Source organism: Ostrinia nubilalis, chromosome 24 (assembly GCF_963855985.1).
Source record: "Ostrinia nubilalis chromosome 24, ilOstNubi1.1, whole genome shotgun sequence".
Taxonomy (NCBI): domain Eukaryota; kingdom Metazoa; phylum Arthropoda; class Insecta; order Lepidoptera; family Crambidae; genus Ostrinia; species Ostrinia nubilalis.
Genome location: NC_087111.1, coordinates 4919263 through 5024284, shown reverse-complemented (window position 1 = coordinate 5024284; position 105022 = coordinate 4919263). Strand labels below are relative to the sequence as shown.

Sequence of the window (105022 nt, the reverse complement as noted above, 5' to 3'; positions counted from 1 at the left end):
CCATATAGCATTTATTCAAGTAGAGTTGTTTTGCAACCGTCATCGCGTCTCAGAAGAGGCAGAAGAATTATACTGTTTTTGCGACAGATTTCGAGAAGAAATAAGACAGAAGAAGGAAGAACAACAAGAATCATAGCATTGTTAAGCGAAGTTGGTTTGTGACCGTCACTAACGGGCAGTGAAATGAGAATTTGCTCGTTTTGACGATCGCAAAATGAACTCGCTTGACTATATTCTACGAAAGTTGAAGAAAACTGAAGACAAATGAAGAAAAGAAGAATCCTGTTTTTTTACTATTTCTTTGTAAAAATAGCCAAACGCCAAACCTAACATATCTCTATGTAATTTCTAGGATATTTTCCTGATAGACTTGGATATCTTCGATTGTATTTTATCAACTATTGTGGTCAAAGTGGCGTTTTGCAAATTATAATAAAAAGCTTATTCCAAACGTCTGTACTCTACTAGTTGAGTTAGTTTTCATTTTGTTGCAAATTGAATGCTGTTTGCAAAACGCCACTACTTTTTAAGAAAACTTGTCCCAGTCACTAAATTTCGTTAAAAGTAAATATAATTCTGTTGAGTGACAATGTTTGAATACTCCATGATTATTTTCTTCGATTTGACATTGTTATTACAATCATACTTACATTATTTACTTAATTTATTTATATGTTATTTAACTTATTGGTTCTAGAGCAATATAAAATCCGTTACATATTTCGTACTGTCTGTATTTATATGCGATTACATAACCAATAAAATTAAATATGAAAGTTTTTTAAATACAACAGGGTCTCTATTTATTTCTCAATTACCTAATTTAATCCTATCATGGTAGGTATCTACTTCGATTTAAGTATAGTATAGTCATATTATCAGTCAATGGAATACAGTCTAATACAGCCTACTATAGTATTACTACTTCTTAACAATTAAAACCTTAGCCAATAAAAGCTCAAAAAACATTTAGAAGAATTTCTACGAGTAGCAGCTAGAATTTACAGGTTCGATCCCTGTAATTATAATTCTTGTGATAAACATACTGGGCTTTATTACAAAAAAGTTAAACCCGGGACGAACTCTCTGGTTTAAAATTACATTTCCATACTAAATGTCAATTTAAACCAGGGTTCAAACTGAATCTAACTTTTTGTACCTATGTTAGTCCAATTCCCAGAAAAGATACTTATTACCTGAAGAAATATTATGTAGTGTATGGTCTCTACATACATCCACAGCGACGGCACATAAGCACTGTGGTATCTTGTAAGTATGTAAGTTTTTATAAATGCGCTTTTATCCAAACAAAACTACTTAATATAAATATTAATAAAAATTACATTAAGCAGACACAAAATGGTTTTTAAAAAGCGTATTTTAAATATTTTTGTTTCATTAATAACCACAAATTACTTAACTACTAGGGTGTTACTTAACGGGTTCGATTCCCAGGTAAGTTCACAAGATTGAAGGACAAACTTCACAACTTTTTCAGAAGTAGAAACTGAAGAAGATCTAATGAAGTAGTTCGTTTTCAGCCAAATGACGTCCACTGCTGGACAAAGGCCTCCTCCAAGGTTTTCCACAATGAACGGTCCAGCGCTGCCCGCATCCAGGCTGTCTTATTGAAGATTAATTGAAGTAGTGAAATAATAATTTCAGGATTTAATGTACAAGTAAATAACCCTAATCATAAAGTCTGATATAGACAGTCTCTTGTAGTAGTCAATTATATTATTAGGTAAGGTAATACAAATAATAAACAAACTACAAGATGTCTATTTTCAGAAAAGTATTAAAAATAGACAAAAGTACCATCCCACACAACTACGCAGAGTCTGAAGAGATCCTTTTGTTCTAAGATCATTTGCAAATTGTATCTAAAAACAAACCTTATTTATATACCATTAGATAACGACGTTCAAAACAAAATCATTAGGAGCTTAGGGAAAAATAGAAAACAACTAATTAGGGGTAGTTAATGATATTTGTTTTAGTATAAAATAGACTGATTTGGGAATATCCGATCAGTATCAAAGTGAACAGTGAAGTGAACGTTTAGTTTTATTGAAGTTCTTAGGAAATAATTTTGTGGACTTATAAATTTTATAGTTTCTAAACCCATTCTGAAGTACGGTCTCTAATAAAATGTGTATGTGGACAGATAATAAGAATAATTTACAGCTTATTCTTTAGAAAGTTCAATTTACTTGTAGTATAATAATTTGTTTGGAAATCTGTCCATGAGTTACACTTTTCATTAGATGACTGTAACAAGATAAAACATTGTGAAGTTTCAGTGGTCTTTGCGTGAAGGAATATCAAACATCCTAGATCCAGTTTCGCGTAAATATTAATAGTAAGTATAGATTCGTGTAAAATAATAAGTTAAACTATAGGTTTAGCACTTAACTCAATTAGTAACTGAAGTATGAGAGCGGGAGGGTGACATATTATGACGACAAAATCTGAAACTTAACTGAAGTTTCGTTGACATTTGACGTCTCAAAAACTCCCTTCCATGACGCTCCCATGCCTATATGGCTCAGGCACTGTCTGAGTAAAGAGCTAGACTAATCTAAAGTGTCTTTCAATATGAATAATGTTGGTGATTTTTTTTTTCTGTTGATGATATTTACTGACGATAATTTTCAGGAACTTTTTGTTAAAAACTTAAGTAGGATCCCGGCCAACTTTTTAAGACTAAGTTGCACGAATCCTACTTTAAGTTTAAGCAAAAAACTTCTCCACTCAAAACTACTACTACTTCATAGAGTTAAAATGGATTTAATTTTGATATGAACATAAGTAGATCCTCATCGGCTTGTTTCCAACTAAGCCGTTAAGTCTCTGCTTATATTTATGTTAAAATCTTTCATCTACATCACACCAGTACTAAACCCTTAGAGAATTAATGAGTGAACCTAACTTTTAGCCTAGGCGCAGACCATTGATTTGTAGTTAGCCGATAGTTGGACCCGATTCTAATTTGTATAAGAATCTTATAAAACGTACTTTCACATACATGCCCATTCTGATTAACTCCCCGACTAAACTATCGGCCGACAGAAAATCGGTGGTCTGCGCCTAGGTTTACAGTCTTTTCAATATACTTTTATGTTATCTTAATTTTTTGTCGCAAAATCGCACTTACCGTATTTGCGGGTTACTTTAGCTCTATGGGGAACTTTGGCTCAAAACAAAACAGGATTTAAATTCATAGTAATGTCAATAAACGATTAACTTATTTATTTTTAGTTGGCTGCAAGATAATTTACTCTGACTCAATACTGTTTGTTGAGCCAAAGTCTCTAGGGCTAAGCCTAGGCGCAGACCACCGATTTTTAGTTGGCCGATATGAAGATGTATGACTCGTGACCGATTTGCTATCAGCCGATTCTTCATACAAATTAAAACCGGGCCCAACTATCGCCAACTAAAATTAAATGTCGGTGGTCTGCGCCTAGGCTAAAGGAACCCATATCTTATTAAAATTGTAATCAATTCCATAAGATTATAATTATGTATAACAATGTTTAACTTAATTCGTGATTTAGGTATACTTTTGTCTTGAATATAAGTAGCTTTTGATCGGCTTATTTCCATTAACCCGTTTAAAATCTACTGACGATCATGACAAAATGTATCTTCATAATTAAGTAGATATCTTCGTTTCTATTATTTTGTTGCGGATCAAATATTTTTATCTGGTTTGCTGTGAACACAAGTAGGTTCTGATTGACTTGTTATTATTAAAGTCATTCAATACCTGCTTAGTTTAAGCCAAACACTTGATAGAAATAGATGAAGAAAATTACAAAATATGTAGGAGAATATTACAAGATTTCAAAATTATGGCTGTTCATTGTCCAACAATTAACTATTACTTTACTATTAAGTCTCAATAAATATCCTGCTATTTTCATCTTTCAGCTATCTTCTTGAGGTCATCAGTCCATCGAGCAATAAGACATCCATTTTAGATTGTGTTTGCTCTATCTTTCATCAGAACTGCGACAGATATGGCTACAATATTGATACTTTAGCGTCTACCTTTTCAGATTGTAAGGTTTTTTTCAGAATAACCTCCTGAAAAACATCGTTGTAACAATGGCATCTCAAAATATGTTTGAATATTTATTTGCACATTTAATTTTGGAGTGAACGTAAGCAGTTTCTGGTCGGTTTATATCCATTTACTAAATCGCTCAAAACCTGCTTAATGTTTAAGACAAAATTCGTCATCATCATTTTGTACATAACTTTTAATAACCTTTGTATGACCTTCTTATTTACATTAAATATGTTTTAACAAGCTTTTATTTAACTTATCGGTGTCTGTATGTCTGTGAGTGCCTAATCAATTCTTAAAAATTGAATTCTTATTTCTCTTATCGCAGTTTCAGCTGAATTTACAAAGTCATGGTCCATTATCAATGTATGTATTTGTGTAATTAAGTTAATTACATAATTTTTGTGATTTTTGTAGTGTCAGCTATTAATAATATTATTATGGGTACCTAATCAATATCTAAATTTAGCATCAGGTCAGATTGTGGACGATAAATGAAAAAGCTTTCGAAAAGCTTTTGAAAAAAGCGTCAATATTGTACTCTCTTCGTTAATTTCTTCTTAATATTATTGTTAATGATGATATTTTAACCGTTTTTCATGTTTTCCTTCTCTTAGGTATAATGAAGCTTTATTCGCAGCTTTTCCTATATCTTCTTGACTTAAGAATAAGTAGGCACTTGACGGCTTATTTCCCACTTAAGTCGCTTATTCCCTGCTTTTGTTTAAGCCAAGATAGCACTGTGCATCATGATGTACTTTTTAACCGACTGCAAAAAAGGAGGAGGTTCTATGTTCGACTGCATGTTTTTTTATTGGACTTTGGACTTTATTTATTTGGCGTGAGTGTAAGAAGGTTGTGACTGGCTTGTAAGTCATTTAAGCCACTCAAAACCTGCTTACATTTAAGCTAAATGTTTCTACGGACTACGGCACTATTCCCACCTCTCGTTCCCGCCGCTGCAACTCATTTGTAGCCAGGATCTACAGCTTGACCGCCAATAAAATCCCAACCAGGGAAGGTAAAGCTTTTCCCGGGGTTTCTACCAATTTGGAAGTCAAATGGTCCTCGGTAATTGTTATGGTTAAGGCATCAGAAATGTTTTCCTTACAGTTTTGCAGTAATATCGACATCGTTTTTTGACGTAAATATAAGTAGGTCCTGGCCGACTTATTTCAACTTAAGTCGCTCAATACCTACTTTACTTTAAGTCAAATATTTAACATCGAACCGTTTTGGACTACCTTGATTTAAACAAGTCTAATTTAAGGAACTATTAGAGTATTTTGACGTAAATATAAGTAGGTCCTGGCTGGCTTATTTCCATTTTAAGTCATCCAAAACCTACTTTAATTTAAGTCAAATATGACGACACTTCTTAGGACTTATTTTGTCCATTTGAGTTCAATTTTTCAGGTAATTATTCTCTTCATGGTCTAGCTAGAGAATGATTGTACTTTATCGACTCTATGGTCCTTGGTGCGATTCCCAGTAGGCCTAAGATGCGCGCCGCCGGTTATCACGCCATTTTATCGATTTTGCCCATACATTTTGACGTTGATAAAAGTTGTCACGGCGCGCATCTTAGGCCTACAGGACGCACACGATGTACCTATACTGTGTTTTTGTTCTATAATTTTAATAGTCATTCATTGTATAATCTAATGTAACTAATAATGCAAACTTATGTGTTTATCTAAATCAAATTGTTCTGATGTTGTCGTTGTCTGAAATACTGTTTATTTCAGACATTGTTAGGTTGGATATTGCAGGCTTGAATCAGAGTGATTGCATAACATCAAAACTCTACATTTCAGAGGGACTACGCCACACAGCTTTTGACCGCAGTCTGGGGAGGAACACTAAACATGTGGTCGCGATCCTCTTCAGTGAGGGGCTGAGGAAGAAGAAGAACGCCACCATACTATAAGACACCTCCAAGCAATCAAGATCGCCAAGAATGTGACCCCAGCTGTTATCAACATTTTTTTTTATGCTAGATAAGGCAGGTATTTGACCGCAATCGCATCTGGTGTTAAGTGAGATGCAGTCTAGGATGGTACATATCTGCCCTGTAAGTGCCTAATTCACTCTCGCCTTGAAAACGCCCGGATTATAGTGTTCAGGAAATACAGCAGCAGGCAGCGAATTCCAATTCGAATTCAAAATGATAGAAGAAAGAAGAAGAAGATTGGCATCTTGTCGTAAACATAAGTAGCTTTTGTCTGACTTATTACCATTAAAAGTTGCACAAGAGCTACTTATATTTAAGGCAGATTTTGACTACGTTGGATAAAACTTATCGACAGCAAGATTTTGGACTTTTCCTGGCTACATTTATCATCACCAAGAAATGAAGAATGTAGATAAAAGTAGTTTGTTATCGTTTTAAGTACGATTCGATCAGCTGTATTCATTATAAGCTCTTCGAATCTTACTTTAATTGATGACTGATGATGAAGAAAACTGTCTTTACGAAATTATTGTTAAGAGTTAGAAGAAAACTGTCTTCATTCAAATTATTGTTGACATTCATGTAGATATTTTAATTAGATTAAACACTTATAAGATTATTAATGGATATAAAAATCTGGATTCGAAACTCTAGCTCATAATCTTGTGAAACTAATGAAAAAGAGGCTGACATTAGTGACTATACTAAGGCTGAGTTGCACCACCTAACTTTGACCACAATTATAACAATAACCGGTGTTTTTTGTATGGAGTTTGACAGATTTTTGTCAAAGTTAAAGTAAGATGGTGTAACCCAGCCTAAAAAAGATTGACAGATGTTACTTTTCAGTACCTACTGTATTTAAGTATTCGCCCGGCATAGTGCATGGTAAATTGTAGATCGTACTTACCTACCACTTAACCAATGATATTTTTATGTATCAAATTGTAACGTATATCAATAGAATAAAATGTGTTTGCTCATGACATGCTGCCTTTAAGATTAGGATTTATGATCCTCGTACAATACCAGCAAATAGCAGCTATTGCTAATAAGCTACACCTTTTAAGTTCTGTGCTGTCGACTGAACACAACGCCTACCTATCAAAATTCTATTATCTTCTAATCTATAAAAGAAAACTAAACCTTATAAAAGCAAAAGATCAGTCAGTGATCTTCTGACTCACTCACTCATCACGAACTCTTAGAAACTACAAGTGCTAGGAGTCTCAAATTTTGCATGGAGGTTCCTTTTAGAATGTAGGTACTCACTAAGAACGGATTTTACGAAACTCCACACCTAAGGGGTCCACGTGTACGAAGTGCGGCGGCTGCTAGAGTAGTATAATTATTAAAAGCTTACAATCATCATCTAATTTTCACTTCAAATTTTCCTTCTGCAGAATAACACGTACATCATCATCATCATCATCATTTCAGCCACAGGTAAACTGCTAAACATAGGCCTCCCCCAATGACTTCCACATCGCACGGTTGTTAGCGGCCTGCATCCAGCGCCTTCCTGCTTTACCTACCTACCTACCTTTATCAGGTCGTCGGTCCAGCTTGTAGTTGGACGTCCCACGTTTTCCGGTACGTGGCTCCACTCCAGAACCGTGCTGCCCCATCGGCCGTCAGTTCTGCGTACTATGTGCCCTAATAACACGTAGAAAATGCTTAAATTGATTTTTTTAATTTGTCGACTGAAACCCGAAGCAGGACTTCTACCCTCAACGCACCACTCCACCGGGTCTTTCAATTACCGACCCCATTGACGTCGATCCCATTGTGCACTCCTTGTCGCGATTTAACCTTAACTGGCTACATCCTCGTTGAACCGCCTTTGTGGAGTACAGCACTTCAAGCTACCCACTAGCATCTTATACCTTATGCAGTCGTGATAAGGGTTAGTTTGGAATATAGAGTCAGATGTGCGCAGGATTGTGCATGTCTCGCACATAATAGGTATTCAGTTATGTGCTATGTAAACGTTACATTGTTACATTGTAAGGTAGAGTAGAGGAATAAATCTTTACATTCTAAAGATTCTAAATTACATACATAATACACAATCTAAAAATAAAAGAATAAAGTAATAACTAACTACTTCTCTAATATTGATTTCAAGGTTTCCATGAAAATCACACGTACGAATAAAAAACAAAAAGTGCTAAAGTAAAGAAAGAGCATCGAAGAAAAAATTAAAATAAGTACGAAAATCACACACATAATATTGTACAGTCACGGAATGAAAAGGTTCGTCAGTTTTCAAATTGATTCCTTCAACGAATCGCGAGCACATATTAGGTACCTTTTGAAACTATGTTACAGAATAATCTCGAGTTAGAGAAAATAATCTTTAACTGTTCGTTGGTAAAGTTCAAAATTATTCAGATCAAAGTCGTTTGACGATTTATCTTGTCAAAAAGATTATTATGATTGATAAACTAAAACCTTCTTGTTGGTTCAACCTGCCATTATTATTTCTATTAAATAAAAAAAACTATTGTCAATTGGTCAATGTCATCATTGCATTGCACTGATGGGATAGAAAAATAAACAAGCAAAACCTTATTCGTTAGCAAACGTCATAATTATGTATTTAAATGTTAGCAGCACTGTTTCTTGCACTGTTATGTTGGCAGGTTTGACTCTTACAGTATAGATGACCCACGCTGAACTGTCCCGCCAAACTCAATGACAGGGGGGCGCTACCATCGTTCAACTATATGGTTTCCAACATGGCAAAAATCGGAGCTAGCGATCCGGTATTGACGGTGGCGCCCCACTGTCAATGTCATGCATAGGACAGTTCAGTATTTTGGAACTATACCTATAGTCTTTTTCACCTAAGATGATCCGTATGACGTTTCGAGTTTGAAAGATTTAGAGACGTCACATAACTAAACCATAGCGATTTATCTATCGATTTTTTTCGAAGAGTTAGTAAAACCTACTTTTAGAGAAATATTTTGTATAGGTGTTATTTAACAAAAAACATGTTTTTTTTAATTACAAATATTATTGTAACAATTTTTTATTGATAATATTCAAATTTCATGGTTCGTGTTAAAAAAAACGATTCCTAAAAAGTAATGGTTCTGTTTCTTTAAATTAAAAACTATTAATTTATTTTCAATGCGTTTATTAAAGTCAATAATCGAAAAATATAGTTGATTTTTGTGATGTTTTTAATAACTAAGTATTCACTGCAATCGATTAATGAACCGCGGAAATAATCGATTTTATCATACAAGAAATACCCCAGCACTAAATCTATTCCGTTTCACACATTGCGTACATTAAATAAAAAATATTTTTACATCGTATTTAATTAAATTATAATCAATAGACTCAGATTTTACTATATATTTCAAGACAAGTAGTTAATTTATTTTTATTATATTGCTAATAAAATACAAATATTTTTTCAAAAATATTCTGCATATGTAGTATGCGTAAAATGGATAACCTTGAAGTGTCATACGGATCATCTTACGTGAAAAAGACTATAGTGCATGCGAAAACCGACACTAAGGTGACGAACCTTTTCATTCTGCGACTGTACATGAAATCTAAACAAACAGTACGAGTAAAGGTACGAGGAAGAAGAACCACTTTCATAATTTTGTGATAAACATTTTCCTCTGAAAAAACACTCATTTACCTTTAACGTTTTTTTTTGTGTGAAACAACTACATAGGTAATTCTAATCCGTAAAGCTTTCGCTTTGTTTAGAAAAGCTACTACCACAGATATTAATTTATAAGTTACTGTAACTGTAAGTAAATAGTAGGCAATTTGTGCTTAACTTTAGCTTAATATAAATGTTATAATTATAACAAAACTAGAGTTTTATTGAATTTTTTAACTCCTAATTAACGGCTGGTTCACACATGTCTCCGTTTTACTGTTCCGTTTTATCGTGTACGTTTTTTTATTCGTCGATGTATGTATTACTGTATACAGTATACTGTGTCATGTGTGAAGTCACTCATACAACTACATACGCCATCGACGAAAAAAAAACGTACACGATAACGGAACAGTAAAACGGAGACATGTGTGAACCGGCCGTAGGACTTTACAGCCGTTAATAATTGCCTTGTCAAACTTAATTAAAGCCACGCTCAATAAGCTCAATTCCTAAGAACAGTTTTCACCGGAAACCCACAACAAGGAAGTCCGGATTTAGAGGATTGATAGCCATTATTACGAACGACATAGCGTTCATATTAGTCATACTTCTGGAGTAAATGACATCATTAGTATTTATGTGGGCTTGGTTCTTTGTAAAATACATCACTTCATTTGAAAAATGATTCGTGTTTGAAAACAAGTCAAAGGTACACTGGTAGAGAATGCCATACAGCGTTAAGTTTGCATTTCGTAACTGATTTTTTTTGCGTGCTGTGACTTTTTTTACCTAACCCCCTGTTAGCCTAAGCGCAGACCACCGATTTTTAGTCGGCCGATAGTTGTGCCCGATTTTGTTTGTATGAAGAATCAATCGGTGTAATGTGCTCACTTTCATACTGACCCAACTATCGGCCAACTAAAAATCGGTGGTCTGCGCCTAGGCATAGTTTACAATATCACGCGTTGTATTATAAACTGACGGAGTTTAAATTTCACATTGACTATTATTAATTTATTTATTTGCTACGTGCTTACTACGTTAAGTTCTAAGCGCGTCGTAGTCCGTAGCCAAATTCGTAGCGCCGTAACCGTAACGCGATTCGTAGTAAAGGCTGCTACGAAAAAATTGCCAAATTTAATTCTGTCATTTAATGAATGAATTTTTAGACTGGGTTAAGTTATTTTTTTATATTTTTTTCGCTTGTATGGTTTCTTTTACTCGATTTAGGGATCTATAAAATTTTAGATACAAAGGTAGGATGCAAAGATGAATGCGACTTATTTCTGCGTAAAAAGTACTGAATTGTTATTGATGAAACTTTATAAACGATTGAATAGCCGTGAATAGATTTGACATTGGAGGAACTATTTTTAGCATATTTTTTCCTGAGTATCATAGCATTGTTGGTTGAGATATTATCATAATCCGCACACTATAAATGGACTTCTCAATTTCGAACACATCTGTGTTGATAGTATCAAAAATTTTGTTCAAACTACGAAATACTTGGATTCTTCATTATCTTCTGAGATCTAAAGCTTTCGTCGACAACTTAGATTAATAAAACCTAGATAGATAGTCAGTGCACGAAAAGTGAGGCAGATTTTAGTAAGCCAGAATGGCTCACCCGTAAACGTCACATGAACTGTCAAAGTGAAAAATTGGTAAACACGTCCGACGACTTTTAATTAATTAAGACGGTTTGTGCTGTGAAAGGATGTCTAAATACATCAGAAAAACGAAAGAAAGTGACCAGTGTTATATTTCATAAGTAAGTACTACGATTCGACGCGTATTTTGCTTGAATTTGGCTTTCAAAAATTAAATACGGGAATGATACCAGTAACAAGAAAATTTATTTCCCAATTGTTCGCCGTACAAATACACTTCCTTTTTTTATGAAATCGAGACTTTTAAGTCGATTTATCTTATTGTAATTAGGTAGGTACTTTGAATTCAATAAATAAGTAAGTACATGATGCGTTTTGTTTTTGTTAATTATAAAATAATTAAAAACGTATTAAAAATTTCCCTACTTTCGGGAAAATCGCCTTCACTGTCTACACTCCCCAACAAAATTGACACTAATGACATAAGATTTTTGCCTCACTCTTGACGAAGCGTTTGTATGAAGACTATCCATCTAGGTTTTATTAATCTAAGGTCGACAACGAAATGTAAATTTTAGTGCACATTTGTTTTAAATTACTAATTGACCTCTGTCAGCCTCGCAAAATATTTATTTATCCCTCTCTATAGGTACGTATAGTTTCTCAGATTTACCATAAATGTTAAAAATATGCATGTAATAATCTCAATTCCAGATACAGATTACTTAATTGGCCTATTTTATTATATGGCTACCGATTCTTTTGAAAGAAACTTCTTCTTCTTCTTATCGTGTCGACAAACCTACACAGTTTCAGCCCAAAACTCCGCTACAAGAGTGGCGTTGTCAGCAGCTGAAACTGATAGAGGCAGAAGAATACAGTTTTCTTTTTACAATGAATAGAATGAAGTGACGATGGATTACCAAGTAAAACGGAGAGATCGAACCGAAGTAGTGGCATTATAGAGCTTTAGGATCAAACATCAAAATAAAGGGATCCCACAACAAGTCCCCGCTGGCTTCAATGAAATAATCGGTTCTAATGTGGGCAACACTATTTAAAGCTAATCAAACGCGCTTGCAGCACAGTCGCTTTTGGTGCGCAGGCGGCGCGACCGCCATCTTGGCACATTCAGTTTGTTCCCATCCGTTGAGCTAGACAGACGTTCGAAGTGTACAGTTTGACGTTTCCAGTGACAGTTGGTTATGGATATTGCACATGGACGCGGTAAGTCGTGTCGTCTCTTTCTTGTTTATAGGTTTTGTTCAAAAATGACAAAGACGGAGTTTTTAGCTAATTGCTGTTTTAAACCAACTTGACCTTTACAATGGAAAGATAACGACGTAAGGTTATCGGTTTGAAAGCTGTTCAACTGTTAAATTGACTACTTTTTCCCATTTTTGTTTTTTCATACTTTTAAAGTCACTTGTGTTTGATAGTAGGTAACAAATTAATTTTCTATGTTGGTGACTTTTCTCATGGACACACTGTACTAAAACTAGATTTTCCTTGTCATAAAACTTAAAAACTTCATTATCTAATATCCCAATCAATATTTTAATCTAAAATAAACTAGCAACACCAAACGTCATCACGCTCGCCCGCATAAAACTTTATTCAATTAGTTCCCTGCTCACGCGCCTAAAACTCAGCCGAAGTTCTCTACAATACGTTGAGAATCATCCTAAATTGATAACAATAAAGAATCGGGAACTGGCCGTTATAAGTTTTTATTCATAAAAACAAAAAACAGTTTTATAAGTATCACGTTTAAAAAAGTATTTATTTTCCTAAGAGAGTCAATAAAAAAACTTGAAACATTCTTTTGTTTCTTGGCAATAATAAAAGTATTCAAAATCTAACATAAAAAATTACATGCCTAAAAGTCTAAAAACGTGTAAATGAGTAAATAATAAGTTTTAAATTTAACAAAGGCCTGATTTGTCAAGGAAAACGTAATACAAGGATAATTTTGTATTTTGTATGAAATGTAGACCATTCAACTCGTGGTAAGGCGCTCGAATGCTTTTATTAGTGTTGGTGAAAGACAAACGCACAGAGGCATGCCTACTTAACATTAGAAAAACAACGGTTAATACCAAATACTTGTAGCTCAGAGATTAATGCCTGTAAACGTTATTATTTCAAGTAATGATTGTATTTATAACTTTGAGGTGATTCAATTTAATTTTAAAAAATTGAAAAAATATTGGACGTCATTTGGCTGAAACGAACGAACGAACTTTGGGTTACCTAAGCTCAGCTCTAGATGTCTCTCCTGTTAAATGTTTTACAATAATGTTAAGAAACAAACGTAGCTATTCGTTTTTGAAAGAACTAACTAACTCATAACTATGGTTTTAAGTAATATGTAGCTGTGTACTGGTATATTGGAATATAGATTAATATTAACAAAAGAATAATGTAGAATCGCGCATTGTGAAGAGATTATTCTTAGTTGTTGTTATTGGTTGATATAAAAGACCTTATCGTTTCTTCGCAGACAAACAGACTATAAAAATCATAATCGGGTTTCTCACATTTTTTATTCACTTAGTTTAAGACAGTATAAATGTAGCTCTTGATATTTTGTATGAACTTTGTATGAAAAATTTTCTTTCTTATGGCAATCCGCGCAGTTTGCGCCGTGCTAGAGTCAATGTATGAAAAGTTTCTATGTTTTTTCCGTTAGCTGATTAGAGCAGTAGAAAAGTGAGTCATGCATACTGCGCTAATTGTCATCAAATTAGTTTTTAGCGAGCTGGCTGAATCATACCTTTTTAAGCGACTTCTAAAATGTGTGCTATGTTGTGTAAAATAGTTTTTATGATGTTTTAGACGAGGTTTATAGCAAAAATGTCAAATAATCTGAAAGTTTCTTTTAGAGAAATACGCATTATTATGTACCAGATACCTACTCAAAAAGTTTATCAAAATCGTGATTTGTTTTTAAATACACTGCGCACCCAACTTAATATTTTCGCGCCATTACTTATCTCTACAACACACCTCTTTTATCTTTGACACCTACAGACGCCATAAAAAACAAAAACGGTGTTCTATATTCAAATACAAATTCCTCCTTGTTGATGCTTGTCTCTCAATGAACAAGAGCGAAGACAACCGCCCGTTTGTAGGGCGTCAAACATGATAATACGGGGTGGCAACTCTACTATAGATAAGAAAGGGCAAAAGTTAAAGATGTGTATTATAAAGAGCCACTGATATCGCTAACGCGACAGAGTGATGAACTTAACTGAAGTAAACAGTCGCTTTATTTATAGGTTTTCGAACGCATTGTTTTGACTTCGAAGTCATGTTGCCGACATTATACCGCTTTAAGTTTGAAATGTGTTTATTACTGTTTAAATGGCGATATTTTATATGCATTGCAGGTCATTAAACTTCGTAATCTCTCGGTCAGCTTTTTACCTAATTTTTCTCATGACTGATTCGTGTGCCAGTGATAAAATTACCACAGATCATATAATTTCTTGCCTTTTAAAGTCCGTTCTATTTTAGCGCGAACGTTACTGGCTGGCTACTAAACCGCTGAGAGGCAATTAAAAAATGATCTTTTAAATTTCGAATTACGAACAGGCGGCGGGCGGGACCGAAAACGCGCGCTGGTCATTCATCCCGTTGCCATATGGGCGCGCACGCAGCACTTCGAACGTTCTCACAAATTAGAGTTGACACGTGCATTATTTGCATATCTTTTTTATTTAAAAAAAAAATAAAATAAACAAAAGAATTAGCAAAATACTAGATCTGACGATATTTTTTTGTTTTTACAAAATAAACACTATCGTGTTTTTTAAAAAGGTCGTGCGAAAATGTTGTAAAGTCTATGTAACTACATTTATTGCAATGATTGTGGGCGTGTAGGATTGTTAAATCACACCTCAGACGCCTTCGTCCATTGAATTAGTTAGAAGAATTAGAGTCCATTGGTATAACTGGGTAATCGTTTGAATCACTGGGAGTGACAGATATTTGTCTCATTGAAGAAAATAAGGCAATAATATGTTTATTAAAGAGTCCTTTTCATGTTTATTATACGGGTCATTCCACAAAAATATGTCAACTCTTAGTCCGCGCCACATTTCACATGGAATATTTGTTAATATTTTATTCCAAAATTGTTAAATAACAGCTCGCAATGTGTTTTATTCATCACCCATTTATATTTTTTAAAACTATTTTTAAAACATCTTAAATTCCTTTTCAATGACCTAAAACGTCATTCCCTAGACATGTCCGTACTCCAAAAGTTTGTGTTTTGGAACCCATATTTATAGAAACATCAATTTGATCCTTTGTTTTAATTAACGAATAATCTATTTAAATGTATATTACACCAAATTCTATTAATATTTTGCGGTTTCAATAAACAATAATTTGATTTTCTGTACTTGAAAAAGAGTCCACAGCTTTTAGCGTCATTCCCTCGCCACGCACTGGTTTTATAATTTTGCGCTTTAATATGTATTTAGAGTGAATGACATTTAGTTGAGTTTAAAGTACGATACGAAGTCATCCTCAGACCATACTGGCTTTGCGGCAGCCGTTTTTTGAATTAGTGCAAACGTGCCTGTTGTTGCGGAAACATGTGTTCATCCAGGTACTTCGTCAGTCCCTAGTTGAGTAGCTTTATTGATTACAATAGGAAATTGTACATAATTTAATCGTATTTACGTGTGGTTTTTCGAATATTTTCGGCACATCGTATAAAGCATCTTATAATATAAAGTTAATCTGCATTTGTGTTAAGTTTTACTCCAAATCGTCAGTCCCTAGACCGTCAGGCCCTAGCTTTAAACGGCATTAGTGACTAAATTACTAGTTAGGGAATGACGTTTTTTATATAGTGATAATAACAAAACAACCACATTAAGTATAGTAACTTATCTATAAATGTTAAGGTTGTAAGTTTTATACTTTATTAAAAGTCATATAGGAGTAATGTAGTATGAAAAAATTGAAAATTATAATTTCTTCTAAAATAAAGCATAAAGTGACTGGCCCTTTTAGACATAACATAATTAACAAATAAACTATAATTTACATTAATCAAGTATTCAAAAGCATCTAAAAAATGTTTAGGACAAAATGACGTCGAAAATATACAGATTTTCATGGAATGACCCATACACATTTCACACTGTGTGACATTATACTATCCTCAAACAGGTATTTGGATTGATGGTAAAGCAAACCAATCATCGATAGACTTTTAGGAGGAAAATATTTTCAGCTACTGTTGAATTCCCGATATTTTACAGCTCTACAAAAATCAAGATTATTAATTTTCAGTTTGCTCACTTTTTATCTATGTAACACAATGAATATTGATAATATTTATTAAATATTTCATTTCTTTTGAAGCATTTTCCTAAAAGGTTTCATTCAAGCTTTATTGGGTACTAAATTCTTCAAAGAAATTAAGCCCATTTTAAACAAGAGGTCTTCACAACGAGGTAATCACCTCAATTGACATAGAGGTCAGATTTTTCGACCTGCGGCCAAGCGGACACAGCCAGTTTCGTTCGATTCTAAAGTCTATGGAGCACGGATGCTACCAATTGAGTAATTAAAGATCGTACTACACTTGCGTACTTAGTAGCGCTGCGGAATTCGGTTTCGTTTTGACATTTTTAGAGTTAGCGCTTTTTTCCTAATGGATGCTATATTTAGGGTTGTGCATACATAAAATGTAACACTTTAGGTCTTTAAAGGACGATATCGAATAGAGATCGACGCAGAATGTTAAAGTATTTTAATACAAAGCTGTAAAAGCTCAAAAAATGAAGAAGAAAGTTCAGATTGAAATATAAGATGATAAAAAACGTAAGTTTCTTGAATTAGATGTTAAAACATTGAACCGAATTGAGTAACTCTATCTTTTATGTTTGTTAAAAACTAATTAAAAACTTTATTTACTGTATGTATAGAGTATCTAAATCTCTATTCATATAACATTTAAAAGTTTGTAAAACATAGATATTTGTTAAGGAAATACTTAATAGATACTATACCAAAGAAAAGTGCAAGCACTTAGAATTTTTCTAGTAGGTAAAATAAAATGCATTAGAAGTTATGTCCATAATGTATAAAATGAATAATTCGCGTAAGTATACATTTTAACGTAAATACAGTTCTGTTGATATCAAACACTCACAAACTATTCATTATAGCGTCTGTCACGGCCCGATGCATGAGTCATTGCAGTCATTCTGAGATGCAAGACGAAATGCACTCGTAATTACTTGCCATATTATGTGCAACGACGTGCAGCTTTCAAATTTTATATATTTTTTTAGTAAAGTAAAATTATTTGTTGGACTAAAAATTGGTATGGTAAACGCAACGCAAAAAACATTATTTGTAATGACTTTCATAGATTTTTGTCTATACTTACTCTAAATTAGTACTTATTACGAGTACGAGTGTAATACACAGATTTCAGTCTGTACTGAAAATAGTAGAGTATAGTTATTGTTAGCGACGTCAACCGAGAAAATACGCTAATTTATTAATTAGAATTGATTAGCAATGTTAACAGACAGAAAATGTTGTAAAATAATCAATTAGAGTCGATTAGGTATAAATAACATTCCATCTCTTTCTCACATTATCTCTCATCTCGCTTGCACATCAAATACTCTTCCACACACTTCTGGAATATTCGAGAGAAAAAGAAACGGGACGGCAACATCGGACCTCTCGCTTCGAACATTCCAGAACTATGGTTCCAGAACATGAGAGACAGAGACAGGAATATCGGGAGAGAAAGGGATGGATATAGCCCGGGGCCCTATAAATACGGAGCGAGGCGCTCCGGGAGACAAGTTTAAGTTTATTTAAAGTTAATGTTGTGTTCAGATGTTTTGTTCAGTTCAGAGAACAAGTGCTTCAAGCAACAAGTGATCTGAAGAAGCAAGAACTGAGAAAAGGAAGCGAATAATAAACGCGAGAAGTCTCAGCAAGTGAAATAGTGGTTTTATTCCTGCAAGTAGCACCTACTACGCCTGACATAGTAAGGGCAAGCTCTCAACGGCAGTCATCATCGTCCGGTCAGCGCTCTCGAACACACACAAACGCATACAGTCCACTGCAGATCACCACATTTTCCTGGTCCTTCGAGTAGCCGGATTACGGGAATAGCGACATCGTCCGGTCAGCGCTCTCGAACACACACAAACGCATACAGTCCACTGCAGTCCACCACATTTTCCTGGTCCTTCGAGCCGGATCACCACATTTTCCTGGTCCTTCGAGCCGGATTACGGGAATAGCGAAGATGCCTGTCACCAGGTCAGAGAAGCTACGAGGTGCCGCCGCCGCGGCTAGCGCCGCCGCCGCAGGGAGAATTACGTCGCCGCCGGTTCATGGAGGAAGTACTCCGACGGAAACCACGGATACTTCATCAACGCTGACCCCGTATCCCGCCGGGGGCGCGTCCTCACCGCGCATCGCCAGGGACCACGCCGCGCCGGCTGTTAGCACCCGGGTTATGGGAGAGCCCGGCGTGCATTTGGGAAGAGGGGAACCAGCACCGCGCTCCTACACAGAGGAGATAACCGCCGACGTCACGAAGCCACACGAAGCACTAAGGGCCCGTATCGCGGAAGCAGAGAAGAGACGTGCCGCCGCCGCCGCCGCAGCCGCCGCCGCCGCCTCCACGCCCACCGCGGCCAATGTTGCCGCCGCCACCGTCGCCGCCGCCAACGCCGCCGCCGCGACTCCCGCGACTACGGTGACCACCGTGCCGACTGTTGAAGGACAGTACGCGCCACCCACGCCGCAAGTGCATGAACAAACGCCGCGACTGTCACGAGTGAATCAAGACACGCGCTCCGTCCGCTCGTCAAGAAGAAGGGCAGAAATAGAGGCCAAATTAAGAGTGGCCCGCCAGGAACTGGAAGTTGCCAAAGCGGAATTGGAGTTGGCCCAATTGGATTCCGACATGGAAGAGGATCCAGAAGAAGTGCAGTACAGGCAAATGCAGGTCGAAAATTGGTTGGACCACTCGAACACCATCGCCGAGAGGGTCCCGCCGGAACTACAACCAATACCGCCGCCGCCGCCCGCCGCGCCGCTGCCGCCGCCGCCACAAGTCCTACCGCTGCCGCCGCCACCGCCGCCGCAAGTGTTGCCGCCGCCGCCGCCGCAGCCGCTACCTACGGAAGGGAGAACAGACATTCAAGAGTTAGCCATGGCCATCACCAAGCTGTCACAGAGGGCAGAGGGTGGCCTCACAAGACAACTGGTCGACCTCCCAAGTTTCAATGGCGCATGTGAAGAATGGCTCGCGTTCAGAAGGTCATATGAAGACACCGCGCGCTTCTTCACGCCGGCACAAAATTTGGCGCGACTACGAAGGTGTCTCCAGGGGCACGCGAGGGAGGCAGTCAAGAGCCTCCTGTTCACCGCCGAGGATCCGGAAGAGCTGATGAAGAGCCTGGAGGTCCGGTTCGGCAGACCTGGAGCCATAGCCCTGGCGGAGTTAAAGAAGATGGAAAGGCTGCCAAGGGTCAACGAGTCATCAGGGGAGATCTGCATGTTTGCCAGCCGAGTCCGCAATGCCGTGGCCACCATCAGGGCACTCGGCAAGACGGAATATTTGTGCGCACCAGGGGCCGTGGAGTGTCTAATAGAGAAGATGCCGCCGACCATGAAGTCTCGGTGGCTGATGTACCAACGCGAGCGCCGGGCAGAGGGAAAACCAGCGCTCGAACTCATGTATGACTTCATGGAAGTTGAAGCAGACATTAACAGTGATTACGCTCCCCCGGAAGTGTCCTGGGACCAGAAGAGAAATATGTTCAAGAGGCCGGTTCACCATGTCCAACAAACAGAAGGACGCCGTGAAGAACCGAAGACTGACGCGAAGAAGTGCCCAGAGTGCCGTGAGGACCACTGGCTGTACGAATGCAAGAAATATAAAGAAGCCAGTGTTGAAGATAAGTGGGAAATGGTGAAGAAGGCAAGAATGTGTTTCAAATGCTTGCGCTTCAAGCACGCAAGAAACACATGCCGAGCACAGCCGTGCAAGAAGTGTATGAGGTGGCATCACATCAGTCTGCACTCGGAGAAGTCCGCAGCAACGAAGACTCAAGAGAAGCCCGTCCAAGGAGTTGTGTCGTCGGTGCACGCCACGAGCTGCGGAAGGACCTACCTCAAAATGATGCCGGTAAACCTCTACGGGCCCAAGGGGACAGCAAGAGTGCTCGCGCTCCTGGACGAAGGGTCCACCGTCACGCTGCTGGACTCATCAGTAGCGAAGAAGATTGGGGCGCAAGGGAAGCCGGAAGCCATCAACATCGAGATGGTCGGGGGGAACGGAATGGAGAAGAGCAACTCCCAGAGGATCAACATGAAGATCAAGGGGGTCCATTGTAGAAATAAACTCAACATGGAAGCGAGAACTATCGACAACTTGAAGCTGACCAAGCAAGGTGTCGAAGAAGGAATGCTTCAGAACTGGAAACACCTGAAGAAAATTAAGAAGAAGCTGGTCTACGACAAAGAAGTGCCTAGACTTCTGATTGGGCAAGACAATTGGGGGCTGATAGTCACACGGAGACTACGCAGAGGGAAGGCCTCCGAACCAGTTGCCTCTTTGACCAGCCTTGGATGGGTTCTGCATGGATGCAACACTGGAAGAAGTGATCCAGTGAAGTTAGTGCACCACAGCAGATTAGTGGAAGATGGAACGAAAGCCTTGGTTCACCAACACTTCGAGAAAGAGGACATCGGAGTGGAACCACGTCGGCCATGCAACGACGCCGACAAACGGGCTCGCAGTGTCCCGAAGAAGACCAGCAGAGGGCATCAGGCACATCAGCGTTCCATCAAGAAGAAGTTGGATGATCATCCCACCAGGATGTTTCAACATGAGAGGCGCCTAGGAAAGAAGGGTCCGCACGGTGAAGACGACACTAATGGCCGTCCTGGAAGAAAAGATATCACCGGAAGAAGTCCTGCACACGCTCCTCCTCGAAGCGGAACACATTGTGAGTTCGCGTCCACTTACCTGTATCAGCGCGGATCCCAACGACGAAGAAAGACTCACGCCGAACCACTTCCCGAACGGAAGATCCTGCGGAGCGATGGCGCCGGGCGTGTCCAAGGACCGCGACTTCATCGGGAAGGCGAACTGGAGGACAGCGCAGCGCTTGATGGACCACTTCTGGCGAAGATGGCTAAAAGAGTACCTGCCAACTTTGATGCCAAGGAAGACAGCCGGACGGGAAACAGAAGACCCTCGAGTCAGCGACGTCGTTTTTATAGTCGACGTATCGCTTCCAAGGAACACTTGGCCACGAGGGGAAGTGCAGAGGATATACCCCGGTCCGGACGGAAGAGTACGAGTCCTCGACGTGCGAACACCCGGAGGAGTGCTACGGCGACCGACGCGACGAGTGGTAGTCCTGGTTCCTGCCAAGACGTCGCATCCGGAAGAGAGAGTGCTTCGCACTGCGGGGGAGATTGTTAGCGACGTCAACCGAGAAAATACGCTAATTTATTAATTAGAATTGATTAGCAATGTTAACAGACAGAAAATGTTGTAAAATAATCAATTAGAGTCGATTAGGTATAAATAACATTCCATCTCTTTCTCACATTATCTCTCATCTCGCTTGCATATCAAATACTCTTCCACACACTTCTGGAATATTCGAGAGAAAAAGAAACGGGACGGCAACATCGGACCTCTCGCTTCGAACATTCCAGAACTATGGTTCCAGAACATGAGAGACAGAGACAGGAATATCGGGAGAGAAAGGGATGGATATAGCCCGGGGCCCTATAAATACGGAGCGAGGCGCTCCGGGAGACAAGTTTAAGTTTATTTAAAGTTAATGTTGTGTTCAGATGTTTTGTTCAGTTCAGAGAACAAGTGCTTCAAGCAACAAGTGATCTGAAGAAGCAAGAACTGAGAAAAGGAAGCGAATAATAAACGCGAGAAGTCTCAGCAAGTGAAATAGTGGTTTTATTCCTGCAAGTAGCACCTACTACGCCTGACATAGTAAGGGCAAGCTCTCAACGGCAGTCATCATCGTCCGGTCAGCGCTCTCGAACACACACAAACGCATACAGTCCACTGCAGTCCACCACATTTTCCTGGTCCTTCGAGCCGGATCACCACAGTTATTTAGCAGTTTTCACTTCCAAAGTGTTGTAAAGGTTTGCGTAAGCTCATAAAGTAGTATTCTAGTAACAAAGCCTATGCGTTTCCCAGTTAAAACACTCAAAGTTTCAAACAAAGTGGTTCATAAAAGCATAAGTAGAGTCGAAGCCCATGGGTTTGACACCTAGTTAAATCACACAAACTCAACAAATCATTAAAGCTTATGTAGAGTCCTAACGCTTCGTCCTGTTAAAAGTATTATTGATACTGTTTGTTAATAGCACATCAGACTCCACATTTTTGTTGCAAAATATCATCTACTTATTAAAGCTACAGAAAGTTAAGCTTGATGTGCCGCCCTATAGACAAGAGCATTCCCACAGCCGTCATAACTAGCTGAGTTTAACCGCGAGTTATGTGACGAAAATAAGACTGCTCATGCGTTCAATTAACCGTCTGGATTCACAATTATTGTCCAGATCAGCGACGAAGCGCGCGCGCAGCTTAGAGCAGGTTGTGTTATCAGACAAAAGCGACTTTTAAGAAAATTGTATTAAGGTCTAAATTGGGACTACGTTCGAAAAGTATTGACTATTAAAAAATGCATATCAATATTAAATTAATTTGCTAATTTGGGGAAGTTTTCTACTCGATTTTTTTAAAAGACCTGTTAACCCCTCTGGAGCTAAATGCTTGTGTTACGAGTAGGTTCATCAGTAGCTAGTTTGATTGTGACATATTTGGTAGGTATTTACGATTTAAGACACTTTTTATTTCATAAAAAAAAGAATCAAAAAAGAACCTGTGCAGCTGTACTACGCATAATTTTCAAGAAAGTTGAAGTTAAATAACTTGAAAAAATCGAATTCGAAGTCAGAGCAGTCGCCCGGCAAGCGAAAGGTCGTGTCGTGGGTTCGATTTCCACCTTGGGAAATTCAATTTTTTCAATATTTAAGATGTGTAGGTACTACACTAATATCATTTTAAGAATATAACTAGCTAGGGTATACGATACCTAATCTAAACATTTTTTGCAGAAAAACTTTTGACATGACTTTGTGAGAGGTTTCGGACTACGTCCGATCCGCCCCTGATCCGTATTCGTGGAAAAACGGTTCGAAATAATCGTAAAACTATTTGTATGGTAGTTTATGGACCGATCCGATTTCTCTAGTTAATTTTCTAGATCCGTAAATTCACGGATTCGGATCAGATCCGGATCGAGGGTAGTGCGAAGTCGCTCCGAGAATATATCCATCAGAAGGAGAAAGGAGCAAAAAAGAAGAGGACAGAAGAATTCTAAACTAAATCTTGTTCCTAAGTACTAGTGCCGCAGGAGTGTTTTGCCTATCTCCTGCTGCTTAAGTGCTTATCAATGAGGATTTAGACATATTTCTACGGCACCAGAAGACAGAAGAATGAAGAGAAGAGAAGATACGAAAATTATAGGAAACAATTGAAGATCCTAGCATGATAAGAATTATTTATTTGTAAAACTATCATAATAGTGACGTTTGACTAAAATGAATTTTGCCTGTTTAAAAAAGTAGATAAATAAAATAATTAAAGCGGTTCTAAATGACTGTTATAATTTTGTATAAATAATATAAGTTACCGAGACAATGTCTGGTGTATACTTATAACTACTAATAAAATAGTCATCTAGGCAGCGATCAACAAGTAATTATGTTATGTATTATCTTGTATGTTCCCTAATCAGTAAGTTAATGCCAGTTGCCATCACTGGCGAGTAAGTTCTGTAACTCGTTAGTGGCGCTAACTACGTGCAACTCAACCTTAGTAAATACGTAGCTATTCCATAGATTTGCTATCGTTGCAGGCATTTCTCAAAACAACCAAAAATATTAGATATAAATTTTTTTTGGGTAGTTCCACGGACTCTATAAACTTCCGTCAATTGATTGCTTACCTAAAGCTAGAAACAATATAAAACCATAGTTATACATCATACATGTGAATCATTTACCCAGAGCGAACTTCACCTGGAATCTTCAAGCAAAGAAGAACTTTTCTCCTGACAGCTCCTCTGTGGTTGAGGATTCCGGGTGAGCTCGCTTCCACCTGATCATCACTTAATTTCCATCAAGTGAGATGGATAACTAAGCAAGGGTAAAAAATAATATAATTCAATAAATTATATAAGTAAGACATTATTATGTAAAACTTGTAAAAAAATAGAATAAGGTAAAGACAGCTCACACAGTAATAACAAAATATTAGAACATAATCATCATCATCATTTCAGCCAAAGGACGTCCATTGCTGATTAGAAAATAGAACAGAATACCAGTATTGAATGTTCACAACAAACAAACTATTGGTGGTCTCTACAAGTTGCGTAAAAAAACCCAAAATATATTACATCAAATCGGATCAGAGTAAGAAAAGAATAGCTTTAGTATGACCAAAATAACAAATCAGAAAAAAAAACAAAAGAATTATTTATATGTTTTGCGAAAGAGACAGTCTAAATGAACGCGCTTCTAGTCCCCTATCTAGCTCAAATATAATTAATACTTATGAACCCTTATATAGGTACAACCCAAAGGACTGCTTAAAGCCCGAACTAAAACTGAGCCCCCGCTCATCATCATAATTTCAGCCACAGGACGTCCACTGCTGAACATAGGTAATAACCAATGATTTCCATATCGCCCGGTTGGTAGCGGCCTGCATTCAGCGCCTTCCTGCTAACTTTATGAGGTCGAGCCCGCGCTCGCTTATGTGGAAATAACGAAATGATTGATTGTTCGTTGTTGAGTTCGATGATGAGATGTTGATTCGTTAGTCAAACAAATCTCCTCTCCTTTTCGCTTTGGTGGAAACCGGGCTTTAACCAATCATAGCAAGTGCGACTGACAGTCAATTTATTTATTATCATCACTGGGACAGCAATTTATCAATTCGTCCGATCAAAGCAACTGCAATTGTAGACTCAACGATAAAATTGCCGGGGGGTTTGTGTTTAAATTATGAATTTCCGTTACATTCTGTGGGTCTTTCCTCCTCTTTACTGAGGGGAAAGAAATTGAATTATTTAGTTTGATCATTATACGAGTAAGACTCATTGAGAGATTATTTTTTGGTAATATATTTTGTAACATCTCTTGGGGGAGCTGGTGACAAGTATAAAAAAATAACAACCATATTATAATCCACAAATGGCAGGTCTCTTCCTCAGACCTTTTTGAGACATTTATTTTTTGGTCCGTCGACCACAAAGCAAGTAACTAAAAAATTGCTGGCATAACGATGACATTGCTGGGAGGTTATCTGAAATATCTGCGGCTTCAACCAACAGTAAGATTGCTGGAAAGTTTTAGCACGATTCTAAAACCCGCCTTAGACGACTTATTTATAACCACATGGTCTTTACTCTTATATTATCAGTAAGAATAACACTCAATTTACCAATTTCCGTCACCCAACGTGAGAGGGCTATTTATCAATCTATCAATGCAAACTGCAATTGCAAGCTTAACGATAACATTGCTATAAATTGAGTTTAAATTGCGAATATCCTCGGGATGAATACAGATTCTGTGGTTGTCAAACACCACAATCTATTAATCTAACGACGTCAATGCAAAATAACTGCAATTACAAGCTTAACGATAAAATTGCCGGTAATTGTTATTCCTCACGGCGGTCCGCTACCATTAGTTAAGTAAGAATGACAATATTAGCCAATTTTCCAATTTCTATCCCCTATCATGGGTCCGGCAATTTTGTCAACCTCAATGCAAATAACTGTAATAGGTAGCAATAATACCGAAAATTGTGTGCCACTTCTCTGTATATTTCTTATATTCCAATTTAGGAGAATTTAGTTGATATTACGAATATCCTATTCAGGTTAAAAATACGACGATCAATAGCATAACACCGAATGTATGCAATTGCAGGCTTAACGATGTAATTGTCGGGGACTTGTTTGTTGACCTTGATAGCCATCGTTACAAGTGCAACTAGCGGACAATTTATCAATCATCACCCTCCGTGCAATCCGTCAATCGTTCTTAAAACGAATCACGGTTTAACGATAAAATTGCCGGAGATTCTATTTGTTGACCTTGCAGAGATTCTTGTGTGCCCTCCACAATAACAACCGCTGTGCAAGTAAGATTGACAGACGATTTTCCAATTTATCACCCTCCATGGGAGAGCAATTTATTAATTCGTGAACTCAATGCAAATAACTGCACGATAAAATTGCTGTGATTTGAGCTTGATTAGAATATCCTATGGATAAATTGCACTGATCTAACGTGGGACTTAAATTCGTCGTTCTCAATGTGAATGGTTGCAGGTTTAACGATGAAATTGCAGAGAATTGCTGGTCTTGTGAGGTTCTAAAGAAGTTCTTTATTGTCGCTCATAGCAAGTGAGAATGACAACCAATTTACTAATCTCCATCAACCAATGTTAGATATCAATTTATCAATCCATCGAAATCTAAGCAAATTGCTGAAATTGCGAGCTCAACTACGAAATTGTCAATATAAATTCTACAACGAGAATAGTTGCAGTTGCAGGCTTAACGATGAAATTGCCAGGGATGTTTTTTGTCAGATTGACAGCCAATTGACCAATTGTCACCCAACGTGAGAAGCAATTTATCAATTTGTCTATTTCAATACAATGTAACTGATTCAACGACAAGATTGCCGTGATTTGTGTTAAAGGACGAGGATCAAACGCACCGACCCGTTGTGGAACATCAATCAATGCAAATAACTGCAATTGCAGGCTTAACGATGAATTTGTCGGGAATGGGGTCGGTCGTCCTTTTGATCGTTATACTACTACTCTATTACTACTCGTGGCAAGTAAGAATGACAGTCAATTTTTCAATTTCCATCACCCAACGTGTGATAGCAATTTATCAATTCATCGACTACTATGCAAATAACTACAATTGCAGGTTTAACGATGAAATCGCTGGGAATATTTTCGTTGTCCTTGCATATAAACTAGGATGGCAGGCAAGTAAGATTGACAGACCATTTCGCAATTTCTATCACCTAAGGTGTGACGGCAATTTATCAATTCGTCGAAATCTATGCAAAGAATAACTGCAATTGCAGCCTTAACGATAACATTGCTGGGGATATTTTCGGTCTCCTTGCAGTTATACTGGGATGGCAAGTAAGATTGACAGACCATTTATCAATTTCTATCACCTATTTGTGACGGCAATTTATCAATTCATCGAATCTATGCAAATAACTGCAATTGCAGGCTTAACGACGAAATTGCTAGGATATAATGCATTGGCCTTGCGATCATAATAGGGTGACAAGTGAGATTGACAGACCATTAATCAATGGACATGGCGCACAATTTTTGTTGAAGATGCCAAAAAATACTACAAAAAATTAGAATGAATACTGTATTTTTACTTTTTTGATATCTTTAAAAATGACTGAAATATTCAAGCTCAAAGTGCGCTCTTCCGCTAGGAGCGATTTTCCGCGCGGATTTTGAAAATGTGACGTAGTAACATGAAAAGCTGCATGTAAGATATTATCTGTGTACAATGGTTAGAATGGTTAGTAGGGGAGCCGAAGCGGGGATTTCGGGACTTACTAAAGAGTGGCAGACTAACATACAAGGAAATACTTTGTACCTGGTTGATTACCTTTAAGTATGAATTTTTGATATAAAACGGCATTAGTTCTTATGCCTCTCACCCAAAAAATACCTCAATTAAGCCCAAATTTGAGACCGCAGCCAAACTTTGAGTGACGATGGAAACTAGCCTAGATGGAGGACACATGAAATTGAACTTCTGCTTCTTCATTGATAAAGACTTTCATTTACCATACCTTATCATTTTGTATTCCATTTTTAAGTCACTTTTTTTTTCGCTTACTGTTTAAACAAAACGTGGGATTTTTTTAAATCTCAGGTCTTTTGAACGCACATCTGAACGATGTCTGGTTTTAATTTCTTCAGTTACTCCGTGACCAAGGCGCTTGCAACAGTGCCGAAATATTGGAAACTCAAAACTAAGGTACATGGTAGCAATCCCGTCAGTAATAATAATAGGAAAATGTCTTGAAAAATAAGTAAATCGTATATTACTTTATGTAACTAATTTTATTATGTATCATACTTATAACTAATCACTTCATTCAGAACTAGAAAACGATTCCAAGGATTCCACTTTTCTTCAATAGATGATCAAGATAAAGAGGTATTTATTATAAATTGCTCTTCCACCATTTCAATTATTCTATCTTACATCTTACTTGATGAAATCTTTTTCAATTTTATTTACATGGTCATAACATTTTCACCATTCCTCTGCACCAATTTGTGAGGTACACCTGAAACCCACGATAAAGCAGCTATTATAAGAATAATATTAAAAAAAAACCCTCCTTCTGACGCAGTTAGGTAATAAACTAAATGTATCCAATTTCACTTCAACTTACTGTCAACTCAACGACGCGCTTTAAAATCAAAGATTGACTTTGAATTATGCCTTATTTTACAATACACATTGAAAACAATATGACTTGCTTGAGCTTTTCGACTTTTTCACAAAAATAACAAATAGGCATGAAGAGATTACAAAATTTCTGCAGCGACTGACAGTTCACTTGATTTACTTTGACAGGTGACAATAAAGCCATAGACATTTGCTATATGAAAGACACACTTTTCCAATATTTTTGTTTGCCATGAGATTCTGGTACACCTATACCTATCATTTAATGAAAAGATAAACTAAACTTTTTCAGCACAACGAAAATCTGCTTTGGCGCGTAGCAATGCAACGTGACAACTGCAGTTCGGACTTCTTTATGCGTCCACTACACATACAATAAAATTCGAACTATCGCACATTTTTTCTTTTTAATTCTAATTCAGTAAAAATGTTTTTGAAACCTTCATTCAAAATTCAAAAGTTATTATCATATGACAGAACTTATGACCAGACTATGTACATTGAATAAAATATTTTTCTTTTTATCATCAAGCTTAGCAGTCTAATAAGTTACTATGACACTCGAGTTAATCCACATTCAGCACCATAGCCTCCCCTTCTACAAGGCCCTCTACAAATTTCAAAACGTCACTTAACCCTTTTAGCACCAGTTCTTTTGTTTTTGAGAAGATGTACCCAAATTTTTATATTAATTTAATTGTAGTCCAGTCGTTTGGTACAAATTAACGTGGTTACCTGGAAAGTGTTCCGGGAGTTTTGAAAATTGGTGATTAAAATAGATTTTGCTATGCTCTCTGTTAGTTAAGTGTGATTGCCGCGCTCGTTGCGAAATTGGAAAAATGCTGCCTTAGAGAAGATTTTTGATCGTTACATTCTTTCCTATTTCGTCGTTACAGCCAAATGACGTTCACTGCTGGACAAAGGCGAGAGGCCTTTGGGTTTTCCATAGGTTTTTCATAATGAACAGTCCTGCGCTGCCCGCATTCAGGTTCTTCCCGCGACCTTTACCAGATCGTCGGTCCACCTAGAAGGAGGCCTGCCCACGCTACGTCTTCCAGCCCGTGGTCGCCACTCAAGAAATTTTCTGCCCCAACTCTGTCTGTCTCTACGAGCTATGTGTCGCGCCCACTGCCACTTGATTTTAGCAATTCTGCGTGCTATGTCGGTCACTTTGGTTCTCCTGCGGATCTCCTCATTCGATCACGCAGGGAAACCCCGAGCATAGCCCGCTCCATCACCCTTTGGGTGACCTTGAGCCTTCTTATGAGGCCCACAGTAAGCGACCACGTTTCAGAACCTTAAACTTTCCTATTTATTTCACGACTAGCTTTTGCCTGTGGCTTCACCTGCGTGAAATTTAGTGTCACAGATCGGCATAAATTATAGCCTATATGTTAATCTGGGTTACAAACAAAACAATAATATTGTACAGTTTCAACAAAATCCGTTGAGTACTTTTTGCGTGAAAGAGTAACAAACCTGAGACACAGGAATCTTCCTAGTTCAGGTATCAACCCACCAACATTCTTACTTTTTGTTTTTCCTGATTGTTTGTTATCATAATATTATCTGTTATGTTGGTGAGAAATAAACATTACTTTATTTTAAACTTCCAGACATCCAAACTTTCGCATTTATAATATTAGTAGGATACAATTATGTAATGTAGAAACAAACAAGACAAAAAAAAATGTATACTTCAGCAACGCGAATTTTTTTATACTTTAGCATATTTAGGACACCCGGCAGCGTGTCCTGCCATGATCAAAGAAAAAATAACTCGCAATTTAGCAGGTACATTAATTTGACTGTTTCACAACTCTAAATCTATTTAACTTACATTACATGAAATTTATCACATTTGTCAAAGCTTCTTAGCTTGCCTATGTCCCAAAAATTATAAAATGAAAAAAGTAGTTGTCAAAAACCTTTTTAAGGCGGATTTTTTTCAATAAGGCGCGCGCGCGCGCGGCTGTAATCGAGGTCACAAAATTCGGAAAGAACATAGCGAAATCTATTTATTCACCAATTTTCAAAAATTCCGGAAAACTTTCCAAGTAAAATTAACAAATAACTGGACTATTTACTCGTTATTGAGCACAGAGACACAAACTTGGTTATTTTTCCAGAAAATTTATATTTAAGTGCATAAATGTAAAAATGGCTTCATAGTGCACAAAATTGGCAATAGGTGGCATAATAATGGTTACTTTTTTAGCGCCTAGTTTGAAATGTGATTGAACGATGACAACTAACAACAGTTGTCAGTTAGGTAAAATTTTATTTTAGTTGGAAAAAGACAAAAAGTGGTAAATGGGTTAACGTGTGGGGGCTGCAAAATCATGTTGTGACGTCACGCGCGAATATTGGAAATTTTTGAAAATTTAAAAATGTCCGTAAACTTCTCGAGGCTCTATCTTCGGTAATACTGGATGGATTGAGGTGAAATAAAAACTAGTGTAATGTGTATGATCTAAACTTTAAATTAAGTCATAATTTAACTTAATATTACAACTTATGCGTGTTGTCCATTTCATACGGCAATTTATCAATTCATCGATGGCAATGCAAGTTCCATTGCAGGCTCAACGAGAAAATTGCCAGGAGTTAAATTTGAATTGCGAATATCCTCTAAAGTAAGCTGAATCCAAAAAATACGTAGTATAAAAGGTTTGAATAGTTGAACCAATTTTCCTATTGCTGCAATAATAAAAGAAATTGTTATGTATCATATCGGCTGAACCATTTAAGAACCTAGTAAGGGACATGTTTTCAGATTTTCGTTTTTTATCATAAAGCTACATAATATTAAGGTACCTACCGAATACAAAGACAGAAATTGCGATCAAACAACTAGAAGCCTAAAAGGCAAGGGACTCCAAACCTAGTAACTACACCACAAACCCAATTTGACCATTTTAAAAAACCAGTAAGTAACATAAACCATTTCGAAACCTAGTAAGTGCATGAACATACTAGGTTTTATAATGGTCAATGTGCCTTACTGGGAAATGAAAATACGTGTCCACCCCCGATACCGACCATCACAAACCTAGCATCACTGGCAACACACACTGATCAAAGACTTTTGTCTTGAGACACTGCGGTATTTCGGACGTGAGAATATCGCGAAGCTTCCCGAACGCTGCCCAGCCGAGTTGGATTCGACGATTGACCTCTTTATCGAAGTTGGACCTACCTAACTGGACTGTTTGTGCCAGCTATTCATAATTGTCAACAACTTCGAGTATAGTGTCTCCAACCTTCAGAGGAGTGGGTACAACACGGGCATTTGACATGATTTTTATCTTGTCCATGTTCATTTTAAGACCCACTTGTTGAGAGGCTCTACTGAGGCCATCGAGCATTGTGCTTAGATCCTCTACGGTCTCAGCCATGACTACGATATCGTCCGCGAAACGAAGGTGGGTGATATTTATGCCGAATCCGCTCCAGTCCAGAAGCTTGAAAACATCTTCCAGGGCGGTGGTGAATAGTTTCGGACGTAGACATGGCTCAGAAGTGAGATAGTTTTTCAAGATTTTGTCGTCTTTTTTGAAGAAGAGTATCACCACACTTCTGTGCCATGCCATAGGCGTTTTTCCCTCGAGCTCTATCCTTTTACCGGCGTTCCGCCTGCTTTCAGAAGCTCAGCCGTGATTCCATCATCACCCGGTGCCTTGTTGTTTTTCAGCTGCTTGAGAGCCATTCTAATCTCGTACAGACTGATGTCCGGGATATCTTCGATGTAGTGTCGGGTCAATCTAGCTCTTGGCTCTCCGGCTAGATTTGTGACAGGTGTACATACAATCGTAGTTGTCCGTAGAACTTCTCAACCTCTTCCAATAACTCAGGCCACAACGAGATGTCTCTGCCATCCTCGGTCTTCAGCTTGGTCAGTTGGCTTTGGCCAACAGACAGATCCCTTGCGAACACTTTAGAGCCTGGTAATTTGGTACGCTCGATCGCCTCTTTAATACGATCTGTATTAAATTGGCGTAGGTCGTGAGTCAAAGACTTGGAGATCTGTCTGTTAAGATGCCGATACTGAGCAGCATCTTCAGAGGATTGCAGAACCAAGTTCCGTCTCTCTTCCATAAGTTTATTGGTGAGGTCAGAGATCTTTTTGGTTCCTTATGAACGACGGGTTTTAAAGAACTTAAACCCAGTCGTTTGGACAATTTCCACGATCCTGTCATTGTATCTATCCGTCCACATTTTCACAGTCTCCTAGGCATTCGAAACAATTTTGCAACTCGAGCTGAAAGGTTTCGGGGTTTTGGAGTTGGATGGGCGCTGGGTGGAGCGTAGACTTCATCAGTCGACGCCTCTCCAGCTTGGGTCTGATATTCAATGTGCCTCTTACCATTCGGTGATCACTTCCTGTTTTGACCGACCTATGGTAAGATTGAAATGGACCCTGACCCCAATAACCATTTTAAAACCTAGTAAGTACGCTCATACTAGGTTTCGATTCTGGTTTTTTCGAAGTAAAAAAAAAAAAGAAAACCATTTGAGTGTTAGTAAGGGCCATAAAACTTGCTATTTAAAAGTTAATTAATTAATTTATTGTAAAATATATAGTTAAATTATTAAGCTTCAAAATAAACATCAAAAAGTTTTCAAAAGTTTGAGTATACCAGTATGGTAAACGAAAATGTGTTTTTTCGCGCTCCTGTAAAATTTACTCCGCTGCTCTTACTAGGTTCTTAAATGGTTCAGCCGATATTTGATACATCGGTACAAGGCGGCAAAATATTCGGTTTTTACACAATTCGGCGTCCTAAGCCAAAGCCACGTGTCTTGTTTAATATAATTAATATCTCCAACTACGGCGGTGCTTGCTAAATTCCTATTTATGTCCTACAAGGTCAATTATAGATATACCAGCTCTAATACGTAACAATAACATCCTGAATGCACTTACAGGTCCTTGTGGTTACATGACTCTATTGTCCCCTCGTTGTAAGTGATAACGGGCAATCTAAATCCATCGTGGGACAGCAATTTGTCACCACCATTGACAGAATCCGTGATCAAAACTGCAATTGCAGACTCAACGATAAAATTGCTGTGAATTGTATTTAAATTAGGAATATCCTCCAGACAAACTCAGATTCTGCGGGTATCAAAAACGCCGATCCATTGTGAGTTGATATCTGTTGCGTGGTATTTGTTGGATAGGTAGGGGTCAGGTTATCATGGCCGCCCGTATGCCACTTTAACTCAATAAAGTCCCCTTGTGTACGGCATTAAATTTAATAGACGATGAAAGACCGCGGCCCTGCTTCCTGTAGGCTAACGGAAGGCGGCGATTGGCTCAATTGGGGAGGGTACCGGCCAATCAGCGCTCAGAACTAGTCGTTACAATTGAACGCTAAATCTCGTGACTTAGCGTTCACTGTTTATTCTATTTGCATCTATCAATTCGACTGTTTATTCTATTTGCACCTATCAATCATCATTGAGGTACAGCAGGTTGCAATTTTATTGGACCCTCAGAAAATATAGCTACTTTTATAGCTTCCTGATTCTTCAATTTGCATCAATCAATCATCATTGAGACTAAATGTTGCAATTCTGATATTCTACTTTTTAGCACCGGAAAACCAATCTGTGATTGTGTAAGTCTGACGAAGGCGATTATTCTATTTGCATCCATCAATCATCATTGAGGTAGAGCAGGTTGCAATTTTTTTATTGAACCGTCGGAAAATATCTGTGCCTTTGATAGCTTCATGATTATTCAATTTGCATCTATCAATCATGATTGAGGTTCAACAAGTGCAATCCTGTTTGGTGGAAGATTTCTCAGTATTTATTCAATCTGCATCTATCAATCATCATTGAGACTAAACTGTTGCAATTTAGTTCTTCTACTTTGTAAAACCGCCGGAAGATCAATGTGTGACTTTGTTGATCACTATTTATTCAATTTGCATCTATTAATCAAGATTGAGGTTTAACAACTGCAATCCTGATCTGTGATTTGTCTATTTATTCAATCTGCATCTTGATAGATGACCAATGAAGACTGATGTCTTCATTGGTTGCAATTTGCAATCCTAATCTTCTAGTTTATTGATCAATGGAAGTGTTCTTAGTGACCTCGTTATCTTGATCTTTATTCAATTTGGATCAATCATCATTGAGGTTCCAGATTACAAGGTGATCTTTCACTTTGTTGAAGCACCGGAACACCCAAGTGTGACTTTGTAAAGCCTGATGGCTGTTTATTCAATTTGCATCTATCAATCATGATAGAGGTTTAACAACTTCAATCCTGATCTATGATTTGTTGATCTGTGGGAGATTTGCTATTATTCTATTTATCAATCTGCATCTATCAGTCTTCATTGGTTGCTAATCTTCTAATTTGTTGATCTCTGGAAGATTTCTCAGTGACCTATATCTCAATATTTATTCAATTTGCATCAATCAACATTGAGCTTACAGATTGCAAGTGATCTTTCACTTTGTTGAAGCATCGGAAGACCCAAGTGCTTCTTTGTAAGCCAGGCTATTTATTCAATTACATTTACTTATCAATCACCAATGATGTGCAATCTCCATCTGTAATTTTGTTGATCGTTTGAAGATTTCTCAGTGACGTTGTTAGCTGGATAGCTCTTTATTCAATCTGCATTTGTGGGTAATAGATTACAACTGATCTTTCACTTTGTTGAATCTACGAAAGACTCGAGTGTGACTTGGTGACTTTTCTGAACGCTCTGGAAGATACCTAGATCTGTGACTTTGTAAGCTATAGACTTACATAATTCAATTTGCATTTTTATCAATGCAATTTGAAGAGACTTCTGCAGTTCAGAGATTATTTTTTTTGACTTATGAATGATGCACTTGATGTTTACTTACTTGCAATAAATAGTTAGTATTTGGATGTGTACATATTTATTTATATGCATGTAAAATAAATGCTTTATAATTTACAATTGCCTTATGACTAGGGACTTAAAAAGTTCATCGAACACTTAAAACTTTTTGATAAAATAAAGAACACTTAAATAAAATTAATAAAAACGATTTTCAAGCGGGCACTATCGTCAGTCATTAGAAACAAAAAGTTACGGTCCATCGTTACTCGTACTTTTGGTACCTAACATGAAAAAAAATATTTTTTCTCAGTGTCCAGCCTTAGAGATTGCGTAGGCAGTGGCATCTAGGCGTTTACAAATTTCAAATCACTACTTATTCGTCGATAAAATTTTCCAGGTTCCTGTTTTCTTCTGTACAAAAGCCTTACTTTAAAATTATTTTTAATTGAATAACATTAAAAATATAAATAATTATACAAAATCATTGTTTCCAAAAACATAAATAACTACAAGTATTAATCACTAACCTACTTATTGTACTTCTCAATCTTAGTTTCCAAGGTGCCAACGCCTTGAAGCTCGCTGATGATTGTATCTCCAGGCTGCAAGAACTCTGGAGGGTTCCTGAAGACACCCACGCCCCCTGGAGTGCCCGTGAGTATGATGTCACCAGGGTATAGAGTCATTACCCTGAAACAATCATCACCATCAGGTCATTTAGCATTACGGGAAAGGCTTACACTTCCCACGCTGGCTTGGGGAGTATACATCAAACGTTACTAGCGAGCGTGTAAAAAAATGAGATTAACGCCCGTATTTTCAAAAGATGCTAAAAAGAAAAGATGAGCTCTGTGATTGGTTGGTTCGTTTGTCACCCTGTGCGTCCACGCGCAATAGTAGACCTCATAGTAATGTTTGTGAATACGGGCGTAAATGTAATATGACGGATTGTACAGCGCCCCTAGCGGAAACGTTCAAGAACTAAAATTTTCATTTTTTTTAATGCGCTAACTAGTGAGGACCAGTGGCGGATTTACAGTTTTGCCGCCCGTAGGCTAGGGTGGGGTTGGATCTTTATTTAACTTTTATCTTCTGAAATTGAGTAAGCGTCATCTGAAATCTGCCGCCCCTAGGCCGCGGCTTGTACGGCCTCTTGACAGATCCAGGACTGGTGAGGACATTTAATTTTGATGTACTTAAACTCACACTAAGCCAGTGGCGGCGTAGCATGGGTTGGCACCCGGGGCGATCGAAGGATTGATGGTTCCCTATATTTGATAGTCTACATAGTGGTTCACGCGCTTCATATCAGAAGTCGTAGATTCGCATCTCCACAAAATATAATCTCGTGTGCATTAAAATATCTGTTTGTTACCAATCATCATCATCATCATTTCAGCCACAGGACGTCCACTGCTGAACATAGGCCTCCCCCAATGATTTCCATAACGCCCGGTTGGTAGCGGCCTGCATCCAGCGCCTTCCTGCTACCTTTTGGCCAATATTTCTGGATATTATGTAATGTATTTTATTAGAAAAAAATGATTCAATTATGTTTATTGGGAATATGGGGCTGTGGTTGAGGTCTATGAGTCAGTGTTCCATAGTCCAGTTTATGGTTTCAGTAATAAGAGAGTAAACCATCGACTTGGGTTTGATGATGCTCTAACTCAGTGGTGGCCAACCGGTCGATCCCGACTATGAGTCCAGTCGATCGTGGCAAGGCAAAAAATACTACATGATTGTGTACTAAACTATGCTGTTTCATTTAAGATTTCAATAAGTACGAGTGGTAGATCACTCAGGGCTTCGTTAGTAAATAGTAGATCTTATGTCTAATCAAGTTGGCCACCCCTGATCTAATGGGACTCGCCTCAGCTGTCGTTCCCTTTACATTGTTGTCTATATTAGGACAGGATAAAAGAAAAATAAACATTTAAGTACATAAAAAATATTTATTCCAATAACAACAAAATAAATGCTTTATAACACTGATATGTTACTAACTTATAAAAATAGAAAAATACATACTTATTTACATTTTACATGCATTGCAATACATGAAATTAACAATGAGGTATTTATTCGATAAGTGTGCCAGTATTTAAGATATTAATTTTATAATTATTTAAGTAACTTCCTTAAGCATAACGAATCATTATAATTATTACATTAAAGAAGCAAAACTCTTAAAACAAATACCTAAATATCTTGAAAATTAATTACATGCTTCATAATTAACTATAGTCTATCCAATATAGCTTGATTAGAATGACGGCTGTCAAACGAATGTGACTAGTGATGGGTATGTTTCGTACGGTTCACATAGATGTATCGATAAGTTTTCGAAAAAATGATATGAAAAAATGCACCCAATTTTTCTTCATATATCTTTATTCATAAAAATGACAATTATGATTTAAATTTAAAGAGAGTAAAATTTAAAATTCATGTCAAGGGTGTACAACCTAAGTCGTAGTCATTATCATCAGTGTTCTTCAGTGGTTTTTTCCTCTCGCTAGAGGGCGGTGGGCATCTCTTCTAGAGCAACGGTGCTATGAATACCCAAAAAATTACCGGTGATTGATTTCCGATGTTTGATTATTTAAGAATGAAATGTTTTTTGGTTTTTAATAGTGAACATTTAGAAAAACGTATAACTTGACTTAAATATGTTAAAAAATTAGTTAGAATTTTTTTTTGTTAAATATGTTAAAAAAATAGTTTTAATTTAAAATGACTTAAAAACTAAAATTTTAAAATTACTAATGATAAAAACTATTTACAAAATAAAAAATACTTCACCCCCAGCGCCGCAGTCAGGACAGGAATGGTGCCCAAAAGGCTGGCAGCATTGCCACGTTGAATGGCCAGGCTAATTCTCTGGCCGAAATAGCTGCCAGCCTTTTGATCACCGGTCACCTCGGTGAGCCTCTTTGCCAGTTCCTTATAAAAGGAACGAGCGCTTGGACCCCATGGTTTTAATTTAATATGACATTTGTCGATATGTCCCAACACTAACATTTTTGTAACTCCAGATAACCTTGTAGAGACGTCGTTAATACTCTAGCTTGATTTTTATAATTTCGAATTACTACTTATTGGTGTAATTTAACGCTGCATTTACACGAAATTATCATTTTTATTGGAAGCACTGTCGTCGAAAATATTGTTTGTAGGTCAGATGTGAATTATTTCTTGTCCGCCAATATTTAGCTCTCATTGATCGCTACTACAAAGTTATGTCGTTACTTTTGATGACAGCTGTCATTCTAATCAAGCTATATTGGATAGACTATAATTAAAATTCAATTTCGCAGAGATAGATCCAAAGTGACCCAACTCACATTTTACGTAAATATGCACGAATATTATTATTTTGTTTAATGGCTTCAATGGTGCGTATTTGAAGCACACTCCAATATCGAGCGTTAAAAGAGACGCAGTGAACAGTGGAATTTGACGTTTGCCCGGGGATAATTATTTCATTCTGTATTCTCAACTTTTACTAAAATATCAGATAGATCACTATGTTTCTATCTTGTCATTTGTTTTTAAAAGGGTGACAATCGACTACTTTTGACATACAACCCGGTCGAGTTAACTGCGCATCTGTCAGCCATGACGTCACATCGACGCTCTGGTACGGACGAAGCGGTAGGTGTGCGGGTGAGTGCGAGGGAGAGTCGTATTCCAGCGAGATGCGCAGTTAGCTCGATTGGGTTATACTCGTACAGTAGCGTCAAATAGTTTGTGACACCCAAAGTGGCCAAAAAGTTGACAACACTAGGGATGTTATGGATATTATGTAGTTTCGGTTATGGATACGGTTACGGATATAGGAATAGCATTATTCCGGTTTCGGTTACAGTTACGGATATCTGTGCTTTAGAATGCAATTTGCAATAGTTGTCCAACACGGTTCATTCATGGCCGCACACTTTACATCGAATAAAAAGTAATAAAAAAATAAAAATTGATACTAGATGGCATTATAAAAACAAACTATACAAAAAACAATTCAAACTGCCTACATCCGAAACTATCCGAAACTTTGAATCGGTTACGGTTACGGTTTCGGATATTTTTTTATTTCGGATATCCGAAAGTTTCGGTTACGGTTACGGATATCCGTAACATCCCTGGACAACACAACCTTATTCCAATTATAACAAAGACGTTGCGAATTATTGGCTACTTTGGGTGTCACGAACTATTTGACGATGACTCTACAGAGTGACTTTGAAATCTTTGGCATCCTTTTAAAATAAGACTACTCATGATACCTAGTACATTCCCCAAATATGAGACCAATCCAATGAGTTAAACTTTCAATATTTAAAATCTTGTAACGACAGCACAGCAAGCTTAATACTGTGGCATCTTATTTCGATGTATTAAGTGTTATTTTGCAATAAAATGTATAGGCTGATGTGCTGTCGACTGTACAATAGTTTTAAACTCTTTACAAGAGCACACTAATAGAAATACATAGTAAAAATAATTACAAAAATCTCATTGGATTTGTCTCATATTTAGGGAATGCACTATGTATCATGAGTTATGCACGTTTTCACCATCAATCCCTAATTTTTAAGTGACCCCTATGGTAACAAATAACAGGAATTTAGGGGTTACTTAAAAATTAGGGATTGATGGTGAAAACGGGCATTAGTCTTATATTAAAAGGATGCCAACGATTTAAAAGTCACCCTGTATAATCGAACAGCTTCTATTCCTACTTACAACCGCACTGATCGAATTTCACGACTCTAGTTTCCAAAGTGCCAATGCTTTGTATTTCACTGATCAGCTTGTCTCCCGGCTTGAGGAATTCCGGTGGGTTCCTGTGCATCCCAACGCCTCCTGGTGTCCCGGATAGGATGATGTCCCCAGGGTATAGAGTCATCACTCTGTGGAGGGAGGCGGGAGAAAATAAAGTAAAAAAAAGGATGAGGATTGTGATGGTGAAAAAGGTGGTGTATTATGGTTTTTATATCGCCTCATGCTTCATGCCGAAAGGTGCAAGATGGAGATACTTAAAAAACTTGTAACAACTACTTATAGTTGTTGCAATTCACGAAGGCGAATGAGCTTTACATGTGTGGTGGCTCGCTATTGCCCGTTTTTCAAAAGTTTTGACAGACATTACACTATCATTATGTACATGTACACGTACACACATAAGTAAAGCCATTCGTAAGTTGCAAGAACTATACTGTATGTAAACCCGTTATCGCAAATGAATGATTTAATTTGATTTATGTGGTGCATTTCCACTTTAAACACCGGTCGTAACACGTCTCCAAGTCTTTTTAACCGACTGCGCGACGTAAAAAAAGGTAGTGTGTAGTGTTTATGAAATAATTATTGTGGTGCGATCTGTGATATTATAAAAACGGCTAAGTGCGAGTCTTACTGGCGCATAAAGAGTTCCAACGTATCCGTACATTCAAGGTAAAATACAGGGTGGAAACGATAAGTGATTGTGACGCCTTTGTCATAGCATGAGATGGTACGATAACTTCAAGAATACTCACGAGGCCAGTCTAGCGATGACGTCAGGTATCTTGTGTACCAGTTGGCAGGTGTTGCTGTTTTGCTTCACCACGCCGTTGAGGGTACACTTGAAGTCCAGGCACTTTTCATGGCATGATGGTACGGTAACTTCAAGAGTACTTACGAGGCTAGTCTAGCGATGACGTCAGATATCTTGTGTATCAGCTAGCAGGTGTTGCTGTTTTGCATCACCACGCCGTTCAGGGTACGCTTGAAGTCCAGGCACTTTTCATGGTATGTTATGTTACGGTAACTTCAAGAGTACTTACGAGGCCAGTCTAGCAATGACGTCAGGCATCTTGTGTACCAGCTGACTTATTGTTGCTGTTTTGCTTTACTAAACTGTTCAGGGTGCACTTGATGTCCAGGGTACAGTTGATGTTCAGGGTACACTTGATGTCCAGGCACTACTCATGACATGTTTTGTGGTGACTTCAAGAATACTCACGAGGCCAGTCTAGCGATGACGTCAGGTATCTTGTGTATTAGCTGGCAGGTGTTGCTGTTTTGCTTCACCACGCCGTTGAGGGTACACTTGATGTCCAGGCATTGAGGGTCTTTGATCTCGTCTGCCGTGACGATCCAGGGTCCAATGGGGCAGAAGGTGTCCATGGACTGAAAGATAAATTAGATTCAAATAATTTATTAGTGTGTAAACTGTTTTCAGGGCGAATATACACGTCTAGCTTGGCCTATTAACTCTTCGAGACAACACATCGGCTAGTGTTGAGAAGAGGATGAAGAGGGCTCGATAAATGAAAATTGGCTTTTTATATTGGTGTAATAGGTGTTATTTCGCAACAAAATCGTTTGCCTAATTTAATTTTCATCATAATTTGGTCATTAATTTAATCTCCCTCCGATGCAAGATGTGCTCTTGTGCCTTCTATAATTTACTAGAAGATTGGGGGTTCCTTTTACACGGGACTATTCCCATCTATCGTTCCCAGCGCTGAAGCTTAGCCGCCAATAACAATCCAACAAGTAAAGGCCAAGTTTGTCCCGGGGAAAATTAAATTGTCATTGCCTCCGCAACAGAAAAAACAAACAACAAGTTACGTATCAACTTCCCTCCAGTACAAAGCGGATGATATGCTTATCTAGTATTAAGTCTTTGAATATTGCTATAAACGAATGAATGAAACATTAATGTGGAATGTGGAGTAAACCAACCTTCCCCAATATGAACTGGCCGCTATTTTTCTTCTTCTGCCAATCCCGAGCGCTGATGTCCTGAGCCACGGTGTACCCTAGCACGTAATTGTAGGCGTCCTTGGCGTCGATCATGGTGCATTCCTTGCCGATGACCACCGCTAGTTCCACCTCCCAATCTACACTCTGGAAAAAAGGTTTTGATAAAGGTTTTTAACTGTAGTGTCGATAGAAATAAATCAAGTGTAAGAACTCTTGAGTTGGAGTATTTAATAATGGAGGAAACTTGTGGAAGTAAGTAGATATCAGGTTTTAATTTCATTGTTTCTAGATAGGCTATTTATAGGGCTTTTATACTTATACTTTCCCATCATTCCCATACCTACTATGAATTATTGATATAACGTCTCCGGATAAAAAGTGGCGTAAAAACCTCAAGGTCAAGACACATTTTTCAGTCTTTTGTTCATTTCAAGAAACACAATTTATGGTTAAGATTATGTAATAATTTGAAGCTAAAATAGATGCTCATCCACTTGGAACTACGAACAGCTTGTGAGTAACAAAACTCTACAAGAGTTGGTAGTATTTCTAAATAAAAAATATCAGAATTAACAATAGACTCTACATACTCGTAGAAATTTCGAAGTACCTACATATTAGATAGAGCTATTTCACACGATATTATTGATCAGATCACGATCAATTGACTGTGATTTGATTGATTGATAATAATGATAGGGCGAGGCGAATCGTGTGTCTGAGTTGATTTTCAGCTAACCTTTATTCTTTTGTAAACAATGTACTAGCAGTCGCCCGCGACTTCATACGCGTGGACCCCGTTTTACACCCTTCGTAGGGGTGGACTTTCGTAAAATTCGTTGACTGTCTACGCTCTATAAGGAACTAAGTTTGTGTGTTATAGTTTCTGAGATTGAATCAGTGAGTGGTATTTCGTGGTACTTCTTTATTCTCTTGGGCATAATGTAATGATTTTAGGTAGGTACTAATAAACATTCAACATTGTTTCTAGGCGATTCTTTAAGATATCCGCATGACGTAAGATTAGCAAAAAATTACACGCTGTGACCCCACTTTACATGTGCGAAAAATACATAATACCTTCTCATATAGGTAGGTAAACTACACTCGCGAGCAAAAGTATGGAATCACTTACATGAAGTTGTTTCCACGCGATCTTGTGTACTAACGAATTTGTTAGTAACAAAAAAAGTGACACCATTTTAAAGATTAAACTTTTAACTTTAAATTGATACCAAATTCATTTAAATCACACCACTATTTAAAAAGATATCCATGCTGATGTAAATAAGTAAGGAAAAATACATGAATCAACTGTTTTATACGTCGCGAGTTGCGGTCTATTTACCCCTATGAAAGCACGTGTTTTCGGATTTTTTTTTTCACACGTTGATCCATACATATCTCCGCTTCTTTTAACACTTTACCTGGGATTCTACACCTTTAGAAGCAGCACAAATCGTTGCACTATCGCAAGAAGGGCTCAGCCAGCGGGCTGTCGCACGTCAGCTCCACATAAGCCAGTCCTGGGTTTTGAAAGTTTTAAGACGCTTTCGGGAGACTGGTAGCTTTATCCCGAGACCAAGTTCTAAACAGCGCCGGTGCACATCGCAGAGGGAAGACCGTTTTTTCATGTCAACCTCTCTATGAAATCGTTATTTGACTGGTATCAACGTCCAGCAAGAGCTCAGAAATGTTCGTAGGATAGCTGTTAGCGAGTGGACAGTTCGTCTAAGACATAAACAATAGAATTTGACTCCAAAAAGACCTGCCACAGGCTCAAAACTGACGGCAGGTCACCGACTAGCACGCTTTCAATTAGCTCGCACTTATTTTGATGGGAAGGCGAGTAATGGAAGCGAGTTTTGTTCTCCAATGAATGCAGACTGTGTTTGCAGTGCAGCAGTCGAAGAGGTCGGGTCTCCAGGCGGCCTGGGGAGCGATTTGTGCAGTGCTGGTTCGCTGAAACAGTGGCTAATGGGGGTGGCTTGCTCGACTTCCCATCGAGATGTGTACGAGCAAATTGAAAGAGTGCTTATCGGTGACCTGCCGTCAGTTTCGAGCATGTGGCAGGCCTTTTTGGATACAAATTCTATTCCTTATGTCTTAGACGAACTGTCCACTCGCTAACAGTTATCCTATGAACATTTCTGAGCTCTTGCTGGACGTCGATACCAGTCAAATGACGATTTCATAGAGAGGTTGACATGAAAAAACGGTCATCCCTCTGCGATGTGCACCGGCGCTGTTCAGAACTTGGTCTCGGGATAAAGCCACTAGTCTCCCGAAAGCGTCTTAAAACTTTCGAAACCCCGGACTGGCTTATGTGGAGCTGACGTGCGACAGCCCGCTGGCTGAGCCCTTCTTGCAATAGTGCAACGATTTGTGCTGCTTCTGAAGGTGTAGAATCCCAGGTAAAGTGTCAAAAGAAGCGGAAATGTGTATGGATTAACGTGTGAAAGCAAAAATCCGAAAACACGTGCTTTATAGGGGGTAAATAGGCCGCAACTCGCGATGTATCAAACAGTTGATACATGTCTTTTTCCTTACTTCTTCACATCAGCCGGGATATCTTTTTAACCCGGCGAGGATGTGGAGGGGTCAATTTGACCCTACCCTTCATATTTTTGTGTACAGATATTTATCCCGTAGCTGTATGTTGTTGAACGTCTCAGTAGCTGGAGTAATTGAACTCTGCTCTCCTTTGCACGCCACTAGTGAGTCAACCGTCGCCGGTGAAAGAAAATAGACGTGCACAAACGTAAAAATGACAAAATTTTGCCAAAACCATATTGCTCTATTTTATTAACAATGAGCTGATTTGTACCTGTAAATACTAATTATGAATATTTAATGATATAAAATGCCGATTATCAGAAAATACTAATTAATATTATGAAATATGATGAAATTGCTTTTTGTTACAAGATTACTCAAATTTCACTATTTTTTTAGACTTTTAGAATAGCTCTATTATCTAAACATGTATAGGGGTATTGGTGAATTTTTCAATATAAATCTTTTAATTACTAACTACTAGTTAAGTTTCTTGATAAATATTTTTTGAATTACCGCTTAGTAGGGAAAAATCTACAAATCAAATACAGGGTCATGAAGACCCTCCACATCCTCGCCTTATACTTTTTGTACCACATCCTCGCCGGGTTAAATACTGGTGTGATTTAAATGAATTTGGTATCAATTTAAAGTTAAAAGTTTAATCTTTAAAATGGTGTCACTTTTTTTGTTACTAACAAATTCGTTAGTACACAAGATCGAGTGGAAACAACTTCATGTAAGTGATTCCATACTTTTGCTCGCGAGTGTATGTTGTATTATAATTACAACATGGTAAAATCCCAAACATGCTTAGCGTGAGTAGTGTGGTTTACTTGTTGGGTAAAATAACGCCAGCTGTGCCCAAAAGTGAGTAAGTATTTAAACTTAGGTATTCGGAGTATGAATCGCGTGGCAGGTCACCTATGCGCTGGACTGACTAAGTAAAATCAGCAGTGGGAAACCGCGTATCTGAATGCACCAGGCAGTCAGCCAACAGGGAGAGATGGCGGGAGATCGTGCGGAGAGCTGTATCCGCCTCTACAACCGACGACAACGCCTTAAAACCGCTCTGCCAAGAGCAAAACGAATAAGAAAAATAATGGTCATTGACGTGAGGGTCAAAGTATTTTTATAACATTAAAGATAATAAAATACCCGCAGATCTATATCAACCATGATGTACCTGATGCTGTTGATAACAATCTTTGCAGAATCAACGATATCTATTATTAAGATTAGCAACATGCAGGACACATAATATCCACAACAATAAGTATTCATGATGCAAACCGTGCCTTCATTCTCTTCATTTCCACCTACACTATGAATTACGATCTCAAATTGCTTCTGTAATTGACCCCAATTTGTGGGCAGCTTGGGTCAGAGGGATCTTCGTGAATCACGTCAGAAAATTTTGACCTCATCGTTATGGGACCGTTTAGACTCTCCGACACTCCGAGTGTATTGCACGTGTCAGTATTTTGTTTAGTTTGAAACAAATGTAACTTTGCCTAGGGTGAAGAAAGATGTATTAGTTGTTCCAGAGTAGTGATTAAGAAGGAGTTTAACGAAGAAATGAGACATTTGGCGTCCCGATCTAGAGTCAATAGGGACGTGGGAGACCTATTGGAATCGGGACACTGTCAACGGCTACGTCTCATTGTTACTGATTTATTAGGTAAGAGTATAGTAAACATGGTTTCAGCCACTTGGCAACATAAATACCTAACTTTTAACTGACATATCATTTGATATTATCTCCGACAAGTAGATAAAGATTACGTAAAATGCAGTCCTTCGTTAAATACGAAGTAAATAAGATTTAAAGGCTTACAGTAAGCAAAAGTTAAAAATTGTCTAGTTACCTACATAGCAAATAAGACCTTGAAAGCTAGAACAGTGACTTTCCATTTTGTGATGGTCATAGAGTGGATTCTTGGATTCACAATATCTGCTGTTTAATTTCTACAGCCACGTCACATCTGTCGATAAATTATAAGAATAAAAAAAGGAAATTCACCTGTGTGATTTCAGTCCTCAACTTCACAGCGTCATTAGGCCCAATAATCGCGCTGGAGAACTTGCTGAAGATCATCGGCACCTCTGGTGGTGTTAAGTTCTGTTCTTTGCAGTGGTCCAGATAGTTCAGGCCGACGCCAATCACTTTATCCTGGTTTGTGATGGGAGCCTCCAACCTGATTCCACTTAGGGGCACCCCTTGAGGCTTTTTAGCCTTTATTCTGTAAGGTTAAGGTTGGTTTTAGGTTGGCCTAATGCTGAAGAGAAACTGTTGTAACTCGTGTCATATCAACGCAATATCTAATGAAGCCACGATAGTCGAACGGTGAAGGGGTCGGACTGGCTTCGTGGTCCGGGGAACGCGGGTTCGGTCCCCGCCGCCGCTCGACTATTGTGGTGAGTTCACTCGTGATACAAGCATTTAGCTTAGTACGAGGGGCTAACGGGACTATTAGTAATTTGTGCAATAACAAATTACTAAAAGTGGGAAAGAGACTATTCCTAAATTGCGGTACCAACAGTACCCACAACCCAGAATCTATTACGATCTTCAGCTTGGCCGCAAATATAACTATCCAGTAAAGGTTGAATAGTCATGGACATTTGGCCAATAAATCTATCTTACAATATTATGTTGATCTTTTTAAATAAAAATCGCAAAGAAAGGTATGTATAAAATTGTCCTGTATGCTACAGGAATCCTTATTTATACTTAAACTAGCTTTCCGCCCGCGGCTTCGCTCGCGTGGAATTTTGTTTGCCACAGAAAAACAATATCGCGCGCGTCCCTGTTTCAAAAACGGGATTAAAACTATCCTATGTCCTTTCCCGGGACTCAAACTATCTCTGTGCCAAATTTCATTAAAATCGGTTCAGTGGTTTAGGCGTGAAAGCTAGAAGTATAGATATACATAAGAATAAAAAATAAACAAGTGTTGACTAGTGTTAATAGACTAAATTAATTCATATCAACATAGTAATAAAAATAAGGTCAGAGAGACTGATACTTCATTAGAGCATTGTCAGTAAACCTTCTATAAAACTACATTATACAAAAACTTTAATAATCATGAATACAAGTAGGCTAATGCATTCCTGTTTTGAACTAAAAATTAATAGTAGTAGTAGTTCTAAAAAATATTGCAAAAATTGTACCACTAGTTACTAATTTAAACAACTTTTATTTTTGAGTAAAATAAGTTTATATTTTTATTTTGTTTAGAGTTAAGTTTGCCTTAGTTTTAAAAAAAAAATCTGTTTATTGTAAATAAAGTTCTTACATAAGGGAGATACTTAAATGAAGCTGATTTTTATAAAGCTTACTTTTTAATTAAAATTATTTTTGGAGTAATGCAGACCTATAGCTTAGCAAGGCAAGCTACAAAATAAGGTTTGAAGTCTGAGATAAAGTTGTAAAAACATTGTAATTATTTTTAATAGCAAATTGAAGTCATTTAGGTAGGTTTCTTTAATTATAATTTATTTTAATGCCATAAATAAAATTCATATAAAGTTTTTTGTTGTAGTACATTTTTTCATACTAGATTAGTGTAAGTATTATTTGATGCCCTTGCATGTGTTTTACCTAAGCAATTTAATCAATGTGTGATGCAAAATTACTCCAAACTCAGCTATTTTAATAAAACAAGAAGTTAATAACGAAAGTTATTAAATAAAGAAAGTTTTTTAACAATATTATTGTTAAAGTGACAACTTTCTTATCATCAGTTTTGCTATTATAAATGTTTCTTACCTAATGTATCTACATTCAAACAATATCTTACTGAAATTAATTGTGATATCTTGTTTGCTACTGATAAGAATCTGAACGATCTAAGATAATGCATACTGTTGTCTATTGAATAGGCAATATGACTAAAGAGTATGAAAAACAAGTGGTTACTTGCGATGGAATTACTCTAATACTTGTCTAATACAAACTTAAATTAATCTATAAATACAAATAGTAGCTAGAACAATAATCTATCTATCACTAATTCAAACTTAAGGATAATACTTACTGAGAAATCCTTTCTACAGCACAATCCAACTTCAGGATGTCTACCAACTTCAGAGGAAGGGACCCGTCAGCTTTATTCAGGTCTACTACGTCGTCTCCCTCTATATAACCCGCTCTAACCTCGTCCGGTTTGGTGTTGTAAGTAAACTGTACGAGCTTCATATTTCTAGCCTGTGTAACTGAAAAGCACCTGACTGCGCTGAACGGCACACCGATATTGGCGAGTTCTTTACTTATCAAACGAGTTTTTATTGACGATAACGCGCGACTAAACGCCCAAACGCTTCCAGTCATGATCAAGGTTATACCGCGTCACTATTCCTATGAATTACGTAAACAGTTATAACTTACGTAACAGGCAGCGGCGCCGGTAAATGTTTTTCAACCGGCGAGTGAGACCTTGAAATTAGCAATCTAATAAGAATTCTGTTTGTTTTTCTCGCGCTAGCACGAATTTTCAAAAAGTACGCAAATTTGACAACTTTTGACAGCCAGCTGATTTTTGTAAACAACACGCGTTCACTTTATGAAAATTCTTATCAAAATATTCAAAAGTATTTAAATAATTTAAAAACATAAAATCCATTTTGACATTAATTTATCAATGTCATAAAACTGTTACAATATTATTTAATCAACAACAAGCAATGTAAGCACTTCATGAATACTTAAAAATGTTTGATAAGAATTAACGGACCATGAACGCATTCACAACTGAAAATTTATTGTCGCAGCGCTTCGAGCAGTGAATGGAGAGGGTATACTAACTACGAGCTTGTTTCGAAATCTGGCCATAAAAGAGTTAAGAGGCATTTTTTCTCAATATTTAGCTACAGTAATAGTGTATAATAGTATTGTAGTAGGTCAAATAAATTACAATAAGAAAAACGGCCACCATTCCTATGAGCAGTAGTAAATGTTTGAATAATAGACAACGCTTTCACTAAATTCTAAAATTTCGGATTGAACTTAGTACCTAAAGAGCATTTAATTAATAAAAATAAGATGCTTCAATGGATAATTTCCTTAGCTTGGTACTTGAGTCTTGAACTACTTGATTCAAGTAAGCCTCATCAATAAAATACAGCTTTACAGAAACAAAATATTTATTACTAACTATAACTAACCAAAGCAGCATTACACATAGTAAACAATGCCACAGATCAAACAAGGATAAAATCAATTTCTCTGAATAGGTTTCTTTCTTGTAATTACAAACTCTTCTCTGGTGTGGTACGGGGCATACGGATCATCAACATAATACTTTGGTTTTCTCCAGAACTTCGTGACCATTTTGTCTAGTAAAGTGCTCTGTGTTGCGTTACAAAACACATGTTGCCTAAGTCGTCTTTTCTGGGCAGGGGACTTCTTCCACAATCTCTTTTGCCTACCAACTTTAGTCCGGATCCAACCACCCCAGTGCAGTCTGAAGAAACGCTTGATAACAGACTTCGAAGACTTTCTTTTCCCTTTATTGAGACTGAATTTAGTAATACTCCTGGATGGAACTTGCACTATGTTCTTAGAAATATTCAGTACTGTCTGGTTATTCAATAGTGAACTATTGCCAATAGTTTGGCTTAATCCTAAATGCGACAGGGTTTTGCAAGTGGCAAAACTTTTGCAGTCATTGCGAATCCTGGCCGCATTCAAATATGGAATCGACAGAGGCCGAATAGCTCGTACAGCTGAAAAAGAAATAAAATAACCTCCAAACAAACCGTCACAAACAAGTTATCAAAATAAAGACAGAATTAAATAATTTAACCACTGTCACTACATCACAGGATTTAATAAAGTGTATTTCAGTTGTATAAAGCAAGTAAATAAACAAAATAAATACCAAAAGCTGCACAACGAAACATTTTGGAAAAAGGTTATTTCATTTTTTTTTACTTGCTCGTAGTGATGTAGCTTATCTTATTTATTTACAGAATCGAGAAAAAGATGTCAGTCGATTCCCGCTTGGACTTGTCATAGATTTTTTCTGTTAAAAACTTATGGACAACATAAAAACTGGCTGGCGATCTAGATTTTATTAAAATTCGTTGGTTTCAGAAGCACAATAATTATTATCTGATTAATTTGTTTTCAGGAGAAATAATTTATAATCACAATCCACAGACAATGTGGATTCCCATTTCGTTTGAAGCACTATTTGACATTAACTCTGCAGTCTGTGGTAAAAATTCTTCAGTCTCTGATTTTTGACAGCCCAAGTGGAAAGAGATTCAGTGCCGAAAATGTACAAATTTACCAACCATTTAACAAATGCCCACTTGGTTTTGGTACGTATTTATGTAGTTTCATGATTTTCAGTTGTCTTGGCTGAACGCCGTCAGTGTTTTTTATTCAAATTGTTACTTTGATACCTTTCACCAAGTGTCCGTGTTTCGTATGTTTTGATGGTTAACGCAGTTTATTCGCCAAAAAATCTCATGTTTTACTTGAAAACTCGTGTGTAAGTGCTGTAATTTGGGAGTAGGACCGAAAACATAAACACAGGCCTTGATATTGTTGTCCCTTACATAACATTGGTCGGACGTCATATTCGTAAATAACCTAAAATTGTTTTCCAACTTTGCGGTTGATAGCTGTATTTTACAATAAATAAAACTCCCTGTCGATATTTGTAAAGTTTTCATTTTTATGACTCTTAATTTGAACTTTTCTGTAATGTTTACCATACAGGCCTTGAAATTGGGTTCAATCCAATTCTTACTAGCCTTATCTTGTTACTAACACTGTGACTTGGCGACAAATGCAAATCACGAATAGTATGTATGACTGCAATGTAAACTTAGCTGTAGGAATATAATAAAAATTGTGTTGATAATATTGCCAAAACTCATTCCAGTTTGATTTTGTTTATCAAATTGATTAATTAAATAACTTTCAAGTGGCTAAAATTTACATTTAAGTTTACAATATATTTTTAGCCTCTACACCTTAGTTGTTAAGACTTTCAGGTCTCACAGACCACTTGCATATTGCATATATTCTGTAGTGGATGGATCCCTGGGTGGGTACAGGATGTTTATTTACTTATTTCAAATAACCTTCCTTCTGGCGCAGTCGGGTAAAAATAAACTTCTATACTATAGTGGTTTTCCATTTCCCAGTTCCCAAAGAAAGAACTTCAGTTTGCATAGACCCCCTCAAAAAGACTGCTATCTTTGAAAGGTCAATGCAAAGTGGTAGTATAAATATCTTTGGACAATCTCACACAGCGCCATCTAGCCCCAAAGTAAGCAATTAATATGCTTGTGTTATGGGTGCTAGCTTAACGGATATACTACTTGTATACTTTTTTTTAAAATACATACATATTATACATATAGTAACACCCAGACCCGTCACAGAAATTAAAATTCATCATTTCAATTTCTGCCCGGCCGGGAATCTAACCCGGGACCTCTCGGCATAGTAGTCCGTTCTGAACCACTACACCAAACGGCTGACCTAAAGTAGTCATTGGACCAAGAACCTTGATACCTACTTTGGGTATCACTGGTACTGTATATTCTATAACTTTTTTATCCAATCCCCAGGTCAGAAAACAAGTGGGCGACGGATCATGCGCGGCCCTAATCGTGATGCGGGCGCCGCGCCGCTTCGCGCACTACGACAACAAGTGCCCCCCCACGCCGCCGGCCCCCCCGAAGTCCCGCAAGATCCTGTGGGGCACCATCGGGGCCACGGTGCTTACGGGCGCTGCAGTTGTGTATGCCAAGTATGTACAGATTAACTTATGATAGATATGGAGTTTGATCACTCAATAACTGGAAAGGAGAGGAAGACACTGTCTTTTCTTCGTCTCTTCTTCATGTACTATCGGCAACAGTATTAACTGCCCATTGCCAGTCATCTCGTTCTATCGCAAAAAATCACCATTTGATTAGAGCGAGAGCAAAAACGGAAATGGATAGTTAACTGTGTGGCCGTACATTATTTTAGAAATTATTAATTGCATTTCTCTTATCTTGGTAGTCTAGTTTTGAATAAACCTATAAGCCTTCCTAAGTAACTTCCTTCTTGCAAGCAAGTCTTGATAGGCAGACAAAAAATATGTGACCCTATAATCCCCTTCAGAAGTGTGGAACAGTGGAGCCCTTGTAAGATAGTTTCATTCACGATTCTCTGATTGATTTCTAGAATGATATTTTCTACAGTTTTATGTGTATAGTCTGGTCTGTGAGCACGTAGAATTTTGTCCAAAGACCCTCGCACACTCACTGCGGGCGCCCGTCGCACAGACGCGACAGCAATATAATTACGCGCGAGCGATAAGGATGGGTAGCTTGGGGTCATTGGACAAAATTCTACGTGGTCACAGACGTGGCTTTAGATAGGTTTTATTCATTTTATTTGGTATACAAAACAGAACAATATTTGGATTGTTAATCATAAAACAATTTGACAATAAATATTTAGTTTTTTATCATTTCATCAACAATGAAGAATGTTCACTAATTTTGTTTTTTAGCTTTCTGTATTCTCTGTTAAAAATAAAAAATACACGTGAAAGAATTATTTCGATACGTCAATTAGTTTCCAAGATATTGAATTTTAAAAGTGCGGGCGGCGGCCGGCCCGCCATTTTATGCGCGTGACGTCATATTACAACGACTGGCTGATATTTGTATGGGTGGAATCTTGCAAACTGAATTAAGACCCACTTCCAGGCAACCGATTAAGCTGAAATTTCGCAAACACATGTGATTTGGATGACCATGCAATATTATGATGACATGGAGCTGATCTGATGATGGAGCTGGAAGGTGGCCATAGGAACTCTATAATAAAACGATTTAAATGCATCGAGTTTGGGCTCGTTCGTTTTGTATTGATGAGTATTTTAATTCTATATAGTAATCGGGGTCTAATGATGGAGCTGGAAGGTAATTCGCAATAAAACGACACAATCGCATCAAGTTTGGGTTTGGTTCAATTTTAATTTCTGTGATGGGTCTGGGTGTTAATATGTATAATAAGTTTGTATTTACAAAAAAAAAAATTTAAGTATGTTTATATCCGTTTTCTAGTGAGCGGACGCTGTGAATGTACGTCACACGGGGTCACGTGACCGTCGGCGGGACTCAATATCTAAGCGAACTTTGAATGCCTATAAAATCATAACTACTGGGTATTTTTGAATGAAATAAAAACTAATGTATTTGTAAATGTAAAAGCTTAACTGTAACATAGGTTTCAAGTGATTTTGCATACCTAGTAACATTCTCAATTCACAGGAGCAGTCCAGATGCCCGTAACTGGCTGGAGTCAAACGTCCCTTGGGCTAACGACTTCGTGGCACTCGTGTACCAGGAAAACACCACCTACTGGAAGTTCACCGTCAACCAGTTCAATAGAGCCACCACTTGGGTCGGCAACTTTATGTTTGGAAAGGTAAGACTTTTAATAGACTAATTTCCTAAAAAGAAACTTATGCCCGTTTTCACCATCAATCCCTAATTTAAAATTAAATTTTTAAGTGACCCCTTTGGTAAAAATAACAGGAATTTTGTTTACATAGGGATCACTTAAAAATTAGGAATTGATGGTGAAAACGGGCATTAGTCCGTCAATCAATCAAAAAATATGTATTGGACACAATCATGTATTTTTATTTGACAATCAAACAAGTAATTACGAAGTTAAAAATTCCGTGTGACGTCACAAAGTGCTACACTTTTAAGCGCGCCTTGACGTCACGGAACACTTCTTTTGAACTTAGGCTTTATCTCTTTCAAGTGTTTGAACAACCAATCTGATTTCATTATTTCCACATCTCTCCTTGGTGGAAATAGTCTTAATTGCTGTACAAAATCTGTAGGAGAATCGCGTTTTTATCAGACCATGAAAAATAATTATGTCAGTTGACTAAGGTGTCCACTCCATTATGTTTTTTTTAATCTGTTATACTCAAAAACTAAACCAAGTCCTTTCAATTTGCAGGAGGGAGTCAGTCCACTAGACTTCAAACAACAATCTGAACAGAACATAGAAGAGGATGCAATTAAAGAACTAGCTAAGAAACCCTATCAGTGTGAGTTGCAATCATTTTAAATTTTCTGGCTTATAGCTACTCCAAAACTAGAGGTCTAGTTCTTAACTGGGCCAGTGCCTGAGGCACGGGAGGGGTGACATTGACATACACTCAACATCAAATAAATCGCACCTCCCGCGACAAGCACTTTCAAACGTATGCATCCCCACTTCCCACCAATATTGGCATCATTTAAAAGCCTAGTTCTAAACTTCAATTCATTAAAGGAAAGGTTTTTACCCCAAAAATGTATCTTTAGAAGGATCCAGTCACTTCTTCAAAAAATTGGTAGTTACGCGTGAGCCAACTTTTATGGCTATAAAACTGTTAAGTTGCACTATCCATCTGTTAAAGAGGACACGTGAGGTGAGCCCAAAGTGAGGTCTTTTTTCAAGTCACATTTATGGTATAATTATGTTAATCATTTATTAAGAAATTAAATGTGTTTTTAAGGATATTTATTGGGCTTTCAAATAACACCAATATTATTGGGTCAGAAGAAAATCTTTAAAGTTCGCGTCGCGGAAGGTGCGGTTTAAGGCCAGCCAGCAATCAAGAATTCACCAGAAAAAATCACCAGCCTGTGGTTGGTTGTATTTTGATATTTGTACCAATCAACTTTTGAATTATAATAGAATTTATACTAACCTCAGTTAAATTATCATTATTTATTTTAACTAATATACACTCGTAGACATAACTGCACATGCATCAATCACGCTTATGTCTGATAAGAATTATCAGTATTTTTTGGTTGCAATAACAACAAACTGTTACAAAGATATTATTTGGGTTGAAGAAACACAAAGTAATGAAATCATATCACTAACATCGCTCAAATATTTCGAGATTTATTCATTTTTAATGAATAGGACATAAAGAGTAAAGACATGTACAAGTCACCGAAAAATAGTGAATTCGGTCAGATTATAAACTGACGTAACTTAATTCACTCTTAGTTTACAATCTCACGCGTCATATTATAAACTGACAGAGTTCACAATTTCACATTGAAAATGCGGCCAATTGTTGAATTAGCTCCTAAAAACATTATGTAAACTAACTATAATGCACTAAGACTAGAACAATTCATTATTGGTGTGTAACTAACAGCCATAACTTCTCGTGTTGCCTAACAGTGCCACCGCCGAAGTTTGAACCGCTTTACATAGAAGAGAAGAAGATTGAAACGCCTGAGGTTGAGACTCCCGGTTAGTATATTTAACCCTTATTGCTTACACAATAAAGTCCATTGAGTTACAAGCCTGTTTCATTTCATGTATGGTGTTAGAATTACTTATATGGCCCCCTAAGAGCACACAAAAGGTCTTGATGTAAAGCTATAAAAAGGCGCCTCTTTTTCGACAAATCTTCCTAGTAATTTTACTTTCGCAATTTAAGGACGTAGCACATTTATCAACCCGGAAAGGTATCGTAACCGTATCAACTCGAGGCAGTCAGTGTTCTTTGTATGAAACTCCATACTGCAATGCACACTTATCCGCACCGTAACTTAAACGCCTCGCATTTGACAGCTTGCGAAAGGCGATACGGCGTTGAGCCCTTTCCGAGTTGATAAGTTCGCTGTGACCTTTATCGTACTAAATGATCATATTGGTAAATATTTACTCTATATGATGCTTAGTTTGTCTCTATGAGGATAATTTTTGGTAAATAACCTTCTTTATCAATACTCAATCATTTATTTCTTACATAATGAACTGTGGAGCTATTATGTTATAGTTTTTGCAAGGTTTTGATAACATTCTACTTTTCAACACCAAAAACTACATTAAACACAGTCTGCATTCAAAATCATAATAATTTTACTGTAATTTCCAGCCACCCTCATCCAAACAGAGAAGTGTGACCCCCAAACGCCTCCCCCAGTGAAGATCACAAAAGACATGGTGGAATTGGAACACGATATGCATGAGAACACCAAGATAGCTGTCGATAGCTTCAAGGCAGCCACTAACTTCTGTACGGAGTACAACAAGGCGCTGTTTAAGGTTGGTGGATATTAGACCTTATTTACAAATCTTTAGGGTGATATTTGAATATGCAGGAGAACACAATTGACGGTTTCAAGTTTCAAGGCCACTACTAACTTCTGTAGGAGCTGTATAAGGTTGGTGGATTTTAGGCCTTATTTTGTCCCAGTTAAGGGAGGTTTTTGAATGGAATAGTTTAGTCACGATAAGCATGAGAACACCAAGATAGCTCTCGATAGCTTCAAGGCAGCTACTAACTTCTGTACGGAGTACAACAAGGCGCTGTTTAAGGTTGGTGGAGTTTAGACCTTATTTGGTCACTGTTAAGGAAGGTTATTGAATGGTGAAGTTGGAACATGATATTATGCATGAAAACACCAAGATAGTTCTCGATAGCTTCAAGGCAGCCACTAACTTCTGTACGGAGTACAACAAGGCGCTGTTTAAGGTTGGTGGACTTTAGGCCTTATTTTGTCACAGTTAAGGGAGGTTTTTGAATGGTGGAGCTGGAACATGATATGCATGAAAACACCAAGATAGCTGTCGATAGCTTCAAGGCAGCCACTAACTTCTGTACGGAGTACAACAAGGCGCTGTTTAAGGTTGGTGGATTTTAGACCCTATTTTAATAGTTTTAAAAGTGGTTTTTGCATGGAGTAGTTAGGCCATGATATGCATGGCAATACCAAGCTAAGTTTGGTGGATTTTCAGTCTTATTAAGGCACTATGTAGTTGGATAACAATATGCATGGTGAACATGAAGCTAGCGGTAGACAGCTATAAGGCTTCCACTAACCTCGAAGTTAGGTGCTGTATAAATGGAACTTCAATTTTATTTTGACACGATAAAGTGTGCTTTTTGAATAGCTTTGGTAGTGCTAATATTTATTTTATTTATTTTATTTGTTTTATTTGTTTTATTTGTTTTATTTGTTTTATTTGTTTTATTTGTTTTATTTGTTTTATTTGTTTTATTTATTTTATTTATTTTATTTGTTTTATTTATTTTATTTATTTTATTTATTTATTTATTATTCATTATTGAGCAATTACATATTTGATCCAAATAGCGTCCTAAATCCTCTTTAGGTTTGTCTAGACACTATTGTTCTCTATACAAATAAAAACAAACGTTTATGATTTGCACGAAAACATAAAGCCTGATTGGAGCTGCTAGTAATTTGAGCAATATAAAAAGGCGCTGTTAAGTTCAGATTCTTTCCTACCCCATTTTAAAACAAAATTTTAAACTTTTTAATACTTTTTTTAATAACACTCACTCTCAAATTAATTTTAAGTAGTCTGTTCACCCCTGCCCAAGCAAAACTAACCTAATTCCAAATCATTACAGATCGTAGAGTCTTCGCTGGACGACCTCGACAAGAAGCACTACATGTCAGTCCACGGCTCGAAGGAGGCGCGCGACAAGGCCGCCTCGAAAGCCAAGGAGGCCGCCGCTAAGGCCAAGTGCGCTATCGGTAATTATGTAACTATTATAAATCTATACTAATATTATAAATGCGAAAGTAAATCTGTTTGTCTGTCTGTCTGTCTCTCTTTCACGCCTAAACCACTGAACCGATTTTAATGAAAGGCATAGAGATAGTTTGAGTCCCGGGAAAGGACATAGGATAGTTTTTATCCCGGTTTTTGAAACAGGGACGCGCACGATAAAGTTTTTCTGTGACAGACAAAATTCCACGCGGGCGAAGCCGCGGGCGGAAAGCTAGTCTATTAATAACTCAATGATTTCAGAATGTATGCACCTCTCCTGTTCATTGCTATATCATACTAAAATATACTTGCATGATTTTGTTTGGTGACCCAGGAAAAATCCGGTTTTTGGTTTTTGAAAGAGAAACCCGCGTTCGATAGTCTTTCTGTAACCGAACATAAGCTGCAGCCTCGATATGATCCCCTTTCTCTTTTTTCATCCAGCCAGTGCCATAAATCTTCTTGAAATGAATTTAACGCTCACATCTATTACTTTATCTGTAACTGTTAGGTATTTTAATGTATAATAGAGTTAATACATAATAGCGTGCTGCAGAGTTTATCTAAATAACCCTTATTTTATCTTCCAGACACCCTAGACCGCATGATCAAAGCAGGCGTCCAAGCGCCACCAGAAAGCGTTGCAGCCACGCTGCGTTACATCAAACAGTTTCGTGGTGACCTCACCGCGGCCGAGTCCACCTACAAGAAGGAACTGGACCAGTGCGTGCTGAGCGACAAATACTGGAACAAGGTTTGTGATGTTGTTCCGACATTAAATAGTCCCTAGATAAGCTAAAATTTTAACTTGGTCAATGTGTGCTGAGTGACAAATACTGGAACAAGGTTTGTGACGTTGTTCCGATATTAAATAGTCTATAAAGTAAACATGATCAAAGTGGGATGAGAGACCGCTATTGGAACAAAGTTAGCGATGTTGTTCCGAAATTAAAAAGTATCTAAACGAGCTTGATAGTGTGTGCTCGCTGGCTGCTATTCTAACAAATTACGGAACGCTGCGCTACATCAATCAGTTCCGTGGTGACCTCACCGCAGCCGAGTCCACCTACAAGAAGGAATTGGACCAGTGTGTGCTGAGCGACAAATACTGGAACAAGGTTTGTGATGTTGTTCCGACATTAAATAGTCCCTAGATAAGCTAAAATGTTTACTTGATTAATGTGTGCTGAGTGACAAATACTGGAAAATGTTTGAGATGTTGTTCCGATATGAAATAGTCCCTAGATAAGGTAAAATATTAACTTGATCAATGTGTGCTGAGCGGGCGATACTGGATCAAAGTTTGTAATGTTGTTCCGATATTAAACAGTCTCTACATGAGCTACAGATGACTTTCAATGACAAGAACAGGAAAATGGAACGACGTATATAAGCCCTATGCATTTATTATGACCGGAGCCACAAGTACTGAAATTTTACAAAAATGTGACGAAATTTTACATGAACTAAAATCTAATGACATAATAATTTTAGGTTTTGGCAGTAATGACAGGGACATTCAAAAGTTACATTCAAATATTTGCATTGCTGTAAACAAATTTTGTAAATGTACAGTATTAATTGCACCTGTAATCTATAATCCCTACCTTAACGAAAAGACATTAAATTGTAATTTGAAATTATGGACGAAACATTTTGTGAATTGTAATATTATAGACATGAAAGGATTTTATATTGATTATTTTAAATATGATACAGATTATATAAATTTTGTATGTTCAAAAATAAATCTTTGGGTCGACTTCCGACAGTATGAAAATGATTTTTTGTCCATAAATAGCTTAAGAAATCGCTTGAGATCTCAGGCATTGCAGTGTCAAAGTAAGAGGCAAACTTACTCTAACTCCATTCCAAAGAAAGGTAAAATCACTTTTTACTTTAAGCCTACGACTAGAAATCACACAACTCCAATAGTCCAACCAAAAAATAGCGTAGAAAATAATGGGACATCGCATAACCTTATTAACCAAACTCATAAAATAAATAATCCTCCCAGTGACCAGCTTTTTCGTTCATAAAAGAAATAATGTATTTACAATATTGCACCAAAACATACATGGGTTACGATCAAAGAGAGAATTAATAGAAATTACGTTATCAGACATTAGCTACAATATAAAGCCTGATGTACTATGCTTTACAGAAACATTCATTAAATCTGGAGAGGAAAAAAATATTAATATTAATGACTTCGAATTAGCGGCAAAGTTTTCACGATCTAACAAAAGGGGGGGTTCGTGTATAATGGTAAAGAAGGGTATTGATTTCAAAACAATAAAATTTATCGAAAACCTCGCTATGATTTTCCATTTTGAATGCTGTGCTGTAAACCTAACAACAAACAATTTAATTATAATTTGCATTTATAGAATTCCTTCAAAATTAAAAAGACATATCACATACTTTGCTGAAAAAATTGACTTAATGTTGTATAAATGTTTAAAAAAATATCCGAATAAAAAATTTATTATTGCCGGTGACATGAATATAAATATGATAGAGGAAAAATGTCAAAATGCAAAACAACTAAAAGATATTCTGAATAAATACAACCTATACTCACACATTAATGAACCGACTAGAGGCAATGCATGTCTTGATCTTGTGATCAGTAACATTGACTCTGCCTCGGGATCAACTTTACCACTATGGCTGTCCGACCACGACACAGCTCAAATCTTGAACTTCTCAGTAGCAGAAAAGAAACAATCTTCTAAAATCGTGTTTATTACTAGGAGAGACTACTCGAATGAGAACATTGAACTGTTTAAGCAACACCTAAAATGTCTTTCATTCGAAAATATGTTTATACACACAGACGTCAACGTTGCATTTAATGCATTTCATGACATGTTCTGCCTGCTTTATAAACTTTGCTTTCCAATCACTAGAGTCAAGAAATATTTAACTAATAAACCTAAATGGATAACGAAGGGATTAAAGACAAGCTGTGCGACAAAAAGAATTCTGCGATACGCTTACTATACTAACAAAACTGAAACTGACCGAAAAAAATACATATGTTTTAGCACTTTACTTAAAAAATGTGTAAATCAATCAAAAAGATTAACTAATAAAACTTTTATAGTAAACAGCAAAAACAAGTGTCGAGCGGCATGGACTATAATTAAAGACGAAACAAACAACACACTGAACAAAAAATATATTAATAGAATTATGACTGATGAAGGGGAGGTACTTGCGCCGATAGAAATTGCATCAAAATTTAACACATATTTCATTGATATAAACAAAATACACGGAAAGCCAGAAAATACATGTAGCAAAGCTGATTTTCATAACTCACTTTTTCTCACACCAGTAAATAGTAAATATATGGAAAGAATAATTATGTCACTAAATAATACACCATCAGAAGGATACGATTCCATTTGTACAAAAGTTTTGAAATCGTGCAAAGAGGAATTAAGTCCTCTGCTAACGCATTTAGTTAATCTGTCAATGGAGCATGGAATCTTCCCAGAAAAACTAAAAATGGCAATTGTAAAACCAATTAAAAAAAAGGGTGATAACATTAACATTGACAATTTCAGACCCGTGACATTAATTTCAATATTTTCCAAAGTTTTTGAAAAGGTTGTTCATGAACAAATTACGTCCTTTTTCAAGAAATTTAATGTGATCAATGAAAACCAGTTTGGTTTCCAAAAAAATAAATCAACAATACAGGCAGTCTTTGGCTTGGTTGATGATATTTTAAAAAATGTTAATGACAAAAAATATACATCGGTAATTTTCCTTGACATGTCAAAAGCATTTGATCGAGTCTCACATAAACAATTACTTGACAAATTGGAGGTCAATGGAATAAGAGGACCTGCTCACGATTGGCTAAAGTCATACTTGGAAAACAGATTGCAATGCGTCGAAATAGAACAGGTGAACGTTAGACACACTACACAGACCTACAGATCCTGCTTCACATATAACAGAAATGGAGTACCCCAAGGAAGTATTCTTGGTCCATTATTGTTTCTCTTGTACATAAACGACATTATTAATATTTCAAAATATAAATTCACATTATTTGCTGACGACATTTCACTTATTGTTTCCAGTGAAAAAGACTGTACACTCGAAAAACACAAAACCGACATAGTTAATACCATGACATCTATAATAAATTGGCTAAATAAAAATAATTTACAAATCAATCTTAAAACATATATAATTAATTTCAATAATTTTATAAATCAATCTATTAATTTTAATATAATGGGCGAAAATATAACGTGCGCTAACAGTGTGAAGTTCTTGGGTATCATCATGGATACAAAATTCACATGGAAAGACCAAATAGATAGTGTCTTCGAAAGAGTAAATAAGTTTGTGTTTGCTCTATACCGCCTGACAAAAATAGCAAGTAAAAAGACGGCTATCACCGCATACTTCGCTTATGTAGAATCTGCGATTAGGTATGGGATCATAACCTGGGGTAACGGTACCAATATAAATAAAGTATTTGTTGCACAAAAAAGATGCATACGAGCCATTTGTAACATAGCACCGGACGTTTCTTGTAGACCTTTCTTAAGTCGTTGAACATTTTGCCGCTTCCATGTATCTATATATTAGAAATGGGAAAATTTGTAAAACAAAATATACACTTGTTTCAACAGTCAAAAGACAAAACGAGCCGAAGTTTGAGAAACCCCAACAAGCTTACTTTAGAAATTTTACCAAAAACAATCCGGTTTAATAATAATGGTTATGTGATGGCCATTAAAATATTTAACAAGATTCCTGAGAGAATAAAGTTACTCCCTTTTAATAGATTTCGAATGGAGTTGAGGAAGTGGCTAATAGAGGAATGTTTTTACTCCATAGGAGATTTTCTTAAAAATAAGACATTATAATAAAATAAATTATAATTTTAATTAATTAATGTAGGACAAAATTTAAAATTTGCATGCTGTAATTAAGTATGGCTAAATAGGCATAAGTACTTACAATAACTTAAAAATGTAATAACACCCACTTTGTGAAACCCTATTTAATGCAAATAAATTATATTTGATTTGATTTGATTTGATGTAATTTCCGGCAGTGTGTGCTCAGTGACCGTTCCTGGAACAAGTTATTAGGACGTGTTTGTGATGTTGTTCCGTCATTTATTAGTCCTTAAACGTACTGTAGATACAAGTTCGACTGTTAAGCGACTGTTATTGGAACAATTTGATGTTGTTCCGACATTCAATTGTGCCTAGACGAGCTACAAGCTCGATAGTGTGTGTTCGAAGACAGCTTCTGGAACAAAATAAGAACGTGTTTGTGATTTTGTTCCATCATTAAATATTTCCTTGACGAGCTACATACTTGAACTCAATCAATGTGTGTTGTGCGACAGAACTGGAAGAAGGTACCGACGCATTTGTGATGTTGTTCCGTCACAAGCCGTGCTATTTTGTGTCTTATTTACTATGCATTAAAGTTCATATTCTATCGTCAGGTGGAGATGGCGCGCAGTGCATACAAGAACGAACTGCAAGCGTTGTTCCCGGGCATCGATTTGAGCGCGCGGAAATTAGACGTCAAGGGAGACACTGACTTGCTACTCCTGTATACGCTAAAACAGGTATGTAGAAAAATTTCTTTGACAATAATATTCGTTCGTTCAGCCAAATGACGTCCACTGCTGGACAAAGGCCTCCTCCAAGGATTTCTATAACGACCGATCCTGCGCTGCATCCAGGCTCTTCCCGCGACCTTCAGATTGTGGTAGACCCACAAATATTCATTCTAATTTTATTGTTTTATCATTCTAATTTTATTGTTTTATATCCTATCTTTCCCATATGTATATTATCCTTTCCTATCCACTAAGGCTGGTTTTAGTGTCACGCGGACCGTCCGGTGCGGACCCGCTCCGCACGGCCAATCTGTATGAACTTCTAGGGAGCGTCCTAAGGAATCGCTCGGCTCCCTAGCAGTTCATACAGATCGGCTGTGCGGAGCGATCCGCACAGACAGTCCGCGTGACACTAAAACCAGCCTAAGTTTTTGAGGATGGATGGATGTTTATTCTACTCTTCAATTTTATAATAGGATTTTTTATACATCAGAATTGTTATTCTGAATTTGCCAAATTACAATGATAAGTGTAAGTAGATTTTTCTGTGAAAAATTGAATTTGACGCATCAATCTTTTTTCCAGATCCAATATCTGCAAAATGAATTGGCTGAACTACAAACCATCAGAGATTTGAAAATCAACAGAGCTATCGAATGTGAGTATTCTATCTTGTATCTTATGTATATGACAGTAAAACTTATTTACTAGTTTTTGATTTGTGTTCATATACTGTTATTACTTATTAGTTAGAAGTATGAAGAAAAGTATGCATTTTTTTCAGGCCACGATGAAAAAGCGATAATTGAAGCAAAAGTAGAAGATATGATAAAGAAGGAAAAAATGGAAAAAGAAAAGGAATTCCAGAAAAAGGTTTTGAATTTCTTTAAAATAATTTGTTCGTTGAAATATGTATTCTAAATTAATAAACTTACAACGTATATTCCTTTGATATTGAAATTCTAACGAATGTTATTTTTACAGAGTTTGGAAGTCCAAGCAGAGGCGAATAGGAAACTAAAAGAACAGCTGAAGAAGCAATTTGAGATCCAACAAGAGGTTCTGCAGGACAGACTCAACAGGAAAGAGAAGGAGGTTAGTCGATAGAGTTCACTTTCAGCTACTCAATATTCCTACGTCCATATTCACAAAAATCACAAACGATGTGTGTGGTGGATGATTTGTTGCTTACTTTGAACTTTATCTTGTCTAATTAGGTTGAAAACTAATAAAAAGTATTTACTGGTAAAGTAAAGGGGAAACTTTTGAAAGGTAGATTCACATTTGTACATAGTGTGTGCAGTGTATCTCGTATTTTTTATGATTTCCAGTTGACCGTTCTGTTTTTTAAGTAATGTATTTAGAACAATAAAATGTTGCCTGGTTCTCAGATTTGCTAAGAAACAGCGAATAACCAACGAAATTATTTATCTATTCAAAATACGTTTGTTGTAGATAATGGGCAAATTCAGCCGCTCAGTGTCGGAGCAAGTGGAGAAAGAGCGTGTTGTGTTCAAGCGGGAATTGGCTGCCATGGCCGGCAAGCTGAAGGCCATCGAGCAGACACTCAAACGTAAGCTGAAATATATTTATCTAGTGTTTATCCTTTCATTAATTACAAAGTAAAGTAATATTTAAAAGCTTTTGACGCAGTTTTGGAAAGCGCAGCGGACGTCCAATTATAAGGTGGACAGACTATCTCATAAAGGTAGCAGGAAGGTGCTGGATGCAGGACGCTATCAACCGGTCAATCTGGAAATTATTGGGGGAGGCCTACGTTCAGCAGTGAACTTGGCTGAAATAATGATTTTGAGTAGATTTATATTTTATCATAAGTTTATTTACGTGTTTTAGTCGGTTTTATCATATTTCATAATTAAGTTCGTTTGTTCGTTACTTTCAATTAAAAGACTGAACAATGGTCTCCTCCAAAGATTTTTGTAATAACCAGTCCTGCGCTGTCCGCGTCTATCGCTCTCGAATAGCGATCCGCTATCAGAATACGTAGTGTAAGCAGGTATCCCACTCCGAGGACCTATGATTTGGTGAAGCGAAAAGTAAATTCAGATAAATATTTTTTGTTTTCAGAGCGCGCCAAAGCCGAGGCTGAGGCTCGTCGCTCGCAGTCTCTATGGGCAGCCGGTGAAGCCTTGTTAGCGGCCACGCGCCGCGGCGTCCCTGAAACTAGCATCGATAATGAGTTGAAAGCCCTAGAGAAGGCTGGTACGTATGCTCTGTACATCCTCATCATCAGTAGGTAATCTAGTATATGGTCGACCGGCCAAGATCTCGAAGGCGAGGTGTCCCCGAGACTAATCACTCACGAAACCTCGGAAACTACAAGTGCTAGGAGTCTAAAATTTTGCAAGGGGGTTCCTTTTAGAACGTATGTGCTCACTAAGACGGAATTTTATGAAAATCCATCCCTAAGGGGGTAAAACGGATTCAAATATTATACAAATATTTGTGTATTCATTATTATCGTCACTATCGGGAACCTAGCGCGGTTGCGAAGACGTCTTAGCGCTCGAATGCCGCGTTGTATTTGGACACACCTTGAGATGCAAGCCGACGACGAAGGGACTGAGCAAGACAGCGCGCGTAGTTTTCAAACTTTCCCCTCCGCCTAGTCTTCTTCAATGACTTGGTTTTGAGAACCACGATTTCGCCAATGTCACGTGAGCAAACGGTCCTAGTCAGTGAGAGAAAACGACATAATATTTGATAATAACGTAGCAGTAATGATTACATTTGCAAATAGTATGTCAATTAATTTTGAAATTTTTCATAATTGTTTGTTTTGCTGTGTTCCCTTGTGGTGACGTAATGTCTTTGTTTCCAGGCAAGGACGACAGACTGGTGCAGACAGTGCTAAAGGGCATACCGACTGAAGTGCGCGAAAAGGGCATCGCGACTGAAAAGTCCTTGCGAGAGAGGTTTGATACGGTAACGATATATTAAACACCACTTTGTTACTATACTATGAAGCAATTTGCTTCTAAAATCTAAAAAAAATAAACCTTAGCAATGGGGTACAACATGTAAAGCTTTTCATAGATGACATAATGCCTGGGTTGTTCTTCGATTCTAAAATTTATTTTATGGTTATTTTTACGGTTCCGTTTCGTTCGTGGCACCAGTAGCGCAAACTGTGCAAGCAAAAAAAAAAATTATGCGACGATGCACTGAATAATTTCTCATTGTTCCCATTTTGTGCTTAAAACATGAAAATCTATAAGATGAAAGACTAGTTATCCCAGTGAATTTCGATTCAAAGGCAGACTAACTCTAATTACCCCGAATGTAGACAGTTCGGTGTCAAGATGTTTTGTAAGATTACCAAAGTACATATTGAAATCCTTTAAATATAATTTTAATTGAAATTGTTTTTTCAGATGGAGAAGACAGCGGTGAAAGTGGCCTTAGTGGGACGTGAAGGTGCGACCCTACCGGTGTACTTCCTGTCGTGGCTGCAGTCTAAACTGCTATTCCAAAAGGTGAGACACGTTTTGTATAAAAAAAATCAGACAAAAAAAGATTATGATGTCCAAAAACGTAGGAGAAGCGAAGTAACCAGTGGGCGGTATGTGCCCCATACCAGGCCTGTTCATCTCCGCGAGTTTACATCGAAAACAAAACACGCACGATGGCCCACCTACAGGATACTATTCGACAAGGCCTCACATACGAGCGAACATTGACTCACGCACGCGTATTCTTGTGTATGATGGAAGAAAATAAAGAAAATGGTGTACTTTTTTAAGTTGCCTCAAGACACTGAGAGGTAAATAAGTAGTTCTGGTAAAACTGATGGCTGCTGGGGCAGAAATGTTCTCAGGTGGCAACCACGGGCCAAAAGACGGAGGCAGGTCATTCGATGGACTAACGATCTAGTAAAGATCGCGGGAAGCACCAGCAATTCCTTAGGGGACGCTTTTCTCCAGTTGTTATTGTCCTTTTGTTGAAACAAACGATAGAGGGATATAACCGCGTTTGATTTTTCCGTAGCTTTAGTAAATACATTATTTTATTATTTATACATTTCTCCAGTCAACTAACTAAACGAAGGCCTATTACTATTGGTTACAGATAACGGAAATTCCTGAGGATGAGTTGGACAACAAACCTACGGATTTCACGAAATTGGACACGTTTGACATCATCCAGAGGGCAAGGTAATTAAAAAAATATATATTGTGCTTCTAAGGGGCTGCGCAAACGTAGACGATTTTTGGTACCGACACGGCACACCATCGTAGAAAACCGAATCGTATGTCAAGTGGAAGCAACTGGACACAAAAAGTGTCTATATGTCTATAGCTGCGCATAGAGTTACTGATTAAATAAATAAATAAATAAGGCAAAACACTTGAAGTCTGGCTGTGATCAATATTTATAATACATCAATATTTATAAGTCAATTGCCAGAGGTACGGGAGGTGATATAACTGACATATGACGTGACAGAGCATACAAGTCCGAGGCGCATCTGAAGTTTCGCCGCTCCCTCACGCACTGACACCACAGAATAATAATAAGTACTACGTACAGAAGTTTTACTTCGCGAAGGTATTTGAAAAAATGTATGCTCAATGTCATTAACAATATGGTGTAATTTAGCCTGTCTCAAGAGTCAAGCACCATTTTGTTGACAAACGTCAGTGATCGGCACTGCGCCGAAGCTATAGGGCTGACTTCGGTAAAATGATGTGACGTGAGGTGCCAAACTGCGGAAAATGGCGGAGGAAATACATGATTTATCATGAATAAAATTAACTACTTATTTACCTCTCTTGAGGCAACTTAAGAAAGTACATTCTGTGTTTTTATTATTATTTAGGCAGTTAAATACTGCACAGTATTTAGTACACCATTTTCTTTATTTTCTTTCATCATACACAAGAATACGCGTGCGTGAGTCAATGTTCGCTCGTATGTGAGGCCTTGTCGAATAGTATCCTGTAGGTGGGCCATCGTGCTTGTTTTGTTTTCGATGTAAACTCGCGGAGATGAACAGGCCTGCTGACACACCTATAGATTGTTTTACGACAGAATCGAATGCTGCGCTTAACTGAGATATTTCACTAAGTTTTTCATAAATCGATCCTTATTTCCAACACCACAGGTTCCACATGAACCACGGCAACTTAGGCGCGGCGCTACGCTACGTGAACCTCCTCCAGGGAGCCCCACGGGCCGCAGCCAGGCCTTGGGTAGACGCTGCCCGGACGCACCTCGAGATCCGTCAGGCCGCAGAGGCTGTAATGGCCCACGCGTCAGCCTGCGGCCTGTTATACCTGTAAGGGAACGACGTGAGTGGATTTCTTTAGCCGTTGGTGTCTGACAGGCTTTTTCGGTACAGATTGCACATCAAGTGGATTGTATTTGGTTGTAATAAAAGTGATTTTGCAACAAAATTTTACAGTCTGATGTGCTTTTGATTTTGAAAGTTAGAGGGCGCCACTAGTACAAGCAAATAGTCAACCGTGCCCGTAACAAAAGGGTTTTTTGCAATAAATTAATTTTAAATTGTGAATGAAATGTATTGTATTGTAAAAACACTCCAAATCTATAAAACCCCAATTTTGTTTTACGACTCCAAATAACAAATAACTGTTGTCTTATTTAAATTACAAAATAAAGTTAACTATCAAGAAATCTATTGGATCAAAAAAATTAAGCAATATTTTGTAAACGCCTTGGTATCTATATTAGTGACGGTCTACTCTATGGCGTCTAGGTAAGCGATATAATCAACAATGAGTTTGTGAATATAATGATGATGATTTGTGTGTTAAATTATTGTAGTCCTTTATTTTGTTAGTAAATATTTACTTGTTAATATCAACTTTGTGATTATGGCATTAAGAGTCATGTAAACATCATATAAATATAGCATAGGACTATCAATCTAAAAGACATACTAAAATCAAATGAATACTGCCAGAATGAAAACCAGTGGCGCTAAAGAAATTCCTTCACTTAAAACTTGGAAAATGTTATAGCTAATTTATTAGTTGACTATACGAGGCCTGTTTCACTGAAAATGAGCGAATTCACGCGAAAATCTATTGTGAAGCAAGGCCTTTTAAGTCGAAAGTATTTTAAAACCTAAAGGCTTCCATATTGGGCACCATTTCTTATGTTCAAGCAAAGTAGCATATGACCATCCAATTTAATTTTAGTAAGGGCTCTTTTAAATTTGCATTTTTTGGCACTTTTAAACTTGTATCTTGTGCTAGCCGCAATTCAAGCGTAAACGCTCTAATAATGTTGTAATAACGCTTCGAAGGTAATGTGAAGCGCTAAATCAATCAAAAAACGCTAATCTGAAAGAGCTCTTTTATGAGTCGCGACATCTATTTGATAATTAATTGATTTTTGACTAAAGCGATAACGATTGTAGAAATCGTCTCGCTTAAACGATGTTACTTTGTTTTTAAGCTTTGTAAAGCCTAATTTCCACTAATCGCAATCTTAGTGTGTGTGGCCTATGCCTAAATGTCGAAAGAATTAATATGTTGTTTTGTTACCATCATTCTTTGATGAGAGAATAATTTTGAACTAAAATCTCCTCTCTCTGAACCCTTTAAAACACTGTTAACGTAATTCAATACAATTGTTATGTACTTATATTTATTTTCGTTAATGACGTTTATCATGATCCCCTTTTTGGGATCATTGATTTTGTGTTTATTTTTGTATCGATGTTATTTTTACCCAAAAAGGCTTCAGAGAAAGGAGTGCGCTATGCTACTGGTACAACTCTAGTTGTTCATTCTAAATTAAGCCTTATGTAATTTTGTTTAGAACTCTTATTTAGTGCGGTTCGAGTTGTAAAGACATATCACATAATTTAGTTGGTTTTTCAGAGATATTGAGTTATTAAGCTTGAATGGCAAAACAAAATGTTAACTACAAAAACCGACTAAGTCACGTGATAAGTCGCATAGTAGCATAGTGAGATCTTGATAAGGTAAAAGGGTGTCTGGAATGTAAAAAATAGGCTTAGATAAAAAAAAATCTAGAAAAATCCACAGAAACTGTAGTAGAAATGTGTATCAAATTGTTAACCCTGTTTTGTTCCTTTGCACAAAAGTGACCGCATTTATTCCTCCAGTCAGAATAGTATAAATTACGGTGCCAGCTGTACTAAATGCGAAGGTATAATTTAGTAACTTATGTAAATATATTGTAATGTAATTTAAATTAAAAGATGATTTTTATTTAGAATTTGTTGTTTTATTTTTCAAAAGTTAAAAGTAGTAGGTATTTGAGGGTAGGTATATTAAAAGTGCACCTCCAATGTTTTCAACAAAGTGCTCAAAATAGTTTTTACAAAGAATCCCCACCACTCCTATTTTGCCGCCCGACTGCGCCCGACCCTCTCACACAGATATAGATGACCCACGCTGAACTGTCCCACCAAACTCAATGACAGGGGGGCGCTACCATCGTTCAACTATATGGTTTCCAACATGGCAAAAATCGCAACCAGCGATCCGGTATTGACGGTGGCGCCCCACTGTCAATGTCATGGATAGGACAGTTCAGTATTTTGAAGTATTTATAAGATAGTGCATTTTCTTCTTCTTCCTCGGTCCCTCACTGATGAGGATCGCGACCATAGATAGTGTTCCTCCCCCGTCGGTGCCCTGCCCCGACGAGATGCATTTTTCTTGGACGTTATTGTGTATGGCACAAGTATAAAACCTCCTTTTCTATTCGAAATTCTGGCACGTTTATGACAGATTACTATTATTTTTCTTTTTAGCAGTTGTCAGAAAATTGATGTGAATAAAAAATCGCGCAAAGAAACAACAAGAATGCACACAAATATTGCACATTAATTATTTACAAGCAAGATGTACAGAGTAACATCACATATTTTAAGTAGTAGGTCTATGTTGGTAAGTGAAATTTAATAATTTAAGGACTTTTTATGGTAGCATGAAGGCTCTGGATGCAGGCCGCTACCAACCGTGCGATGTGGAAGTCATTGGGGGAGGCCTATGTTCAGCAGTGGACGTCCTGTGGCTGAAATGATGATGATGATGATGAAGGACTTTTTATGACACATAAACTCAGGTACACAAGTGGAAATGTCATGAAGCTCAATAGCAAACCTATCGATGGTGGAAATATCAATTACTGTAAGGGACAAAACACGACTTTTCAGGAGAGCCAAAAAACGATTTTTTTTTCTTTATACCTCAATATCTTTTTATGTGATGTTACGATTTAAATAGTTTCTATGGCAAAGTTTCTTAGAATTTTCTGTTCTTTCATAATATAAACGCCAAATTTTCGAAAAATGGGTAGTTTAAAAGATAGCATGTCCCTTACATTAAAGAAACGAGCTTGACTGTACCTTACAATGTTGAAATTTCACAGTATGGAATGTCATGTATGTTGTAAGGTACATTTAAGAATAAATACGACAGTAATATTATTGTAACTTGACAATTTTAACATTGAAACCTGATGTAGGTAAGTAGAGGTTGCATTCGAGTTTTCATTAACAAAACGAAGAGATAGAAACAAGACAACTTAGTGTTCACAAATGCAGTTGGAGGCATCAAATACACATCACCAACAAAACATTTAGTCACTGATGATGCGTACGCCTGCATTTGTGAACAAGTTGTCTTGTTTCTATCTTTTTCTGATCATTTTTACGCAGTTAGGTTTTTTTTTAATCATCGTTCGTTCGCTTTAGCCGAATGACGTCCACTGCTGGACAAAGGTCTTCCCCCAAGGATTTCCACAACAACCGGTCCTGCGCCGCCCGCATCCACGCACCTCCTACAACCTTCTCCAGATCGTCGGTCGACCTAGTGGAGGTCTGCAGCACATTACGTCTTCCAGCTCGTGGTCGCCACTCAAGAATTTTTCTGCCCCAGCGGCCATCAGCTTTGCAAGCTACGAGCTCCACTCACTGCCACTTGATTTTAGCGATTCTGCGGACTATGTCAGTCACTTTGATTCTCCTGCGGATCACGTCATTTCTGGTTCAATCACTACGAGCATAGCACGCTCCATCGCCTTTGACCTTGAGTCTTCTTATGAGGCCCACAGTAAGCGACCACGTCTCAGATCCATAAGTTATCAAAGACTTTTGTCTTGAGACAGTGCGATATTTCAGACGTGAGAATATCACGGAAGCTTCCTGAACGTTGCCAGCCGAGTTGGATTCGACGATTGACCTCTTCCTCGAAGTTGGACCTACCTAAGGCTGGTTTTAGTGTCACGCGGACCGTCAGTGCGGATCGCTCCGCACAGCCAATCTGTATGAACTGCTAGGGAGCGAGCGATTCCTGCGGACCGCATTACTCTAAAACGCTTCCTCGAAGTTTACAGATCGGCTGTGTGGAGCGGATCCGCACTGGACAGTCCGCGTGACACTGTAACCAGCCTAACTGGACTGTTTGTACTAGGTATACAGGGTGTTAGGTAAATGGGTATATGAGCCGACACTAGCCCATGTTAACATGGTCATATAAATGGTATGGTGAAGTCAGAAATTTGGTATCATCATTTTAATTTTTTTAATTTTCATACAAAATAAATTTTATAAAATCTGATTTGTATGAAAATTAAAATAATTAAAATGATGATATCAATTTTTTGACTTCACCATACCATTTAAACGACCATGTTAACATGGGCTAGTGTCGGCTCATATACCCATTTACCTAACACCCTGTATATAATTGTCAACAACTGCCGAGTGTAGAGTATCCAACCTTCTAAAGGTTGCGAATCGATCGAAGGTGGGTTATTTACTCACCGTTGATATTTATGCCGAATCCGTTCCAGTCCAGAAGCAGTTCTCCAGGTGGTGAACAGTTTCGGAGTTTTCAGTTCCCCCTGTCTGCTGCTGCAACTGGTTTCGAATTGTGGCGTTTTCGTACAAGCCTTTCAACACTTCGATGTATCGATATAGTCAATTTGACACCGTTGGAGAAACTGTAGTAGGTACTGCCCCTTTTGTACCCTTTGCACCACCGGCCTGCACCACTGGTGGTGCAAAGGGTATTTTTTAATCCCTTTTGCACCACCAATAGTGCCGCCCTACCATTACTGTAAAACGATTATCTATAATCATATAATATATATCTATAATATATAAAGCTCGATTACCACTGACTCACTCACTCACTGATCAGGGGTATTTTTGGGGTATTTAGAGGGGAGAGGGGTAAAATTGTTAGTGTTTGTTTTTAACTAGATTTTTTGACTGACAGCTTTACCACATTTTTTGAACCAAAAAACAAAATGGCGGCACTTTTTGAAACTCAAACTTTTCTGTCTTTGGTCCTGAATTTTTTCTTTTTTGGTGGTTGGTTGGGGTTGCCAAGGTGTGCTAAAAAATGTGAGAAAAAAACGGAAAAACAAAATGGCCGCGCCGCCATCTTGGATTGAAAATGCGATTTTGAGGTGTTTTTAGGGAGGTGTCACTCCGAGATGCGCAATTGTTTTTGAAAATTTCTTTTGAGTATTTGTGACATGTATAGTCTTCTTAAGAGATACATTCACAGATTATCAAAAAACAAGATGGCGGCTGAGCCGTCGGCCATTTTGTTGCGAGCATAAAAATTGTCAAAGTTTGACAGCAATTTTCCGGTAGATGGCGACACCGGAGTGGGGTACATTGTTCCGGGCGATTGTTGGTCTGTTATTCGAGTGTTGCCATGAATCGGAAAAAACTACCATTTTGGAAGAAAATTTTCCACCACGGCCCCGGATAGTAGAAAATGGAAATTTCCAGAAATTCCAAAAACTTGGTATGCAGTTTGGTGACGTTTGGGGACCCGAATGACATTTTACCATTTTTATGAAAAAAGTCTGGCAACACTGAAAGTTATGGGGAAAAGTTTTTTTTGCGACATGGGTGTCTTTAAAGTTAGTGACAGACAGAAGGAGTCATGGCAGAAAAAAAATAAAAATGACGTTTGGTCGCATATACGACCCAGATTATGGGAAAAATCCGAAATGTCAGAAAATCAAGATGGCGGCGGCGTGAGCGGCCATTTTGTAAAAAGTTGAAAAATTCGAAATTTTGGAATTCATTTTTCGAGTAGTTGGCAACATTTTGGAAAGTCGAGTTGTATGAGGCGGTTGTGTGTCCTGTCGAGAGGTTTTGCTTGGGTGAAGAAATTTCTTCAGTGTTGCCACACTTTGGGAGATTTGGTCCAAAAATGTCGAAAGTAGAAATAACGACTTCCGGTCAAAAATTTGGACAAAGCCTCCTGCAAAGGGGTCGTGCAAATGACATTTGACCATTTTCATCTCGATCACCTGGCAACACTGGGAGCTACGGGGAAAAGTATTTTTTTCGACATGGGTGTCTTTAAAGTTAAGGACGGACAGAAGGAGATATGGCAGAAAAAATCCAAAAATGTGGTTTAGTCGGTTATACGATCCAGACTATGGGAAAAATCCGAAATGTCAGAAAATCAAGATGGCGACCGAGTGAGCGGCCATTTTGTAAAAAGTTTCAGATTTCTGATTTTTCAAATGCATTTTTCGGGCAGTTGGCAACATTTGGGAAAGTCGAGTTGTATGGGGCGATTACGTAGTTTGTCAAGGAGTATCGTTTGGGAAAACAAAAATTTCCAGTGTTGCCATACTTTGGAAGATTTGGTCAAAAAATGTAAAAAATGGAAATAACGACTTCCGGTCAGAAATTTGGATGACGCCTCCTGCAAATAGGTCAAACTAATGACATTTGACCATTTTCATCTCGATCACCTGGCAACACTGGGAATTACGGGAACACAAAATTTTGTGACATGGGTGTTTTTAAGGCGTTGCTCCTCGGGACTGGGTGAGGATAGAAAAAAAGTAAAAATGGGGTTCGGCGCGGAAAATGGTCGAGATTAAGGAAAAAATGCAAAATTTTGGAAATCCAAGATGGCCGCCAAGCGTTCACCCGTTTTCCTAAAGGGACTAAGTTCTCCATACAAATTGTATGCAGGGGGGCTTAGCTAAAGTAGAAAAAGGCGAGGCCGAAGGCCGAGCGATAGTTTAAAGCCTGTGAGTCGCCATAGATTTATTTTTAATGCGTCAAAAAAGGACTAGAGCCCAGTGACAGACAGAAAGGCGAGGCCGAAGGCCGAGCGATGGTTCAAATCCCGACAGTCGCCATAGATGTACCTGTGTTGCGTCAAAAAAGCACAAGAGCACCGTGACAAACGACAACGCCCCCTGTAATTTTTGCGAGGCCGAAGGCCGAGCTCCGAATGCGAGGCCGCAGGCCGAGCGCCGCGTAGGGCGAAGCCCGGAGCGGCCAGCATCGCAGATCTAGCTTTTGTAGCCCGCGTAGCGGGCGACCAAAGCTAGTTAATATTATAAAGAGGAAAGATTTGATTGTTTGTTTGTACTGAATAGGCTCCGAAACTACTGGACAGATTTGACAACATAACATAAAAATTAATAACAACCATTCATACATACATACAACGAATAATTCCTAAAGTACCTACCAGGGCAACATAATCATAAAGGAGCTATATCAAATTCTTCTTGGTTGATCCGAGAAATAAACATGTATCATAAAATAGCTCCTTTATGGTTATGTTGCCCTGGTACTTTATTCGTTGTATGTAGGATGTAGGCCCGGGGTATCGTGGGTCTGAAGTGAAATGTTTATAGGCACTTACACACACACAAATTAAAACTTTTAGGTAGGTTTTGATTTATTTATAACAATTGAATTATTAAGTATTTTACAGTCTACTACTAGTTTTACAGTCGATGGTAGCACAACACTATTTGTTGGTGGTGCAAGAGGGATTTAAAAATACCCTTTGCACCACCAGTGGTGCAGACCGGTGGTGCAAAGGGTACAAAAGGGGTACTGCCCAGGTCTCGATCGAAGCTTTCTCATAGTCCACAAACGCCAGGCAAAGTGACTGACTATACTCCTCGGTCTTCTGTATAATCTGCCGTGGCGTATGTATGTGGTGTACTAAAGCCTTTTCGGAAACCGGCTTGTTTGAGAAGCTGGAAGTCATCGAGCTTACGAGTGAGACGATTCGTAATGACTCTGGAAAACAGCTTGTAGACATGGCTCAGAAGTGAGATGGGTCTATAATTCTTCAACAAGGTTTTGTCGCCTTTTTTGAAGAAGAGTATCACCACACTTCTGTGCCATACCGTAGGCGTTTTTCCTTCGAGGATGACGGAATTGAACAGCTTCTGAAGAGCCTTCAGCCCCTCGGTCAAAAACCCAACTGCGTAAAAATGAACAGAAAAAAGATAGAGACAAGACAACTTAGTGTTCATAAGTGTAGTAGGAGTGGGAGGCATTAAATGCATATCACCACCAAAAAAAGTAATTGATATCCTATATGCATATTAACGTAAGGGCCTAATTATGATAAATCAAAAAGTTTAAAATGAAGTAAGGTTCAATGAGTTCAAAAACAGTTCAGCAGTTTAGGGTAAGGGCTGAATTGTATTATTAAAAGGAATTTACGTCCTTTAAATCATTTATTTCCCCAAAAGTCGTATTCAGACGACTAAAAATGTTTAAGGTAAGGGACATTTTTAAAGATATCAACATTTCAAGTATACCAATCGATAGAGCCGAAAATTCTGAATGCGTTGGTATATGTATATAACTCATTTTGGCCAAAATGTCCCTTACATTAATTGATACTTCCACCATCGCTATGTTAAGTAGCAACACAGTTTAAGTGTTAAAGAGCAATTTATGAAAGTATGTAGCCGAATTTTGAGCCAAAGAAGGATATAAAAGTAAGGGCATTCTTGCCACGTTCTTAATGTAGAGCCACTTCGAATAGCATTATTATGCCTACCCTGCAACTAAGGTTTAAACGTTTCTCCTGTGCGTTTTACACGCGCCCTTTGTATTTCGTTTAAACGCTACTCATAAATGAGTTGCTGGAGTTCAGAGATGAAGAATCTTCATCTGATTTGGCATCACAGCCTTCATCTATAATCAGGTGATTGGCTTACACATGGGTTACAGTGGTGCACATGGGTTAGCGAATCAAAATTATTTGCGAAATGGATGAAGCAAGTTTCGTATAATTAGGCGTTACAGCATATTGTCTAAAAAGTTTAGACAATAACTTGCCTACCTCCAGTACTCCATTACAGTGATGGTTGGACGAGCGTGGGGAGTCTAGGCCTAATCCATTTGCCTCTGGTAGGTAATTAGAGAGAGCAGTGCGGATTAAGTGACCTGGTGATGATTAGCTTGTACCCCGCAGTACTGCCGGCCCGCAGCCGAGTTCCAGCTTAAGTCGGTGAGCCGCTGCGGCCCCCACCTCAAGTATAAGAACCCGACGGAGCGCGACACGTGCCCCCCGCTGCCTAAAGACCGCCAGTTCTATACGCGCGCCTCTTAAATTCGTCTTACTTGGCTTCACGGTCTACATTAAAGGCTTGGGGAGACCAAACGCGGGGCAGTAGCAGCGCAGTTTGAATGCGGGCCCGCGCAAGTTGTAATACAAGAAACTCTTTGAAGTGTGTCACACCAAATTTGAACGCGGGCCCGCGCTCCAACCGCGCCGCACTGCAACTGCCGAACGACAAACGAGGCGGCGCGATTACTATGGCGGCCATATTAGCATGACACACCGGACGCAGGGCGGTAGCAGCGCGTTTCCGAATATTTAAATTTTTGACAACCGCCCGCATTGCAACTGCTTTGAAACTGCGCTGTTTTCAGTGTGCCTCAGTCGCGCTGCAACTGACCCGCACTGCTTCTGACCTGTGTTTGGTCTGTGGAAGCCTTAAGTGGCAGCTGATGATTGGCTTAATCTCTGCAGTACTGCCGGCCCGCAGCCGAGTTTCAACTCAAGTCGGTGAGCCGCTGCGGCCCGCACCTCAAGTATAAGAACCCGACGGAGCGCGACACGTGCCCCGCGCCGCCGCCAAAGCCGCCCAAAGACGACCGTTTGTTCTGGGGCGCGCTTACTATGCTGGTTTTGGCGGGAGGGTTTGCTTTCTACGCCAAGTAAGTGCGCTTGTGGCATAATAATTGTTGTTATTTCTTGGTAGGTAATAGCAGTAGGCGTTTAGATAAATAAAGGGGTCTAGCTGTTGATGTTGGACGTAAGCAACGCTGTCTGATGGCTCTATTTTTCTCCAGTTCATGAGAACTGGAAAACGGGAGCAATCTCCCATCTGACATCACTGTCTTGCTCTTGGAAATTCATATTCGAGCTGTTATGTTCGTCATCTTACGATTGTTGATAACTTGATAAAAACTTAGATGAACACGGGCATAAAGACATTTCAAGAGCTTCTCCTTTGTGAGGTATAAAAGTCTCAGTGGAAAAATGAATTGTCCTAATATTCCCATTTAGTTTACTCACATGGTCGAGAATCCTTTGCTTTCAGACAGTCCCCAGAAGTCCGAGACTGGCTCACGCTCCACGCGCCATGGTTCGACGACTTCATAGCCATAGCCTATGAGGAGAACATGACCTACAAGGAGTTTGCTGAACAGTGCGTTGATGATCTGAAGAAGTACATCAACGATTACTCCGAAGATAGGAAGCCTAAGCAGTGTTCTTTGGATGGGGATATCAAGCCTGTTGAAGGTACGAGTATACAGGGTGTCCCAAAAACAATGGATAACCCTGCAACCATCGATAGGCCTTGCCATGATCTCCCTAACGTCCATTTTTGACCCCAGTAAAAATATCACCGTTTTCAAGATTTTTAAGTTTTTGTGCATTTTTAGAAAATTGCCACCTGCGATTACTTTTTCTCATGCCATTTCTACAAATAAGGATACTTTTCAATCTAATTTTTTTCCTTATCACAAGGGATAGTTGGGCTATCAAAAGAAAAGATCAAAGTTCAACAAACTAGTTTGAAAGTATGAAAATTTTAAGAAATTGCAGAAGAGAAGGAAAAATTAATTCATTGTCTTGCACTTTTGATCAGCCATCGTGTAAAAAAAATGTAGGAAGACCATCGTGCCCATTACCTTAAAAACTTCCTTGGTTAATTGAGATTCTAAAAAGATATCACAAGCCTATGTATTCTGTATTATTTTTATCTTATGGCTACTTGAATAGCAACTAGTATGAAAACTGCAAAAATGAGTTTTTCTCGTAATAGTTAAACTAGGACTGCATAGTGGCATTAAATACAAATGGATAATTTTTAGCGTAGGAATTTAAATAAAGCAACATTTTATCATCATCATCATCATCATTTCAGCCGTAGGACGTCCACTGCTGAACATAGGCCTGTACCCTAATAATTTTCATAATGACCGCTTGGTAGCGGCCTGCATACAGCACCTTCCTGCTTATCTTTATGAAGTCGTCGGTCCACTTTGTAGGTAGACGTCCTACGATGCGCTCTCCGGTAGGTAGCCTCCACTTGAACCCTGCTGCCTCAAATCTGCGAACTACTGTGCCTTGCCCTTTGCCACTTCAGCTTGCTGTTCCGTCGGGCTATGTCAGAGACTTTAGTTCGTTTACAGGGCTCCTAATTTCTGATATCGTTTCGTAAAGAAACCCGAGCATAGCCCCTTCCATAGCACGCTGTGCAAAAAATCCACGTTTCCGAGCCGTGTATCATCACGGACATCTGTCTATAGGCACATTTATAAGGTGTAAAACAAAAATTATGTAATCACAAAATCAGAAATTAGGAGCCCTGTAAACGAACTAAAGTCGCTGACATAGCCCGACGGAACAGCAAGCTGAAGTGGCAAAGGGCAAGGCACAGTAGTTCGCAGAACTGAGGCAGCAGGGTTCAAGTGGAGGCTACGTACCGGAAAGCGCATCGTAGGACGTCCACCTACAAAGTGGACCGACGACCTCATAAAGGTAAGCAGGAAGGTGCTGGATGCAGGCCGCTACTAAGCGGTCATTATGAAAATCATTGGGGTACAGGCCTATGTTCAGCAGTGGACGTCCTACGGCTGAAATGATGATGATGATGATGATAAAATGTTGCTTTAATCAAATTCCTACGCTAAAAATTATCCATTTGTATTTAATGCCACTATGCAGTCCTAGTTTAACTATTACGAGAAAAACTCATTTTTGCAGTTTTCATACTAGTTGCTATTCAAGTAGCCATAAGATAAAAATAATACAGAATATCATAGGCTTGTGATATTTTTTTAGAATCTCAATTAACCAAGGAAGTTTTTAAGGTAATGGGCACGATGGTCTTCCTACATTTTTTTTACACGATGGCTGATCAAAAGTGCAAGACAATGAATTAATTTTTCCTTCTTCTCTGCAATTTCTTAAAATTTTCATACTTTTTAACTTGTTTGTTGAACTTTAATCTTTTCTTTTGATAGCCCAACTATCCCTTGTGATAAGGAAAAAAACTAGATTGAAAAGTATCCTCATTTGTAGAAATGGCATGAGAAAAAGTAGCTAATCGCAGGTGGCAATTTTCTAAAAATGCACAAAAACTTAAAAATCTTGAAAACGGTGATATTTTTACTGGGGTCAAAATTGGACGTTAGGGAGACCATGGCGAGGCCTATCGATGGTTACAGGGTTATCCATTGTTTTTGGGACACCCTGTATTAAGACTACTGGTTAGGCAATAATGATACGAATTAGGCAGACCAACCAAAGAAACTCTTATGTTTCCTAATATGTAATTTCTTTGCGGGTCCAATGACAGTTTAACTTTCCCCCGGGACAAACGTGACCTTCACTGGTTGTGTATTTATTTGCGGTTAAGCTCTCAGTAGATCCTGGCTATACAGGAAATGCTGCGGTGGGAACGAGATGGGAAATAGTCCTGTAAAGACCAAAAATCGAACAAAATTTTCAGAATCTTGTGACAAAACGAACCTTGATAACGTGGTTTACGTGGTACTTAAACGTGATATAATAATAATAGAATTATTTTAATTTCAGCTGCTCCACCACCACCACCTAAAGATGAAGGTAAGTAATATGCTTTCATTAAATAGCAACAAGCACACAGTAGGTATATTTTTTTGGTTGTTACATCCAAGAGGTAATGGAATGTGATAGTTGTAGGTAGTTGTGTAAAAGTCGATCACTTCTAATTTGTACGAAGAATCGGCCGATACCAAATCGGTGCAGTGAGCGCACTTCGATATATGTTCATACCGACCAACAGCTCGACCCAACTATCGGCCAACTAAAAGTTTGTGGTGTGCGGGGTGGTTTAGAAGTTACTAACGAAGTTTGAGATAAAAACAGACTTAACCATACATTTATCATCACAGGGAGTGATGAGAAACCAAAATGCGAGGTTCTACCACCTCCAGTGATCACGAAGGGAATTTGCGAGATCGAGGAGTGCATAAAAGATCTTGGAGAGGCCGTCATCAACAACTACATTACTGCTAAGGACGCTTGCAATTATTATAACACGGTATGTGTCAATTAAAACCTAGATAATATCTAAGAGTAAGGCCCAGAACAGACGGTGAAACGCAACTGCAACGAAACTGCAACTATCTGATGATTCTCATGAATGAAACTGAAACTGAAAGTTTCAAACTGGTCGCGTCATGTGTGGTCTCCCAACGGACGCTATGGCAGAAACTTAGATGCAACTCAAAAGTAACTAGCAGTTGCAGTTTCGTTGCAGTTGCGTTTCACCGTCTGTTCTGGGCCTAAGTAGAAGAGTTAGGACTTCTCATGTTTTTTTCTAGAAACTATTGAGGTTTTGGTTTGGAACTTAACGCTGAACTACTACTGCTAACGTAGCTGAAAACGGTTTGATTTTACTTGATTCAGGGGCTACTTATCTATTGCTATTCTGTGCTCGACTCCACTGGTATAGTCTAATAACAGAATGCTGAAATTACGTTAGTTAAAAGGCATAGCGATCAGCGGTATGCTTTAACTTCTAAAATTCCAAGTCTGCTGGAGCAAAATCAAATCAATTGATTTGAGACTTGGGTTGGGTATTGACATGAATTGATCTTTTCAGCTGGTAGAAGATACCATGGTGAATTTCTGTATGACAAAACTTAAAGAAATACATGGCGCAAAAGCCGAACGTCTGGATTTGGTTCAACAATCATCGGACAATATTTGCGATGCTACGACCAAGATGGGTAAATATTTTTATCGTATCAAGTTCGGTAGAGTTCTCTTTCAGTTAGATCAGTTATTTTCTATTACACTTTTACGTGACTAGACTGACTACTAAAGCTTGTGCAACTTACTTGCGATTATTTATTAAACACCGAACGATTTATTAAACTGAATAGGCTAGTTCAACGACCGGTCCTACGCCGCGCATCCAGGAACATCCCGCGACCTTCACCAGATCGTCGGTACACCTAGTGGGGCCTGTCCACACTACGTCATCCGGCCCGTGGTCGCTACTCGAAAACTTTTCTGCCCCAGCGGCTCTCAACTCTGCGAGCTATGTTCCCCGCCCACTTCCACTTTATTTTAGCAATTCTGCGGGCTATGTCAGTCTCTTTGGTTCCTCTGCGGATCTCCTCATTTCTGTTTCGATCACGAACACTGACGGTAGGCAGGGAATTCCACATCTCTTAACAAAGCTATCTTATAGACGAGTTATCCCGCTATCTGGAGTGCGGTGTGCAAGCGCCCAAGGAGCACATCAACGCGGTCAGAGGCTTGATAACAGACCTCCGTGATAAGATCTCGGCAGCCCGCATGCAGTACCAGTGGGAGAACGACAAGTCGGTTGCGTTGGATGCGCAAGTTGACAAGGTTTGGTACTTTCGGATATGTGTAAATTTGTGTAAACCAGAAGAACTAGGTCTGTTGACAATTTTACATCCAAACAACGAACGGAACGAACTTGGCCTTACGATTCTTATTCATTGCTACCTGAAAAGCCTTATTACAAGTTTTGGTAGAGTGAAAAGTATTTAGAATTTGTAAGTAGTTAACTAAGAGGAGTTAACTAGCCAAACTATCCGTTCGAGTTTCTAGTTAAAAGTCGCAAAAGTATTGACTGATTTCTTTCAAGGTCGAAGAGCTAGTGACCAAGTACACCGATGAGAACCAGACCTTGTTCTCCGGACTGCGATACGACCACAAGAAGCCGGTGCTACAGGGGGACCCGGATCTATTGTTATACCACACTTTTAGATATGTGAGTACATGAATGGTTTTGAAGTAAGTCAGACGTCGCTTACTCTTACAGAGCGAGCCACAGTTTGGGGCGGAGCCGCGAAAGAACGTCTGCCGTCTATTTTTATTTATTTATACTTATATCCACATTAATACAGTGGCGGACTTAATGTCTAGCGTGTACCTACAATAACTCGCAGTTCCGTCCCAAAGACCTTGGAGGACACCCCAAAATTTTCTTGAGTAGGCCCATTTTGCAATGCGAATTCTACATACTTAATCCACTAGTCTCTCCGGAGTCCGGACTAGGGTAGTGTAACTTTCTTTCGCATAGCACACTGCGAAGTGCTTGCGTTTCTGAACACCATTTGTTATGAAGCGATGTAGGAAGAGTTTTTATTCATTATTTCATAAAGTTTTCATTATTTTAGGCGACAAAACTGCAAGTCGAGCTTTGCGAAGCATCAGCGGGCATGACTGAGAGAATCAATCGAGGGCTCGAAAGTGAGTGAAAATAATCCAAACGTAACTAGCTTCTTTTTAGGCTTTAGCAAGAGTTAAAATATAGGCAGCGAGCAGCATCTTAAATAATGTTCTATCCTTTTAGCACTACCACAGACTGAGAAAGACCTGAAAAATAGAAACTACGCGATACAAGCCGAATACAAAAAGAGGAAGTATGAGTTGGACAGGGAATACAGGAAACGGGTATGTTTTTAGACATTTATTTATAAGCCTAATATTAAGAGATTAACAACTAAATGTTTGTTCTAAACCTGCAGGCTGATGACCAAAGAGCCAATAACGATAAGACTCTGAAAGACGCTTTGAAGAAGCAGCTGGAGAGACACGAAGAGCAATTGCAGATAAAGTTGGCGCAGAAGGAGAAAGAGGTAGGTACTACAGCCTTTCAGGGTTTTCGAAGCTTGTAGGTAATATGGGTACTACCAATAAAGAATTTAATGTAATTTATTATTTTGATTATAATTTTCGCTGGTACGATTAATCTGGCCAGCGTGGGAAAAGTAGGTCAAATGCTCAATTTGCCCCTCATGTTAATTATCGTTTAAACTGAAGGGTTAACTGAAGGTTAAATTGCATATTTTGTAGACAACAATAAAACTGAACAAGATGGTAGCAGAGAAAGTAGCAGCTGAGAAGAAAATATTCGCGAACCAACTCGCTGAAATGGCGGCCAAGCTGAAGATCGTTGAAGACAAATTGAATGGTTTGATTTCATATTGTATTTGGAAACGTAGAGTAATATACCAGTACAGGAGTAGAGTAAATATTAACAGTTAGGTACTTTATGTATATACTTTAGACCATTGGTTCCCAAGCTTATTTGAGACACGCCCCCTTTCGATCATACACAAAATTCCGCGCCTATCCTCCTCCAGTCAAGATTATTTATTGGTCGTATCGAGCAGTCTGGAATGCATTCTCTCAACGTTCGCAGGTTTTGTATACTTAAGTACACAGATGGCCCGCGCCCCCCTTCAAAGGTCTTTGCGCCCACTTTGGGAACCAATGCTTTAGACAGAGGTCTAACTAAAGGAAACCTAGGTGGTAAACTTCAGTGTATACGTACAAAGTCAATTAATTTACAATGTGACTCTACAGTAGTTCAAAATATACACTTTGTTGCAGAAGTAATAACCCATGAAACTTTTCTACAAAATCATTATTAACATATTATTAACGTTTTTCTCAAAAATCATTCAGCAAGGCTAAAGGCAGAGAGAGAAACGCGCCGCTCGCAGCAACTATGGGAAGCCGGTGCGTCTTTACTCGCAGCGACCAAGAAAGGAGACAAGGTCATCAGGGTTGACAAGGAGCTGAAGGCAATCGAAAACGCTTCAGGTAACCTTAAGAGCGTTGTCACATTTTTCATGCAGAAATCGAGAATTTGGCAGATTTCGAAATGATTTTAGTCATATAATTTATTGTTATAGCTTCTTTTGACTTATATCATCGTAATTATCATACGTTTTTACGGAATGCCTATTGACAAAATCTCGTTCAAATTGGATTTTTGCCTACGAAAACAGCGAATTTCGAAAGCCCGATTTCCAGGTAACTCGCGAAGGCACAACTTTGAACTAATATTACAACAAATTTATTTCTAAGTAAGAAGATAGAATGTATTCATTAGAATAAGCATATCCTGAAGAAGAAAGTGTATTGAGAAAATTTTGATGTTTAATTCATTAAAATGCATTTTTATCATGTCTAAGATAGTCAAAATTCGAGAAAATTTCTGCAAGAAAACAGGTCACATCTCATAATCTAAAAGTCATTTGGCAACATAAACTACTTCATACTGAAGAAGAAAGATAGTACTATTAATGTATGAAAAAGAAAAAATATCTATCTTCAATCTTCAAATGAAAAATTAATTTGAAAATACTATAAAATCGGGTGCATCAAATGGCATAAATCAGTCGTGCTTTGGCACTCGTAGACGTCGGGTCTATGTCAGTTGACTGCCCACTGACGTTTATGCGTTACGCGTGATTTTTCCGTAAATTGTAGTGTGATGAAATATTTTTGATCCGTAAGTATTTTTTATTTTATTTGTTTAGGTAAATTGGAACTATGTACTTGTAATGTCTTTCTTTTCAAACTTTTTATTATTTTTCTTACAGAATATGGGTAGAATAGACAAAACATATTACGGATCCAAGAAATCTGTTAGGTCAAGAAAAAATAAAAGGATTAATAATTTGCAGAAGGCAAGAGAAGCTGTGTAAGTAGCTATTTAATTTTTATCACAGGGTGTTTTTGGGATTTGTCACAGAATAAAAAATGAAATATTTGAAAAAAAATTATCTGTCAATTTACTTACTTCCTTAATAATTGTCTTTTATTTTTCTTTCAGATCAAAATTAAGAGCATCTTTGATCCCCAATGCATCCTCAGCTGTAACTTCTGTGTCGCTCCCTATTGTGGTTTCACCAGTAAATTTAACTTCTAGCACATCGAAAAATGTAGCTTCCTCAGACTTACTCCCAACTTTTGACTCATCCACGGATACAATAGAAGAAACCGATATCAGTTATATGAATGATCAATTAATATCGTAAGATGAAAATAGTTATTTTTATTGTTGTAAAATTAACTTTTGTCTTATTTTCTTTAATATCGGCAATCTTATTTGCAGGACTGAAAACATGGACATTGGTATGACTAAAAAACGAAATTCAAATGTGACTTTTGATTTAACCAGAAAAACATCTAGAACCAATAACCTTAATAATCAAATATTGTGAGCAGAAAATTATTATTATTATTTCAGTTTGTGGTTTTATGTTTATTCATATCAATCATATGAGCAGTGGTGGCCCAGTGATAATGGCCGCGATTTACGAGTTGTATCGTAGGTTCGAAACCAGATTGGCCCTTTAATTTTTGTAAATTATAATCACTCTCTAAAACGGTGAAGGAAAAACATCGAGAGGAAATCAAAAGAAGACATGTGATATCTACCAACTAGGCCTGCGTGGCACATTACAGCTAACTCCCTCTCACATAGAGGAGGTCTGTGTCCCAATAGTGAGGACGTTATAGGCCTATTAAGCTTATTATCAATAATTTTGTTTTGTAGTATTGAAAATATGGATATTGATTCAAATGAAAACCTACCCAAAAAGTTAATGGAATTACCTAGTACCAGTCACTCGACCGATCAAAATATGCTGTGAGTTAAATTGTTGATTTATATGCTAGTTGTAATCTATATTTTTGTATAAATTAAACCAATTATAAAATTTTTAGGATTGAAGATAACATGGACAGTGATTCAAATGACAACCTCATGGATAATCCAACGATTAGTTACGTTAAGGTACGAATTCATTTCTGTTTACTTATAGTTTATTTATCTTAGATAAATTCCATTAATTTAGTGTTTTTTAGGTTACAGAAACAGAACCGGAACCTATGAGTATAAATATCGAAGGAAGACGCGTGGTGGATTTCAAATATTTCTTGGACAGCTTAATAAAAATTGCGGAACATAACAATCAGTTTGGCTGTTCATTACATAACTTAAAAATCGTCAAAGAGATTCAAAGGGGTCTCCAGTCAACTTTTTATTTGAAATGTAACATGTGTCATAGCAAGTTTGTATTGAAAAGTTACGACGAAGATAAGGCAAACACTACATTAAACGTAAACGAAGGAGCAGTCTCAGGGGCCATATTAACAGGCATTGGACGAACAAATTTAAATGAGCTTACTGCATCAATGGACTTACCTATTATGAGCTTCAGAACTTATAGTAAACATCATGACAAGGTTGCTGAGATGTGGAAAACTGCAGCTGAAGAAAGCATGCTTGCAGCGGCCAATGAAGAGATCGAATCAGCTCGATTGCGAGGAGATACTGACACTATTCCAAAAATTCCTGTGGAAGCAGACTGCTGTTGGAGTAAACGCTCTTATAAAAACCAATACAATGCTTTATCGGGTGTTGCCGCTATAATTGGCTTTCATACAGGCAAAGTTTTGTACATTGGTGTGAGAAATAAATACTGTGGCATTTGCTCCCGGGCCAAGAAGAGACAGATGGAACCCACCGCACACAAATGTACAAAGAACCACAGTGGTTCTTCATCAAGTATGGAACCAAGTATATTAGTCGAGGGATTCAAATCTTCTGTAAAGTCGCGGAAATTGATTTACAACACGCTGATTGCAGATGGTGATGCCAGCACGTATAAAAATATACTAGAGAGTAGACCGTATCCTGCCGTGCCAATTCAAAAAATTGAATGCACTAACCACCTACTCCGCAACTACAACGGAAAATATTTGCTCCTGAAAACAGACACCACGATTCCCTTAAAGGAACGTAAATTACTAACACCTGAACGGTTAGTCAGATTAAGAACAGCTGTCCGGGCTGCCGTTCGGCATTGGAAGACCAAGACGTCTACATCGGAATCCAGCAAAATTATTTCCTTACAAAAAGACATCCTTAACAGCCCAAAACACATCTTTGGAGATCATTCCGACTGCAATTTATATTATTGTACTGAAGACCGAAAAAAAGATACAAATGATACGCTTGCTGCAAAAACACTCATGTTGAGACTGCAACGAAATGCTTCCCAGTTGGCTTTTCATTCAAGAAGCTTGCTTCACTGTTTTACTACAAATCGTGCAGAACAGTTCAACAGTATTGTTGCCAAGACTGTGGGTGGAAAGCGTATAAATTTTTCGCTCAAAGACTCATATTCGGTTCGGTGTCATGCGGCTGTGGTCTGTTTTAATACAGGAAAACCACAAACCTGCCTGTACAAAACAGTGTGCAAAAGCCCAGGAAAAACGCTGAAACGCCTTGAGCAAAAACAAAATGCCTACAATGCAAGTAGAAAGGGCAAGACATCTTGTCGTAAAATTACCTTTGCAGCAAAACCTACACCAAACATCGATTATGGCAATTCATGTCAGAAACCTGATATGAATTCTGCAGAATATGAACAAGCCAAATCATGTTTTTTAGACAGTCTACAAAAACAAGCCGCAATGCGCCATGAAATTGAGCGCGAAACAATACTCCAAGCGGAAAGCGCATTGTGGCTTGAAATACGTAGGTGTATTTTAACAGCATCGAATTTTTCAAAAATTTGTAAGAGAAAACTAAATACAAATTCAGCCCCTCTTGTTAAAAATATTTTATATAGTTACTCCTTGGATAATGTGGCATCAGTTAAACACGGCAAAGACAACGAAGCAAAAGCTATTGAACAACTAAGTCGCCAAGAGAACATAACCATTGAGAAATGTGGGTTGTTTATTGACAAATCCCTTTTCTTCCTGGGCGCATCACCGGACGGAATATATGAAGATGGCATCATCGAATTAAAGTGCCCTTTTTCTATTTTTGGTATCGAGCCAGATATTGCTATTCAGCAAAAAAAACTAAGATGTTTTAAATTATGTGGTGATGATGTGGTCATGAACACAAAGCATGAATGGTTTTATCAAATTCAGGGCCAACTACACATCACTAACAAGAATGTGTGTTTGTTTGCTGTGTGGACTGGCTGTGAATTTAATGTAAAAGTCATCAAAGTTTTCAGAGATGATAATTTCTGGGAACAAAAAATGGCTCCACGATTAACAAAATTTTATTTTGAATGTGTTCTCCCAGAAATTATAGATCCAAGAAAAAGTCGATCGATGCCCCTTAGACAAATAGTTGTATAAAACGTCAACTAATGTTCATTCAGCTTATGATGGTGATTTAGACAGTTGAAACATTTCGTTTCATGAATCCAATTTCCTAAGAATAAAAATATTGAGGTGTAAAAATCAATCACTTTTTTGTGCTTTCATCCTTCCAAAATAACAATTAATAATCATTCTTAATTAACCTAAATCTGTACCCCCAGTGAAAAGGGATCTAACTCGACTTAGATCAAAATTGACTTTATAACATAATGTGAATCTCTGAAAAATTAGCTATTTTTGTATCTAATCGGTATGTTTCTACGACGTATAGAAAAGAAAATAATTTTGAGCCAAATGATACAAGTAAGGCTTTGTGAACCAATTTTGAGTTTTCTTTCGTGTATATTGATACGATAGTGGAAGTATCAATTAATGTAAGGGACATTTTGGCCAAAATGAGTTATATATACCAACGCATTCAGAATTTTCGGCTCTATCGATTGGTATACTTGAAATGTTGATATCTTTAAAAAAATGTCCCTTACCTTAAACATTTTTAGTCGTCTGAATACGACTTTTGGGGAAACAAATGATTTAAAGGACGTAAATTCCTTTTAATAATACAATTCAGCCCTTACCCTAAACTGTTGGTTTTAACTTTTGAACTCATTGAACCTTACTTCATTTAAAACTTTATGATTTATTATAATTAGGCCCTTACGTTAATATGCATATAGGATATCAATTACTTTTTTTGGTGGTGATATGCATTTAATGCCTCCCACTCCTACTACACTTATGAACACTAAGTTGTCTTGTTTCTATCTTTTTTCTGTTCATTTTTACGCAGTTGGGTTTTTGACCGAGGGGCTGAAGGCTCTTCAGAAGCTGTTCAATTCCGTCATCCTCGAAGGAAAAACGCCTACGGTATGGCACAGAAGTGTGGTGACACTCTTCTTCAAAAAAGGCGACAAAACCTTGTTGAAGAATTATAGACCCATCTCACTTCCGAGCCATGTCTACAAGCTGTTTTCGAGAGTCATTACGAATCGTCTCGCTCGTAAGCTCGATGACTTCCAGCCTCTCAATCTCTCAATCGCTTTAGTACACCACATACATACGCCACGGCAGATTATACAGAAGACCGAGGAGTATAGTCAGTCACTTTGCCTGGCGTTTGTGGACTATGAGAAAGCTTCGATCGAGACCTGGGCAGTACCTACTACAGTTTCTCCAACGGTGTTAAATTGACTACCTATATCGATACATCGAAATGTTGAAAGGCTTGTACGAAAACGCCACAATGTCGTTCCGTCTCCAGGATCAAGACTCGAAACCAGTTGCAGCAGCAGACAGGGGGAACTGAAAACTCCGAAACTGTTTCTGGACTGGAACGGATTCGGCATAAATATCAACGGTGAGTAAATAACCCACCTTCGATTCGAAAACGATATAGCCATGGCTGAGACCGTGGAAGATCTAGGCACAATGCACAATGGCCTGAGTCGAGCCTCTCAACAAGGGGGTCTTAAAATGAAACATGGACAAGACAAAATCATGTCAAATGTCCGTGTTGCACCCACTCCTCTAAAGGTTGGATACTCTACACTCGGCAGTTGTTGACACTTATATATACCTAGTACAAACAGTCCAGTTAGGCTGGTTATAGTGTCACAGTGTGCGGATCCGCTTCACACAGCCGATCTGTAAACTTCGAGGAAGCGTTTTAGAGTAATGCGGTCCGCAGGAATCGCTCGCTCCCTATCAGTTCATACAGATTGGCTGTGCGGAGCGATCCGCACTGACGGTCTGCGTGACACTAAAACCAGCCTTAGGTAGGTCTAACTTCGAGGAAGAGGTCAATCGTCGAATCCAACTCGGCTGGCAACGTTCAGGAAGCTTCATGATATTCTCACGTCTGAAATATCGCACTGTCTCAAGACAAAAGTCTTTGATAACTTATGGATCTGAGACGTGGTCGCTTACTGTGGGCCTCATAAGAAGACTCAAGGTCAAAGGCGATGAAGCGTGCTATGCTCGTAGTGATTGAACCAGAAATGACGTGATCCGCAGGAGAACCAAAGTGACTGACATAGTCCGCAGAATCGCTAAAATCAAGTAGCAGTGGATGGAGCTCGTAGCTTGCAAAGCTGATGGCCGCTGGGGCAGAAAAATTCTTGAGTGGCGACCACGAGCTGGAAGACGTAATGTGCTGCAGACCCCCACTAGGTCGACCGACGATCTGGTGAAGGTTGTAGGAGGTGCCTGGATGCGGGCGGCGCAGGACCGGTTGTTGTGGAAATCCTTGGGGGAAGACCTTTGTCCAGCAGTGGACGTCATTCGGCTAAAACGAACGAACGATGATTGAAAAAAAAAACCTAACTGCGTAAAAATGAACAGAAAAAGATAGAAACAAGACAACTTGTTCACAAATGCAGACGTAGGCATCATCAGTGACTAAATGTTTTGTTGGTGATGTGTATTTGATGCCTCCAACTGCATTTGTGAACACTAAGTTGTCTTGTTTCTATCTCTTCTCTTCGTTTTGTTAATGAATACTCGAATGCAACCTCTACTTACATCAGGTTTCAATGTTAAAATTGTCAAGTTACAATAATATTACTGTCGTGTTTATTCTTAAATGTACCTTACAACATACATGACATTCCATACTGTGAAATTTCAACATTGTAAGGTACAGTCAAGCTCGTTTTTTTAATGTAAGGGACATGCTATCTTTTAAACTACCCATTTTTCGAAAATTTGGCGTTTATATTATGAAAGAACAGAAAATTCTAAGAAACTTTGCCATAGAAACTATTTAAATCGTAACATCACATAAAAAGATATTGAGGTATAAAGAAAAAAAAAATCGTTTTTTGGCTCTCCTGAAAAGTCGTGTTTTGTCCCTTACAGTAATTGATATTTCCACTATCGACATGTCTACTTTTAACAAAGTGTACCGGAGGCTTCTTTCAATTTTTTATTGTGTCAAGAGGTACGACTCGTCTTACTACTTTTTACACGAATGAAGTTGTTCAGATTGAATTTGTGATTAACAATATAAGATGACTCATATTAATATACACAATAAAAACTATGTATTGTTGGTTGGTGAAAAAGAATGTAACTTAATTTATATCACAAAAAGTAAAAGACAAATGATTATTTATTTTGTGTATAATGATTCAATTAGACTAATACCATTAACCACAAAAGTTTCGTACATGTGTAAAATGTTATAAGTTACTTAGATCAAAAACATTTGAAAATCGCAACTAATGATTTGGTTAATTATTTGGTGTAAAATGATATAACTTAGCCCAATTGTCAGATTAAAGGAAAACATAATACGTAGTTTATAAATTAAAGAACTTTAGTTAATAGTTTTAATAAATACTGGTGAACATCTACTAGTAAAACATATAATTGAATTCATAGTGCCTAACGTTGTCAATAAAAGTACTTAATAAGTGCATTATAGAATTTACAAGAGCTCCAACTACCAGAACTCTTTATAAACAAAACTCATCACCTTTGACAACGAATTGAACTGAGCGAGTCATGTCGAGAACAAAATAAAAATGGCCTGTATAGCAATACATCAGTGCAAGAGACTCATTGGTAGTAGATGAGGTCTCAACCCAAAGATAACACTGGCTCTACACGTCGGTTATATGGCCCTCTTACACATATTATTATGGATCACTTGTGTGGTGGCACAGAACACAACTATCCACAGCAAGATCAAAACTCCAAAGCCTGCAACGCCTAGTAAGCATAGCGGCCACTAGTTGTATGAGAACCACTCCATCGACATCGACATCACTTGAGTACCTTCTAAATCTTAGATCTTTAGACCTCATCATTACCTTACCATCATACCTTAAAGGTAAGAACGGCATATAGAAGCAAAACAAGGAGACAGGACATTCCACGATCCTGCACAAAACCCTAATAAAAGAAATACCTCTCACCGAGGCACCTATCGGCAGAATTCCCTGTGTTCACTCTTCGACTGAAGATATAATATCCAGCTTACAGCGGAAACGCAAGATTGCTCTGGAATCAATGAAGTTAGGATATTACACTGACGGCTCCAAAACTCAAAAAGGTACGGGAGCTGGTGTCTTCTCGAATTACCTAAATATACTAAGAATATCAACAACACTAGATAAACACAATACAATTTTCCAAGCAGATTGCAATCAGAGCAGCACAGGTGGTTGCAACCATAGACATCCGAGGTCTGAATATAAAAATAATCTCAGATAGTGCAAGCAATACAAAGCAACCTAATATACTACATTATAATACTTATATTGGAATGCCATGACGCGCTCCTAAGTCATTGCAGACGCAACTGGCGTTACCCTGCACTCCTGAAGTGGATCAAAGGACACAGTAACTCCTTGGGCAACGACGCAGCAGATGAATTGGCCAGAAGGGGATCGTACACGAGGGTATTTGGTCCGGAACAATTATAATGCCGATACCATAAGCACAGATCAAGACCTGGCTGCGCTCCAAAATAGAAAAATAACACCACACAGAATGGAAAGATTGTGAAAGATGTAGGCAAACAAAAGATGCAGTTCGACTGAACCATTTAAGAACCTAGTAAGGGACATGTTTTCAGATTTTCGTTTTTTATCATAAAGCTACATAATATTAAGGTACCTACCGAATACAAAGACAGAAATTGCGATCAAACAACTAGAAGCCTAATAAAGGCAAGGGACTCCAAACCTAGTAACTACACCACAAACCCAATTTGACCATTTTAAAAAACCAGTAAGTAACATAAACCATTTCGAAACCTAGTAAGTGCATGAACATACTAGGTTTTATAATGGTCAATGTGCCTTACTGGGAAATGAAAATTCGTGTCCACCCACCTCCCGACCATAAAAAACCTAGCATCACTGGCAACACACACTGATCAAAGTCTTTTGTCTTGAGACACTGCGGTATTTCGAACGTGAGAATATTGCGAAGCTTCCCGAACGCTACCCAGCCGAGTTGGATTCGACGATTGACCTCTTTCTCGAAGTTGGACCTACCTAACTGGACTGTTTGTGCTAGGTACCTATACATAATTGTCAACAACTTCGAGTGTAGTGTCTCCAACCTTCAGAGGAGTGGGTACAACACGGGTATTTGACATGATTTTTGTCTTGTCCATGTTCATTTTAAGACCCACTTGTTGAGAGGCTCTACTGAAGCCATCGAGCATTGTGCTTAGATCCTCCACGGTCTCAGCCATGACTACGATATCGTCCGCTAAACGAAGGTGGGTGATATACTCGCCGTTGACATTTATGCCGAATCCGCTCCAGTCCAGAAGCTTGAAATCATCTTCCAGGGCGGTGGTGAACAGTTTCGGACGTAGACATGGCTCAGAAGTGAGATGGGTCTATAGTTTTTAACAAGATTTTGTCATCTTTTTTGAAGAAGAGTATCACCACACTTCTGTGCCATGCCGTAGGCGTTTTTCCCTCGAGTATGACGGAATCGAACAGCCTCTGAAGATCCTGTTACCGGCGTTCCGCCTGCTTTCAGAAGCTCAGCCGTGATTCCATCATCACCCGGTGCCTTGTTGTTTTTCAGCTGCTTGAGAGCCATTCTAATCTCGTACAGACTGACGTCCGGGATATCTTCGGTGTAGTGTCGGGTCAATCTAGCTCTTGGCTCTCCGGCTAGATTTGTGACAGGTATACATACACTCGTGTATGGTTGTCCGTAGAACTTCTCAATCTCTTCCAATAACTCAGGCCCCAACGAGATGTCTCTGCCATCCTCGGTCTTCAGCTTGGTCAGTTGGCTTTGGCCAACAGACAGATCCCTTGCGAACACTAGAGCCTTTGGTACGCTCAATCGCCTCTTTAATACGATCTGTATTACATTGGCGTAGGTCGTGAGTCAAAGACTTGAAGATCTGTCTGTTAAGATGCCGATACTGAGCAGCATCTTCAGAGGACTGCAGAACCAAGTTCCGTCTCTCTTGCATAAGTTTATTGGTGAGGTCAGAGATCTTTTTGGTTCCTTTTGAACGACGGTTTTAAAGAACTTAGACCCAGTCGTTTGGACAATTTCCACGAACCTGTCATTGTATTCGTCCACATTTTCACAGTCTCCTAGGTATTCGAAACGATTTTGCAACTCGAGCTGAAAGGTTTCGGGGTTTTGGAGTTGGGTGGGCGCTGGGTGGAGCGTAGACTTCATCAGTCGACGCCTCTCCAGCTTGGGTCTGATATTCAATGTGCCTCTTACCATTCGGTGATCACTTCCTGTTTTGACCGACCTATGGTAAGATTGAAATGGACCCTGACCCCAATAACCATTTTAAAACCTAGTAAGTGCGCTCATACTAGGTTTGGATTGTGGTTTTTACGAAGTAAAAAAAAAAGAAAACCATTTGAGTGTTAGTAAGGGCCATAAAACTTGCTATTTAAAAGTTAATTAATTAATTTATTGTAAAATATAAAGTTAAATTATTAAGCTTCAAAATAAACATCAAAAAGTTTTCAAAAGTTTGAGTATACCAGTATGGTAAACGAAAATGTGTTTTTTCGCGCTCCTGTAAAATTTACTCCGCTGCTCTTACTAGGTTCTTAAATGGTTCAGCCGAGTTGTGGATATTATATCGAAAAAGTTAAAGACTCATAAGACTAAACAGGGACAACATCCGCAAGGTCCTAAGTGTAATAACAGGTATGTTAAACAAACACCTACACAGTATAGCTGTAGTACAGACAGCCTACTGTGCAGAAGATGCATGGAGGCAGAAGAAAAACCACAGCACGTGCACAAGGAGTGCAGAAGCGTAGCAGATCAACAGGCTCAAATTCTCCAATCACCAGGGTCGCTGCAGAAGGCCTGTAGCGACCTAGATAGGTTGCTGCTACCTGGGGGGATCTGGAGCGGTCGGAATAGGAAGATCAAATAGCGCACAGTGGTCTAATCAAAAGGTTAAGTGCAATATTCGATTGCCCTGCAAAACTAACTACGTAAGTCCTTATGAATGGATACTATGTATAAAGTAAATAATTATGTAAATGGCATGGGTTGCTGGACTTTATCTGCTTAGCTCGCAAGTATAACATGTCTTGTTAATTCATGTCTCTATTGATTTAAGAAGATTCCCCTCTTAGGCAGTTCGATTTTTTCAAGTTATTTATGATTTAAGAAGAGGCTGACAAGGGTGGCTAAATATCTTGCGCTGCTCCTTCTCAGCACTGACCCATTTATGTCCCAAAATAAAAGTAGGGTTCAAGTGATACTAGGACGTGTTAAAGGGCTTTTAAAAAGCCTCTTTGTTGAAAACAAATGCATTTTATGACTTTACTTTTATATTATCCTTCTGTAGCCAAAAAGCAATCAATATAGCTTGGCATCATCATCTCTGGTCCAGAGTTTGATTCCTAATAGGGTAATTGTAGAAAACAAACTTTTCTCTGTCTCCTGTCTAATTAGTTGATGTGAAACCATTATTGTTTCTGGTCTTTATTACCCAATTGCTTCAACTAATACTTACTCTATAAAATAGGAGATAATGTATGTGATTTAGGCCGATATCATTCATTGTATATGGTGTAATAATTAATAAAATAGTAGTTTCAGATCAGAATAAACATTTAAGGAGTAAATAATTAGAATTCACTCTAAAATTCTAGCCTTATTCCCTTACAATCGCCACTTATATCACTTTACACATAATTATTAGGATACTTAGATCGCTATTATGTTAGTTAGATCAGTTTACACATTTTTTTTCTCATCACAAAATTGGTGTATATTGATATAAGTAGCAATTTTTGGACGATTTACCCTAAATAACCTGAAATAATGATTCCTCATAGTGTAATTACTAATGTTTGTTTTACAACTTTTTCTAAAATTGAAGAAACAAAAAACTATCAACAGAAATGGCGTAAAATGTATCACTTTACACTTGTTAGCGGGTGGTCAATTCAGTGTGGTGTAAAATGATTTATGTCCCATTACATCACTTTACACGAATGTAAAGTTGCCGTGCATGGCGATATAACTGGGTTTTTATTTAATTACGAAAAAACCACATGCTATATTTCCCAAACTGGCACACTGCCTAATTATATCTAACATTACCTTTCACCTAAAAAATATTTCACCAAGTTATCTCTAATAGCGACGAAGCAGGATTTTTTTTAACTTCAAATGCGATTTCCCAAAAATCACCATTTTCGACTTAACTCCGTTTTCACTGGGGGTACAGAAATAAGAATTTCAAATACTTATTAGTTTATTATTTATTAAAATTTGTGAAAAAATATGCGTTAATGCGTTAATCTGAACTTTTGCTCATAGGGATGGACATGAACAATCGCAACCAATCGAATCGCAATAATTATTCTCTCAGGCAGAGGCAGGTCAAAGGTCAGTCAGTATGCGTGCGTTTGCCTTGATGGCCGGTTGTGTTTTATGCGATTTCTCCATGAGTTGTTTGTTATTGTTATTAATTGTTGTTTTTATAAAATAAAATGCATATTATTTAATTATTTGCGATTTATTGTGTAACAACGTTTATTCCATATCCAGATAATTAAAATTCGTAGATTATAATTTTCGTAGGTAAAATCGATTAGATTTCTTAAGAAAATATTCTCGATTCTAAAAAATATTGATTAGGTTTAAAAGAAGCGCCTCACTAAATAGAACTGTCATAATCACTTTCTTACACTGAATGGACTATAAGTTGTTAGGTAGGTACTTTTTTTATGTTAACAAATAAAATGAGTTGTTTATTTTTATAAGTATATGCCTACCTAATATTTTTTCTTCATCCTTGTTTGTATAAATTTAATTAAAATATACAAAGAATCTATTATGGACAGTACTTTTTATTTTCTCCGTAAAACTTTAGCATTTTCTTTTGAAAACAAAAAAAATATTTATGTACGATACAACAACGGACCAAAGTCGTTTAGTCGACGCAGCGTTGAAACTGTCTATCGTACATGAAGATAAATTCAGGTTGCGCACTCACTACGCGACGTCGAGCAATAAAAACCTAAAATTCGAACGCCAACTTTTTGCTACAACGCTCTTAACTGCGAACTCCTATGCAGCTATGTTCTTCTGATTAATCTCGTTGCGGGCCCAATGACAGTTTAACTTTCCCCGGGACAAACTTGGCATTCAATAGTTGGGGTTTTATTAGCGGTCAAGCTGTAGATCCTGGCTACACAGGAGTTGCAGTGGTGGGAATGTGCGGTGGAATAAGTCCTTTTAGCGTATCTGGAACAGATGGGATCTGGTAAAGAAGATTTTAACGTAAGGACGATCAGCAAGCTAAAAACTGTGAAATTGTCCGAACTTCATAACAGCAGCAATTCATTCAAAAATATGGCTGGCAGCATTTGGAAGAAAATAGCTGAGGAACATGCTCAGTTAGCCATTATTTTGTAATTCCTTGTGTTGAGTTAGTCTCTTGCACTGATTCTTCTCATCACTGACAGACATAATTTGTTAAAGCAGTGTCGGTAGCTTACTATAAGCCTTGTAAACAAATAAATAACAAGATAAAGGCTGTAACTTTTTACAGGTGATGATGACAAACTAGTGAAGACAGTCCTCAAAGCGATCCCAGAGTCGGTGCGCACCAACGGCATAGTACCAGAGAGCGTTCTGAGAGAGAGGTACCATAGAGTAAGTATTTAACGAAGTCCTACACTAGACTATAGTCCACAGAGGAAATACTCGTAAACTGTTTGTAAAAATGCTGGTCAAAATTCTCTCATCCATTTTGGCTCAACATCAACTAAAATAAAATCCTTTTAGCTTCTTTTGCCACTCTTGACAATATGCTGTTTTTCTCCAAAACCTGTAAAATTCTTCCTTCATTCAGGAATTTGTAAAATTCTAGTGTTTTGTTTATTAGTGTTAAATATACATACAATTTAGGGTAAAAAAGCGTTTAGATTTTAGACGAATCTGATAATGCGTATGTACAAATAAGCGTACAATAAGGGCTACAATCGCTAATAATAGCCGAGAAGTTGTACGTGGTGACAGATGGAGAAGGCGGCGCTGAGGGTGGCCTTGGTGGAGCAGGACGGGGGGCCGCTGCCGATCTACTTCCTGTCCTGGCTGCAATCCATGATGCTCTTTATGAAGGTTAGTATCACGACAATTTAACCCAAAGACAACTTGACCCTATGACAAAACCCCGACAGTAAAACCAACTTGACCTTGAAAACTCGAACCCTTACAACTAGACCATCTGACAACTCGACCCCAACATCTCAACCCTGAAAATAAGGTAAGGTAACGACGTCTCCCTAAGTAGGAAATTCTCAATTTTTATGATGCTTTTCCTCCTTTGCCTTTGGTAAATTAGAGAGGGTTCGTGTTAATGCAGTGAAGACTAAATGAATAAGCTTTTAATAAAGAAAAAAGTACTCCATTTCTTACGAATGTTATAAATGTTAAGTAAGGTAAACGGCTACTAGTAAGTTCGTAAGTTTTTTTTCTAGCTCAAATAATAAGCAAATGGAATATTATTTATAAAAATTCTTCATTACTATAAAAACTCTATTATTTAAGCTATCTAAAAAACCAAGTACCAACATTGTGGCGCCAAAAATGAGAGCAATACGAAGCTTCAAACTCTCAGAGAGCCAAAAACAGCCGTGCGGCTTGCAAAGGTTGTTCTCACCGTAAGGTTAGCGCTCCAACTTCTTAAGCTTATAAAAAGGCGAAGGAACGTCCATTTAAATAAAACTTGTAATAGTGGTTTCATGTGTTCCTTGACAATTGATTTGGCTTAGAAAAAAGTTATATGAAAACGTAGAATTCCTTTAAAATTGCGATTAATTGACTCACGAAATAGCGTACATATAATTTTTCGGGTGTCCCCTATTTCGTGACACTACCGATTCAAGGATATTATGGATAACATTTTGATGCTTGGTTTTTAAATAATTATTTATGATAATTTAAATGTAAGTTATGAAACAAATAATGCATTTATTTAAGTTTCTCATGACCTAAATTCGGTATATATGTTTCGTTCACTAGAATTTATATGATACGAGTTTGAAGTTCACATATTATGACCAATTTTAAGATAAATTAGCTTAAGTAGTACCAGCATAATTTTGGTTTTATTTCGATTTGTTTTATTTATCTTTGTTTATTTGTATTGTATATGGGATAGATAATAGTTAATTGACACATTTTGACAATAATCCATGAATTTTACTTGGGGAATTTGGAATAATCAGTATCACGAAACAAGGAACCGTATTATTGTTACTTTTTTCCAAGTTCGTGATATGTAAATGTATGGTGTTAGGTACTTTTATGACACATACCATTAAAGAAATCGACATATTTTTTAGTTTTTAATACTTACCTACCTAAGAAATTAATTAATTACTTACTTTTTATTATGAGTCATTGGCGTATCTGGGGTTATTTTCAGGAGGGGGGGGGGCTACCCTCACTTGAAACAGCTCCAGGGGTGGGATTATGGGGAGAAGGGGGGGGGGGTGTTACAAATAACAAATCAAAATTTTATGGCTACGAAGGGGGAGGGGGGGGGTAAGTCCCCCTCCACATTTCTAATGGTTATATAAATATTTTCACATATCGCTAGAAATAACAAATCAAAATTTCATGGGTACGAAGGGGGGGGGGGGGGTAAGTCCCCCCCCTACATTACTAATGGTTATATAAATATTTTCACATATTGTTAGAATTAACAAATCAAAATATTACTAGACACATTATTTCTTATGAATATTTCAGGTAAGTAATATCGTCAATTTCACATAATTATTTTATTCTAAATTTTTATTATCATTTTTCAATTTATTAAACCCTTAATCATTATTTAAATATCCTAACTGGATGCATAAAACCTTATCCCGAAATAGGGGACATGAGTTCACGAACTTAGAAACAGAGCAAAATTTTGTCACGAAACAGGATCCAAACAAGAGGTCCGCAGAACAATTAATATAAAAAAAAGTTCAAACTATATAACTATAAATTATGTATTAACTTACTGTCAAAAGACCAAAGTTTAGCATACAAAAGCTTTCATACTGATATCATGCTTGGTTATTTTTAAATAAAATGTTAAAGTCGTAAGAGCCTTAATATACCGAAGTAGGGGGCACTTACCTTAATCAACATGTCATTGTTTGTTTTATCTTTTTCAGCTATCATGCATTCCTCAAGCCGAACAAGATAAATTACCACAGGAGCCGTTCCAAGGTCTAGACACGTTTGACTTACTGCGGAGAGCTAGGTCAGTAAATTTTCCAATGATGCCAAATCATAAAAAAAATAGAGTCTGGATTAAAATTATGAAGCCTTTTCAATACCGTATCGCAGGACTTGGATAGATATAGTAGTCTTAGAAAGTTGTAGTTTCCCTGACAGAAGTTCGTAATAAGCTATTAAAGACCATAAGCGATTGGCCAAATGTCATATACCTTTCAGATTCTGGATAGAACGGGGTAACTTAGCGGCTGCACTGCGCTACGTTAGTTCACTAGAGGGCGCGTCTAGACTGGCAGCGTCCACGTGGTTCGATGCCGCACGTTCACATCTGGAGACCAGGCAAGCGGCCGAGGCGGTGTTGGCCCACGCCGCTGCATTGGGCCTGCAGTATATTTAGACGACCTGTTACTACTGTGATGGACCTGTAAGTATTAGACCTGCACTGTACTATGTCATTTCACTAGAGGGCGCGTCTAGACTGGCAGCGTCGACCTGGTTCGATACCGCACGTTCACACCTGGAGACCAGGCAAGCGGCCGAGGCGGTGTTGGCCCACGCCGCTGCATTGGGCCTGCAGTATATTTAGACGACCTGTTACTACTGTGATGGACCTGTAAGTATTGGACTTGCACTGCGCTATGTTAGTTCACTAGAGGGCGCTTCTAGACTAGCAGCGTCTACATGGTTCGATGCCGCACGTTCACACCTGGAGACCAGGCAAGCGGCCGAGGCGGTGTTGGCCCACGCCGCTGCATTGGGCCTGCAGTATATTTAGACGACCTGTTACTACTGTGATGGACCTGTAAGTAGCATTGGACCTTATTTAGTTGTCCCGTTACTTGTAAGTGTGTATTGGGCCTGCCAGTTTAAATGCATTTTGACAACCATTGTAACCGTGTAATTTGTGTATTTCAAGTTAGTTATCTCCTTCTTACACTATAATGAAATTCGTAATAACTTTATTAATTTGACATTTTATTAACTAAAACTTTTTGTTACAGTTGCGTAATTTACGTCCAAAGTTTCCTTGCTTGTAAACGTTGTAAATAAATAATTTTGATATCTTGTAAATTGACTAAACTTCGCATTTTGTAAAACAAATTAAAAGTTGAAAATATATTGTTGCAATCGTACCTACTCAAGTGTTTTATTATCAACTTTACTCATCACCTCGTACAAAAAAGTGTTGATGATGAAGAAATTCTAGCAGAAACGTACACTTTAATAACAAACAAAGCAATTTCATCGTTTTTGGACCTTACCACGAGACAATAAGGTTTTAAAACTATAAAGGTAACAATTAGAAGTGTTAAATTCCACTATAACTGTCTTATAAACCATACTAATGTTTCATGCTTCATACAGGCTAGTTGCCTAAAAAAATTTTTTTAGTCCGTAATGTTTAATATCAAAAAATATTGGACACATATATTTTTATTTGTCAATCTAACAAATAATTACATAGTTATGGTGCGTTGAAGTTGCGCACGACGTCACAACGTGCGGCATTTTTAAGCAAGCGTTGACGTCACGGGCCTCTTCTTATGAACTTTGGGGCGCTTTATCTCTTTAAATTTTCATTAGTTTGAAAAAGTGAAAAATACGTGTAGAGTATTTTTTGATAAGTTAACTGACGGACTAATTAAAACTCTTGCTTTTTGACCCAGGCAACATCCCCATGAGTAGGACTATTTTTCAGCCTTGGCGATGAATTATTTCGAATTTGGTTTAGTTCTAAGGTTACTAGTTCTAAGGTACTACTACCTACTACTTTTTAAGAATTTCTCGCGCGCACTGTATACAAGAATCGAGCATTTTCAACATGAATGGTTTTAAGTGATAGAAAAAGTTAATCTACAAACAAAATATTTTTTTAATTACTATCTGTCTACAGACTCATCGTCCGTACTCTTGTCTTACTATCTTACTAATATTATAAATGCGAAAGTTTGGATGTCTGGATGATTGTTACTCTTTCACGCAAAAAGTACTGAACGGATTTTGATGAAACTTTACAGTATTATTGTTGATAACCCAGAATAACATATAGGCTACAATTTATGACGATCTGTGACAGACTAAATTTCACGCGGGTGAAGCCGCGAGCAAAAGCTAGTTTGTTTATATTTTTTTATTTATGTAGTATGTTGCGCTCCGCGTTGTAACTCATTTTCCGATCTACATTTTCACTGTGTCGTCACTTTAATCTACTTATTACTTATTTATGTTTATGTCTAAATACTCATCCTGGTTTTAGATTGACTATTTCGTTAAAGTTAT

The 105022-nt window shown here is 37.9% G+C and overlaps 5 protein-coding genes across 5 annotated transcripts; 3 read left to right on the top strand and 2 right to left on the bottom strand.

The window, feature by feature from the left end:
* Positions 1–40425: 40425 nt before the first annotated feature.
* LOC135083934 (fumarylacetoacetate hydrolase domain-containing protein 2) lies at positions 40426–49578 on the bottom strand. Its single transcript, XM_063978694.1, has 5 exons — positions 49083–49578; positions 47063–47282; positions 42463–42627; positions 41738–41904; positions 40426–40643 (listed from the first exon to the last, which is right to left on the bottom strand). The coding sequence occupies exons 1-5, from the start codon at positions 49373–49375 to the stop codon at positions 40469–40471; spliced, it is 1020 nt and encodes a 339-aa protein (XP_063834764.1). The 5' UTR covers positions 49376–49578; the 3' UTR covers positions 40426–40468.
* Positions 49579–50169: 591 nt separating this feature from the next.
* Positions 50170–51011, bottom strand: LOC135083997 (large ribosomal subunit protein bL35m). Its single transcript, XM_063978754.1, has 2 exons — positions 50925–51011; positions 50170–50769 (listed from the first exon to the last, which is right to left on the bottom strand). Exons 1-2 carry the CDS (start codon positions 50944–50946, stop codon positions 50261–50263), a joined length of 531 nt encoding a protein of 176 aa, XP_063834824.1. The 5' UTR covers positions 50947–51011; the 3' UTR covers positions 50170–50260.
* A 190-nt stretch (positions 51012–51201) lies between these two features.
* Positions 51202–57157, top strand: LOC135083613 (uncharacterized). Its single transcript, XM_063978312.1, has 6 exons — positions 51202–51369; positions 52633–52814; positions 54334–54490; positions 55040–55130; positions 56270–56341; positions 56973–57157. Exons 1-6 carry the CDS (start codon positions 51325–51327, stop codon positions 57155–57157), a joined length of 732 nt encoding a protein of 243 aa, XP_063834382.1. The 5' UTR covers positions 51202–51324.
* A 470-nt stretch (positions 57158–57627) lies between these two features.
* On the top strand, positions 57628–71462 carry LOC135083849 (MICOS complex subunit Mic60-like). The gene is made up of 13 exons (XM_063978589.1): positions 57628–57726; positions 58476–58602; positions 59209–59372; positions 64110–64235; positions 64815–64887; positions 65014–65102; positions 65214–65324; positions 65685–65802; positions 66318–66452; positions 67072–67175; positions 67625–67726; positions 68319–68404; positions 69355–71462. The coding sequence occupies exons 1-13, from the start codon at positions 57643–57645 to the stop codon at positions 69530–69532; spliced, it is 1497 nt and encodes a 498-aa protein (XP_063834659.1). The 5' UTR covers positions 57628–57642; the 3' UTR covers positions 69533–71462.
* A 7225-nt stretch (positions 71463–78687) lies between these two features.
* LOC135083612 (MICOS complex subunit Mic60-like) lies at positions 78688–103374 on the top strand. Its single transcript, XM_063978311.1, has 17 exons — positions 78688–78699; positions 79034–79221; positions 79608–79810; positions 82115–82144; positions 82453–82601; positions 83166–83292; positions 83760–83923; positions 84186–84311; positions 84721–84793; positions 84897–84997; positions 85072–85182; positions 85400–85517; positions 86015–86152; positions 100056–100159; positions 100526–100627; positions 102679–102767; positions 102962–103374. Exons 1-17 carry the CDS (start codon positions 78688–78690, stop codon positions 103137–103139), a joined length of 2013 nt encoding a protein of 670 aa, XP_063834381.1. The 3' UTR covers positions 103140–103374.
* Positions 103375–105022: the final 1648 nt, after the last annotated feature.

Coding starts and splice junctions, on each gene's coding strand:
- LOC135083612 (XM_063978311.1), top strand. Junction 83,924..84,185: donor TGGATGCGCAAGTTGACAAG/GTTTGGTACTTT, acceptor ATTTCTTTCAAG/GTCGAAGAGCTAGTGACCAA. Junction 100,628..102,678: donor CCATGATGCTCTTTATGAAG/GTTAGTATCACG, acceptor TATCTTTTTCAG/CTATCATGCATTCCTCAAGC.
- LOC135083934 (XM_063978694.1), bottom strand. CDS start 49,375: ATGACTGGAAGCGTTTGGGCGTTTAGTCGCGCGTTATCGTCAATAAAA. Junction 42,628..47,062: donor TGAGGACTGAAATCACACAG/GTGAATTTCCTT, acceptor CCTTTTTTCCAG/AGTGTAGATTGGGAGGTGGA. Junction 40,644..41,737: donor GTCATCGCTAGACTGGCCTC/GTGAGTATTCTT, acceptor CTCCCTCCACAG/AGTGATGACTCTATACCCTG.
- LOC135083849 (XM_063978589.1), top strand. CDS start 57,643: ATGCATGAAAACACCAAGATAGCTGTCGATAGCTTCAAGGCAGCCACT. Junction 65,803..66,317: donor CATCGAGCAGACACTCAAAC/GTAAGCTGAAAT, acceptor TTTTGTTTTCAG/AGCGCGCCAAAGCCGAGGCT. Junction 66,453..67,071: donor GAAAGCCCTAGAGAAGGCTG/GTACGTATGCTC, acceptor CTTTGTTTCCAG/GCAAGGACGACAGACTGGTG.
- LOC135083997 (XM_063978754.1), bottom strand. CDS start 50,946: ATGTTTCGTTGTGCAGCTTTTG. Junction 50,770..50,924: donor GTTTCGTTGTGCAGCTTTTG/GTATTTATTTTG, acceptor TTTCTTTTTCAG/CTGTACGAGCTATTCGGCCT.
- LOC135083613 (XM_063978312.1), top strand. CDS start 51,325: ATGTACAAATTTACCAACCATTTAACAAATGCCCACTTGGTTTTG. Junction 51,370..52,632: donor CAAATGCCCACTTGGTTTTG/GTACGTATTTAT, acceptor TCCAATCCCCAG/GTCAGAAAACAAGTGGGCGA. Junction 56,342..56,972: donor GCCTGAGGTTGAGACTCCCG/GTTAGTATATTT, acceptor TGTAATTTCCAG/CCACCCTCATCCAAACAGAG.